General features: G+C 32.5%; 3 protein-coding genes across 6 annotated transcripts; 1 reads left to right on the top strand and 2 right to left on the bottom strand.

Moving 5' to 3' along the window:
- Positions 1 to 8,509: 8,509 nt before the first annotated feature.
- On the bottom strand, positions 8,510 to 72,942 carry LOC143240579 (glycerol kinase 5-like). Its single transcript, XM_076483244.1, has 17 exons — positions 72,823 to 72,942; positions 68,702 to 68,898; positions 62,926 to 63,019; positions 61,021 to 61,096; positions 57,535 to 57,628; positions 40,968 to 41,057; positions 37,396 to 37,437; positions 36,486 to 36,623; positions 33,382 to 33,455; positions 29,522 to 29,582; positions 27,118 to 27,244; positions 21,954 to 22,058; positions 21,089 to 21,139; positions 19,607 to 19,650; positions 17,588 to 17,751; positions 12,796 to 12,929; positions 8,510 to 12,309 (listed from the first exon to the last, which is right to left on the bottom strand). The coding sequence occupies exons 2-17, from the start codon at positions 68,819 to 68,821 to the stop codon at positions 12,155 to 12,157; spliced, it is 1,569 nt and encodes a 522-aa protein (XP_076339359.1). The 5' UTR covers positions 68,822 to 68,898; positions 72,823 to 72,942; the 3' UTR covers positions 8,510 to 12,154.
- An 8,520-nt stretch (positions 72,943 to 81,462) lies between these two features.
- On the top strand, positions 81,463 to 91,766 carry LOC143239857 (histone-lysine N-methyltransferase SETMAR-like). Of its 3 annotated transcripts, none has more exons than XR_013021410.1 (2): positions 81,463 to 81,659; positions 91,027 to 91,766. XR_013021410.1 is itself a non-coding variant. In XM_076481436.1 (2 exons), exons 1-2 carry the CDS (start codon positions 81,507 to 81,509, stop codon positions 91,622 to 91,624), a joined length of 678 nt encoding a protein of 225 aa, XP_076337551.1. In that variant the 5' UTR covers positions 81,502 to 81,506; the 3' UTR covers positions 91,625 to 91,766. The 3 variants fall into 3 exon arrangements, 1 of the variants encoding a protein (XP_076337551.1); XR_013021411.1 differs by lacking the exon at positions 91,027 to 91,766 and adding an exon at positions 82,368 to 82,601 and having other exon boundaries at positions 81,502 to 81,659; XM_076481436.1 differs by having other exon boundaries at positions 81,502 to 81,659; positions 91,100 to 91,766.
- LOC143239856 (uncharacterized) lies at positions 87,123 to 107,635 on the bottom strand. Of its 2 annotated transcripts, XM_076481433.1 has the most exons (3): positions 107,599 to 107,635; positions 102,709 to 103,214; positions 87,123 to 89,508 (listed from the first exon to the last, which is right to left on the bottom strand). In XM_076481433.1, the coding sequence occupies exons 2-3, from the start codon at positions 103,079 to 103,081 to the stop codon at positions 89,030 to 89,032; spliced, it is 852 nt and encodes a 283-aa protein (XP_076337548.1). In that variant the 5' UTR covers positions 103,082 to 103,214; positions 107,599 to 107,635; the 3' UTR covers positions 87,123 to 89,029. The 2 variants fall into 2 exon arrangements, with proteins under 2 accessions (XP_076337548.1, XP_076337550.1); XM_076481435.1 differs by lacking the exon at positions 107,599 to 107,635 and having other exon boundaries at positions 102,709 to 103,230.
- Between the last annotated feature and the right edge of the window lie 14,261 nt (positions 107,636 to 121,896).

The raw sequence follows: 121,896 nt of genomic DNA, 5'->3' as shown, positions 1-121,896 counted from the left end.
CCAGTTTAAGTCCCTTACGGACGGAGAATGCAGCTCAAGAACAATAAGACACATCTATGAGAGAAAGGTTTTAAAAACCGTAAACGTCTTCAAAGGCCACGCCTTCTTCCACACCACGAAACAGCTCGGTTAAACTTTGCTGAGAAGCACCAAACATGGGACGTAGAAAAGTGAAAGAAGGTTTTGTTCTCTGATGAGAAAAAATTTAACTTGGATGGTCCAGATGGCTTCCAACGTTACTAGCACGATAAGGATATCCCGCCGGAGACATTTTCTACACGACACAGTGGAAGAGGTCCCATCATGATCTGGGGTGCTTTCTCCTTCCATGGTACAATAGAGCTTCAGGTTATACAGGGGCGTCAAACAGCAGCTGGCTACAATGGTATGTTGGAGAGAGTATCCTTATTGACTGAAGGCCCTCGCTTGTGTGGAAAAGACTGGACCTTTCAGCAGGACAATGCTGCAATCCACAATGCCCACAGGACAAAGGACTTTTTCATGGCGAATAACGTGATTCTTTTACACCATCCAGCGTGTTCGCCCGAACTGAACCTCATTGCAAATGTTTGGGAGTGGATGGCAAGGTAAGTCAAAAGAAATGGACGTCAATTCCAAACAGTGCATGATCTTCGTGAAGCCATCTTTACCACTTGAAATAACACTCCAGCCAGCCTTCTGCAAACGCTTATATCGACCATGCCAAAGCGAATGTTGGCAGTTACTCGCAATGACGGGCGCGCAACTCACAACTGAGAACTCTTGTTGGGCATTTCCTACCCTGTTTAGGACTTCTTTTCGGTATGGTCTTAAACTTTTGACCAGCTAGTATTTAGGCTAATTTCACAATGTTTGCATTTTCCCTATTAAATGCCAAGCGCGTAAGGCGTGCGACTCGTAATCCGAGGGTCGCGGGTTCGCGCCCACGTCGCGCTAAACATGCTCGCCCTCCCAGCCGTGGGGGGCGTATAATGTGACGGTCAATCCCACTATTCGTTGGTAAAAGAGTAGCCCAAGAGTTGGCGGTGGGTGGTGATGACTAGCTGCCTTCCCTCTAGTCTTACACTGCTAAATTAGGGACGGCTAGCACAGATAGCCCTCGAGTAGCTTTGTGCGAAATTCCAAAACAAACACACAAACAAACCCTATTAAATGTTAAAAACGTTTTTTTTGTTTTTATTTTCCCTTTTCTTATTGTCATCTTTCGAAGCTCTACTCAAATAAGTGATTAAGTCTAACAACGCAAAATGCGTATTTTTTTACGTTCATTAACCTTAAGATTTTGACCAGTAGTGTACATATGTATGTGATTAAAGCTCCTGTGAAATGTGATACCATTTATTGAATATTACACCACAAATAAAAATCCATAAATAATCGCATTTTTTGGTTTTAAAGATTCAGACAGAAAAATAACTACGGTATGTTCTACAAACATTTCTTTATCACATAGCACGATTGTAACAACAAGAACACGACTTTCACTGGGACTGTTATGAGTGAGGGTTTGATTACGAGGTCTGTTCAAAAAATACGATGACTGTTTGAATTGCGCGGCTCCAGTTGGTTCCAGGGGAATCCGCTTGGTGTCGCTATGTTCGCACAGATCAGCTGATTACGACGCCATTTCCCGATTGCAGATATCTTCATTTGTGTATTAGCTACGCGGTTTTAAGTGAAGTGCGATTTTTTTCGTTTGGCGGATTTCAGAATGAATGACCTGAAGGAGCAACGACTCACTGTGAAATTTTGTGTTAAACTTGGAAACTCTGCGACTGAAACTTTTGCTATGCTTAACACGGCTTACGGTGATGTTGCTATGAAGCGTACGGCATGTTTCAAGTGGCATGAACGTTTTAAAGATGGTCAACAATCCATTGAAGATGATGAGCGTCCTGGACGTCCTTCCACGTCAACTGACGACCCACACGTCGACAAAATCAACACCCTGGTGCGGGCAAATCGACATCTGACTGTTAGGGAGCTTGCTGAAGAGTGTGGGATATCAGTTGGATCTTGTTACAAGATTTTGACCGAAAAATTGAAGATGCACCGCGTTGCTGCGAAATTCAGCCCTCAGAACTTGTGAGTTTTTGGCCAAACACTCGATCACTGTTCTTCCTTATCCCCCCTACTCACCTGTAACTTCTAAATAAAGTACATTTTGTTTTATGACGTCAGTCCGCGTATTTTTTGAACAGCCCTCGTATATCTTTATTGATGTAATTTGTAAATGTAATACTGAAGAATGGAGTTCTTAAAAACATTTTTCAATAAATAATACCACTTTAGTACATAAAAACATTACAGTTTATATCAGCACAATCCAAAATTTTCTTCTACATTATTTCCAAGAAAAATCTTTTTTAGAAAATGTTCGTTTTTTCTACTTTTTTCTCAACAAGGTGTGAACAGTACAATTAGTAAAATACATATGTAAAAACGGCTGGTTTGGGTTCAGAATATTTTGTTATGTAGAGGAGCGAACAACGTTTCGACCTTCTTCAGTCATCGTCAGGTTCACAAAGAAAGAAAGAGGTAACTGACCGGTAACTCACCAAATGCTTGAAAGGGGTTGTGTAATTGAATGTATGAATGTAGAGGGCGTGCTTAGATGTTTGATTATATTTATTAATATAGATATAAAGGTGTTCCTTTTTATTGGTTTATTTTGGGTTTAAGTTGTTGTATACGTAAGGCTTCTTTAATTCTGCGTTTGTTTCTTTATTTAGTATTTGGGTGTTTTCTATGGTTATGTTGTGTTTACCTTCACACGTTTTCGAACACTGCAAATCAAATAAACACAACATAACCATAGAAAACACCCAAATACTAAATAAAGAAACAAACGCAGAATTAAAGAAGCCTTTCTTATACAACAACTCAAGCCCAAAATAAACCAATACAAAGAAACACCTTTATATCTACATTAATAAATATAATCAAACTTTTAAGCACTCAGTTACACAAACCCCTTTCAAACATGTGGTCAGCTATCGGTCAGTTACCTCTTTCTTTCTTTGTGAACCTGACGATGACCGAGGAAGGTCGAAACGTTGTTCGCTCCTCTACATCCGGCATTTTCCACACGAGCTTGATAAGAAATTTTCCTTCTTCTTTTTGCTGAGTGAATTTAAATACCAGATATGGTCCGCAAGGTGTAAGGCAGTGTATGAAAACGTAAAGGAAAGTGTTCCGGTGGTAATGAGAAGAATTAGAACAAACACAAGGATCAGGCTAAAAATCGATAAACATCGATTATCTAAAGAAGAATTCAATAAGAGATGAGTCCCGGAAGAGTCGAAAATCATCGAAACGAAAGGCGCATTAATAGATCTGAAATTTTAAAAACTTACCATGTCGAAGCAACATCACACGGTGACGTCAAGTGGACGATGGAGGAGGGAACCACGGCGGACCAGCCAACGCTGGAGGTGCAAACCTGGTTAGCGAGTGTATTTGTGTACTTCACGTGTAGGTGTGCTTGGACAAATGGCTCATGGACCGTAAAAATAGTGATTTTGACTGCACATGTGAAGTTGTGTATCGTGTTCCCCAAATGTGTACAACAAGATATCAACACACGACAGGAAATCCAGAGGCAACTAAATGCTACAGTAACAGGGAAAAAGGAAACTAAGGTAAGTAATTTCTATAACTTACTTTGTGCTGACTGGGGTTGCAGGATAGGCTGGAGATATGCCCTATCCTCTTCCCACAGTAAGGGTTTAGTCAGAATAATTAGTGTTCCTTAAGCTGAAAGAATGGAGGCAGGGTACAGGAGATAGAGTTAGGAAGCCTACCCCTAGGGTACAGGCTGTATCCGGGGGCCTGACGGGTGGCAGACGGTCCTCGGCGGCGGATGGCGCAGGAAACCCTGCGTGGTTAGCTGTCGAGTGGATGGTTCGTCATACTGGCGGTTGTTGGGATCAATGAGGTGAATCCGGAATTCTCGGGTCAGTGAAGGAAGCTGACCCTTTGAGAAAAAGGAAAGACCTGCAGGGTTAAGTTCTGACTAGAAGTATGGCGACCACACAAACTAACAATCCGAAGTCGCTCAACATAGATAAAAGTTTAAATTCCCAGCAGAAATCGAATGTAGACTACAGCCGAGTTCCAACGGCAAAGCCAACAAGTAAAGTTAAAAATAATTATGTTATTGGCAAATGTAGTACATAAAATAATAATCTGCAATAGTTCCCCCAGCACAGGGTTCTGGGTGACAAAGAGCCATCTTATTCACTCAAGCCTCTATAGTGCTTAGAGTAAACATCTGTGTGAAGATGACGTGGAGAAAGTAAGAAATACAAGGTTAATTTTAGGCAGGGTTCCGTAAGCCTGTTGCCCACAGAAACATAGCTCCTCTACATGAAAAAACAATTCTCACCCCAAACCAACCATTTATATATATATATATTTTTCTCTACAAGTGGGTTTTCTCGTCATCAGTGATTAATTCAATTAGTAAATTACTGATACAAATAGCTGCCCGTAAAACCGCGTTTCTGCTAGTAGCATTTAATACAGTTTGAATAACATAAAGAAAGTGTACGAGTGAACAACGTTACTCTAGGTATGTTTTTTACTCTGTTCACCCTTTCAGGTTCTGAAAGCACCTGAGTTTATATTTATTCACTCATAATACTAACTGAAATTTCAGTTTCTAATTATTCCAATTAGCCAAGTATTAAAATATTACTTTTATAACTTATTATTATTTTCTGTTTATTCAGGTTCTTTAGTTTAACCGATTAGTGTCATAAATGACAAAAAAATAATTAAAACTAGTCTGATTATTAGTTTTTTAATTATTTCAACAATCCAAGTCTCAAGAAAGAATCAGGGGCGTAGCCAAAGGGAGGGTTGGTATCGTTTGGGTGTATTGAGAAAGTTTTCAATGCTAGAAATTACTCCCATACAGTTTCGCACAGGAACGTCTTTATAAGCATCAGAAATTGCCAAGTTTAAGGAATGGGCACTGCAGTGTACATAGGGTGCAAGTGGGAATTTATCAGTTATGTGTCTCTGGACACCACTGAATTTCCCACTCATAGAGGCAGCACCGTCGTACCCTTGTCGTCGCAGGTAAGCCATGTCAATACCATATTTTGTCAGATTGGTTATGATAACATCAGCCAAGTTTCTTCCTGTTACACCATAAACGGGTATAAATCGCAAAAAATCTTCTCTCATTGCAACAGCGTTGTCATTGGCAGGCAAATATCTAACACACAGCAAAAAACTGTTCAATGCCTGAAATATCTGTTGTTTCATCAGCTAATATTGAGAAACACTTTGCAGCATTAACCCTGTCAACCAAAACATCAAGAACATGAGTATTACAGACATTAATGATTTCATCTCGAATTTGAGAACTCAGATACGTAGCATTCCTCTTTGTACCCTTAAGGCTTGCTGAAAGCTTGACATCACCCTTTGCCCTGTAGCGCAAAATTGCACGAAAATTCCCATCATTATTGATGGGCTCCTCGTCAGTTTCACCAACAAACATTGGACCAGAATCATATTTTACCCTCAAAGCTAAACCCTGTCTCCCACACAGCAATAATAGGCATTAAATATTGCCGGTTCTGTTCAATTTCTTTCTTGTAAGTTTCATCAAGCTGCAAGTGCACAGATGAACTTGTGTTTACGACCTGTAGAAAACTGTTAGCTTTTTCTTTGCTGTCTTGGTGATACTGTTTCAATTCATGTGCCTTGAAGTCTTCAACAGTCTTCTTCCAGTTTGTGTACAGAAATTTCACTAGTTATCCCAATTTCTGGCTTCCAACGCCAACACCATCAGGAGCAAAAAGACAGCAGTAATTGCAAAAAGCACCCTTTGCATGTTGATTGTAGAGTAGCCATCTCCACTGTGTTTGTTTGTTTGTTTTGGAATTTCGCACAAAGCTACTCAAGGGCTATCTGTGCTAGCCGTCCCTAATTTAGTAGTGTAAGACTAGAGGGAAGGCAGCTAGTCATCACCACCAACCGCTAACTCTTGGGCTACTCTTTTACCAACGAAAAGTGGGATTGACCTTCACATTATAACGCCCCCACGGCTGGGAGGGCGAGCATGTTTTGGCGCGACTCGGGCGCGAACCCGCGACCCTCAGATTACGAAGTGCACGCCTTAACGCGCGAGGCCATGCCAGGCCGTATCTCCACTGTGAAAGCCAGCGATGCTGAAAACGCAGCTTTTTTAGACCACACTGGAGGAAAACATAACCACTCACTGGCGTCCAGGCATTCTCAAGGAGACATTTTTGGTTTCAGCGTTTATCTAAAAGAGACAGAAAGACATAGTTCTAATCAAATTATTTTGCACATAGGAAAGTTTGTTATGATGATACAATAACCTCGAAGAGAAAGGCTTAGAGCTGTACTTCTAAGAGCAGGCCTAATATCCTGTGCCTGTAGACCTACAATTACTAGCAGCAATAAATATTCAGTCTAAAACTTATCAGAGTGTTTGCGTGATTTTTAATACAAAATTAATATAATGAGGAGTCGACTTACCTGTTCACCAATGCTGACATCATCAGACATGTAATTTCCAATGTCCCAGACTGGACCTGAGGTGGTAGTGGCAGCACTGGTAGAAGGCCATAGTGATGACTCTAACAATTCTGATTCAACCTGATTGGCTGCAGCAGATTGATCAGGTTCAGCCTCATGAATGAGTTGAAAGAATCCATGCAGTGTCTTTTGCTTTTTCAGGCTTGATATAGTGATTGTTTATCGCAACTTCTGTTTGTCAACGTCACATTCACAGTTCCCTTGGCGCCATCTATGGTGAATTATTCACTATAGATGGCGCCAATGGTACTCGGTTTGTGCCATGGTGCTGCCAGCCTGCCACAACTGTTTATTCATGAAGTTAATTCTTGAAATCCAGGGAATCTGAACACACACTGTCCACGATAATTGAATACAGATTATGGACACTATACATAGATTTTGCACTCTCCTGAGTGACTCTATATTTTATATGTTGACGACATTGCTGGGCCTGATAACTTTAAATTATATATTATATATATAGGTCTATATATTTATTTACGATTAAAAAATAAGACAAACACCTCAGTGTGCCATTCTGAAATTTGCCAAAGAGGTGGACTCAGAATGCATAATTCAAGCTTTTCTTTTGTGTTTTTATTAACAAATTTCTCCTGAGTGACTCTATATTTTATATGTTGACGACATTGCTGGGCCTGATAACTTTAAATTATATATTATATATATAGGCCTATATATTTATTTACGATTAAAAAATAAGACAAACACCTCAGTGTGCCATTCTGAAATTTGCCAAAGAGGTGGACTCAGAATGCATAATTCAAGCTTTTCTTTTGTGTTTTTATTAACAAATTTCCCGGAGGCATGCCCCCCGGACCCCCCAGTATGGCTTCGCCCTGCATTAAGCACTCAAACTAACCCCACAATGGCCATTTCTGGCTACGCCCCTGGAAAGAATAATCAGTTATTTGGATATAATGGGTCTCGAACAAGATGACATCTCTCCCTAGTTTACAATGGATGTAATCAAATTTACTGCCTAAGTTGTGCACAAGACTCAACTGGAGCAAATAGCAACAAGGAAAAAAGGAAGGTGGAGTACAGGTAGTGAGAGAATGACCTTCCTTAAGTGGCAAAAATGGCAAACATTTTTGGTAGGATGTGTATTTGAACCTGCAGATTTTGAGTATCTTAGCCACCTGATCATTCAACATGCAAGCTTAAAAATATTTTATAAAGGTCAACTTCTGTACAGATCAAAACAAAAATATTAACAACAAAAAAACAACTGAATCAAATATCAGCAGAAATTTTGTTTTAAAAAACGTTTTTGACAGAGTGAGGTTTATATTACATTTAAACTAGTATTAAGTAAAAACATTCGTGTAGAGGGATGTGTTAGATACAGGCATTTTCCCCAGAGATTACTTGTACCAGTGTTTGCTTTCACACACTTTGTGATTACGTTAGAACATTTTTTGTATTTTTATAGTAATATGGAAATATTCAGTGAAAAATCTGTTAGTTTGAGCAGTTTCAAAAGCCAATCTTTCATTGGAAATGAACACTGGACCTTTTAGCACTATTAACGGATAGACCTTTTAAGTGTGAACTAAGCTTTCTCTGCATTTTCAAAACATGAGGATTTCTTCAAGAGAGAATCTGAATAACAGAGTAATATCATTAGGAAAACTTTATGGGAAATAGGCTCAAGATTCTTGGTTTGATCATGTGGTTTATTTTTTGCTAGACATAAAATCAAAAAGGTTAAAAACCCTTGATGTTACAAGACAATATATCTTCTAGAGACAAAATCAAGGATGTTCAAAATCCTTGGTATTATCAAACAATAGGTCTTCTTCTAAAGATAAATTCAGGCCAAACATTACATTAATTTTTAATGTAAATTATTCAGAACTTATGTGGATGTTAATCTTTCACTTGTACTGTGTATCTTTTGAAACAAAAGTCCATATCAGAAGCAAAATATAGGAAAATAAAGTTTTTATTTTCAAACAGCTTTAAAGCTACACATAATTAGCAATACAAATTATTTTCCATGAGAACCAATAGTATATTCTAGATAATTAATAAAATATCCAAACAATTTCTTAATCTTTCACATTTTCTATCATAGACTCAAATTAACTGAATAAAAGATTCTTTGGTCAAGCAAATGTTTACTTCCTTTTCACAAAGTACTAACCAACTCACAAATTCAGCAGCATCCTGATCATCCACTTTAATTCATGTTAGGTTTTAATCAAAGTAAGAAAAAAAAACACTAAAGCTTTGACTAGTCAGCACTCAGTTAACGTTATGTTGAAAACCATCACACAACTGATCAGAAATGTTACCTGTAGGCTATACAAAAACAAACAGATTTGATTTAAAAAAAACATTGTCACAAGATTAAGATGAACAGTAATTTTGTTAAACAGTATAGTATCAGCTGCTACTGAAAGATCTATTATTAATAACTGTAAAACATTGTCATTGTGTTTCCTATTAACCATTAATCGTGTCATCTTGAAATTATGGCATAAAACAGAAGAAACTAATTCATCTAGACTAATAGAACTAAATAGGTTTAGGTAATTAAATATACTGGTATCTAGTACACAAACTAAAATTGGTCAAGGCAAACATTTATTATGTTATCATCTCATTCTTTTCTTGTGGAAATAATCTTTCTAATTCATCTAATTTGAGTATTTCCATCTCAAATGTATATATATGGATGCAAAAATTTTCTCCATTTCAAGTCACAATGAAAATATCTGTTAACATTTTTTTTTTTTAGTCTGGTTTGCTTCCCGGTGCAAACTTTAGACATTACCACCATAAAACGGTCCATTTTATTTGATGTGACAAGTGATGTGTGTTGCTTCGTCATTTGCATCAAAGAATACAATCAGTCCCACATCATATAACAATATTAAATATACTCCTGAGAAAAGCAGATATGTGTCATCCATAAAAAGTATTGAGCAGCAAAGTAAGTTCTTTCATTCCTTGTGATCATTTGTGAGACAAAAACCAAGAAGATGGTAGCAAAAGACAATAAAGTCCAAATGAAATGTTAAGGGAAATAAGAGGATACTGGATACGAAAACACAGAAGGAGAGAGAACAACCTGACAATTATAACAAAGATCTTGGTAGAAAGCAAAGAAAAAAATCAAAATTTAAACAAACCTTTTGAATATAGCAGTGCTGGATAGTTCGTTTTTATAGTTTTGACCAAATTTGTAACTCTGTAAATAAAGTGCAAACATTCATAATGTGTTCTCTTGCTATTTCCCTATTTTAATGCAACATTGTAAGCAGTCATGTCATTCACACACACATGGTTTTTCTCATTAAAGTTCTGAAAAACTAAGAGCATGTTTGTTTTTACATCCAAACTTTGTCATTCCCACCAGGGGGGGATCTTGATATAACTCACTCTGACTTACAAATAAAGAGCATGAACGAAATAATTGGATTCTTTTCCTAACATGACATGAATACGAGTATTTTAATACACAAATGACAAAAATGAAATATTTTTGTAGTACAGTTCACTGTTGACACCAAATAAGGTTCATGTCATGGTGAACTGTGGTACAGCTTCATAGGTTTTGCTTATATTCTGTATTTAGTAAGACAATCTTTCCTGTAATCTATTGTCTAACGACATTTACAGTTTGTAACTTAATATTATGGTTTTCTATAATGTATAAAGCATTTGTCTAAACAACATCCATTCCCAACACTACTCTGCATGAGCTGTCACAGAAACTTCCATAACATTTCTTTTTTAAATAAATAATGAACCTGAATGACAATTGTGGAATTACACATACCTAATGAGCATGAAATACTGTTTAACAGCATGTAAGAGTTCCAATAATGATACGTGTTTGACCTACCTTCAGGCAGTTAATTTTAATGAATCAAACAATAGTTGACCATGAGATATTATGAGAGTTTAAAAGCATTTTTGTTTCTTGATTTAAGAAGAAATGCCAAAAGCAAACAAAACATGTAATTATATAGTTCTTTAAATTTCATAAGTGCACCTTTTCTTCTAAAGATAAGCAAAAATATTTAAGAAAACAAACAAAACTGTATACTCTCATAACATTAACAAAGATCATTTTTTTAATAGAAAATACATTTTAACAACAAAATAAATATTTTATAAAAGGTGTACCTTTCACAATCAATATTTGTGTACAGATATTTAAGACAAGATTCACACATACAACAAATCTTATCCTACACAAAATATAAAATACTAGAATAAACTTAATACTTTTTTTTTATAAAATTCATATTGCATATAAACTAATGTCTTTTCTACTTAATAAATTGTTAATTAAAAAAATTATTAGAGTCATAGAACTTTCAAGCTAATACTTTGCATAGAGCTGTTCAAGATGACAGATAATACTAATAGAAAATTCTGTCAATACATCACCATCAGTAGCAGATCTAGAGTTTTCAAAAAAGGGAAGTGCAGTAGCCAGGATGGATGCCATATAATTTCATTACACATTTACATTGATGCACGAAACTTAAACATAATATTATAAATTAGTTGTCTGTAGCTAAGAGATGCAGGAAGTAAAATCTTTTATCAAAATTATTTATTGTTAAAAGGAGTGCACTACATTTAGAGTGTAATGGTGCAACATTAAAAAAAAAAACTAGGGGACACACACCTGTAAATTTGATAATAATCACTGCAATTGGTACTTATGGAAACATATTTTCAGAAGGATCCACTACATTATGAACAAAATTATATTAAACAGAAAATTATTTTACTTATTGAAACAAAAATTTCACAAAATTCAACAATGTATACTGGAGTTGAAAATGTATAAGAAAAAACTAATTCCTACTTTGAATAACATATTTGATAAAATTACTGCCCTCATGGACGGAGAAGAGAGAAAATATTAGCCCTCATCCCCTGTACATTCCTTTGTAAACATTGATTAAACCCATATACAAAAAACTTCATCCCAGTCAACTCTACTTGTTAAGGTCAAACTGCAAAATAAACTATGTAAGCAAACATTATACGGAAATATTTCCTTGTTCTTTCACCATTTATGTAATCCTGAAGTTCAGTCAAACATTAACTTTCAACTATATGAAAAGATTATCTTTTAAATATGATACTGAAATAGATTTATAAAAAAAATAAGACTATCAAATGCTTGTTAAATTTACACAAGAATCACTTAGAACTGCAGTAAAAATATATACTCTTGTATATACTATGTTTTTCCAAACTCAAATACCACAAGTCTTTCCTAAATTCATACTTGAAAACTCTACAGTTAGTATGTCATTATAATTCTGTGTTTAGCACATCTATTGATGTTTTAGTTTTCTATTCTTGGTCACAGGAAAAATATATTAAAACTGTTCATTTACTCTATATGTATGTTTTAATCAATAAGATCGACACAAAATCAAAGACTTTTTATATGCAATTTTGTCAAGTATTGTGCCCAAGTGAGTTATTATTTTTGTACTATAACAAAGTAAAATATGAATTAAAACCTGCCAATCTTTTATTTTACCCTACATGATTTATACAATGACTTTGTAACGATACCATCTTTTTAAGATCACTAAATTTCATCCTTGTACCAATGCAAACACCTACGAACAGCCCTTTCCCAGTTCATCACTACATCTTTGTACTGATCTCTCCAGTTATCGCAAGGTTGGAACAGTTGATCTTCACTCCGTAATTCTTCCAGCTCTTCTATGGAACTCCAAATGCCTACCAACCACAACTCTTAATTACACAATACATCAATAGTAATAATCAATTTCTTTGCAATACCATGGAAAAATCAAAAATGTAGTTTATCTACATTTAGTCTTATTGACTGAATAAGACTTAACCTATAAGTAGTACTTCCAACTTAAAAAAAAAAAAAGGCGAATTTACTATTCATTAAATGCTAATATATCTACTATTTTACTAAAACAAATCAAAGACACAACATGTATTTTACTATGAGACTACTGTCAAACATTAAAAAAATTTAATTAGGAAACTGTAAAGTATTCCTTAGGTACAAAAATATGATTGAAAGAATATACAATGAGATACTGGAAAACAAATGCAATTCAAAGTAAACTTTTTCTTTTTAAACTTGCTAATATTTTTTAATAACGATCAACAATTATACAAACATTTCTAGATTAATTCTTTTACAATTTCTCAATACTAGTGAACACCAATATGAAAAACATTCTGTACCAACTGCTAATCCTGCTAAAAATGCAGCTCCTATGCATGACATGTCCCTCTGCTTTGGTCGATCCACTGGTTGTTCTGTTAAGTCGGCAATCAGCTGAACCAAAAAATCATTGTTGGCCACTCCACCATCAACCCTTTTTGAATATAAACTATTTTAAATTTATGCTTCATATTTTGCAATTAATAGAATTTATGTGCTACAAGGAAAAGATTTACAGTAAGTTAATGCACGTGGCAGCAGGTTTAAAAGAAATGCATACAAGCCTAATGGAAAGTTTTGTTGTTTTTTTTATAACTTCAAGTTGCTTAAAATCTCATTATGGTGTTTTGAAGTATAACAATTAAAAATTACCTATTTTATTTTATTATAACTTATAAGCCCATTTCACTTACTAGAGTATGCGAGAATGACCCAGTAACTGTAAAAGACACATTAAACAGATACCAAACATACAACAACCACTTTCTTTTTTTGAAAGATGTAACTTTTGTATTTAAATTAATCAAAATTTATGAAATGACTCCAAAATTCAAAAATAATTCAGTAATTTATACAAGAAAGTTAGGCTAACAGATATAAACTATATAATGTATCAACTCACTGGTTAAGTCAATAGCATAAAGCCAAAACTGTAGTTTGAAATCTTTACTTCCTCACTGTTTTATAACAATGAATTAAAACTGTGTTTTAGTCATATCACTGACTGACAGAACCAACAAAATTATTTACTGATACTTACATGCAAATCTAATTTTTATGTATTCAAATAATGAAAATCATATAAATACTTAGTTTTCTTAACACTAAATATTATAGGAATTTCTTCAAAAAGTCTTATCATTTACAAGATAATTTGCTTTGTCTGATTTGATTTCTAACTGTTGCTTCCTTAAACTTGAGTCTTATATATGATACTACTATAGAAATATGTGCATGTAGAAAAGCCCTATTATATATACCTTTTAGCATGAAACTATTTTACCATTTAATCAATACCACATTTCTAAAACACTTTCCTTTAAGAACTTTTCTATCATAAAACTATTTTAGGTATTATGAAGACTAATACAAATACTTAACCACTGTCAAACCTCCTACATTTTCCAAGTCTCAATTACTAATTTTCTAACATAAATTTATAATCTTATCCTACAAAGTCAACATATGAATACTTATATTAGTTTACATTTTAAATGTAGTTTAAAGTCTGAAAGGCAAAATTACCAACATGATACACATAGTTTACTTGAATTGGCATATACTGAAATTAAACTTAATGGTCAAATTGCCTCATATGTTCTACCAAGCTCTCAATTTTGTTAGTACCAGAAATTAGTTATACTGCATATCATTTAATGTTGTAAGAGGTTCATTGGCAAATATAATTCCACATTCAGCATGCTTTTAACTAATGACAGACCTTGTTTGTTTTTTTTGCAATTTCATGTCTAATTTGAAATGTACAAAAATACATAAATTTATTTATGCTGATCTTTTCTTGTTTATGCTTAGCTACAAGGTACACTAAAAGGTGTTCATAATCTCTACAAACAGATAACCTGGTTGCTATCCAGTGTTATTTAATGTAGAACTTACTTTGATTCTATAATACTACTAACATATAAGTTACAATTTTTGCCATAAAAATTCAGTTATTTACATGTGCATGGAAATATCTGTTGTGTTTATTGCTTTAAAATGTTTTAAATAGCATATCTTTGTTTAGAAATTAAAATTTTGTCACATTTCTTTTCACAAGTCTTGGTTAAGTCAATTTATGCAGTGTGTAAAAGATATCAACAATTTCATCTTGTGTCTCAGTGAACAATTGCAAAATTAACATAATGACTGTTTTAACTGTAACTAAGATGTACTTACCCAAATGCATCTCAAGAACAGAAAAGGCCCGAGACATGCAGGAAATTTATAAGTTTGATCCTTGATTAATACAGAATGTGTCGTTACACATAAATAACGTTCTAAAACTAGAGAACTAATGTGTGTGCACTACTTTATAACACATTAACAGTAGAATATAAGTTTATGTAACGTACTTAAATAAACATGGATTCATAAATTCATTAAGTGTAGTCCTGTTTAATCCTTAAAGCTACATGCACAGAAATAAGAAACACTCAAGTAAATATTTTCAAACGTTCATTGGACCACACAGATGAGAAAAAGAAAATTCTAGGTTTCTAGCTGTAGTTTTGATAATTTATTCGAAATCTCGTTAGGAAAACATATTTTTAGTGTTAAGCACATTGTGCTTTGCTAAAGTGCATCATCCAGTGTTGTACATTATCAGGTTTAGAATGAAATATGTTTTTATATTAGCATGCTGTTTATATTGAAATTTAATAACACTTACTCAGCTCTGATTACCAGAATTTATTTCCACAAGTACTTCACTGAGATCATGGTAAATGCTTACATTTCCTAAAGATTTATTTAATAATCAAAATGTTAGTTCAGAACAAATGTAACAGAGCACTTCACTTTGATTATTTCTGCCACCTGCATGAGATAACAGGGAAACTGCAAGTTCTTTACTTATTATTAGAAATATCACTAAATACTAATGTAACCAACAGATAACAAAGGATTCTTATTATTAAAGATGAGCAACTAGCAGAATATGTCAGTCAATGAAATCACTCATTGGGCTCATTACATTCAACTAACTGAATGTTCTCATGAGACTTAGAGAGTTGAAATAATTGAAAATAGTAGAAAACTGGAAACTAACTTTGATTACTTGTATATTTTTGTGAGATATGACAACAAAAATCAATTAAGTTAAAACTCCTTTAAATGACTCCAAACTAATAATGAGAAATTATACTGGCAATATTTAAATTACTTGGATAGTTGGAGTAATACAATATACTAAACTTTGTCTGTTATTTTCCTAAACTTAAATCAGTACTTCTTGTGACAGTAATCAGGTTAATTGCTTAGCTCTACTAAGTATTATAGGTAAAAGCATACAAATAGTTTATATAACACTGTGGGACAGGTCAAAATGAACAAGTTTGTAACCTAAAAGTAACCATCAGGATTCCTATAATCTAGCTTAGAGTAAATTTTCTGTATCTTAATAAAATTTGGCAAGCTTTCAGTAAATATTACAAGTCTTTCAAATAAAAAAATCAGATTTCTTTTAATAAAGAATTTTTCACTAAAACTTTCTCCATGCATATATGGAGTTAGAGTGTTGGCAGTTCCAAGTACAAAGTGATTTTCATGTTAAAATTAAAAATATTTTTCTTAATCTGAAAATTGTCCAATCTATAACCTCTAAAAAACTTTCTAAATAAATAAACATTTTCTTTTCTGTAAAACTTTATATTTTTTGTTATTTTCTCTACCATAAAGGCATTCGGTCAATTTGACTGACATTGTAACCACCATAAAACAATACAAAATATCTAATTCTCACTGTTTTTTCTTCTAGAATGACTGCAAGATTTAACAGAAAACTATAGCTGTTCATCCTAAATAGCTTAAAACTTTTTAATAGTATGCATCCTTTTATTCTTTAAGTTTTGTTTCATTGCCATGTATAACTGACAATCCTGTCATACAAGCTGTTAATTACTCGATAACCGTGTAGTTCGTTACTAAACTGAAAGCACGTAAAACACGAGAGGCTCATGAGCATGACTGTAAAGAATATTTATCAGCATTTTTCATTGTTTTATTTAATATCACCTCATAAGTTCCTAATTTTAACATTTCAGTTAATTTTACAGTAATAAATAAAAAGTATACATGAAGGACAAGAAACAGAGTACTTAGGTGGGCCCTCTTTGTGTTATATGTTTCGAACTAATGGTAGTACTATAATAATTAGTTTTTATTTAGTTGAAAATTGCACCTAAGAACAGAGACTAATACTACACACAAAGTAGGCATGTCCTTGTCATAATTTTCCTGGCTTTCTAACTATGCAATAAAAGCCTTTAAAAACATTCAACTAACCTTATCAATGTGAACACAATGAGAAAACATTTTAAAACTAGAAAATAAATGAACATCTTTCTGTGCAAAAAAATTATATGTCACTGAAGAGATTAAAACTTTTGCTTTCTATTGATTGTAAATAATACAATACAAAAAGTTACACAAAATTACTGGAAATTTGTGGAAAAGAGGATGCAACAAATGGTTCTGATTTTTTAACTCATGGATCTGTAATCAAATACAAATGAAAGTTATAAGAGTTGTACTTTGCTGGGTAATGACTGTATTATACTAAATAATTTTCATTACTTTTATACTTTTCAGGAGGGTTGCAAATAACTTAAAGAATAAGAAAAATCTAGACAACAAATGTCACAATTCTTACACTAGGAGAGATTGAGAAGTTTTAAAAATATTTCTTTATAAGATTAAGAGCTTAAACCTTACATCATACTAAACCCATATTTATTAAATTTGTTTTGATGCCATGTTTATTTGCAAAAAACAGAGGAGTTTAAATTTTGAATGTATATCTCTGAAAAGTGATGACATGCCCAAGGCGAGAGAGTTAAACAAGCTTCATTCTGGTCTACAAAAGATAACTTACTCTGATCAGAAGTTAGCATTAATTAAGAAAACAGCAAGCATATTGCTTTCAAAACTGTTAACTCATTATGACATAGTAAAAAAATAAACTTAAGTATATATTGGACAAGTACACAGTAAAACGAAGTAAGTGGATGTTTCTATGCCCTACAGAACTAGTTATTAATAAACTTAGCATCAAACCAAGATGTAGTAAGCATATCTTTAAAACAAAGTTACCGTAAGTAGTTTAGCTGAAAGTTGGCCTCTTCTAGAATCACTTCATACATCTGCTTGATGCGAAATGCTAGAGACTCCAACAAGGCCCTAGTCATGTGAGCTCTGGTGGTTCCATTGCTTATTCCAATAAAACCAGACACAGCTAGATTGTCATTTACAGGAGCCTAAAAATAAATGTGTAAAATGAAAATAAAAATCACTAAAAAAAGTTATTTTGATTAAAAGAAAAAGGTTTATGAACTTTCTTCAAGATTACTATGTAACATACTAAATTAAAAACATGTGTCATTAATGCACTACAGTTAGTAAAACAAAAATACTTACAATATTATACATTGCAACAGCACTTTGTCCTTCAGGAAGCTGCAGTTATTGTATATGGTACATGCTTGTCAACTTAACTGTGAACGTTTTAGAAAATAACTTAAAAAGAAAATTGAAGAAACATGACAGTTATATGTCATGGTACAGCCATGTTCTTCATAATGCCTGAAGAACAAAACATATGCACATAAACTAATGTTAGATTACTAACTTATCCTATCTTGTTAGAATGTTCAGGTGAATGGCACTTTATGCACACGTAGGCAATTGGTCAGATCAAAGACCACCAGATTTAAAGTGCAGCTGTATCTAACTTTAAACTACTAACTAGAGAGAAGGACATCAGCAGCTGCCGAGCATTTTGTAGAGTTCTTTGGAATTGGTAAACATCTTTATAAAGTCCCCACAGTTGAAAGAATGAAGTGCATTCAGCATTGTCACAGTTTGATCCAGAGGTTGGCAGTGTTTTTCTACTATGTACCACTTATCACTATCAAAAACTGTTTGCTTTTCCTTTCTTTTTTTTTTCTAGATCATACTACTTTTATTTTGTGTGTATTGTATGGTTACTTAATCAGTAGATTATAATATGTAAATATGGTATATTTAACACTGTTATAAGTACTCATATGTTAAAAAAAATTTCTTTTTGTGAATTAACATACAACACAATCTCTTCACACATACTGAACCCTGCACTTTTCTATCCAAAGCCTGATGCACCAACAAAAATGCTACATCTAGCTTCCTTTATTATAAAACATTATTACTCTCAATGCTCAAACTCTTTTGAAAGACACCAAAAGGGGGATGTCTCCAATAATTGTAATTTACCCAATAACATTTCAGTATTGAATGGACAGTAAATTCCATTAAGAAAACTAAGTTTTACTTTTTTTTTTAACAGGATGTACTTTTTTTCACCCTAACATGTATTTGTGGCAAAGAATGAATTCAGCAACACCCTATAACTCACATTTAAGAGAATAACTATTACTCTTACAATGTACCCATAGATTTTGGTGCAAGAACCTTTTACTGGATTCTACAGATTTTAAATCATCTCTCTAACTCTGAAATCCAGGGCCAACACACACTCTCCTGGTAGGTAAGTTCACAAAAGAATATAAACCACAGAAAATTAAAGTTGTTACTGTTGATAAAAAGAAGACATATAGAAACACAAATAAAATAAAACAATCAACAGAGCCAGTACAAAGACACAATTCACTGCAATACATTTAAAAAAATATTAATAACAACATGAACTTTACATTAAAGATAAATAGAATAAAGGTACAATAAATAAGTAGACATATTTATCACATCAATAAAAAACCTTCATGAAACCCTAGCACTTTAAACACACAACAGTACATCTTACTCATGGGTAAATGCAGATAAAGAAATCATAACATCAGAATTTCTTGATATAATTTTTTTACAATATTCAGTGGAAAGTTTGTAGTTCATGAAATTCAAATATAAAAGTAAAGAGATATTTGAATAACTACCATGACCAATTAAAACTATCAGTAACAGAGAAAGATAATATACAGAAAAGAGACCATTGACCTTCAAAGCTGTCCCTGCTCGCCCATTCTTGAAAAAAAAAAAAACCCACATAGTAAGTTACATAAATGATGAAAGATTACAATATTTTAAAGTGTACAAAAACAAATTGCTTTTACTTACTTGAAGACCACTGAAGGCTGGCACAAAACACACACCATTTGAATCTGCAAAAAAAACAAGGAGTAGATTAAATTATTACACCTGCACTAATTTGTTTAATTATTCACAATTTTATGTGTGTATAAAAACTGAGTATACAAATTTTAAAAAAGTACTTAGAAATTATGTCTCAAGAAAAAAACAAACTAAGGCAATAAGTGAATTCATTTAATATAATTTGACCACTAATTAAAATCAATATGTACTTACCATTTTTATAAAGTACAAACTACCATTATTCTTGATGACAAGAAACCCACTTGAAATAAAAAATGCATCTCAGAATGGCTGGTGTGGATATTAACACTTTTATTGATAAGCAGATAACACCATTTCAACCTTCCTTATCAATAAAAGTGTTAATATCCATACAGGTGTTCTGAGATACAACCATTATTCTACATTCCAGTACTAAAAAAAAAGTGTCACCACTAAAATGATAAAATAGGTTTTTAATGAAAAATATTTCATCAATAATTGCAATACCAGATACTTAAAATAGCATAACAACAAGTTATTAAATTACACACAAGTTATGAAGATAAAGAGTACAGAGGAATATCTCAAGATTAATACAAAAATCTAGGATTTCCTAACAAAAAGAGATATAAAACAGCTGTTGGTTTATCAAAATGGAGAGAAGTACAATGTAAGCTAGTTATTGAGCATGCTTATAAAATGTTTTAAAAATGTTTACTTAATTTTCACTAAGATGCTTCTAAAGGCAAAAATTGAGGGCCCATACTCGTATTTCATACCTATTACACAACGTAACACAAATTTTGTTCCTAGATAGTATGTGTTATTTCTTAATTGCTTATGTTGTAAAAGTACAGAGAATGGTCATTATTCCCTTCAAAATTAGCTTTTGTGACATGGATAACGAAATTTAGAAATTAACCTATTTTCAATGTAAAAATGGGCAAATTTGCACATTTTCATTTACATAAGGACTGAATAAAACAACATATGAATCAAGATTTACATGTATTTATACTAAAGTTATTCGAAAATGAACAAAAACGTTTAGAAGCGAGTAGGTTTTTGAGGTTTGCGACTAAATCACTTTCATATATCAGCCCCCAAATGTTTTCATTATACGCTCCCAGGTCACAAAAGCAAAGATTGAAGAGAAAAATAGGTTTGTTCCATTTACTTTAAGCATAAGCAATTGGGAAATAACACTTTCTGCCCAGGAACAAGAAAAAAGTAAAAATTTTGTTACACAGTGTTATTTTAAATGTTTTATTACAGAAAGTTTTCCTTTCAATATTTGGTATAAATTGTGACACAAACTCTCCAGTGCTTCTTCCACTACTCAGTATAATAAACTTTGTGATATAATCAATAGAATATTGCAACTAGCTGAAAAAAACAAATGAGGTATCCATCCCACTTTACACAGAAACATGTTTCTAATATTATGATAATTTCACCACTTACTTGGCACTGAATTTGCTAAGTCACTTGTTTGAGCAACATCATCATATAAACCTGAAACATAGGACATAGTTACCAAGTTCTGCATATCTGATTTAATAAAGGATTGTTTTGTTTTCACATTTGTCACAACATTAAACTATGTCACAGTACTTTCTAATTTACAAACAATACTATCATGCAGAAAAGTTAACATTTTGTGAGAAAATAATCTGAGTTTCACAAAAATTATATTTATGGCAACTACTAAATAGAAATAGTGATAATTATAAAGAACTGCTCAATATTCTGCTAAATAGTAACCACTGAAAGACTTAGATTCATATTCTGAAGTAACTGTAACTTTAGCATGCTATTAAAATCTCAGATTACAAAATGAGGCTTTCATGTGCATTAACTTTCAAAAATTGAGACTAACAAAAGATAAACTTGATAGAGTAAGTAACAAAGATGTAGCATATAAAAAATATCTTCTTTAACTGATCTCATTAAAATATATTAAAGGAACAAAAATGTTTATACTTTTTATAAATCCTTGTGAAAAGTTGTTTGAAAAATACATTAATACCTTGTTTTAAGTTATACCACCATTTAGAGATATAGAAGTGACTTGAATTAAAAGCTTTAATACAATATAATGCCAAAATGAATATCAGGTCCACAACAAAGTTCAATTAGTAGCACACTAACTATCTTGTTGGAAGTGTTATTCAATTGTAGTTAAATGTTGAAGCAGTAGTTACAGAGCCCTGAAGTGTCTTATAAAATAAAATGTTTAATTTAGAGAAAAGTTTAATTTTTCTTAAAAAGCCCAAGACATCTTTTGTTTCTAAGTATTAGAGTAAAAAGAAATTATTTCTCAAATTACCTATCTTTTGTCCCCATAACAACACCGTTCCAGCATCGTAGGAGCTTCCTTCAGCCAAGTAGGTCACACTATCCCCTACCTTCCACCCGATAACTGGGTATAAACCTAATGAGAGAAGTACACCGTAAGCAAGATCAATTTCAACCAATTGAGGGCTGTATATCAGTACCTAACATCGATTAACATTGCAATGTTAAAGAGTGTCATCATTTTTAAGAACACTAACAGTAATAAGCATGAATAATTTGGTCTGGACATCATATGTCTGACATATGTAAGCTAATAGTCTTCAATCACTAAACTTCACATTCCCCAAATGAAAACAAACCAATCAAACATGGAACACGACAACAGAAACTAAAAATAATAGCATTTGTTTATTTATTTCTTAATTTTGCTCAAGCTACACAAGGGCTATCTGCACAAGCTGTCCCTAACTTAGCAGTGATAGCCTAGGGTAAAGGAAACTAGTCATCACCACCTACTTCCAACTATTGAACTACTTTTTCACTGAAGTTTGTTTAAAATTAAGCACAAAGCTACACAACTGGTTATGTGTGCTCTGCCCTCTACAAGTACTGAAATCGGTTTTAGCAGCGTGAGTCCACAGACATACCGCTGAGCCATTGGGAGACTTTTCAATAAAGAAAAGTGGAACTGACTGTCACATTATAATACCACCACAGCTGAAAGACAAGCAGGTATAGTGGAACAGGGATTCAAACCTGCAACCCTTAGATTGAGATTTGAGCATCCTAACCATCTGGCCATGCCAAGCCAATCCATACTTTATTCACACCTTATTACCATTAAAGAACAGTAAAAAAACGTGTATACCAACAGGTCTTCTATATACGAGACATTGTAAACAATAAACAATATGGTATTGCAAAAGCCTTGTGTAGGACATTACCTATGTTGTACTCTTTTAATATGTAACATTTTCATTTTGGAAAAAAATACTTTCTTGGGTAAAAAAATATACTTCTGAATTAATCTTGTTTCTTAACAAAATATCTAAAATCAGAAGCTTTTTTTTACATCCTTTCCATAACTATCTGTCCAAGTTACAATCCTTACACAAATACACTTTATTGTAATTTGAAATCAACCACACAATCAATTTATCAAAGCATATAATCTGTTGTAAGGAATGCTAGTGTTTAATACACATCTTAGTTTCACACTATGCAGAAACTTGTATGGTATTATAAATAGTGTTCACTGTTATTGAGAATGAACAATGAACTGATCTGATATCATCATCCATTTGTCTTCAGTTAAAGTCATTCAGTAAGTTCCACATTAGTATAACAGTAGTATTTAACAATGGAAAACTTTATTACCCAAACGTCAAATACAAGGTTAACATTCACTTAGTTTTCATTGGGAAAACCAGGCAAACCAAATTATTTCATTTACTGTCATACACAATGTTGTTTTTGTTGAATCTAGACAAATTTATACATTAATAAACATACTGCATCGCCAGTTGTCTGTATGTTTTGTGAAATTTCAGCAAACCTGCTTCAGATTTACATGAGCTAGATGTCTCTAATTTATAAATTAGAGACTGGTTAGAAGGTAGCTAGTAAACACCACCCACCTCAACTCTTAGGCTACTCAGTGGAATTGACCATCATATTATAACACCACCACAGCTGAACAGGTAAGCACATTAAGTAACAGGACTTGAGCCTACAACCTGCAAATTGCGAGTCAAGTGCCCAAACCGTCAGGCTATTACAGGCTTTTGCACCATCAGGAATTTAATAATGTGTTTATCAAATAATGAAAAAGATTAACAAAACTTTGTGGGTGACAATTTTTTTCAAATGTATCAATATAAAGGAAAACTTACTTTGAGACTTAAGTGAGAATGGCTAATATTATGGTTAACTGGTAAATTAGCCATGAAGATTCTCAGGAAACATGACCACAAAAATATTCAAAACATGTTCACACTTTCTTGTCAGTTATTTAATTCCTGAGAGTCTTATAAAACCCCTTGATCCCTTAGTTGGATGAATCAATATGAATGTTTCAAAAACTTAAACACAAACACTTATTTAGAATGACACAGATTTTCATTTAAGGAAGTGGTTCAAGCCCTCCTTGCTTCCAAACTTCCTAAGATCTCTCATGCTTTATATTAATATTTTGAATGATTCCTTACATTTTAACACCAATTTTCAGGTAAATCAATTACATTAAATTATTTTTTTCAAACCTTTTACTTTATTTCTATTTTGTAAAAGGTTAAATATATGGTTACAGGCATGTCAATTTAGCATAGCTCACCAGGGAAAACATTTCAACAATATTTATGTTTATGACAGTTTCATTCTGAGTTTACTAACTGATTAAGTACATTTTATTACAAGTTACAGCATTTACATTTATAATAACTCTAAACTTTCTTAATGTTAATCTTAAAAATTGTTAAGATTGTGTTAAAGATAACAAGTATTTTGTACACCAAAAGTGAGAACATTTTTATCAAATATTTCATTATTTATTTACTGCATTTATTTGCACTCACATTCTGAACAGTACAAATTCAAGGTGATATTCATATTAAGTATAAAAATACTTTTTCATATTATAGTTTTCAAATTTCATTTGCATAACCCCTAGAATCTCCCACATGAAAACCACAAGTTTTTTTAAAGATAAATTTTATATTTTATTTTTTAACTTTCTCTACCATATTACGAACTGTAGCTGTTATTATTAAGGCATAATACCAAGCAACATCTAAAGTTAAGACAAAGGAAAAGTGTACACACCTTTTAACTTTATGTTGAATAACCTGAAAAGATCTTTTGGTTATCATCTTTATACTTTCATATAAATTATATTTTTAATATTTGATTTCCCTTTTCTCTCTTTAACCTTATCATCTGTTATAACACACAATGAATATGAAAAAAATAAAATTTTACTTAGTACAATAGCAACATAAACCTTTAGTTAAGGAAGTAAACATTTTTATCTTAAGTTGTATGTAATTATTAATCTTTAAAAAATATGAATCCTTAATCACAAGTTCAAGGTTATTAATTATTATAGGTATAAATGTGTTCCTTTATATTGGTTTTAGTTGTTATATAAGTAGGGCTTCTTTGATTTTGCATTTGTTCATATTTATTTTCCTACTGGATTATACATTCCTGGGACTCAGCACATAAAACAAAACAAGATCTCAACATTTAAGAAACCAAATAAACACAGATAAAATAATTAATGATGAAATTAACAAGACAAAACAAAAGTTCATCAACATCAATTTCCTCCAAACTCTGTAGAAAAAATTATATACACACTTACACCTAGATAAACAACAAACAATAAATTCCAATATAAAACAAATTACAAAACCTGCTGCATCCCACATGTTCCCAACATCAGTGAAAAAATAACCAACATTTGGAAAAAACTTATGAAAACACAACATTCCAGTAAACACCAAATTTATTCAAAAGCCATACTATGTAAAAACTACACTGACAAACACAACACCAACATAATTTGTAAAATACAATGCAACAACCACCATGACTTCTATATTAGAGAAACAAGCAGAAAAATGGACACCAGATTCAAAAAACAAAAAAAACACCTTCACATGTTTTTGAACACTGCAAATCAAATAAACACAACATAACCATAGAAAACACCCAGATACTAAGTAGAGAAACAAATATAAACAAACATAAAATCAAAGAAGCCCTACTTATAAAACTACTAAAACCAAAATTAAACCAATATAAAAGAACACCTTCATACTTATAGCAATTAATAACCTAACATCCAACTGCAATGCCCCCTACAATTACATACCCATTTATACTCTCATCCCTAAGACATGTCCAACAACAGTCAATTGCAAACTCTCTTTGTTAACCAGAAGATAACCTAGGAAGGTCGAAACATTGTTCTCTGCTTTAACAGTAAAAGTTTTAATACCCATATCAGCCCTTCTGAAATACATTTTACTACTTCATAAAAGAAAGTCACCATTCAAGAGAACTATTCAGAGACTAAGTACAAATAACTACATTAATTTTTTATTTCAAATAGTAGAAAAAATAAAAATTATATATTTTATTTTTTAGAAACTACAAACTTTTAGGAACATCCTTGCCAAATTTTGAACAATTTCATCTGCTAGTTTTATTTTTGTAATGAAATATGAGAAGAATGACACTACCTACCTTCTCTGATAGAGAAGCTGGGACTAATACAGTTAGAATTGCTAATATTAAATGGATGTTGAATCACTGTGATGTGTTTATAAAGATGTGATGGTGGATTGTTATGTTCTTTGATCCTAACATCCCATTTTGCCTATACAAGTTATAAGAATAAACATTACCTAGGATGATGTTTAATTTGAATCCTCAGTTTCTAACTAAAAGTAACTTTTCTGTTTATTTTGTTGCTGTGTTAGTTTCTAAATATTTACAATGTTTTTGGTTGCATACCTACACAATATGGTATTAGTGTGTCTCGAATTTGTGCATTTCATTTCCTTTATGGAGATTAGGTTGTTTTCCCTTTCTAATCTTCTGTTAACAAGTTTGTTTTCTTAATGGACTGAGGTTCTAGCGAGATCTTTGTGGAAGTGACATTTATTAATACACGTATCATACTGACTGGTTCATACTGCAGGTTACTGCTGTTAACTTGTTATATTTGCACAATTTAAAATGTAGCTTTCATTTTCTTCTTCACAAGTGAATTTGAAGTTAAGATGATTGTAGTAGAAATGACTATTGATGAATGTTGTCTTCAAAATAACAAAACACATTGTCAACATATCTAAACCAGTCTGTACAGATAATGGCCCACTTTCTATTTCATTGATAAACAATTTACATAATCCAGGTGACAGAAGATGTCCTACTTGTATGGTCATCATTAAATGTCATCTATTGTAAGAAATATTGAGAAAGCATTTTTTACAATTAATAAAACATCCAGAAGGACACCTGTGATTAATAATTAAGGCTTATTTTTTAAATTCCCTTAATGTTTCTCTAATTACAAATCATGCATGTTTTTATTCTTTACATATTTTTTGTCACTGCTAATTATCTTTAGTAACAAGAGATCCTGACAAAGAAGGACTTAAAATAATCTGCCATAATTTACAACTTACCCTTGAGTGAGGCATGGGGTTTGTCTCCTGTGTTGATGTTAATAAATGCCCCAGTTCCAATAGTACACTTGACATCACCAACGTCAAAACAACATTCACCAAAAGTGGATGCCTGTTGGTCCCCTATCTAAAATCATTGTTGTTATAATGACAAGTTGAAACTAATTCATTCAAACTAAATATATGACAACTGTCAAAACGACACAATATCATGAGAACTAATAATGCTACTTTAGAGGGAAGTACCAGAGCATTTATAATCTCATTTACTTTGTTAAACTCCCTTTTTGAATAAGAACAAAACAACCAATCATAAATGATTTAAAAATTTACTTCAAAATGGAATTATGCTTCAACAGGTTTTGTAAAGCTTGCATTTTATTTAACATGCTTTGTTTTTCAAGAAGAAACAAAACCTAAACTAAGTTATGTGAAACTAACATTTTCTGGAGAAAAAAAATCAACATTAAAATTATTATATACTGTGTTTAATTTATATTAGTACAAGACTTTAAAAAATATGAAGAAATAATGGTATATTAGGAATTAGTAAAATATAAATACAATACTATGCAATACTTTAATTGTTCATGTGCGATTAAAATCAGCATTATAGAACAATAAACTTTAAACCAAAAACGTCATAATAAAAATGAAACTCAAAATTATGTCTCTCTTATTATTCTTTGTTGTTTTCCTTTCCTTAAGTCAAAAGTCGTTTATGACTTAAAGATGACAACAAGGAATAATAAGAGAGGCTTAACTCAGAAAGCACAATTCTGAGTTTCTGGTTTATATATAAAATAACCTTCCAAGGTGTGAGCTAGGTCTCATTAACAACCAACTTTAATAAAGATCCCGTATTTTAAGTATAGTACTTTTATAACAAATTTATTTCTAACATTTTGTGGTAAAATAAAAACTTCAAGAAATAATTCCACAATTATGATAGTGGCTTCATTTATTTATGCCACCTACAATATTATAAGCTGATACAAGATTACTACAAAGTTTTATGCCTTCTACATTAATTACACTATTACAATGTGTTACAAAACTATGCCTGCCCTTAACCTAATAAATGTGTATCAAAACCTAGCATGATCACAATCATTGCATGCCCAGTCTATTGTTTGTAGGACATAAGAGAAAGTAATCACCTCTATGAACTTAATTTTACCATTTATTTTAAACACAACATCAATAGCTAGAAGCCCAATGATGACATATGGTCAGATCAGAAAGGGCAAAAAAAAAAAAAAAATTCTGGGTCACCCTTTAAGAAGAATAGGTGTTAATCCACATTATGTACTCAGGATAAGGAATAGGTGGTTGGACTCATTCTCTACAAGTACTGAAGTTTGATATTAAATTACACAATAGTGTTACTCACTGTTAGCCTCACAACAACACAACTTGGAGTTCAAGGTACTAATGTTGAAAGTGTACATCTTCAGTGGCTACTCCATTAGACTAGATTTCTACAGAAGCCTACTTTGGACAATCTCAAAATCAATGTAATGAGTTACTAAAGAACACCAGTTAAGATGCATAAAAAAAAAGATGTCCAAATCAAGTCTGTTACGTAAATGAACTAAAACATACAAGGCACCACAAATTTCTTAAAATGACTAGTGCAGTTACAATAAAAGCTACAATAAACAAGGACATTTTTAGGACAATCATAATGAAAAGTATTCACCTCTGTGTTGTCTATAGCTATCAGAATAGAGAAAAAAAAATCCACTTAATAATATTACAAAGATAATATTCGTCTATTAAAGTAATATCAATGGTACTAAACAATGATTTTGGCAACACCAAATAATGAACTGTACATAATAATTTGTCAAGATTGGGCATTAAAGAAAACTACAAAACTGTGGAAGAGGAGACGTAACTAACCAATATTCACAAATATCTCTTCAGTTAACAGCTGTAACTACAAAAACACTTCAGAAAATTAACTGACAACAGTTTGAATTTTCAGACATCTTTGAACAATAGCAAATTAGCATAAGGACGAGTCACCCCCCTCAAAAAAAGTTCACATGTGATACAAAGCTAAAAATAAACTTTAATATAAGGCTTAACGTACAAAGTTAGGCCTGAGTAAAAAAAAAAAAAATGCTGAAAAACTGTAATAAAAGTCAGTTAAAATGAAACACCCGAGCCACAATGGAGGGACACTCCGATAACTCTATGCCACTGAAAAGACATGTCCAGGACCTCAAAATTAATCTTACAAAATACAAAATCTTACTGAAAGTATATTTTATGGAATCAAAGTCCAAACAAAACCTGGAAAATTAAAAGATTTCAGTTCCTAGACAGTAGAAATTATTCAGTAATTCTAAACTATTATGGAATTAGAGGGAAATGTAAAATAGTGTGCTATACTTACTATTGCTGTGATTGGAATACTAGCACCAAATATCTCAGGAGTCGTCTTTCCAAACCAGCCACTAAAGGAAAATAATCAATGTATTATATTCCACAAATACTAAATACTGAAGCTATAGTGAGGGTGAATAGAACTTTTAAAAACAAGAACCTATGCTACCCTTGGAACAACTCTTTTTCCTTACCAATAATATCCAGTCTAGTTTATGATTATGCACTATTTTCCTATGCCACAATTTTCAGTGTAACAAAATTTTGCAAAGAACAGCATATTCAATATTAATCATATATTTTGATAATATTTCCAAAACCCTCCACTGTGCACAGAAATTAGTTGCCAAAACTAAAACCATATTTAAAAGGACCTTGGGCATTGTAATGAAACTGCACCAAAAGACTTGACATATATGTAGCTGAATACTGTTATTATAATTCCAGATTCTTTGTCCATCTTTCTCATCAAACAAGCTGCTAATTTCAAACTACGGCTGGAAGTTTGTAAAACTTAAATCCTAGCAATGTTTGCCCAGTTACGTGTAGTGAATTTAGAAGTAATGTGCGGCATGTTCCTGGAAAAAAAAATTTTGTATTTATTCTCTTTGTGTATTGCAAGTTTTATAAAGAATAACTTAGGTCTACAGTGGCTTCCCATAATTTTTTTTATGACTTTTAATTGTACAAACAAGTTAACATTAAGTATATTATGTTAAGATGCAATAAATCATGCATTACTTTACAAATACAATAAAATTAAGCTCTCTCAGTTTGATTTTATCATTGAAATCTCATTCAATACTTGTTTTCATCTTAAGTTTGCTCTGAAAATTATGATGTATTTAACCCCTGAGCTACCCTATGCATATCTATACATCATGAGTTATACACACAAGTTTCTGTATACTGAAACTCGTATCTCTTAACATTAAACATGAATTATCATCATTATATTTTTCTGTTAGGCTATTAAAAAAAGATAAGTTTTACTAACCCAGAAAATTAAATAAATAAAAAGGCAGGCAGTGTTTTAATATTCCATGACTTCAATACCATTCCCTGCTGAGTTACCAGGACCTCAAACATCATCTACTGCTTTGCTGTTGCCATTGCAGTTCAAACTCACAATTAGAATTTTGTGTAGAAATTCTAGAACTTCATCCATTTCCCCCAGTTTTACTATTCCATGGCTTCAATTCTACTCATTGTTGAGTAGCCAGAACCTCAAATGACATCTTCACTCTTTCTTTTGCCATTGGAATTCAAGTTTAGAATTACAGTTTTGTGTAGAACTTTTAAAGTAGCATTCATTTCCCACAGTTTTGTTTACTCTTCAATGATGTGTAACATAGTTTTGCCAGTTTTCTTTTTTTTTTTTTAATTTGAATTATTACAGGTTTCCCATTAGATCGGGAGGAGAAATAATTTGGGGACTTCATGTTAGCAGTTATTCATGATTTTGACATCTTCTATTGCTCAGATTCAGCTATGCAAAACTAGTTGTTGGAATCTACTTTTGTCTTAGATCATGAAAAAATATACTATACACTTAATGATTTGTTTTACTACTTACTTCTAGAATAATACTATCAATTGTTTGAGTACTATAATAGCTTTGAAATGCTCCTACATGTTTAAAACAACCTTTTTTAACATGCTACACACAAGATGCCATTGCTGCAAATTTAAGTCGAATATGAACATAAGTCTTGAACATGCTACGAGAAAAGATCTAGTTTTGATAAACCTCATATCAATGTTGTTACTACATAAACTTTGAATAAATTCACATTTCCCTCATAATCCTTCCTAATTACCATTAGAATGATAAGCAAGGATACACATAGTTTATTCAAAAACAAGATTTAAGTATTTGCCATGTTTCTTTCTAAAAAAAAATTTCTAAAATACTTGACACAACCTTAAAAGGCCTAAAATTGGGAATAAGTAAAAAAACACGCACAGTGAGGTAAAGATGTACCCTACTATACTGGTGTCAAGAACTAAACTTCCATCTATTTTGGGTTTTAGAATTTGCTATTAACATGTAAAAACCCTAAATATTTAAAAGGTAAAGGGGTAAAGACAGACACACAGACAAGTCAAACTGTTCCTATAGACAGTGTTTTAGTGTTAAGAAGGAAAAAGTTGATGTAATTCAGCAAACCTACATTTCACTTTTACAAGAGTACATCGTGAATAATGTTAAACTAGTGTCAGTAAAACAACCAACATCAGGTCATTTTCACAAGATCCATGTAACACAGTAATCAATTCATAGATACCTATTTTAAGTTCATAAGCCAGAAAGTGAATGTGTAGTTTCTATAAAATTTTATAAAAAGGCCTCATTTTAAATTTTTAATTAACAAGAGTTTCAAAAAACAATACAAATATTTTTCACTATCTTTCAGCCATCTTAAAACCTAACCTGAATAAAACACAACGTTGGTGAAAAGTCACAATAAACCAACATTCAACCACTTACTTTTCAGAAAATCCACATTCAAAAACATGGATTTTCCATTATGTTATCATGCTACAGTCACTAGGCTGAAAAAAATTAAAATTTTTAGACCTGTTAAGCTTATCAGTAGCTAAACACTTTTAACTTTTAAAAAATTATTTTATTTGAGCAATAGAGCATAAATTTCATAGGTTTTTCCATTTTCTCTTTCCGAACCCTTATCTTAAACTATGTATTAAGTGCACTAAGAAATGCATACTTTAATTTTTCATAATCACTAAAAAAAAAAAAAGTGTGTCAGTTCTCCACCTTGTTTATAAAATCAATAAAAACACAAAATAGTTTAACATATATAAAGGAGAAAGTTTAGAAGGTGATACTACAATAACAGTTTATAACATCTTGAAAGTTAAAAAATAAATATTTTAAGATTTTATTTCTAATGAAAAGTTATAGAATCATTCCAGATTTCCTATAGCTCAAAAAAATAACAAAAAACAACATCCTGTAATGTTGAGAATAACTGCTTTGGAAAGTTATATACTGGTTAAAGGTTTAAACCAATGGACTTTGGCTGATTCTGGTCAATGTCACTGACAGCAGATTTGTATTAACAAGCCAATGACTTGCTAGATCTAGCATGATGGAGTTGGGTAAATTTCTCAACTGTTACAAGGTAAAGAAAACTGTCAATTACTTGCTCCAAAACTTTTTGCTGGAAACTCAAATCAGCTAATTCACAAATAATCAACACATTTTTATACACAATCTTGCAAACAATGAAAGAATAAGATATATAAAAGCACTCTATGTGCACCATAATAAAATACAATAAAACTAAAAAAATACTTCAACTAAAACAAGTATCGGTTATCAGGAGAGAAAAAAAATATTACATGGATTACCTCTCGTACACACACACACACACACATTCACTAATCTACTCAAACCTCCAAGATCACAAAAATGTTGAATCCAACAGAATTTCAAACACAATTGAGAATTAACTGCTTCATTTATTTCAATTTATATATTAACAATTCAGTTTATTTTTTCTCAAAACAAATCAATTTTCCATTTTCTTGCTTATTAATCTAATCCCAGCTAATAAATATTCAATAAGGGTAGTTTAAGTGTCAATAAATATTTGAAACTTTGCTTCTTATTTGTTAATAATTTTTATTTCATTACTGTTCTTTTCCCATACTTTTACCAGGTTTCTAGAACAACTGAATCGAGCCACATGTGGAAAAAACAATCCAATAGTACATGGTTTTACTACTTAATAATAATTGCTTTGACTTGTTATCTGGTGCCAAAAGTTAAAAACAGACATATTCTGAATACGTATAACGTTTACAACTAAAATGTTGATTGAGTAACAACTAAATATTCCTCACCTTGTATCTTTCACAACTGGCAACAGGGAAGGAGGAATGTTCAACATGTTGATACACCAACCTGCCCAGCACATCTGGCAAAAGAATACAGTATATCAATTTATATTACACACTTCCGTTTACCCATACAAAAGTTTCAGGTAAAGTATGTCTTACGCATCTATAAAAAAACACAAAAAACTATAGATTGACTAACTGTCATGATTACAAAATAATTTTGTAGGCATATCCTAAAAACAGATATAATGACTAAAAAGTGTACATTACATTGCAATATACCAGAATGGTATCAAGAAGAGAGCAATCATGATATTAAAATGAATTCATTGAATTGTAATTAATTTAGTCAGCAACTGTCTTTTAGTTCTGGAGGATTTTAGATATTAAATACCCATACAAATAAAATATTTTTAGAAAAAAAATGCCCAGAAATGTCTTCAAGAAAAGATTAAAACATGAAATAACTAATGGATTGAAAAATTTAAATTTTAGTTGTTTGGGGTATTAGGAAGAGAATAAACCTTAAATAGCTTAATCAAAGATGAAACATGATATTTTCCAGGCAGATATTTGGTGCTGTTAATATAACACAAATAGTATAATAATATTAAGACAAAATACAGTCAAATGACCAATTTGTGACTATTATACAGGGAAAGCTGCACAAATAAAACTCAATATATAACATCTGGAATGATTCCATACCACTTATTCCATAATCAATTTATGTTTCACTAAACCTGCAACAGAATTTTAAGTTAGATCTGTGTATTAAAAAGGAAAAATATCTTTTATTTAAAATAAATTGTTACACTAATCTGAGCCACTTGCAAATAATTTATTGCCACATTAGAAAATTACATACATTATGTCAACTTAAGTTACCATCACATAAAAAACATATACATATTTTGCATTTCACCCCCCAGCATCTTTGAGTCCCACCAGCTTTTTATTTAAGTGATTAACGAAGCATAGGACGTAGTAAAACCTCACGTGTTTCTGGTGATACTGAAATGTTTATGAATTAGAAATGTAGATGACAAATTCTTCAGTTTGCATACACTCCAAGTACAAATAAATTAAATTTATATAGAGATCTTTCTGCTGTAGTATGTTTAGTAACAAACAGAACAAAGATTATTCCTAAAATATAACAATAATGCCATTTTAGTTGCTAAAATATGAAAAGCCAAAAACAGTCCTCAGTATGACAACATATTATACAAAACATGATGGATAAACACATTCTACTGAATAAAACACCTCATTCTATACTTTTAGTGAGCTTACTTGAACAGGTTTGTGTAAATGGAATATATAAACAATTCATACCAACTACACATCACACATTACTTTCTGGTTTTTGTTTTTAGCTATACAAAATCTCTGTATTACACATTCATTTAGAAATGTTTAATTATTGGAATGAAATGATGAATAAATTTACTTTAACAGGTCACACAGAATTACAGAAATATGTTATGTATATGTAATCTGACAAGCTCATTTAATGATCTCACTTCAGACTCAGTCAAATCACCTGAATTTATGACCCCAAGCTGTCCTTCTAACATGTTTTGTACATCTTTAAAAAAACTTTTGCAAGCTTTCAGTATTCATTAAGTCTTCAGCAGACAAAAAACAATTTTTAAATGAAGTATTTTCACAAAATATTCCTCCACAAATATACAAAGTCAAAGTGTTGACATCTCTGAAAGTGAAGTGATTTCCATTTAGAGATAAAAAGTACTTTTCTTCATTAAAAAAAAACCCTCAATTTTAGTTGCTTTGTCTCTAAATAAATTTTTTTTTTCTCAGTAAAAGTTTATATTTTGTTAATTTGCTACTCTAACTCTTAAGAGATTAGTCAATTATGCCAATCTTGTAAGCAACAAAAGAAATAAATTTAAAGTATCCATTTCTCTTTCTAGAATAACTTCAAACTGTAACACAAACTACAACTGTTTATTTATTATAAACAGTGTTAAACTCATAACAATATACATCCATTTCTCCACTTAAATATTTGTTTTATTGCTCTTTGAAACATATGCAATTAATATTCTTACCACACAAGTTGTAAATAACTGGGGAAAACATCTAGTGTATGTTATGTTACCCAATAAAATTGCAAAACACAAGGTCCAAGCGAGTTCCTTGCAAGCACATTTTGTGAAAACTTATTTTATCTAACCTACAGAATTCCTAATTTTTACATCTACGTTACTTTTATAAAGAATAATTAAAAACATCCAAAAAATATAGTACTTACCTGGGTCTTCTTATCCTGTTAATGTAACTTAACCTTTTTTTTTATATATATATAATGATACTACTGAAGGAAATATTTTTATTTAATTAAATATTGTACTGGAGAATACGTAATAATTACATCCAAAAAGGTAGGCAATATTATTTAGCTACTACAATTTTTCTGGCTTTCCAACTCTGTAACGAGAACCATTAAACATTCAGCAAAACTCATCAATGTTTCCTATGGGAATAGTTTGAGCTGCAGGTGAAACGGAATTTTCTGTACCATAAATGATGTAATATAATGCTTCCTTTGACAGATTAAAACCTTGGCTTTCTACTCATTATATGCATTTATATATATTATTTGTCAGAAAGAACTAATTGCAAACTGATTAAAAAGGGGACATAGCAGGTGTGCATAGCAAGAGAGGCCTGAGTTTCTAGTTTAATGCTCTGTAAACAAATAAGATGGAAGGCTATAAAAATTATACTTTCCCAAGTGATAACAACATTATAATGGTAATTGTTAAATTTTGTACTTCTCAGAAAGGGAAAAATAAATTAGAGAAGAAAAGATACCTAGAGAGCAAATGTCAGAATTCTCCTACTATGGGAAGTTTAGTTTTTTTTTTTTTTTTTTTTAATATTACCTTATAACATTAAGAACTTATGTAATACTAAGTGTGGATTATTTACTATATTTTGTTGCCAATCTAATTCACATATCTTCATAATACAGTACTTCAATTAATTTTTTAATTAACTCACCAAAACCTCATCACATGAGCTGAAAAGGATTTTCATAGTAAGTGTGTTGATCTATTTTCCATATCTTGAATAATTACCTGGAAGGGATCATACATTCCACTAATTGAAGCACATGAGCTGTCAGTAGCATGAGTTCTGCCTCCAGTCAGTTTCCACATCAACCAGGTATCCAATGTTCCAAACATGGCTTGTCCTTCCACTGCTCTTTCTCGAATCTTAACAACGTGCACACAGATTGCTTGATTTTATTTTTTACGAACACCATACTATTTTTATCAATACAATATTTAGCAATCACAATTTCAAAATAACTATCTTGTATGAATCATGTCTTGCAAAAAAAGAACAATTTTGCACAATACCAAATTTTAAAAAAACAACATATTAACTATTGTCTCAAACTCCTAAAACAAGATATATACCACACCATTTTTATCAATACAATATTTAGTAATCACAATTTCAAAATAACTATCTGGTATGAAATCATATCTTGCAAAAAAAAGAACAATTTTGCACAATACTAAATTAAAAAAAAAACATTAACTATTGTCTCAAACTCCTAAAACAAGATATATTTGTTTGTTTTATTAAATATTGCATAAAGTTACTCATGCCATCCAAAATTATTGAAATAATAAACTAGAGGAAAGGCAGCTAGTTGACACCATTTACTGACAACTGTTGGGTTAATCTTTCCCAACAGATAATGGGATTGACCATCATACTATAATGACTCCAAGGTCAAAAGAGCAAGCATGTCCAGTGGCTGGAAAAATAATTAAAGCTATACATGTTTTGTTATTTGCCATGCTATCAGCGTAAAAAAACAACATAACTTGATAAAACTGGAAAAAGTACACATACAGAAATATGTTTAGTCACTTAATTCTTTAATATAATTTACACTCTACCAAAGTTCTTAGTTTTTAGAATATTCAAAACTAATCAGACATTAGCTACATATCAAAATAATAAAAAACATACCACTGGAATGTGCTGTAACATCCAAAGCAGTCTCATGACAACCTGGAATGAAAGAACTTTATATCTATTATGTTCAAATCATTTATCAGATTCTTTTATAAAACATAGTTACAAATATTTTTTTTTCTTTTATAACCATATCAACTCTCAGAAATACACACATGTAGAGTTTCTACATATCTGATTGAAACAAAAAGTATTTTTACGTGACAATTTTTCCATAGCTTTAATCTGTTGAATGCCAAGTATTTCAGCTGCTACGGCAACTCTGAACCAAGTTCAAAATACAACCCTAATGCTTCTTTATTTTGTAACTTTTTTCAGACACCATTTTGGATAAAAAGTGGAACAATTTGTAAGTAGGTCAAATGCATGTATGATGTTGACATATAGCATTGAAGTTAGGTATTATTGAGAACGAATTAACTTGTCCGTAGCACTGTGTTACCGATCGGCTTGGACTAGTTATCTTGTCTACGGCACTGAACAGGTTAAAAATTCGGTACAAAGTGATTCTGTAACTTACCCTTTAACATCTCGAAAATAACTGTACCTGATGGTGAAACAAATGCATGCTAAATTTTCACACATTACACTTATAGTTATTGTTTCCCATTTTTCTTTTGTACAAGTTTTTTGTTGGTTTTTTAGCATTATTTCTATTATTTTACTATAGACAGTCTTCAAAATTTAGAAAACTGAGTAAAGTTTGTTTGCAAAAAACATGTTACAAGGAGAGATGAGCATTTTTCTTCACATTAACATACACACAGGTAGCTTTAAATTGGACTTCTCTAGCAATTTTAAGAAACACTTCCTGTTCAGTTTTCACTTTTCATATTATTATTGAAAATCAAAATAACCTGTCCCAAGTAGGGCTGGAATGATTTTCCCCCCTTCATTTACCTGATTTAACTTTATAAGCTTAACAATCCCTCTCCACACCACTTATACCTCTTTCTCTTTCAAACTTGACGTGCATATGCAGAAAATGTTGATAAAGATGGATAAGAGTCTACTTGTAGGAAAGCTTGAAAGCAAAGAATATTGAATTAGGCCTTAATATTTGTAATATTTATTTTCAGATGTCTTTATAAAAATTGTTTTAAGGACAAGACAGTGTACTGCAAATGTATAACTTTCAGAAAAATGAGTACAACAGTATATGATATTATATAAACTTAGTAACTTACAATAATGTGTCATTAATTAGGGCAAAGTTAATTAGCTTTTACAAGTAGCCTTTACTAATATCACACACACACACACACAAAACAAAGTTCGAGAGTGCTTAATCCTATCATACAAGTGCTCACCTGCATATCAAACCTAAGGAAAATTAATTTTAAATACATTCAAGTTGTATATTATTGATATATACTTTAGAATTGATGTTTCATAATTTCACAAGATTTTTTTGTTGTAATTTGAAAGACAAAAGTTTTTAAATGCTCCAACTTTCATTTCTGCTCTTTTCAAAGTCTTATCTGGAAGCAGCCACTAATATGTTTTTCTCTCTCCTTTCAAAATTGCAGGTTTATACTTCCTAAAAACCTACTGTCCTTTGAAACTATATTTATGTCTTGTGCTGAATCCCCTGCTATTTATGATTTAAATTAATGATATAAACTCTCAAATGACCAACAAAATTTTCAAGTTTACAGATGGCATTAAGATTTTTGAGGTGGCTAACTGTATCAAAGATGCTGCAGACTTACAGGGAGATTTAGATCATTCAATGCATTGTCTTACATTTAACAATCTAAAATGTAAGGCAATGCAAGTAGGTTTTCACAGTTCATGTTACTGTTACTAATTAAATGGTTATACATTAAATACTGAGGTTGAAAAAAAAATATCTTAGCGTTATGATCTAAAACAATCACTGAAGTCATCTTTATTGTAGCTAGCAATAGGGCTAATAGAAGTTTGGGTAGCATTTAGAGAAATATTGAATACAGGACAAGGAATATTATCATTTCACTATACAGATCACTTGTAAGGCCCCATTTAGAGCACTTTGTACAGTTTTGAGCTTCCTTCCTCAAGAAGGTTTGTTTATTTGTATTTTAATTTTGTGCAAAGCTGCACGAGGGCTATCTGTGCTAGTTGTACCTAATTTAGCAATGCACTTGGTTTGTCCTAAGAGGACAGACTAAAATCTCTAAACCTGTTTTCTCTGGAGAGGAGAAGGGTCAGAGGGAATTTGCTTGAAGTGTTTAAGATTATTAAGGGTGTTGATAATATAGATCCATCATATGTTTTTATGTTTAGCAGAGAAAACAATAGGAGAAGGGGTCATAAATATAAATTTTGACAATATGGGGGTTATGTGGAGTTTAGACAGTATTAGTTTTCAAACAGGGTGCATGGCTTTTAGAATGAGCTGCCTTCAAGGGTGAGGAAGGCAGAAACTTTAGTCAAGTTCAAGAAAATATGGGATGAGAACATGAGTAGTAAGGGGTGTTTATAGTTGGAAAGGATATCCTTGATGGGCTGGTAAGTTCCTTTTTTGTCCCTTCATAATTCTATAAATTTTCAGTTTATTTTCTTTATCTATTAGTGATTTTATTACTGCACACTTCAATTCTCTTAATCGTATGATATCATATGGTTGGTACAGGTAACATTTAAAATGACTGTATAGATCATATTCTAATCTATTTAATTCAATGTAAAATTAAAACAAAAAGTTAACATAGTAATGCATAAATTTCACGAGATAGTGACTAGGCCTACCCACTGAAAACATGAACAAAGGAACCAGGTGGGAAGTTTAGAACAAACTTTTGCAACTCTGTGAATTATTTTACAGATTTTTATCTATTTGTCATTCCTGAAAACTTTCATATTATTGCAGCTGCTGAAAGCTATAGAAAAATAATAGATTTGCATTCACTAAATGTACAAACTTTCCATGGCCAAGTACATTTTTTTGCAATAAATATGGAGTTGTTTTTTTTACCCAAGTGTAACCTATGAAGGTTCAAGAGAATATTTATTTTATCCATTTCAATAACAAATATTTATGTTACACATGACAACACTACTACACACTAAAAATGTAGCAGCTAACTTTTTTAACTTCTATTCAGCAAAAGCAGCAATTTAAAAATACAACAACAACCTGTATTACATATCGGGTTGTTTTAAATTTGTATAATGCTACATGAGGACTATCCATGCTAGCTGTCCTTATATTTAGCAGTGATAGATTAGAGGGAAAGCAACTAGTCAACACTACCCACCACCTACTCTTGGACTACTCTTTCACCAACAAATAGTGAGATTGTCCATCACATTGTAATGGTGCCATAGCTGAAACGGATGAGCATATTTAGTGTGATGAAGATTTGAACCTGCAATGCACAGATGATTGCAAGTCAAGAGCTCTAACTACTAAGTCATTAGATGCAGGTTTAGGATAAATACTTGTAATTTTCTGTTATATTCTTCAGATATTTTAGAAAGCAAAAAAGATAGTTTAATTTTATTTTATGAAATTAACCAAGCATGTATGGTAATAATATATTTGATTAACAAAGTTTTCTCAGTTTCAAAAACAAACTTACCATTCCAGTTTGGAAATACAATATACTGGCTGCTAAGAAACGTTTCCGTCTGGTGAAAAAGTACAGAAGTTGAGCTCCACCTCTCAAACACTAGACATTGAGAGTCAAACACTAAATATTTAACAGTCAGGAAACATTCAACATACAATTATTACATTCAAGTCTGTCTACAAACAAATTATTCTCAGATGTCTTTTGGAAGTTAATAACATTAAACATTTCTTAAAATAAGAAATATTACTTCTGAAATTAAAAACTGCAAAACACTCATTAAAAGATCTCTACAATAGTTATATATTAAAAACACAAACTTATTAACAGATAGTTTAATAAAATGTTTAAAACTAGAAAAGAATATTCTCACTAAAATGTAATGTTTTTTTCAAATGAGACACAAGATTCGAGTACTTTTGAATAGCTCATTATTTTTCTTCAGTGAAAGAAGAGATAGCTCACATTCAGTAAGCATGGACTGTAGTCCACAAGTGGAATACAAATTCTTCTTAAAAAGCTAACAGCACAGGATTCTGTATGATAACTTCTTAATCAGAAATCATAAAAATGTATTTATTTCACTAATTTGCAGTTTTATCCAATAAGACTAAAAGATGTCTAATAATATAGAAAACATGAATAAAAATAGTTATTATATTAAACACCTAAAATGACAGTTGGCTGTAAAATGCATGATGTGTGTTACCAAAAACAAACATGTATATACATGTAGAGAACATTCAAGATAATATATAAAACACGAGAATAATAGTTTTATCTAAAAAACAAACCAAATGAAAAAAGAAGACAAAGCAATAGTTAGATATACTAATATCATCTATAACAATAGTTAGGTAATAAAACTTGGCAAATGATACAAAAACACAGCTGTATAAAGCATGCAAGATAAAAAAATCACATAAAATGATAGTTTGGTATGATAAAAACTAAACACTATGACTAACTTTTTACAACATATCAAAGCATGTTCAGAAATATTAAAACACTGGTTAGGTGTTGCAAACACACCAAAGGATGCATTGAAGGTGAAAAAATGTCATTTAGATGTATAAAATAAGCAAACCAATATATACAGTTAAAGATTATGACAAATCATAAAGCAAAATATGTAAAACATTTAAAAGAGCAATGTCAGAAACACAGTGAACGATATAAAAGTTTTCAAAATGACAGAGAAAACACATACACACGAGAATTATATAAAACAGGTAAAGCAATAGTTAGGTATAGAAAATACACAAAACTGCAAGTAGCAAAAGAAAACATAAATCAGTGTAGAAAAAAATAAAGCAAAATTATCTAAAAAAAAAAACAACTAAAGAGAAAGTTATCAGTGTGAAACATAAAATGGAATAGAAAATAATAATGAACTATGGAATGGATAATAGGTAATAGAAAACAGTAACTAGGGATAGCAAAAGAAACAGTACATACCTGCCAAATAAGAGAGAGAATGCCTGTTAGTGAGCCAGAATTTGTGAAAGTCAAATAATGATTAATTTTTAAACTTTTTTTTTTACCTTTCTAAAACTTTTAGTTCTTATTACACAAGTTAACTTACTATGCATTAAATTCTCTTATTTAATGGAACATTAACCCTATAATGATGGCACCATTTTTAAAATCTGTGTATGTCACAGAATTAAATTCAAAATTTAAACTATTTTATAATCAATGTATTTTAATTAAATAATTTTTTATCATAGATTAAAATTCACAGTTTTATATTATCTCAGTTTTTATTTCTTTATTTTCAAAGAAACCTCTAAAACCATAATATTTCAGATTGTTGTCACTTGATACAAAATACTGAACTTCAGAGCCAATATACTAGAAACAAATGTGCAATACAGATGTATGCTTGCAGACATTCACATTATAAATATATAGCTTGTTTACGAGTAACTCGAGTCAAATTCTAAGAACCAATATTAGAGAAAAATTCTGTACAAATTATTTCAGTGCAGATCAGTCAATGCCCACTTCCAAAGTTGAAGCTGTATTTCTAAGTGACGCTTTTAACTTGAATGGCTTATAACCAATAGAAAGAACAGATTTCCCATTGGAACATCACCACATTAACAGTAAATGCAGACACACATCTGTTTTGTTACAAAGGTGAAATGAAGCTTAGACCACAGTTGAGTACTTGGTCCCTTACACTTGGCTATTTTTTCTCACCTCACATGTATTAGTTTGATAGATAGTTAAATTCCATTTATGTTTTACTTCTATATTTCAGTTAATTATAAAATATTTGTTTTAAAACTGGTATTTGAAATGTTTAATGACATTTTAAAGTTTATTCTATGATTTGCTTTGATCAACAGGTATTCATAAAGTGAATACAAGTACTATTCTGTTGGAGACAACCATCTCTGTCGATGTTAATGTTATATTGCCCACAGACACCTATTGATGCATGTGTTGGCACAAATAAGACAATGAAAGGAAAAATAAAACATTAAAAATAAACTAAAAAGTGAAAATGTAAAGGTGTGAAATTACACATAATCCAAATAAGTTGTTTTTGGGTTATTCAATGAAAAGATAATAGATATGTATATATATTTCCAATTGTTAACTTTTAATAGTTTATTGCACTGTACATCGATGATAATAGCTACAGTTATTGATGGTGTAGAGAAGATAAATAAAACAAACAATTATCCCGAAAAACTTTTGACAATGATTTAAGAGATTCTAGAAAATATAAAAGTTAAATGTGAAAACTGTAAGATAAAAGAATATTTTTATACTTAACATGAAAGTCACACACATTGCAACTGAAATAATGAGACCAAGCACCAGCTACATTAAATAACAAATGTTTGATAGAAATAGTAGAAAAAAGTTGGGGAATTTAATAAGCAAGCACACAATTATTAAAATTAATAATTTAACACTAAATTACAAATATTTGTTAAATAAGCTTTCTCAGTAATAAACAGCTTTATTAAAGATTGCAAAAACATGCTGATCAAACAAGGAAAAATTTAAATGGAATTATTTATCCACACATATAAATTATTATTCACATTGAATAAACTTGTTCCTCATTTATCTGAGTGCAGTTGTACCTTCACTTGAAAACTTTGATGGAGTTTCCAAAACCAATGATATAACTCACTTTAAAAAAAAAAAAAAAGGCTTGGACAACAAGTGTCACAATTATATCACCAAAATACTCAAGTTTTTAGTTACCTCATGCAAGCATATTTCTAATTACTAACAGATCACATTACCTACAGGCCAGCTGCGATGAGCAGGAACTTTAAAAGTAAAGGTACTTTTAAGTACCTAACTTATTCCTACAAATGTAGGTGTTTGACACAAGGATCTGGCACTACAGAAGGCTTTTAAGTCTCTGCAGGCACCAATCAGACCAAATAAGGACGTTTAACCAAATGTTTACTGGGTATTCATTTCAGCATGGGGTAAAAAAGGTTGGTGTGCATGCATTACAGCTGGGAACTGTTCACCATGAGCATTTCAGACACTATAAAAGCTAGTTTCAAGCCATTTTTAAGAAAACAAAATCAGAAATAAAGTTTATCATCTGTTAGTAGTTTAGTGTTTATTTGTTACATGTTGTATTAGAAGGAACAAATTAACTACTAGCTTGTGAAGATTTGAATGGTTAAAAAGTTAACTGATCCAAACAGACTTATTACAGAATGACCATTTAAAATTAAGGAAATAATGGTTATGGCAATTTATGAATCAGTGTAGACAAGCAAAATTGTTCTTTGTCTTAATAAACTCAATAAATGTTATGTATATATATATATATATATGAAGCCTTTGTCTCTTGATTCTAACTCTTATTATAAATGCTGGATAAATTTAAGTCACAAATTAAAAATTTGTCCACACATGAAATAATTGACATAACTGCTGTCTTGACAGTTTAAGAACTATTATCCTAAAGGAACAATTTTCTCCAACCTTAAATTTGTAAGATAAAAAGTAAGAATAAATAGGTGTATAGTTGCAAGTAAACTAGGTACTATTTAGGTGGATGTGAAGAACATACAGAGCTTGGAAATGGCTATGAGAGTTGATGTTAACCCTATCTTGGCATCACACATTGTTCACAAGACAGTGCTAAAGCTCCTACATATAAATATTTTTGCATTTTCTTAACATGCATCTGATGTCTGTAAGTATGGCAACAAAAAATGGTTCTTTTGGCTCAACATAAAAGATTAGAAGAAAGCTTCATGTGAGAATCACACATGACATTTTAAAGTGCATGTGAAAGATGGCAGACTGTTACTTTCACTCAAGAGAAAATGTAAGCCTAAAATGTTTAGTTGCTAAAACCATCTACTCCACTCTGTTTTACTAATACTAGAATAATATGCTTCACTCATACCTACTTAATTAAGTAGGTCAAATAAACATATCTAAAGAAAACATTAAATGTACTAAAACAGGAAAAAGGTTAAAAACTGAGCTAGGAGACACAAAAATCAGACTAAAAATTATCACCATTGAAAAAGAAAAACCATAATTAACACTCCATATGCAAACAGTCAGAACATATAATCACACTTGTCTGACAAAGTGCATCTAAGGAAATAACCATAGCTTTCCCATAAATTTATGGTAAAACTTACAAGGACATAGGATGTTTCTAAGATGTTGTTGGCAGAATATCATATTTGTGATATGCTCAAAAAGAAAACACCTTGAAATTAATGATGTATGTACAGGAGGATCAAATTAACCAAACAATGACATTTAGAGTATTTTATATTTATATTAAACAATTTTATTATAAAGATACATCAACAACCTTCACATTAGTTTATAATTCAAATTTTAATGCCATACAAGTTTTGATTACTTAATTTAAAAACATTTAAATAAATTTTCAATCTTCACTTCTTTGTGTCACATAATGCCATTCTGCTCTAATTCTCCACTCTAGATTTCCTTTCTTTATACATTTTTTTAAAATGTCCACCAATTATATACACCAACCATCAAAAATAACAGGCCAAATCTTAAAATATACACCTCCCACCTTTTCTATTTTCCAAGATAATACACTTGTTATACCTATAACAGAAGCTCCTTCCAACTTTTCACATTTTTAGACATTTCTTATTTACCTACACTTAAAGTGTGTGTGTTTTCTCATATCAAAGCCACATTGGGCTATCTGCTGAGTCCACCGAAGGGAATCTAACCCTTGATTTTAGCATTGTACACCCATAGACTTACCGCTGTACCAGCAGGAGACCTCACACTTAGAAGTCAATGGTATCATTTTATAGTGAATAGAAATTCCATTTTGTGAACCATACAACTATGAATCTTTATGTTAATTTATTACAGTAAAAAGAAAATTTCCTGAGCAGATACTGAGGTAAATAACAAAATATGTAGCATTTCTTATAAGTCAGTTAGAAAGCCAGATAAATTATAATACTTTTGAGAGTATTGCTGTTTGTGTTTAGAATACATGCCTTAAAGCGACATTAACCATTTTTTGAACAACCAACTTAGTAAGATAAATTTAAGGTTAATGAAAACAAGCTTCTGGCAACAAAAATATCTAATTCCTGAAGTGTTAAGTTTCCTTTTATATATGTAAAAACAGCTCGTTTGTGTTGAGAAAACTTTTTATGTAGAGGAGTGAACAATGTTTTGACCATCATCGGTCATCGTCAGTTCACAAAGAAAGAAAGAGGTAACTGACCACATGTTTAAAAGGAGTTGCATGACTGAGTGTTGGAATGTAGAGGGGCATGCTTAGATGTTTGAATATATAATTTTATATTATTTTTAATATAGGTATAAAGGTGTTTCTTTGTATTGGTTTATTTTGGGTTTAAGTTATTGTATAAGTAAGGCTTCTTTAATTTTGCATTTGTTTATGTTTGTTTCTTTATTTAGTATTTGAGTGTTTTCTATGGTTATGTTGTATTTATTTGACTTGCAGTGTTCGAAAACATGTGAAGGTGACTTTTTATGTTCTTTGAACCTGGTTTCCATTTTTCTACTTGTTTCTCCAATATAGAAGTCGTGGCAGTTATCACATTGTATAGTATATCACATTTACACAGTGTAGACCTCAGTTTTGTGCCTGGTTTTTGAATAAATTTGGTATTAACTGGAATGTCATATTTTGTTACTAGTTTTTGCCAAATGTTGGTTATTTTTCTGCTGATGTTGGGAATATATGGTATGCAGCAGTATATGGTTTCGTGATTTTTTTATTTGTGAGATATATTTACTTTTGTTAGTTGATTTTGCTTTCTATCCAGGTGTGTGCATATGTTTTCTACGGTTATTGATGTTGATGAAGTATTGTTTTATTTTGTCTAATTCATCGTTGCAAGATAGCCTTAGAACTCTATATCCGAGACCCTAACCCATCTATTGATATTCCCAGCAACCCTCATAGAATTCACCATGATGAAAACAAACTTCATGTTCAACAACCACAACTATATACAAACAAATGGCCTAAGCATGGACAACCCAGTATCACCAGTTCTAGCCAATATTTTTATGACACAAGTTGAAACACAAGCAATTAACACAGCATTACATCCACCACTATACTGGTACAGATGTGTAGATGACACTGTTGCAGAATTCACATCTACAGGACACACACTTTATTTTTTCAATCACATTAACGCTATACATCCCAACATCAACTTCACATGTGAACAAGAAGAAAGCAATCAAATATCATTTCTTAACCTCAAAATTACAAGAACCGATACACAATTTAAAACAAAATCCACCGAAAAATCACCCATACTGGACATACATTCCTTGGGACTCAGCACATGAAACAAAACAAAAACTCGATATACTAAGAAACCAAATAAACACAGCCATAAAACTATGCTCACCAGATAAAATTAACAATGAATTAGACAAAATAAAACAATACTTTATCAACATCAATAAGTTTCCTCCACAAACCTTAGAAAACATTATACGCACACACCTAGACAAAAAGCAAGATCAACCAACAAAAGTAAATATATCTCACAAATCAAAAAATCACGAAACCATATACTGCTGCATACCATATATTCCCGACATAAGCAAACAAATAACCAACATTTGGCAAAAACTAGTAACAAATTATGACATTCCAGTTAATATCAAATTTATTCAAAAACCAGACACAAAACCGAGGTCTATACTATGTAAAAACTACACTGACGCCAAACACCACACCAACATTATTTATAAAATACAATGTGATAACTGTCACAACTTCTACATTGGAGAAACAAGTAGAAAAATGGAAACCAGATTCAAGGAACATAAAAAGTCACCTTCACACGTTTTCGAACACTGCAAGTCAAATAAACACAACATAACCATATAAAACACTCAAATACTAAATAAAGAAACAAACATAAACAAATGCAAAATTAAAGAAGCCTTACTTATACAATAACTTAAACCCAAAATAAACCAATACAAAGAAACACCTTTATACCTATATTAAAAATAATATAAAATTATATATTCAAACATCTAAGCACGCCCTCTACATTCCGACACTCAGTTACACAACCCCTTTCAAACATGTGGTCAGCTTCTGGTCAGTTACCTGTTTTTTTCTTTGTGAACCTGACGATGACCGAGAAGGATGAAACGTTGTCCACTCCTCTACATAAAACATTTTCTCAACCCAAACGAGCCTTTTTTACATATATATTTTCTCTGCAAGTGGGTTTTCTCGACATCACTGATTAAGTTTTTTTTTATTCATATATATTGTCATTTATTGATATACACACATTTTAACAAACATAACTAACATTTAAAAATAAAAACTTATTGGGCTAGAAGAAAAATAAATTATCTGAAAAAAAATTTTTTTAACTGAGAAATTCATGAAGAACATAGATACAACATTGTAACATGAAATTTTGTTTACCTTATGCTCTCTACACTGTCACTGGGTGATCTACTTCTAATTTCAGTAGTTAGGCAATATTTAAAGGGAAATAAAACAATGAACTTGTATGACAAAAGATGTCAACTGTAATAAGTCTGATGATAATTAGGATAAAAAAAACTTAATTTTCTGGTGCAATCTGCAGAGATTTTAGAAAGAAAATGGGGCAATTTAAATATATTTTTACAGTGATTAAAAGATTGATCAAACAAACCAGGCTTGTACTGCATTAGGCTAGAAATTGTAACAGATAAAATATGCATTATAACTTGACAACTATAACTATTACAACAGAAGGGGTTTTAAGAATGTGCTCTAATTTACTTGAAGACATCAAGCAGAATGTTTAAACTATATAAAATTGCACTACTATCAGTAAGAATAAATAGTTGACTTGCAATAGTGACTCAGGTAAAAAAACTCTACATTTCAATATCAAGAGACAAACTGAACTGACATAAAATGACTTACAAAACAACTACAAAGGATCTATCAGGATATGAATACCTAATACAAGAATATTTTCAGTTCCAACATCAATATACAATTATGCACTGATTGAAAAATAATAATTATTAATGACTCATAAAACATGATGGAAAATAAACCCAATAGACAGTAGCAAAAAGTGGGAATTTTAGAATGATTAATCATAAAACAAAAATATTTAACTTCCAGTTTAAACATGGTTTTTATGGACATGCAAGTGTCAACTTATTAAACAAAATAGGGAAACCAACAAAGGAAATCACAATAATGTTGAGACAGCAAAAACCATGTTCTCTGTAGCAAGAAACCCTCAGCTTTTATAAAAAAAAATCCTCAGAAAGTAGCATAAAAAGATTCATCTAAAATACAAAGTTTTATTTTAAGGAAAACCCATATGGCTTGTCTATTAAGTAATATATTGAAGGAAATCTACCATGATGTAGAATAAGTGAGTACAATTACAACATTCAATGCATTGTGAAAAGAGCTCCAAAAGACATGGGGCATTCTTGGTGCCCTTGCAGGTTTAGAACAGACCATGTTCAACTATCCATTCTTCCTCATTAATGACATCATACAAGGACGATAATATTCAAGACTGATTAGCCCACATGGTCTTTGAGGACAAAGCAAAGAAGCCTATTTGTAGTTTAATCAATGTTCAATTCTATTCCTAAGAATTTCAAAAAATGGTAGAATATATATCAGATAAGAGTGAAATAAAAAAAAAAAGTCCAAAACTTCAAACAACATAATGAACTCCATTATAATCACATAATGAAAAGCTGCATTTAAATAACAAATTTCATGAGTTATTTTAACCATTATGTTGGCTTAGTTATTATTTGAATACTGGTATAATTACCGAGATGTTGGTCAATATTTTGAAACATATAGTTACAACTTATAATTGAAAGGTGTAATAGTGATCCATGACAGTTAACTGAATATTAACTGAAGTCATAAAATATTAAATAAAACTTTCTCTGACAGAAACTTTTAAATGGGGGGAATGATACAAGTTGAGCATTAAATAAGAATTTATACAACTTAGCATTATCGTGTGTGTGTGCACATGAGGATTTAACTGTTACTTTTACACATTTGTTGATCAATCAGCAGCAGTTTTGACACACTGATATTGGATGGCAGATCATGAGATGGTTATCCCCTCCCTAATCTAATTTCACATTGCAAAAATTCTTGGAAACAGAATGTCTTTTTTTTTTTTCAGTATTGGTACCTTAATATATATTTATTGCACTTTTAATATTTACAATGTTAAGAAAAACAGAAGCACAATTCCCTATCCTTTGTCACAAATGAGTTTTATTTCACCCGTCCAACACATGGATACCCCAGGTAGATAATAAATAACCAATAAATCAGTAAAATGAATAAGCAAGAGAAAATAGTAGTCAGTGAGCAAGTCAAACATAAAATTGAAATAAATTATAAAATAAGAGTTTTCAGTAATAGCAGGTGTTGTACAAGCTCAAGTGGATGCTACCCAAACTACTAAGATAAATTATGTCGAACCATTTAACTATTTCTATAAGCCTGTTCAACCCAGTAGGAATTTTGTGTTTCTACCCATATACACAGTTGATACATTGAATTCATAAAACTATAGAAGTTATCAAAAGTCCTTTTTCACAATGTTTCTCTATTTTTACATAATACTACAATATTTATTTCCTAAGTTTAAGAGAAATTTCATAAAAAAATTCAAAATATATTTTAGGTAAAAAATAAATGCCCTCTGTAGTGAAATAATAGTCTTTTGGAAACTTTAAAAACCTTTCACATCATAATTACAACAAAGTGCTCCATATATGATCAATATTCTAACTATTTTGGCATATAAGTCAATGCCTCCCTGGTGTGTACAAGTCTATCCTAAAATTGCAAGCAATCACTGCTTCTCTTGTCATGATCTAATGTAACAACCTATATATCGTGTTTGGTGATAGTGTTAGAAGATTATGAAAGCCCCTTTAACTGTGCTTTGAAAAAAATGCATACATCATATGCTTTACTCATGTACTTGTAATGAAGAAGTTGGTTTGTAACAATGTTCCAAATGTAACAGAAAAAATTTGCTAGCAGTTACTGAATATTTATCTACAGTATGTAAAAATATGCTATATTGTTTAATATTTGTTCCAATTATTGTATTATAGTATTGGCTCAAAATTGATACTTTTGTGAAACAAGCACTAATTTACAGGATTAAAAAATTAAAAACGATTGAATGCAAGATCTTGCAAATGAACAAGTGATAAAAAAAAACGTGCATGTTACTGGCAATAGAACATTTATTCAATGATTTTGATAAGATTGTTTTATTGCCTAAGTAAACTTGCTTAGGACCCGATCAAATATAAATTTGAAATATACCTATGAAGAAAGTTTAAAATTTGTTGGACATATACACACAATATCCTAATTAAGAATAACAGACTTCCTTATTGTTTCACTTAGAAATTTTTGTTCTGACATAATAATTGCATTCATAAAATTACAAAAAGAACACTTAAGAGAAACAAAACTTTAACTTTACAGAATGATAAAGCATTATAAGAGGCTTGTTTGTTTGTTTTGTTTTGTTTTTTGGAATTTTGCACAAAGCTACTCGAGGGCTATCTGTGCTAGCCGTCCCTAATTTAGCAGTGTAAGACTAGAGGAAAGGCAGATAGTCATCACCACCCACCGCCAACTCTTGGGCTACTCTTTTACCAACGAATAGTGGGACTGACCATGACATTATAACGCCCCCACGGCTGGGAGTGTGAGCATGTTTGGCGACGCGGGTGCGAACCCGCGACCCTTGGATTACGAGTCGCACGCCTTACGCGCTTGGCATTATTAGAGGCAATAACAAATGTAATCAGCATTAAAAATAATGTAATAAAATTACATTCACTTGAGAGAAAACTATCAAAAGGTTACATTCTCTCAGGCTCAAATTTTCATTTAAACCAAGCAATGTGTTCATCTTCATTGATAAGTAAAGGAATACAGATTGGCCAAGCAATCCCAATTGAAAAATAACTAAAAATATAAAGTTCCTCAGTCAAAGTTAAATTTTCAAAAGATAATTCTTTGATCCCTGGTAACTATTTTAATCTATTTCTCATAAACATTTCTTACTGTAATTTTTCCCACAATTTCAAAGGTGATGTTGCATAAAAACTAAATATATCAAAATTAAGATATTTCATTTTTCAGGAACTACACACATTTTGCAAAACTCCTCTCAAGTTTTAAATAATCACCTACTAGTTTTATTTTTCTAGAATTAAATATGACCTGAACTACGTGAACCTAATTCATTTTAAAGTAGCCACGTCTGGTAGAAATAAATTGGTTTATCATTCACGAGGATTAAAAAAAATTGCTTATTGAGCTACATGCAGTTGTGTCATTAACTGTAACCTTGGATAGTATTTCCTAAAGCATAACCCTAAACTGTCTACAAAAGTTCTGTAGCACATCACAGTTATCTCGGAATAAAAGCACTGATTGTCACTGCAACATTCAATAACTTCTCTAACTACCTAAACATAAAATTAATGGAGCTCCCAGGAGAGGTGAATGTACCTCATTAGTTTTTACAAGCATGGATGTTTAACGAGATAGATTTAACTCTGCAGAAAAATAAGTAAAAATCACAACTAAGTTCCTACTGGTTCTAATTAGACCAAACAAACATGCTAACCACAAGCCCTCTGGGTATATATTTTAGTGAGGACTCAAGGGGTTAGTGTACATGAATAAGGAAAAAAAATTGCCAAGTCACCATAACTATCTCAGGCATAATAAAAGATTGTACTGAGCTAACATGAAGAAATCAAAAATAAAATCATGCAGTTATCCATCTCTTTTCACACTTCAAGATGACAACCCAGAATATTCACATGAAATAAGTGCCGATTTGTTTTATGTTAAATTAACAGAAATAGAGGGAAAAACTTGTGAAAAGTATGAATGTGTGTTTATTTGTTGTGGCTTAATACAAATCTATGCAATGGACTATCTGTGCTGTGCACACCTCTGGTATAAAAACCTAAGTTATAGCAGTATAAATCCTCAGACTTACCACTGTTGTACCACTGGGGAGCTATGAATCATTAAAAAGGCAACTGATTTAAGTGGATTTAAGGTACAAATACCAAAACTTGAGGAAAATTATGGTGATGTATGATTTGAAGTATACTCAAGCAAACTGTATTTTTCATAATGAATACAATGTTTTATTTGTATCGCATGTCTCGCTCTTTAGTACAATTCTCACTGTAAGCATTCGTAAAAGTTGGATGAACTTAGGAGCCACATCTCATTGATTATAAATTATGTGTACACAACCTAATGAGGAAATATAGCCTTATCCAAATCTTGCATGGGTCAGGTGAAAGCACATCACATGAGATAAAAGTAAATGATACTATTTTTGTATTTACTTTAGAAAATTTGCCAAAATTAAATTTTCTTCTTAACAAGTATGCACCAAAGTGAGTGTTTAAATTTGTCACATGAATAATTCTTTTTAAATATAAAATATTATATCAAACTATTTTTTAAGACTAGTTAAATCTCAAGAAGTAATGTCTTTCAGAAACTTCTTGACAAAATTATGCTACTTATGATTAAAAATACATTTTTGTTTTATATTATGATGGAGTAGGTGATACTGGATAAATATCATTGTAATGTCACAGGATGTAAGTTTTTCAGTAGCAACTGTTTGTCGAGCTGTACCACAAAATCTACGTTCTATATTGTATTACCTAGAGAAAATTTCAATCTAATTTCCAGTTGTAAATTTTCAAATTTAGCAATGAATTAATGACATCATTATGAAGTGATGATGAGCTCACAGAATTGCATTAAATCTTATATCCAAGATCATATCTAAGTATCGTAAACTACATATATTTGAAAGGATAATGAAAATGAATGATTTTCTTACCAAAGAATTTAAGTACAAGGTTAATCTGCACAAATTGCTCAAGGAAATTGATTTACCAGAAAATACGAATAAACTGTGGTAAATGTATTTACTTAAAATATTTTTGTAAAAAGTTGGTTCTTTATTTTTATTAAAGTATTTGTTATGAACTGTTATGCTGGTAACAAGCCCCAACCTCATAATGAGAAATCATGTGGTACCATTTTGATGGTTTTATCTTTACATTTATAAAACTGCTGATGGATGTAAACAAATGGTATGCTACATTTATTTCACTGATTTGTTTATTAATAACTCATTTTCTTAGTTACTATTTTAGTTTTGGTTTCAGTCTTTATTAGACCCATGTATCAACTTTCCTTGTTCAGTGATATATAAAATAAATATGATAAACATAAGTTACAGAGCAGTGTAAAATATACTCTAATAAAAAAAAAATTGTTGGAATCTCTCATGTAAGCAACATGTCACTGAATCTTAGACTTTTACACAGCAATATGCTTTACTTGGTAGATATGTTGAAATGCAAGACAGAATTAAGGACATCATGTTTGCTGAAACAGCTCCACATCTCTATCACAGGAAACATTAACAGAATCTAAAGTAACAAAAATAAAATTAGACCAAAAGTAAAAATCCAAAATGAGACTGAAACAAAACCAACAACAAAGACCACATCAAGATGAATCTATGGAAAACACATCTTTGAAAACAAGTATCTGATCGTAAAAAACATATTGTGCAAAAGGTTTTGAAGGGGCCCTTCCACAATGCTTGTATGAAAGCCATTACGATTAATTCTTCTAGAGTAAGGAGAATACAAACAGTGATAACATGTTCAAACTGAATCTGCTCACTAAAGTTGAAAATGCCTTTAACTTAAATATGAAGCATCAGCAACCATGCCTAACAAATGAAACATTTAGAAACTTTGGATTGGGTAAAAGAAATGCCATGAGATCATGTAAATGAAAGATTAATAAGTGATATCAAAATCTGTTCTTATTGCATAAAGAAAGGCAAATGAGACACTAATACTTAGAGAAGGTCTGAAACTGAATGTCAATATTAAAGATAAAGCCTTCAAAAAGCCTTTTAACTACTATGTACTAAGAATGCAAAGACTACCAAAGATTTCTCTCCTAAATTAGAATGAATACCAGATGGGCATATTGAAGGACTGTAGCAGAGATTACAAAGAGTTCAACATTATATGGCTCTTAATGTGTTGGCAGTGAAGTTTAATTAGTGACAAACATAACCTTGAAGATACCGTAGATGAATCTTCAGTCAACATCAGTTCTTGACTCAGATCAGTAATCTGACAAAAACTTAAATGGAGACACTATTCCATACACACAATCCTGAATCGAGAGACATGTATAAGGTATGCTACATACCAGTGGCAGTCAAAATGTGAAATACAGTGAAGTCTGCCAAACCACAACCATTCAATTTGGTCAACATACAGCTCTACAATTAACAAGTCACCATTACAGAATATTAGCATTGTCTGTTATTTAGCAGTAGTCCAACTCAAAGCAAATTTACAATTCTGAAACAAGCTAAACTCAGTAACATCACTACTGGGGAAGGTAAGACACCCATTGTCACTTTTGATAGGGACATATGATTGAAGGACTGAAGAGAAGTCGACAAATCAGCATGGCACTTCATATGATAATTTCTCCTTTAAAGTGTCTTGGAAAGTATATAAAAAGTAGCAACATTGACCTAGCCTAGAAAATTGAGGAAGTTTATAGATCTGTGACAGCTAGATAAATATTTAACATCAGTTTTAGTTCTTGATAGCCTTCAAGAAATATAAATCAATATTATATTCCACAAAACACAGCCATCTTTAAACTTTTTGCATGTGATTATTCTATATTTTTTGGTGTATTATTTAATAAAAAAAAATTAGTGCATCACTACCATTAGTATAACGTGTGACATCAACAGTCGACAGAAGAAAAAAACAGTGTGTGTGTTTTCCTTATAGCAAAGCCACAGTGGACTATCTGCTGAGTCCTCCAAGAGGAATCGAACCCTTAATTTTAGAATTGTAAATCTATAGACTTACCACTGTACCAGCAGGGGACAAAAAAAAAGATGAGAAAGTGTTTTGTCTTGTTTTTCATGTTGGTTTTTTTAATATTATAAAAGTAACTAAAACAAAAAATAAATATCTCTTTACATTAGTTAGGTCAGATAAACTAAATAAGAATAAAAATGTTTCATGAAGCATGCTTGCAATTACGTTGTTGGTAATGTAATTCACCAGTTTAACAGGAGCTCCATGTTCCTCATATGGTTTACAACTTATGGCACAAAAATGGCAGTCACACAATTCAAACAATAAAATTTAGGTTTAAATAGGTGTATACTGTTGAGTTTAAGGCTATCTAGGGTAAAGAAATGTAGTTTCATATTACAAATTGAAGTAATTCTAGAAAAAAACACAAGAGTTATTTCATTTATTTCAATTTGTTTTTGGTGATTATGAATGAAGTTAGTCAAAATGACCAACATTGTATGGAGATAAAATATAATGTTTCACTGAAAAGAAATATTTGAAATATATTTAGGAGGTATTTCAAGAATAAATAATTGAAATTTAAGATAAAGAAAGGAATTAACTTTAAACACGAAAATCACTTTGCACTCAAATTAGTAATAAAAACTTAATATGTTCATGGACAAATCTTTTTAAAAATTATTCATTAAATACATGCTTTTCTTTGTATGTAAAAGACTTATGTTTACTGAAAGTCTTAAAATTTGTAAAAATATACAAACTGCATTAAATATTGGTAGTAATAAAACTATAAAACATTTAAAGTACAAAGTGGTACCTGCACAGTCAATTCCACTGAGCCTGTGTAGTATTAAATAATGAAAGGTAAATGTAATTTTATTAAATAAAGTTTGTTTCTGTGCTGTACAAGTTTGTTTTCAAACAGACCAGGATTTATTGATCTAAAGTTCTAAACACACAATGCCTGCAAGAAAGTACAGCTTAAACAGCATACATTAAAATAATAGAATAAGGAAAATTTAAGCAAAAGGCATAAAACTGCCACAAATGTTTTGCACATCATGGCTGGAGAAGTGACTGAGATTATAAAATTAGTGACATTTATTACCTTCATCTGTATAGAATTATTCCATTCTCTACATAAACGTTCTGCTCTTGTATCTTTCCATGTGATAAGATTGTGAAATGGCTGTCCTGTCTCCCTGAAAATTCATACACACAAACCCTGTATTTTTAATAAAACAATATTGTTTTACAACTTCGAGTTCTCAAAACATTTATTTTTAATTTACTAGTCAAAATTTCTATCTTATCTTTATCATGCTGCTACAGTTAACGTAGCACAAAAAAACACGAGATATTGTTAGTCGGCCAAATACTTGCTTTGTACACATAAGAACTATAGGAAAGTAATAATTATCAGACTTAAGATTTGGAAATGCAACAATCATGACAATTTAAAATATTCTACACTTTCAACTCTTTATGGAAGGTTTGAAACTTATTTAAATTTGATATACAACTCTGAACATGTTGGATACTTATATAAAATATGCTAGACTAAAATGAGAAATTATGTATAATACACAAGTTTAATTTTTCTTACATCTAAAAAAAATAAAAAGTTATGAGTACTTTTTCATCCAATTAACAGATATCTCTAATTATAAAGAAATAATACTGAGCCAGGTTTAACTCAGAATTGTGAATCTTAATGATTTCTGGTGGTATTTCAAAGGTCAGCTGGAATCAACAGACTCAAAACTTATGAAACATCCTTTATTATTTACCTACTCATATCTCCTCACTTGTTTTAAATTAGTTTAGACTGATAGTATTTTTACCTAATTTAGATAAGTTCACTTTCACTATTAGTCAATAGATCAACTTTCAGATAAATAGTTGTGTATATAAGTAGATCTGCTCAAAAATGTAGTCTGAAACTTTTTATATAAATAACAAAATCATTCTTTGGTTTGTTTGTTTTTTGTTTCATTAACATGGAAGTGCAAAGTTAATTGAACTCTTAATCAAACACCAAATAAGTGTAGCCAACCATGGTTCCAAGTCATAACCCTTTTGGCACGGTTGGCGACTGCAGTCGACTTGAAGGCTCAGCACTTTGAGTGGCATTTTGGGTGTGAGTAAGGCCAGTGCCAGATGGGTTCCAAAAATGTTATCACTCAAGTAGAAATAGATCCAAGTTTTGAAAGCCAACATTTACTTTAATGGTTTCAATAAATTTATAACTGTGGACAAAACATGGGGTTCACAACTTTCACCCTGAAAAAAACGTAACATTTGCAATAAAAACACTTAAATTCACCATCCCAAGAGAAGTTCAAGTCAAAACACTGCTTGAAAAGTCATGTCATAAGCTTTTTGGAATGCCAAGGGTAATTTACTACTAAATTATTTGAAAAGGTGTCAACCCATTCCAGGAGATTTCCATGCATCCCTAATCAATAATTTAAAAAAAATAAATAAAAGAAAACAGTGTGGTCTTTCATCAGGATAATATCCCAGATCACGAATCAAATGTTGCTTTGAACACTATCCATGAAGCTGGCTTTAAAGTATTCAATCAATTTCTTTACTCACCATAATTAGCTAGTTTAAGTGTATAAAACTGGGTCAAGATCATGTTGCAAAATAAATTATAGTTGTACCAGTGACCTTTCTTTATAGGTTGTACCAAACTTTGGACATTCCTCCTACTTCTCACACTTGAAATAACAAGACACAGTTAAAGTATAATTATGCCATACACTGATGTTAAAATTATAATGCCTATTTAGGATTAATTAATAAAATAATTTGTGCATTAATAGAATAATTATATTTTCATTCTAATGAAAAAACTTCATTTTAAATGTCATAAAATAGTCTAACCAAGTGTTATTTCTGGAAATATCTTCCATTTCTAGTTCCAATATTTATAAAACCATTTGCATCAATCAATGAAAAAAATTTAGTGTATATCAGTGAACTTGTGTGAATTTGTGTTTACATTACATTGTACAAAGGATCAGTGGCAATGTGACATCTGATTTTCCTAAAAACATAACCAGAGATAGGTTTTCTGTTAACATAAAAACACATCTTTCAACCAAATTTCGATAAATCATCCATATTTCATGCTGCACAGAAATATGCCTGTTTTGTGTAACAAAATAAAACTAAAAACTAATAATAGTTTAAATAATATGTTCACTAAGATATATTGCTAAATTCAGTTATGTAACCAATAGAAGCATCCAAAGAAAACTTTTTAAATGTTCTACTTTAATATAAACAAAAGTAGTGAAAAACTTTACTGTGACAATATGGTGGCATTACAAAAATCAAGGTCTTAAAAGGCAAGAATTTTTTTTTAAATTTTCTCAAAATAGCACAAAAAAAATTATTGGATTCTATTGGATTATTCAATAAAAGTGCAAGATACATTACATTTAATGATAACAAAAGCATATTTCTTTGACATTATTAAGTACCATTCATAAAATGATAAGTCCAATACAATAGCTCTACTTAAATTTTTTTTTAATACAAACATGACACTTTATGCATCCATTTCTTCATTGAAACACACACACTTAATATTTACAGCACAAAAACTAACTAACAGACTAACTAGCAAACAGTAACAGAGAATTTAGCCAAATCATGCAATGATTACTTGTTAACTACAAACAAACTCAGTAATCTAATCCATACTAACTAGGTTTTTATATATGCAAATTGTTCCTGATCTTCCAAGAAAGTTCTAGCCACTAAAGCCATACCTATTACCTTCCAACCAAAAAGAAAAAAAAAAGAGTAAAAACCAGTCTACAACAAAATTACTATGAGCCAAAGAGAGGGTCTGAAGTCCACTGTCAAGTAATAAAGTTAAAACAAAAACATATGAAAAACATAGAAGTTGAAGCTGTTAGGATAAATAATAATAAGAGCTGTGTTTTTTATTTTATTTCATACCCTTCAACTTTTCACTTTACTGCACATTGATGACTTTACTAATTAATGTTAGGATATAAAAAATAAGATAATGTTAGGAAAACAAAAACCAACACTCATTTAGGAGATTCCAGATATTATTCACATGAATTATGAAAACTGTAAGGTAAAAAGAAGTATCTTTATTCTACACATGAAAATCTTTCACTCAAACTAACTCGATAAAGGTTTTGTAACTTCACAGACAAATCTTTAGTAAAAATACTATTAAAATAATTTGATTTATTTTGTGTACAACAGACATGTAATTCTTACTATAAGCTTGCTATACTGAGTACATTACGAGTTATAGTATGTATCATTTAATAACTCTTATGTGCTGTTTACATGATCAGTTAAATTGACCAACACACATGCATAGGGTTAATACACAAGTTTAATATTATAGAACTAAGCTAAAATTGTTAGTTATATCCTTATTTTACTTCGTATCTTGAACTACATTAACACAAGCAATTTAAATTCTGCTGCACTCTGAACAGATGCATCTTTACTTTGAATACTCTACAACTAGAACAATCTATTCTTCCAGCTATTTCTCATGTTCAGTGTGATTAAATATTCATATCTCTCTCACCTGTCCCAGTTTGTGAATGTTCCTCTCTGTGTACTTATTCCAATACAAGCAACCTGCTTAGCTTTTATACCAGCATCTAATAATGAAAAACAAAAGTATTAGATATGCAGATTTAACAAAACATCCTCAAATTTACCAATATCACACATTCAAAGTTTAAAAACCAAACTACACTGACAAAAATTACTAATAAATTATCAATATCAAACATTAACTGTAAAATCATTTGTAATTTGGATAACAGCTAATTAATGTGGCATTGAAAATTAAATTTAAAAACTGTTACTACAGTTTCATTAACCACTTTAAAATTTAAAAATTAAACCCTCATGTTCAAACACACACACACACACACACAACAAGCAGAGTTCAAAAGACCCAGAAATCCATTTGTACTCCTGAAAAGTAATCAGCTATTTCAAAGACTTTCTGGACCTTTTAAAAACTCTGATATTTTTGTGATTCTTTGTGCTAATATTTTTGTAATAGCCTTGTATAAAACAGATACAAAAACAAAAATAATCAGTTCACAGGAAGACACTTTTCACCTCACCAAAAACTACAATCAAAATTTTATTTCTTGTTAGTGTGACTTTAAGTTTACTCTTGCATTAGCTTTCATATTCAAGAGATTTTTAACACATAGAAGATTCATCAAATGTGACTGATGAAAACTACTGCAGTTTCCAGCACCAGTTGAATCAAAGCTAAGTTCACATTAACTTCAAAATGTAAGTACAAAATGAAAAACTTAAAATTAATTAGAATTAAAGTATCTTAGTTTCTGCTTTACCTATTACAAAACATTTGACATTAATAGTTTCAATTAAAGCTATCTCTGTTGTGATCCATACTGAAGTAAAATGCTCTACAACTGAGTAAAATATTTAAGTCAGGTGTCCTACAATAAAAAATATACTTATGATGCTAGCATACACTTTCCTTACTGTAAATACATACTAGAAGTGGTGCTTAAGATTGTTTAATATAATGTTTCAATGTAGTCATTCATTTAACAAGACCTGCGTTTTGCTAGCATACATGTTAAACATGTATAGTTACTACATTAACTAAGCAATATGAAATAAACAATTTCCCATATATAGTAAAACCTCCACAAACCTCTCTAAAAACTCATCATTACATGTTGTGACACAAAGTTGAAAACTATTTACACAAGTAGTCTTGAACATAGAAAAAGAAATAACTGAAAGGTGGTGTTAAAACAGTAATATTCTTTTCTTATTAATGTTACCGCAATAAGCTGTTATAATCTGATTCTACAAACACTGAACAGAATGCTTTATTTCTTCACCATACACCATCTTGAATAGTTTTAGAAAAACTCAATGCTTTAAACGGTACGAGACGTGCTTTAAAAACCAATAACAAAAGAAATGCACGTTTACAACAAAGAACAAAATTCTAGCAAACAAAGAGAAAGATAATATGAATTGACAAAAAAAAAAAATCACTTTCAAAATAAGCTGATCTAATTTAAAGCATTTGTTTTTTAACAAATCACTCGAGTACACTGCCCGAAACACTACTGTAAAAAGACATACTTTTTAGGGAATATTTTGTATATTGTTACTTTTTGTGTGTACACAACTACATTTTATTACATCTAGTTCTTAACACTTGCAAAGCAAAAAGTAGGTTTAGTATCTTAAATTGCATAATTACAACTTTTATACACATTTGTTTACCATTACCACCTGACAAACTCCATGTTCTCCAAATATATACATCTATTATGATACAATGTATAACAAGCATCCTTAAGTAATCAGATTGCTCTGGTAGAGTAGAGACAAATGCAAAAGAGCTTTTCCTAAACAAACCTTACACAGATGAAAAGAACAAAATTAAAATGGTATACGCTTAAAATAAGTTTCAACATACTTTTAATTCCATTTCTCACCACCTGAACAAAAGTATTCCACAACATATCTGGACTAAGTTCAACCCACCCATGATGAGGAAACATGAGCTCCATCTGGAAAATGAATATTTTTGTAAATATAATTATTCAGAAAAGTTTTATAATAAGATTTGTGTTAATTACACTTAATGTATGATGTTTGTGTCACTAACTCAAAAATATTCAAAGCATCTTAAGCACATGTTGCACAACTAAGTACAAGGACTTGTGTACTCATACAGTATTATCTGTAGTGTCACATGGAAATAATCATCAACATGGTATGTATATGAAATAATGTAATTACCAGGGCATTACACATACTGTATATAACATATGGGAATGCACACAATTATTTTGAATGTCATAAACCAGCTTTTAGTGGAAAAGTTAAGGCACGAAAATTTCAATGGAGGTAAATATTATTGGAAAATATTTTCAGTTTCAGAAAATGTTAATATATTTACCATCCACTGATTATATAGCTGGAATCTCACTATTAGAAGGTGGAGAGACCAGTGCAGGCATGATCCATAGAGAAGACATCTTTACAAAGCAGGAGTGTACCAAAATAAAGAAGGTACAATAGTGGGAGAACTGCACTACACATAGAACAGGTATGCCCTTCACCTGGAACTTAGTTCCTACATCAAAGGTGTAATAGGATATGAGTAATCATTACTATAGGCTAGTTCTAACTAGATAGCTGAGGGTCCACAACTCCAGGTTAGAATTAAGGGGTCATGGTACCCTGTAACCCACATTGGTGGCTAGATCTTTTGAAATGCATTGTTACACACACACACACACACACACATATTTGATAGAATAATGCATTTCACTCCAATTGAATCACATCCAGAAAGTAACCAACACCTAAATGGACAAACTTTCTCCTCCTCTGAACAAGTCTAAACGGCAACACTCTGGGTTCAAAATGATATGATCATGTATGCGTTACTCAATCAAACAAACAGAACTTATCCAATTTGGAATTATGAACAATCATCCTCACTCATAAACCAAATGGATAAGAAGTATTTCACTTGCCCCTGGAATTATGGAGAGGATGTGGAGCCTGCACTCAACCAAGGACCTAAGATGGGATCACTTTGCATTCAGCATTATGACAAAATAGTGGACTTTCTTCCATGAACAATATACAAGACTGACAATGATCACAGAGAAGGACCATGCACCCCTACAAAGACAGCTTAGTGTCAAATCTGAACCAAAACTAAGAGTAATCTACTGCAAAGGCTAGTGCTACTACTACTACTACTGATATCTAGTAAAAATACCCAGGAATCCAAAAAGGAGGGCTTCCAACTTTGCTCTATTCTCCAAAAGTGGAAGAACACTAGAGGAAAAGCCTCTGTCTGCCAACCCAGCAACTGAAAACTGGGTGTGGTAAGGACTCTCAAGAACCACTAGTAAAGTCTGGAGGGGTGGAGGTGGGAGGGGGAGGTAATATGTGTTGAGGAGTCCCAAAGAACAGTACTCTGAAAACTGGGCAATAGATGAACCAAGTTCTACATTTTTAAAAGCATATTAATCCCAATTTATTCAACATGAAGATCAACAACAACAGGCAGAATCCCCTTTAGCTTTACTCATGATAGTCCACAAGTGGCTGGCCAAAATGAAAAAGCAGTACCAACCAGTAGAAGATGAGAAATGGCTGCCAAATAGATCGGCATAAAGGATTTTCTTCTATGACTGCCAGCAGGACAAATGTAGAATGATAAAGAAGTCCTATGCATATGGATTGCAAACAACTCCAACCAACAAAATCCAAAAGCCAACAACAAAGAATGCAATTTAAGAGAAAGGTGAAACAAAGGACACAAAAAGAAAGAGAATCATCCACCTAATAGGAGAAAGAGATACAAGACTGGTGGCTCTTTCCATAGCTTGAACTGATAAGGTTGGTTAAGCACAACTTAAGTATTTAAAAACAGATGGTTGAGATATTGTGCCTGTGAAAAACTATGTTTTTTCCCATCTGAAAGGAGAATCTAATAGTATTGTTCTTCTAACTGATGAGATGGAATTAGAAGGAGCCAATCCTCCACATAATAATGTGTACACAGACCAAAAGAATGCAGGTGACGAGAAAAAGCTCAAACAGTAAACACAAGGTGCTGATGCAAGACCAAGAAATAGAGCCCTAAACTGCAACACCTGACCCTTATACACAAACCTGAGGAACTTCTGTAAAGTCTCTGTTACAGAAATATAGAGATAAGCATTGGTAACAAACTTGGTTTTCCAGAGCCCTAGAGCAAAGTGCTAATGTAGGTTGGAAAAAGATTTCAATGTAAAGTGATAAGGATCTTGAAATTGTATAAATCAAGACAGATCAATGATTGGACTAAATTCTCCTGTCTTCTTGGGTACAACAAAGTAAACAGGAATAAAATCCCAGAAGAACAGGATTGACCCTCTCCAATACCCTTTCGACTAAACTTTTACAGCCTGGGAATAAAGCTCCTCTCACCCTGGATCTGTTGAAGTGAAAAGGCAACAGGATGAGCAAACATTGGTTGAAGTGATGTACACTGAAGGGCCAATACTGAAGCCAAAACAGGGAATACCCATAAATCCCTTGTGAAAGAACTTCAAATGTCTAGCAAGTAATGTAATCATGATCCCACTACTCCACCACCTACAGGATAGTCACTGACACCATTGTTGTCATTCTGCCAGAGCCAAAGATCCTCAAAAATATGGGCAGACCTTATTATGGGAACCAGGGGTAGGGGTGTCAAGAAATACTGAAGGTAAATATTCCCAAACTAATGCCAGAAACACAAGAATCCAATGATGATAAAGAAGAATGTAAATGGGCTTTATCAATTCAGGATTCTAACATCTCTGGAACTCCAGCAAATAACAAGGGATGGATAAAAGGAGATTCCTGTAAATCCCTGTTGGCAGGAGGCACTAAAACACTTTCTAACAAAGCATCTATACCCAATAAATTCCAGCAACAAACCAAACAGGAAAACAAAGAACTACGGGAAATAGTGATAGGCTTAAAACATAAGATGGATTGATGATAAATACCTTAAAACAGTTGTGAGAGTAAGATGAATCCAGAAAAATTCATCTGTTTAAAGTGATCACTGGTTTCCAATCTAGATTTCCCCACAGGTCCAAAAGGAAGTCCATCCTGGCAATGATAAGTGAAAGTGTGCTGATATGATGTGAGGGACAAGGAGGAATACCAAGCAGTCAAAGGAAGGAGTAGTCATATAAAATTGGAGAGACCCCTAAAGGTCATAAACCCAAGTAACCAACTGAAGAAAAAAGGCTTGTCCAAACCATCATCTGTCAAAGCCAATATAGTAAAAGGAGCTAGAAAAAGCAAGGCTGAATTCTCTCCAGTCATTTTCAAGTCATTTGCAAAAGCCACCTCAGAACCCCCAGGAAAGATACTCTCAGTCCACATCTCCATTTCACAATGAATCATATCACAGACAGATTTGACCAAAAATGGCCCCTCCCCAACTGTTGACAACCACAAGATAGCAAAGGTGGAAGAGAAAAGGTCTGTTTGACTTCTGAAGTAGAAACATTAACTGAGGAATTTGTACCTAACAGTACATTTTTTTTTCCTGTTGTTGTTAAGTAATTTGTAAACATAAATGTAAAGATAACTGTAAAAATGCAACCACATTCAAAGTCACAACTTAAACAGTGAATAATCATAACACTGTTGTTGACAGAAACCTGTGCCAAATGTTTTGTCAAGAAAAAGTAATTACATTATCTGAATGAAGTGCTTAAAACACAGTGCCTACATAAAAGGCACATATAAAGTTAGAGAAATTTGCAAATTGGAATTTTCCTAGGGCATTCAAGTGGAGTATAAAAGATTAGAGCAAGCAATTTTAATGTTTAGTTAGGCAAAGAGAAGTGCAACTATAATTTCAAAACTAACAACATAGGTATTCGTGATTTTTTTTTTTTTGGTCAGTGGACTTTGCATTATCATATAAATGTAATAAAATATACTAAAGAATGACCAGTGGTCTTTTTTTAATTTTTTTTCCACAGAAGAAGGCAATTAAAAAAATGTTTTGCATTTTCCACTGACTCTGAACTGATTTAAGAGAACATCTTTTTGATGTACCCCTCATTGTTACATTCCAAAATGCATAAACATGTAATAACAAAATACTGAAAAAATACAGGAAATTTGTTTTTAATATGGTGATAGAAATTTTAACCTTAAATACAAGCTCAAATCTCATAATACGTTTTAGGAAATAATCAATAGATTAGCCTACTTTACCAGTTGGGTAAAAAATTAAGATTTATGAAAAATGATTGATGATGATTTAATAAAACCAAAGAGTTTATACATGAAAGCTGATATGAGTATTTAACATCTCAATTTACCTTTAGGTGTAACGTTTTGTTCCCAACATTATTTTTGTAAAACAAAGGTGATAACTATGTGTCAACTATTTTTAGAATATTCAGTCTGATGCAACATCACTAGACTTAAGCCATTAATTCAGTTAGTCAATTACCTATAAGTATAAAGTAAATTACTTTTAAATCAATTAATATTATGAAAATCATAGAAATTACTGTTTCTGATTATTACTGTTCTTTAAATCATTTCGATTAACCAAAACACTGAAATATTTTCATTACAATTTCTCAATTTTAATGAATTCAAATTTATTTAGTTTGGTCAATTAGTATAAGAACTAAAATAATAATAATAATAAAATGATCAAAATTACTTTCTGACAAATGTGATTACTACCATTTTTGATTATTCCAACTATCCAAGTTTCATGTGAGAATCACCGACTTTTGAATGTCACCAACAACTAAGCAGTGAAGTCAAGCAATTAACATATTCCACTAATTACTCAAGACACCACTGTTGTATATTTTTAATACAATTTGACCTGTGAAATTAAAATCAGTATTTATAATACCTTTATATTTTCTTAAATCAAATTTTGTTCTTGATTGCACACAAAAAGAAAAATCTCTTAAGCTGTGGAAGGTCCGAATCAAGTTGGTTTTGTTTTTATAAGAATTGTCAATCAGGTTTTCACTTTTAATAAAGTACTACAACTACAAAACTTGTATCTTAATTATACAAACCTCACAAAATCCATGGATTAACAAAAGAATGAAATATTCAGTTATACGCATGCTAATTACACCTACTAAATGTCAGTTTAAAATGACAATAAAAACAACAGAAAACATGACATTTGAGAAAAAACTAATTGATTAATTCATTAGAAATATAAGTAAATGAAATTCATGTAAGTATGAAATTAGTGAAAAAAAAATAGCCAAAAAAACAGTTTAATCTCTAAAAATTTTTTTCATAAATTTGCCAATGTAGATCAGTATTTCTATCATGAGCATTCTTTAATAAATGTTATAGCATAGCAAAGCAATAATTACTGTTATTTTATTACAAGTTACAAATTTTACAGTGAAAAAGATGTTTTTAAACCACGTAGCTAAACCTCATGAATTGGAGAATAATTGTACCAGTGATCAAAATGTTGTTACTGTTCTAAAACAACTCTTCCTTTCATAAAAGCTGTAATGTAATAAAATACTTAATCAAAAGCAAAGTCAAAATGAATCAAAATTACTTAAAAGCTTCACTCACTGAGTAAAATGGAAATATTCAATCTCTAAATGAGCTAGGACAAAAATTTACAACCTTTACCCTCTCTTATTAAAACATTTACATATAAATTCACCTACCCTGCCTTGTGCCTCTCCTTTGATATTGGCTTGTTTGTCATAGATATGACAACGAACATTTGTTGTTCCAACATCAACTGCAACAATATATTTCTGACCATTCAACAAATCACCACTCATTTTGCTACTTGATTTCTACAATTTCCTTTAAAAACATGGCAGTCAGCAGACAGTAGCTCTTGAAAACATCCAAAGATCTGCAAAACCAGAAAGCAAAGTTATTCAAAAAGTGTAAACAAGTAACAAACCATACATTATGAATATGGTTTTATTTGCATTCTAAACTTTTAGCATATAAGGAAAGTCGTAAAAAATTCTCATAACTTTGATAGAGACAGTAAAAGAAAGAAAATACATTGACAAAACTCCTACAACATTCTCAAAAAGTTGTAAAAATTCTGTAGTTTAGGTTTGATATTTTCTATATGAATGGCACTTTATGTAAAACATGAATAAACAGCCAGACCTAGAGATCAACCACAGTTATACCTAATTTAGAGATGCTGATCAGAGGGAAGACATGTCATCAGTACTAAGTACTTGCCATGTACATGACTGCTCATGTGGATAGGATTAATTGTCAGAATTTTAATGCTCTGTACCTGAAAAAGTGAAGTATTTTCAGCACTTTGGCTCAAACCTTGGACCTTCTGATCCATTCTAGTTTAAATACCACTAATAATAAAACTTAATGACAGATAACAATAAGCAATAGTCGGTAGTACACAATATCGTGAAAATAGGAACATATCTTATCAAACACTAAAAGGTTTTATACTTTAACCTTTGCCAAAATACATGTGGCACAACTTTACACTTCTACATTGTATTGTACAGTATATATGATGTTGATGTGAACATAAAAAAGCTCATTAACTACACAGTGTGTGAAGACTACAGTATAGCCAATAGATGGATTCTATATCTCCTAAAAACCTTCATTTTAACTTCAAGTAAATTTATGCTTTATATGCATTCTATTTTGAAATAATTTTTGCGTACAGCTCTTTGATTATTCAGTGATGTAATTACCTCTTTCTTGCAGTGAATCTAGATTTTTAATTTACATCTAGATATCTTAGTTTAATTTTAAATTATTAATCATATAAGGCCAATGAATATGTTTATTGTGAAATAATGTATGACTTTTTAACATCAAATGATGTAATCTTATCTTACAATGCATTAAAAGAATATTAATGAATATAAAAACATCACAATCATATGGATAATGACAAATAACAGCACAAGCTCAGTGGCAGGTCTATGTTATAAACACAAATACTATGACACAAAAAACCAACATAACCCAGACTTGAAAGATGTTATTAAATAGGTCTTAATGTTATTCATCTCAAACAACAAAAAGATGTGTTAAGAAAATAGCGTACCCTACACGTACAGTATTTAATAAAAATTATGTTGTAATTAATTTAAAATGGAGTATTTAAATAATTTACTTATAGCTTCTAAGCCACCTGTATGTTTTACTACTTTCTAATATTAGTAAAATTCTCATATCTTTTCTAGTATGAAATAGCCCTGACTAGTTTGCATTTATAAATTTTACATTCAGACCTGTATCAGTATTAGTATTTTAAACATGTCCATCTAAACTATCATGTTTACTCAGAGTATTACAGAAGCTCGTCCCAAATGAATTACATGGATTGTTGTTTGATACATACATTCAAGAAATAAAACATTAAATGTGCAAATGTGTTGTTTTTTCTACTTGTTGAAATATGACCAAACTGACCATTTACTTGTTACTGAAGTTACTTTTAGTACACTAAAATATACAAACAAGTTTTAATACAGAATACAAGGTTTCAGTTACAATCTAAACGTCTTCTCCAATTCACAGTAATTGGTTTCAAAATATCATTTCAAGAAGAAAAGTACCAGGAAAATCTAACTGTCCCTCCCTGTGCCACAAAAACTGGTGGAAACATTAACATTGAGCACAATCAGCACATCACACACAGCTCAGAAGTGTTGGGAATGATATATAAATCATTATGGACATAAACTCAGATTTTCAAATGTACATTTGCTCATGTATTTTATAGTTTGAACACTTATACATTAGAAATTTACATAAAACACTACAATCTTTAAACTCTCCTGTTTTACTTTCCTTTATTACTCTCTTCTGCTAGTTTTATGACTATCTTTTTCCCTAGTGACAGTATTACCATTTTACAATTCTCAAAAACCCTACATTAATAACACTAAAAGGACTCAATATCATGTATAGTAATTAATGAAGAAACTACAATAAACAGAACAAACTGTCACATGTATGTCAGGGAAAGTAATTTTGACACATTCGTGAATCCTCTTTAGTCTCGCATTGTCCCTACTCAACTACTGTTACTTCTATCCCCTTAGTTCTTTAAAGTAACACTAAAAAATTTACAGAACAGTTTTCGAAAGATAATCATTTATATACTAAGTCTAAAAAGGAACACATGAATATATACTTCTGTGAGAAATTTTGAATTTGCTCAAAATACGTCCATTAAAATGTTGATTGCCACATACTTCGCTTGTTTTCAGAAATTTATGTAAATTTATTCATAATCATCTTGCCATCATAAAATTCACTACAAATTAGATATTCAGAAAGACATTTTTGTAATTGCAATTAAATAAATCATTAATGAAAATCAAAATATTTATGAAACTTTGTAGAATGGACAGCAACTGCCATTTTACAGTTTCATCATGAATACTCTGCCTAAACAATCTATCAAATAATATAAAATATTTATCTTTTTTAAACTGTTTTTGTAGTTTTAATATGACCTTAATTATAAAAACCACAACAGAAAATGCATTCATAATTTTTTTTTACCTCCTTACATTTTAGGTTGTCTTCTTAACAAAATTATTTTATTTTTTTTTAAATTATCAGTTGTGTTTTTAAATCTACTACTTGTTTTAATTGTTTATCAACAAATGAAAATCTATGTACATTAGGGCAATGAGTCTAAAAAAGTACCACTTTCTCTTTACAATTATCAATCTTTCTAACAAATTTGTTTTTAACCGAAACATTACTTTTAGCAATTTCTAAACCTCATAGCATTTTAAAGGTGACGATACTAAACTAAAAACTGAATGTAATGAATTAATGGGGTTGTCAATTAATTGACATGATAATTAATACCACTAGTTGGACAGCTCTTGCATTTCCTTGCTTTGAGACAAGTCAGTTTTTAATAGTCTAAAACTTGCTCACATAAACACTATTGAAGCTGGTACTTTTGCAGCTGAGAATGAAAGAAAGTTGAGATTGTTTCAACCCCAAGACCTCTAATCATTTATGTCATTGAATAAAAAGTTAAGAATAATTACACTCCAGAAGCAGCTATCTAGGTTTTGGCCCCAAGACCTCTAATCATTTACTTCATTGGATAAAAAGTTAAGAATAATTACACTCCAGAAGCAGCTATCTAGAAGGAGACTTAACGAGTTATTAGTACTACTAATAAAGGGTTTGAATATTTTTTCTATTTCATACATAGGTTTGAAGAAAATTTTTCATTCAAAATTTTAAATAAATGTAAAACAACTTGGTCTGTATTTCAAACATCGTTAATGAGAGACCTCTTTCAAAAGGTGGACAACAAAATAGGTCTAATCATTAACGAAACAATTGATTTTGCTTAAGTTTGGGTTAACCACCTCCTTTCTCTGACTTCCGTTTATATAATTAATTACTATCTACAAACTAAAGTAGGTAAGTCTGAATTCAGTAGTTTAATATTGTAGGTACAATGTAATGCTAACACCATAATCATGTTACAGATAATATTAATATTACCGCTCAGTAGTTATTGTTTCATCATTTAAATGTTGATGTTATTATATTAAGCTAGGTATCCATCAATAAGTTTTAATTTACAAAGACTTGAACGTGAAGCACTCAAAAGGAAATGTCTACTCGTACTACCATGGAGACCGACACCAGTGGTAACGTTTTAGTTGATGAAAACTAGAATTCAAAAACTTTAACACAATACAAACCTATTGTACTTTTCTATACTTAGTACCTTATATAAAAATGTTAATAAAAAAGTAAACTAATTATTAAGGAATAAATCACTACTTACGCTGAATACTCATCACATGCGTTACAGCCCACTTGAGCTCACTTCCTCGCCTTTTGAAACGAATATCCGCTTGTTGACGTAGATCATCGCCCCCTGTTATATAAATCAAGTGCAGAAAACAAATATGTGTGAAAAATACAATATTAAATTAGTGTGAAGAGTTGTATAACAGTTGCAACATATAAACAAATTTTGCTCGCCAACAAAAACAACCAGTGTGTGTATTATTTATCACAGTAAGCCCGAAGATAGAACAAAAGGAATTGTTATTAACGAAAATGATGAAATATTATTATTGTAGTATGTATATAAACAAAATATGCAGAAATTGTCCCTTAGCTTTGTTATGAGCAGTGCAGGACAGTCTTTCTTTGTTTTTGATTTTGTGCAAAGCTACACGAGGGCTGTCTGCGCTAGCCGTCCCTAATTTAGCAGCGTAAGACTAGAGGAAAGGTAGCTAGTCATCACCACCCACCGCCAACTCGTGGGCTACTTTTCATTAACGAATAGAGGGATTGACCATCACATTATAACTTGACCCTACGGCTGAAAGGGCGAGCATGTTTGGTGCGACGGGTATTCAAACCCGCGACCCTTGGGTTACGAGTCGAGTGCCTTAACCACTTGGCCATGCCAGGCCGCGGTAGGACAGTCAATTTCTCAAGGAAAATTCATGTAGATTTTCCAAAAAAAGGCACGTTCTCAGAGGTTACGAAATAACTGTGCAGAAGTTCAATAACCAGTATTTAGAGGTGTTTTTCTGTTAGATCTTAGATTGCTGGAAATTCTCGCAAAGCAGCATGAGGGATATATGCGCTAGCCGTCCCAAATTTAAGAATGTAAGATTAAAGAGAAGATAACTACAGTGACTTATTTAAGTAGGAGCTAGAGGGGGCTAAGCCCCAAAACCCATGGTCTTAATGAGAGCCAATTAATATTTTTATTCTATGTAGAATTACATGGGATGTAAGCCCATAAAAATTATTAACTCCTGGGCCCACACAACCTTTAATCTGCCACTGAGTAGCTAGTTATCCCCCACTGTGGGGACTATTGGGCTACTCTTTTACTAATGAATAGTGAGATTGATCATCAAATTATCATGCACTCATGGCTGAAATGGCAAGCATGTTTGGTTGAACGAGAATTCGAACCCATGACCCTCATATGACGACTCTCGCGATCTAACCACCTGGCCATGTCGGACCAAATCTTAGAAAAGTATACGGATGAATAAGTATTTCTAATATAATGAATAAATTTCTATGCATGTTGTAGTTAAAAAAGCTACTAATTTCATCTTTCATAACTAGTTTAGAAATACACACGTATATATATAATTATAGCGCAGTTGCTTATGGTATTTAACATTCTCTACACAGTATAGTTTTTTGGCTGAATTAGTAGTGTTTTTTTGGATTGAAATGGTTGTATGCCCCCAGGCCCCGTAACATTAGCATACTTTGCTTACTGATTTTGCTTCGTACAATAACAATTGGCTTTTGATCTCACACATCAAAACCACCATTCAAACAGTCTGCGTACGGGCCAGAAAATATACCATTCTTCAAATACATTCAGGTAATTCTTCAAAATTTCGTGCATATATTTAAAATATTACTGTTAATCAGATGCAAAAATATTGAAAGCATGCACTAAACGTCTTGCTAAAACAATGGTTATATACCACAATGATATCTGTCAAAAAAAACATTACGTATCAGGTAGAAATTATGTTTCAAATATGTTTAACACAGAGTAAAACAACAGACTGGAATGGACCAATAAGCAAACGACTAGCAACAACTGAACAGAATAGTTACCATAACATAATGTTTAGAGACAATTAGGGAAAAATTGGTCCATGTAGGCTGTCTCATTCTCTGAACAAAACTAAAACTATTAAATACAATAAAAACCTCAAAACTAGCCCTTATCATTCATATAGTTATCAATGTTTTATTGAAGTCATTTAAATTTAATATATCCACAGTATCCGAAGGCAGTCTATCCAAAAGACCAACCACTCTATTAGAAAAATAAAACTGCTTTAGCTGAAGATAACTCATACCCTGCCAAAATTTATATTTATGTCCCCTGGTCCTACCATTCTCACCATTAAGTATGGTGAAAGATAACGCTTCGACTCTATTAGTTCTCTTAACAATCTTAAATACTTCAATAAAATTATGTCTAACTCTGTCTTTTATCAACAGAAAACAATTTCGGAGAACTTAATCTCTCTTCGTATAACAAACCCTCCATCTCAAGTATCTTTCTAGCAGCCTTCCTCTGAATTCTTTCCAACAATTCAATGTTCTTCTTAAGGTAAGAAGCTCAAGACTGAACACAATACTCCAAATATTGCCTAACCAGTGACTTATCCAATAAAATTATAACATCTTTACACTTGTATTCAATATTTCTGTAGATGCAACCTAACATCCTATTCTGTTAAAACTGTTTCTTCAACTACCTACACTATTGCAACCACCACAACACCAGTAAAAATCATTTCAAAAGTGTCAACTACCATTGTGACTACACTGGCAATAGAAAATCAGCTCTTGTATCAGTTTTTACAAGAATGCAATATAAAGACGTCTGGTTCCATCACTCCATCCCTCGTGTTCCCTACAATGGATAACGAAAAGATGTTGAAGGGGGTGACACTTTCCCTAAAGCCTCAAACTCATTCTGCAGAACACGATTATCTTAAAGCATTACTGGTAAGATGAGACAGTCAGTTGTATAGAGGCCCTCTAGTGATGAGGATGACCGTCTGATAAAACGATAAAAGCCGCCAATGCGATTATATGATAAGATGCATCAACATTGAGATTTTTAGTAAAATTCCGAAAGCCCTTGCAGTAAAATATTTCCTTTGTGTTGAACTTAAAATATAGTATGTTGTTTTACAATGAAATGTCTCATCTCTTTCCAGGCTTAAAATGTCATTTAATGGCCTATACAGAGGTTGGGTGTGTTGTATTAAAACGATTTTGGAGTCTTACTACATTGATACAATTCATGTTTCCAATAAAATCATGTTCTATCTGTCAACCGTGTTTGGCAGTAGCCCTGCAGCGTAGTTCCATGGTAAAAGGCTTTGTCATAAGATTATTGTGTTAAAAACACACTCATATTCTCTGCAACCTTTACATAAGCTATTTATTGTACGAAGATAACAGATTCTCCCATCTCAATAGTTAAACTATACAAGTGCTTCACATCTCGTAACTGGACTAATATCTCTTCATTTAAAGTACCATGAATATCCATTTCATTCAAGCTTCTTGGGGTATACAACTGTTGGGCTGACACGTTGTGGAAGCAGTTTGTGTATAAGCGACTTATTTTGTTTTCCAAATAGAGATTTTTTACTATGTTCTATACGGTTGCCTGGGATATGAATATAGCTTTTCCCACTTACCTTTATGTTCGTGGATTCTCAGATAATATAAGATACCACACTTAACCTTATCATAAATGGGGTATGTAGATCTCTTTCTGGACGATGTTGGTGTCTCATATTGATTCACATTCCTTTGTTTTCCTATTTCATTATGTAATAGGGATAACCTATCTTAGGAAATCTAAATCTTCAATCTGAACATATCTTTATGGTATAGGTGTGTGAATATTTTGCACCGATAAAGAGCTGTTACGTATCCTTACCAAAACATTAATTATTGGTGATATCACGCTGTCTGTGTAACGTCAAGAAATGTTAAAATATAGTTCTAATATATTCTATTCCATCGTGACTTTATATTAGCCGTGGTTGTTACATGACTTGCTGATTTGCATATTAAGATTGTTTTGATATAACATATTCAAAATATTATAACTGATACTGTTTGATAGGAAGTTTTTATTTTATTAATTAGTTCATATTATTAGTGTGCTCTAGATTTTTCAAATGTCTAATAGAACATCATAGATAGGTAAGATGTTTTAGTACATGTTAAGGTTTTTTGGCTTACATTACATGAATGTCAAAATATCTGTATATATCAGTGATGACGAAAAAGCCCACTTGTAGAGAAAAATATATATGTAAGAACGGCTGGTTTGGGTTGAGAAAATTTTTATGTAGAGGAGCTAACAACGTTTCGATCTTCTTCGGTCATCGTCAGGTTCACAAAAAAAGAAAGAGGTAACTGTTCCTAATATATATCATTGCTGTGACTGGCGTAAAAATTAACAACTCTGAATTATTTTCACATCCTTATGATAAATACGTATTTCATACTGAAGGATCTGTTTCTCAGTAGTAGATGTTTTATGCTTAACTGTCTACAAAGCCTTTGAGAAGATGTTGCAGAGCAATACATTTTTTTATCCTTTGGTCACGTGTCATATACTAAATCCATCAACAAGAAAACCTGTGTTCGATTAAAGGTCTCAGGTATTGATAACATATAACTAAATATAACTCATTAAATACGTATCAGTGTAAGTTTGGAACAATTTTTTGAGGAAACAAGATTTGTTGTTCTCTCTAAGAACTCTTACAGCTGTCTATAGCAAAGAATGATTACACATACATCGAAACTATTCAAATAAGCATACACAAATATATATCTGGCAATAAGCTTTAAATTCAAAGTTTAACCTCTAAGCTTGTAAAACAATTTTGTTGATATGTTATGACGATTTTATATCATTAAATATCAACCATTGATAACAAGTTTACGATATTACTTTAATTATTCTAAATTCTATGAAGATGTTCTACATGCAGCTGTGGCACCCTTGTAAACCAGATATAGAAAGTTTATAAATACATGCCAATCATGTTTCTTGGAATATTTTTACCAGTCTACTAGTTTGACTCTGAGTATGCTCTATTTACTGCCTCTTATACATACATAAGAAATTTTGCAACTGTCAATCAATCCACCTTGCAGAGTTGTTTTCAAACGGTCATTAGCTACAAAAGATATTCCCATCTCGAAATTTTAAATTTCTGATCAGAACACATCATTATAATGTGAGAGTGTGAATATGTGAAATCCCATCACACTAGCGTACGAAATATCAAACAATGCGAAATTTACATGAAGGTTAACCTTACATTGCTGGTTGAACTTCTAAGGTATTACAGATTGGATTGACTTGCTATTTTCAATCTCAGCTTTTGCTTTACGAGAGAGAAAAAAAAATATGATAAAATATTGGTTACTTTGTTTTTGTAACCTGCCTAGAGACAAAAGTGTTAACACCCACAATCATAGAGAATAAATAACTAATCACAAAGTTGGATGCTTTAAATTAATTACCCATAATTTCAGGAGGATAATTGACCTTTGTTTATCTGAATCAGTTTAGAAAGACAATTCACAACCATCAAACCAGTTGTTGCTATAAAACTAGGGCCAGATGAGAAGGTACACAGGCTACCATCATCAGCCCTAGGGTATTTCAGCAACATCTTGGCAGCTTTTAGTGGTATGTAGCAGTGAAGCATGCCAGAAAGAGATTACGAAAAAGAGATCCACCTGCCCATTCAAGGGAGTGCAATCCCACCTCATCACTCCAACGCGATATCCTCTGGTAACTAACAAAGAGATACAGAAGATTGCCAACCCTAATGGTGTCTTATCTAAACTGATGCAACACCAAGGGAATATCCACGAAGAGGAAATAAGAAAGTCACTTTGCATTGTTAATACAACACAAAAGTAAAAGTAATGAAAATGGGGAATAAACTAAAACTTTATGCTAAATACTTTATAAAAACAGCTACGAAAAGAACGGTAACAAAGGGGAACCGAAAACTGTGTAATTTATTGTAAAACCTACGTAATTTTGTAATAATCTGTAGGAAATCTCTATAAATCTACATAAACTCTGGCTACCCCAAAATCCAACACTGTCTTCGGTATGTCAATAAACCCTCAAGTTCCTTACATAAGTAAACAGTAATGTGTTCTTGTTCAATCAGCTGGCCAATGGGCAGTGAAGATCGAAGGCGAGTGCATTCGAAACTTATTTGATTCAACGATCGAAGGTCATGTTTAGTTTTTTCAATTGAAAGTAAAGTGTCAGTGCACTCACACTCTGGTTAAAAACTGGTTTTCTTTCTTTAATGGCTAGATATTCTAGCATTCTAAGAAGCTGGAGATAGAAGACATACATCTCGTTATTTTAGACAAGTGGTTTTCAAATTATATTTCGTGGAGCCCTAGGATCATCAGAGATCCCCACAAATATATCAGGTAATGGTGTTTTTGTTTTTAATTATTTTGAGTGTCAACTCCTCAGGAATCAAATGTTTTTGGTTTTTTTTATGTTGAGTCAATTGATCTTCAGCTTTTGTTTTTAGAATTTCGCACAAAGCTACTCGAGGGCTATCTGTGCTAGCCGTCCCTAATTTTGCAGTGTAAGACTAAAGGGAAGGCAGCTAGTCATCACCACCCACCGCCAACTCTTGGGCTACTCTTTTACCAACGAACTTCAGCTTTTAGTTACGTACTTAAGCAAACTAAATAAGAAAGAGATCGTACGTATGTAAACTTTAATGATGAGCTAAGGGTTGGGGTTCTGTGACAGAAGGAATGAAATAAGAGGATTCCATGGTTTCGTAAAATATTAAAACTACTGTTTTAGACACTGGTCGGTAACACTTCTGCTGTTGTAGCTTTTAGTGTTACAGTATTATTTTATTCGACTGCAGAGCCATCTAGTGAATGATACAATGTATCCTTAATTGCACCTCTATCATGTGAAATTATATATCATAAGCGAAATATGGAATGGATATTGTTTACCTTTGAAATAAAATAGCCATTTTAACTTACACTCTGTTTTAAGACACACTTAAACTGCATTCTTGGATATAGCTGTTTAATAGTTTTGTTATTAACGATGTACGAAACAGTGTCTAAGCAGGATATCACCAAAATAACAGTTTTTTTCTCCATAACATCTAACATACCAACAGATGAGGTGTTTAGTTTTCAGTTTTTGAAGTGGAATACTCTTTCAGGAACGACAACGGAAAACAATTTATTTCTAATCATTTATTCAATTTTCATTAAGTTAAGCTTCGAAAAAAGTTTTGATTTTCTGATATTTTAAATGTTTTGTATATTTTTTAAAGATTGAAGGAGTAAAATATTTAAACGTGAAGAAAGTCCCTAGAAAGTGGGTTTATGATAAACTTTAGAGGTAAAGATAATTTAAATGTTCAACAGTAAAGTTTATACAGGATTTTTACCGTCTAAAACGTGAGAAATTTGTTAACCGCTTCAACGTGTTAAACATCACAAACTTTTTTTCAACATACATTCTGTAACACACAACGTTCAGGACACGACTGTAACCAGACTTTATTCATGGAAGCACAGGAAAAGGCTTAGGAGATGAGGAACAAGGCTAGATCACGTATCCACTCCACCAATCTGCTGACAGGTTTTGCCATCAAACATAAAATGACGTTGTTTTGTTGCAAAAGGTAGAAGTGTTTCAGAAGTATCATCCGTACAATTTCATTCTCGGCAAACACAAGATCACAACGGAGATATATCTACAGAGGTATGTTTGTAAATAACGACAGGACATCATAACTAACGATGTTAATAACTTCATTAAATCTGTTTCAAACTATTGACAAATTCAAAAGCATCTTTAGCAGAATATTCATTCCGAGTAACCTCTGAAAAACAGGGCCAAAAGCCCTGTTAACAAATATTTACAGGTGCCTACACTTGATCTAACTGGATATCCATCTTTGTAAACCGTATATACTCTATATAAAACATTACACTCTGAGCCCGTTGGTCTGTCTCTGCAATTACGACGCTGTCTCTTTCTAGAATTAAAAGGTATTTCATAAGCTTAGCTTCCTTGGTTGCTCTGTAAATACTCCTCAATTTAGTAAACTTACACTTTATTACCTTTACCTGGTTTAATGATTGCAATGTTTTTACAATTTTGTTCAAATTTTCCAAGCCTCAACTTCATCATTACTTAGAGTACCGTTCGTTTTTTTACTAAGCCTAAAATTTTGTAACATCCCCAAGGGCAAATCCAGTGGCTTGAGTTTTAACCTGTTCTAAAGTTATATACTCATGTTTTTCCAAATTTGACACTTAGGCATTTGTTGTAAGTAATAAAAAATAACTTTTTCAGAGAAAAAAGAAAATTTTAACCCTCTGGAAAATACCCTCTTCTCACCACCAGACAAATAAACTAACAATCACTTGACAATGTATAAACACGTCTAACTTTTTAAAGTCGCTATCTTTCGCAACTGTTTAACTTTAATCTAATTTAAAGCTGTATTTTTAACTTTAATTTTCATGTCCAGAAGTTTATTTCAGATTGTTTGTATTCTTTAAAGAAACATCATTTGTTACTAGCTTGCTCAAACTGATTTTTTTTTACATTTTGTAAGTTAAGAGAGTTTGTATTCAATACATTTTTACGTTGTTTGAAATGAGCCCTTAAGTTTTATACTTTTTAAAATGTTCCTGTCAAAACTGTTTAAAATATTGATAAAACATTTGCATGAAGGGAACCTAAAAATCCTACATAAAATTTCAAAATAATTATTACGACTTGAAATATTGGGCCAGTACAAATTAGAAGTGGGAAAAAGTACGTGAGAATGAGCGGCCAACGAGAGCCAATCGGCCAGTAAAATATGGCGGGGCGTGGTGGTGGCGGGGGAACAAATGTCAATCAACTCTCGTAATTTCAAATCTTTGTCGGTTGGGGATAATATACAGAAAAGCATAAATTTTCAGTTGAAATTTTTTCCAGGATCGGAGGATGACGAGGGAGGGTCTGGACAGGTAGAAAAATCTCAGTCCTTCAGACAGTGGCTGGTAATACTACTGATTTGATTCGTTTAAAAGAATAACCAGGCTTAGTAATTAAAAACAACGTTGTTATTTCTGTAAGTGAATCAGACTTAATTAAGCCTAATTCATTCCTTGAAGAAAATTAAAAATTAGAAATTAACTTGAGCTTCGATACGTTGAACCAGGAAACTATGACAACATAATTTTAAAACTTTATTAATTTACTTAGAGGTGAAAATATATAATACATTCATACTACAATAATATAATGTTAATATTATGTGTATGTGTCCAATTTTGTGTTTGCTTTATTTTGTATTTTTATTTCATTTACAGTTTTATTGTACAACGTGTTTCGTTTTTGATGTGTTTAATTTCTCCCATGTTTGAGTTCAGTTTCGTGCTTTCAAATTTCAATTTGTAATATTTTTAGTTATTGAGTTTATATGTTTTGCTTTCGATTTCTTACGTTTTGCATGTTTTTATTTTGTTTTGGTTTAGTATAATGTGGCAAACTGTAAATCCAAAGATATGGGTTTGTGATCCGTTGTTGCAAAAATATGCTTCACGTATGGGGATCATGGACTTTCTTTTAACATAGAGTAAGTCAAGAGTACACGGTAACTGCTGTTTAAATATTGATTTCTTTCTAGTCTGGTAGCTCAAAAATAGGGACGCTAGTACAGATTACCCTTATATATATATAAAGAAGTTAAATCTACTTGTTGCCAGGATTGGAAACACGATCCCCCATGACGTAATGCCAGCCCATTGCAGGTTCGTCTTCAGCTTCCCGATGGTAACCATTTTACAGCTGGGTAGCCTAGAACAAGGAGATCAACATGTCACAAGCAAGCTTCGAACTCGCATCCTTTCGACCACGAATCCAAAGCACTAGCTACTAATCCAACTTGTTCCCAGTCCCTGTGTACCTTTACGCGAATTTCGTAAACAAAACAAACTAGTATCACGAGTAACAGTTCAGGAGAAAGAGGTCAACTTGAACCTCATCCTCCTAGGTCTTCAAGGTCAAAATCCCGATAGATAGATGAATGTGTGTGACTGAAGGAAGGAGTCTTAAAGGTACCTAACCTTCTATGTTTAGAAGGCTGGATGAATAACAACAAAGATTTGTTTGTTTTAGAATTTCGCGCAAAGCAACACGAGGGCTATCTGCGCTAGTTGTCCCTAATTTTAACAGTGTAAGACTAGAGAGAAGGCAGTTAGTCATCACCATCCACCGCTAACTACTTCATTACTCTTTTTATCAACAAATAGTGGGAATGGCCGTTACATTATAATGCTGTAACAGCTAAAAGTGCTTATTTGGTGCGATGGGGATTCAATCCCATGACCCTCAGATTACGATTCGAGCGCCCTAACCACGTGATTATGGTGGGTTACCAACAACAGTAACAAAGATATGTATTTAACTGACCTTTGGTGAATTTTTGTAATAGTGTAATATTGGTTTTGTATGTATCTCTGCATTTGATTTATTTTCATTTCATTTTCTTAATTATGATTTTATTTTTTGTATAGTAACTTCAAGTAATTTTATTTCACTTCGTAGTTAGGCACTCGACTCACAATCTGCAGGACACAGATTGAATCTTATCACCGACCATGCTGACCTTTTCAACTGTGAGAGGCGTTAAATTGGTGGCGGTCAAACCAAACAAGCTGTTGATCGATGTTGTTGACTAACTAGTTGCTTTCCCTCTAGTCTATCACTTCAACATTAGGTACAGCTAGAGCAGATAGTCTTCGAGTAGCTTTAGGCGAAGTTCAAGAAACAAATTAGTGTGTAATCGTATTCTATTTTGAAATTAATATATTTTAGGTTTAGCTCATTAATAATTTTATTACTTCGTAGCTGTGTTTTTTTATTTTGTTTTTGAAGCTTTATTAAATTGTTTTAATAAATGTAAGATGTTAGGGTTACCCAGGAGTGATGGCTATCTTATCTTATGACTTGTAATTTAACCTTTGATTTGGCCATTAATGCTTAATCTTAAAGACTGAGTCGTGGAAGACCTTCGAGATAAAGAAGGGGTGTATGGTGATCTAATATAATCATATTCTGCCTTTTCATAACTAGTTTAGAATACGTCTTTACGTAAGGCATATTCGGATATATTTTTCTTTTAAATTTTTATGCAGATGGTCTGCATGTAGAAATAACATCGATGTAAACTTTTGTTTAGGTAAAGGTTATTTATTTTATCTTATTGACCTTATTAACTCCTTAAGATGGACAAACTCATTCCAGGAAATGATACAATACTTGTATAAGTTATTATTACTTGGAGATTCTTCCCTTTGTATGTGTTACTTAGAATAGCTGTCGATGTATGTAACGTAAGGATTGTGGGATATCACACTAAGTCCTTGGCTCCACTATAAAAGTGGGTATCCACACAATTCTTTTTCTTTCTTCTCTCCAGGTTGCTGTTCTTTATCCAATAAACTATCAACCCATAAATATAACAATTAAAATCCAGACATTCCAAAAAAATAACCACTTTACACATTATATATGTGGATAAACTTTATTTTTGTTTCACATATTTACTTGTGTCATTTGTTTCTTTACTCCCCAGTTTTGAAATTATTGTATACACTACTTTTCCTGAACATGCTACATTGTAATTTCTTTGAGCTATTTGTTAGAGGTATTACAATTTATTCAATTTAATTTTCTATTTCGTTTACTTATGCAAAGAAAAATCAAAATTTAAATCATCCGCTATATTTTAAATTTGAATCAACAAAACATTCCTTTTCCTTATGATTCAAAGTTTGAGTTTATTAAAGTGCTTTTTTGTTTTATGATTTGTTGTCACTATAATATTTTATTTGCATACATATAGCCTACAGTTTTTACAATGTAAAAAAAAAATACTTCTGTTTCTTTCTGTTTGCAACTACATTATCATCTATCTCTGTATACACAGTTTCTTTGTTATATCACTGTACATCAAACTGGCATGATACAGTGTGTATTTTTGAAGTTAAGCACAAAGCCACACAATGGGCTATCTGTGTTCCACCCACCACGCATATTGACACCCGGTTTCTAGCGTTGTGAGTTTGCAGATATACCGCTATGCCGCGGGGGGAGGGGGACAGACTGATCCAACTATTTCATTAAAGCATTACAAATGTTGGCAGTAGGTACCGTTAACTAGCTACCTTCCCTCTAATCTGTCTGTTCAAAACAATAGCCTTGAATAGCTTTGTGGAAATATTTGAAGTCAGTGGATTCATGAGTAACGTGAATATATTTAAACACAAACATCCTACAAACTTGCAACTGATAGTACTTCTTGTGATTATTATTTAAATGCATCGTTTTTTTTAACGCCCAGAGAGGAGAATTATTCTGCTTATATGACGTATTTTTTTACCAAATTTGGTAAAACCTCCATGAAATTTGGCAAATTTTGCTAATTCATCTGTTACATGGCCAATAAAAGATCATAATGGTTGAGAAAAGGAGTGACAAAGGTAGTGATAGTGATTTAGTAAAGTCCATGCAAGAAAGTAAGCCTCCATAGGCCTAGTTACGAACAAAAACGTCAGTTGCCACACAAATAGCTTAATAATCCTAAGTTTAGTTTTTTTAGTCGAAGTTCGAAAAACTTAAATAAATCATTTTATAAAATAAGCAGTTGTGACTTATCTGGGAGTGTTACCATACTTGAGAAGGATCTTGAAAGTGAAAAACATTTAAAACATATTAAAGCAAGTGCCGAGACTTCTAAAGCAACTGATTTCTTACGGCCTTCTACTTCTTCATATAGCATGTCTCAAGTGACTTCTACTGAACTGAAAATATGTGCGTTTGTGGCAGACAATCTCTTCATTTCAATACTAGATCATCTTCCAGGCTTTCTGTCTAATGCATGCCATGATTCTAAAATTGCTAAGGAGATTAAATGTGAAATAACAAAAGAAACAGCTATTTCTCGTAATGTCATTGGTGAGGAATACTTGGAATTTCTTATAGCACAATTAAAGAATATTAAATTTTCATTAATTATTGATTAAAGTACAGATGTATCTACAAAAAAGCAACTTGTTCTAATTGCTAGATTTTATGATAGCCATATTCAAAATCAGTTGACAAGTTTTTAACTCTTTTGGAAATCAATTGTTGTACTGCTCAAGGCATTTACAATTCTATACTAATTTTTTTTGAAAAAGATGGAATCTCATTTAAAAATCTTATAGGCTATGCAAGTGTAATGATGGGGAAAAAAAGTGGTGTTCAAAGTTTTCTAAAGCAGAAAGTGCCATATCTCTTTGTACAAAGTTGTGCATGCCATTCAATGTATTTATGTGCATGTTCTGAACTTCCAACTTCCTTAGAGGAGCTGACCAGAAATGTTTATTTATATTTGTCAGCCCAGAGAAATTATCTGAATATGCAGAATTTTAGAAATTTACCCAGACTGATCCTAACATGATTTTACATCATAGCTGTACTCGATGGTTATCACTTCAGCAAGTAGTAGAAAGACTACTGAATTAATGGCCAGCATTTGTCTTATTTTTTACTTCAGCAGCATTAGAAGATGGAATGACTTTAGCATCTACAATACAAGAAGGTTTACACAATTCAATTGTAAAAATGTACTTTGCATTCATAACTTTTATTCTGTCATCTGTAAATAAAATAAATCTAGAGTTTCAAGTTGAGAGCTTCACAATTCATAGGTTACGCGCCTCCATCAACAGTAGTATGAAAGGTATCCTTGGTAATTTTATTAAAAGAGAAGTAGTAAAAGATGCAGATACATTGAAGGTTAACATCAGTGATCCTTCAATTTACCTTCCCTTAAGTGAAATATATGATGGAACAATAACTGAAAGTATCTTTATAGAATATTTTTCCAAAATCCAAACCAAAGAACTCGGAAGAATTTCAGCTTAGACATTCATTTTTTATGTCAAACTAAGCAAGTAAATGTACAAATTGTTTGTATCATTTGGTATGTTCACGTATTTACAGCTATTTGAAGCTATAGATTCAGAAGATGTGTCTCAAGGACAGTCACATTCAGTTATTTCATTGAAATATCCTAATATTATTGAGGAAAAATAGTATGAAGATATCAGTAAAGAATGTCGAGAGTTAACTTTGTAAGAGAATGAAGATTCAGAACCAGAGAAACACTGGTATTATATTTCTCAAGAAAAATGTGGAGATAAATTTCGTTTCCCAATTATCTCGAAATTAATGATAAACTTGCTATCATTGTCTCATTCTTCAGCTGCAGTAGAAAGGCTGTTTTCTTTGGTAAATAATATAAAGGGTAAAAAATCGTTCCCGACTAAGTACGGAAACACTAAATGCCTTATTATATGGCAAAAATCTTTTAGAAAACTCGACATGTAAATAATGGCAACCGTCTGAAAAACTGTGCAAAAAAAATGAAGGAAACTAAATTGTGCATCAATGAAGAAGAAGAAACACAAATATTTTAATAAAATAAGGCAAGTTATGTATTTTTTATTTAACTTGGTAAAATCCAAGAATTTTAGGTAAAGTTTAGAAAATTATTTGATAAAATCCAAGAAAATCATCTGGCAACCCTGCTGATGTTCTCAAATGTAACGATGTAACAGCACTTCTTTCCAAAAGGCCGATGTAAATATACTTCAGGTCATTTCGTATTACAAAATATTAAAAGTTTGTCAAAGTTTTTAAAATGTCTGACGTTAGATCGTAAACTATCATTAAAAAGTTATTTACTGGTCGTATTAAGCAGGGTAAAGTTTAGCTCTAACTAAAGTAAGAATTTTTAAAAAGTACAATGTTGTTGCTTGTTTTGGAATTTTGCACAAAGTTACTCGAGGGCTATCTGTGCTAGCCGTCCCTAATTTAGCAGTGTAAGACTAGAGGGAAGGTAGCTAGTCATCACCACCCACCGCCAACTCTTGGGCTACTCTTTTACCAACGAATAGTGGGATTGACCGTAACATCATTATAACGCCCCCACAGATGGGAGGGCGAGCACGTTTGGGACGACTCGGGTGCGAACCCGCGACCCTCAGATTACGAAGCGCACGCCTTAACGCGCTAGGCCATGCTAAAAAGTACAAAAGTTACAGTGTTAATTTATTTCCCTATCGAATGTATACCGTACTTAATAAAGGCTTAACTAATGTTAGGCCTAAGACAAATGGACTTAAGACTTACAAATTAGAATTATTTTGTATTGATCTGGAAATCCTGTATTTAAAGAAATAATGTTACAATAAAGATGCCAATCTGACCCCAAACTGTTAGTTCTAATATAAGAATGTTGTAATCAAATGCTGTAGTTTTTCGTTTTTATTAATAAAAAATAACTATAAGACCGTTCGCGTGATCGAGACTTGAAGGCGAGAATAGATAATAATAAAATCTGGCGTGTGAAATACGTAATCTTATTTCGCAATAGCTTCACTGATAATTTTCCCGGCTATTCTTTTTAAGTAATAATATTTAAGAAAAAGTGTTCGAAGGGTTACCGTTCAGACTTAAAATATCGGATATACTTAAATATCGCATGAAATTTAAAGCGTGTATTCCTATGTATGTCTATGGATTGTTTGTTTGTTTTTTGAATTTCGCGCAAAGCTATACGAGGGCTATCTGCGTTAGCTGTCTCTAATTTACAGGGTAAGACTAGAGAGGAGGCAGCTTAATCATCACCACCCACTGCCAACTCTTAGCCTACATTTTTATCGACGAATCGTGGGATTAACCGTCACCTTATAACGCCCCTACGCCTGAAATGACGACCCTTAGATTACGCGAACCCGCGACCCTCATATTACGAATCGAGCGCCTTAACCATCTAGCCATGCCGGGTCTGATTGAAAAAAAAAACAATTATACAAGTTTTTAACAATGTATAATTATTTCAAATATTTATTTAATACGACTTTTCTAAAATCTACACCTTTAGTAAATCTAAAAACATGCTGTCGTTCTTTTTTTACCATATCTATTAATTTAAATTTCCTTAATGGACGAATTTGGGATATTTATAAAAAATAACCTACAGCCGAAATCATATGTTATTTCAAGATATATTTGGTCATGCGCCGAATCAAAGCTCCAGACATGATTCATGTACTATTAAAACAAATGAAATGTGAATTAGCTGTTCTGTTTGATGATATAAATATGTACAAAAGGAAAAATAAGGAAATATAAAATTTAATAAAAAACGTAAGTTTTTCGGGATATCGTATGACGAAAGATTAAAATGACCAATGTATCTAATTTTTTTACTAAGTTTGTCATCATCAAAATTTTTTGAAGTAATTTTGCAACCAATTTCTTTTGTTTCTGCAGAACAATCGGAAAAATAATAGCTTCAAATGATGCCTTAACATTAAACTTTGTTTTGTTCCAAGTCACCTTGGCTCTCTTCTTTTGGAAAAATATCTTCATCATTTATAGGAGGCAATTCATCATCCACGAACTCGTCACCTTCCAAAAGTTCCAGAATTTTCTTACGGTGATTGTTTTCATAGCTGAGTGAGTAAGTATTTTGTTCTTTGCCATCTGTGTCCTCTTCACTAACTGTTGGAATCAATTTGTACTCGTTCTCCTTATCAAAATATTCATACCTTTCAATCAGAGAATCCTTTCTTTTCTCTGTCTTGTCAAGAAGAGACAATGCTTCATTATCGTCGCTGGTGTGGTAGACCAGTTCTTTGAGAGACCCACCTGTATAAGAGCTATCAAGAGCTTCTTTTGGCATTACATTTTTATCTTCCTCATCTATATAATCCTGCTGCGGAACAAAGATAACGCCTTGAAGATTCCAAGGAGCATTCTGGAACTCCTGTGGTGATATAAAGTTGTCATCTGTAAAACAAAAAAATTCAAATGTAATCCATTGTGCTCAGCAACTGACATAAAGTCATCTGTTTAATAACTTGTTAGAATATGTCATGAGGCAAGAATAATCATAATAATACATAACGTTCCGTAGTTGTGGACGGATACGAATCATCGCGACCCTGGTCCTGAGGTCAACTTATACCTTTTCATCAGTAGGAAACAAATCTTGACTAAGTGACACTTGATTCTTTTAGTGCCTTGGTTCTGAAACTGGAACCTAATATCCCTAGAGGTACGTAACAATAAAGTTTAAATTTCCATATTATAGTTTAATAATGTCTTTCTTACATTATTAACTTACACACGTATTTATCGTAGCATCGCTATTATACACTCTACGATTAACTTCTGTAAAATAGACTGAGAACCATTGTTCTGGGAATATATTAAAAAAGTTAACCGCTATGTTATTAGATATTACTAAAAGTTGTAACTTTAAATTCATATTATAATTTTTCTCACTCATTGTAGCTCAAACTTATTTATTGAATGACTCGAAATTTATGAAAGACAGAAAAGCAATAAATTAATTATATAATGTCTCTTCAATTTATAATACACACATACATACATTTTCATCAATACATCATTGTAAATATTTCCACAACAGATTGTTAACATATGCTATGTAATTCGCGAATGGATCATATTGTGCTCTAACGCCCCCCAATGGCACAGCGACATGTCTGAGGACTTACAAACGTAAAAAAAACTGAGTTTCGATACCTGTGGTGGGCAAAGCACAAATAGCCCATTGTATACCCTTTGTGCTTAATTAAAAAGAAGGAAACAAAAGAAAATCTCCCTCTCTGTGTAAATTTTTATTATTTTTGTGTACCAAAAATAACTGTGTTTGTCTTTGGTGAGTAAAACTGTTAAAGTATGTCAATTAGATTTAACATGTTTTTAAAAATGTTTCCTTACATTAATCTGTGTTTTATGGATTAAAAAAATCCGTGAGAACGCATCTGCACTTATAATATAAAGGTTAAATAAAGTTCGAGTTATGGAATTTCGCGCCATGGAAGTTCTTCCTAGAGGCCTGGGATGGCCAAGTGGTTAAGGCACTCGACTCGTAATCTGAGGGTCGCGGGTTCGAATCCTTCTCATACCAAACAGCCGTGGGAGCGTTATTATATGACAGCCAATCCCACTATTCGTTGGTGAAAGAGTAGCCCAAGAGGTGGTGGTGGATTGTGATGACTAGTTGCCTTCCCTGTAGTCTTACACTGCTACATTAGGGACAGCGGGTGCAGATATCTCTCGTGTAGCTTTGCGCGAAGTTCAAACCAAATTATTTCAAGAACACATCTCTTCCGTGAAGTGGTGGTCAAATGTATTAGGCTGTTGTGTGTGAAGTGTCAGATTGTTATGTGCAAATTTGAAACTCAATTTTTAATAGCTGAAAGAGAATCATTATCGTAAATTTGTCAGAATAATATAGTATATTGTTGTAATAATATTGTTATTGTTTTTTTTCAGAAACTAGATAATATTTCTGTTGATTTTTTGTCACCATGGATAGAATTAATATTCGTGTAATTTCTTCTATGAGTTCAAGTTTGGTCACCATGTGGCGAGAGCAGCTAATAATATCAATCACACATTTGGTGATGGCACAGTTAATGAGCGCACAGCACAGCATTGGTTTAGGAGATTTCGATCTGATGATACAAGCCTTCAAAACGAGCCTCGGGTCCGACCTCAGACAACCATTAATGAGGAAGAATTGAAGGCCTTAGTTGAACTAGATACCTGCCAAACCATGAGAGAACTTGCCAACAAAATTAATGTTCATTATTCAATAGTTTCCCGACATCTTAAAGCGATTGATAAGGTGGAAAAGCTCGATAAGTGGACACCTCCCGAATTGACTGAAAACCATCAAACGAAAATAGTTGAAATTTGTTCCTCACTCTTTATTCGCAACAAAAACTACCCGATTTTCCAAAGAACTGTAACCTGTAATGAAGAATGGATTCTTTACGACAATTTGGACAGTAACTTCACTATGAAAAAGCACCAAAACCAGCTCTTCATCCCAAGAAGCTTATGGTCAGTGTTTGGTGTTCGTCAGTGATCCATTATTAATTCTTAAACTGGAAAGAAACAATTAAAGCAGAGAAATGTTGTTGTGAACTTGAAATTATACATTAAAAGTTGTCACGAAAACATCGAGCAATAGTAAATCACAGTAGACCCATATTGCTTCGTGACAATGCTCGAATTCATGTCTCACGCTTTACTGTCCAAAAACTAAACAAACTTCAGTATCAAATTTTAACTCATCCATCACATTCATTAAATTTTTACCTATAGATTATCACTTTAGACGTGTTTTAGAGAAAAAAGTTTGCAAACCAAAGATCAGTTGAAAGAAAAGTATCTTCCAATACTTCATTACATCAAAAGACGTTCATTTCTTCAAAGATAGAATTTTTAAACTTACAACTCATTGGTACAAATGTATTGAGTCTAAAGAAGCTTATTTTGATTAAATAAATTAAACAACAACAAACATCCTTCACATTTTCCTTTAAAAATCCAACATTTAATATGCAACAGCCTGTTATATATAGGTAAAATATAAATGTTAAACACGCGATGCACCTACTTACATACTTTTTCAACATAATTGTTGGCATTACGTATTGATAGATAAAAGGTGAAACATATGCTTTATGCAAGTATAACATTAAAAGTAAACAACCAAGAGTATTAAACAATTATGCATTTTAATATGGGGAAAATATCCTGCTACAAAAATAATGAAAGAAGAATTACAACCAGAATCACAAATTTATAAAATTAATCCCTACTTTGGCAGCTTTATATACTTACCTGTATTAATAGATATGTCATCAAAAATCAGATCTTTACTGATAAACCTTATACCAAATTTATTCAAAAACCAGGCACAAAACTGAGGTCTATACTATGTAAAAACTACACTGACCCCAAACACCACACCAACATTATTTATAAAATACAATGTGATAACCGCCATGACTTCTATATTGGAGAAACACGTAGAAAAATGGAAAACAGATTTAAAGAACATAAAAAGTAACCTTCACACGTTTTCGAACACTGCAAGTCAAATAAACACAACATAACCATATAAAACACTCAAATACTAAATAAAGAAACAAACATAAACAAACGCAAAATTAAAGAAGCCTCATACAACAACTTAGCCCAAAATAAACCAATACAAAGGAACATCTTTACATCTATATTAAAAATAATAATAATAAAATAAATAATATAAAATTATATATTCAAACATCTAAGCCCGCCCTCTACATTCCGACACTCGGTTACACAACCCCTTTCAAACATGTGGTCAGCTTCCGGTCAGTTACCTCTCTCTTTCTTTGTGAACCTGACGATGCCCGAAGAAGGTCGAAACGTTGTTCATTCCTCTTCGTAAAAAATTTTCTCAACCCAAACGAGCCGTTTTTATATATATAAAGTATTACATAGTCCTTTCTGAATAATATTTAATACATAACAGATCTTCACAGATGAAGCCAAGCCTGAGACAAGGAAGCAGTAGAAATTACCAGAAGGAAAGCCTATACTCGCGAGACAAAGAACAAGTATGACTTATTTTTTGTATCAGTATCAGAAACCGGAGACGACGAAAGAATCGTAACATTCTAGTTGTGAACTTAGATTACAACTCACTGTATACCAAAAAGGACAATGAATGCATATGGTGGGTGTTTATTGGTGTTCATGTACATTGGCAGTGTAGTCTATGTGTGTGTTCACGAGTTATCAAAAGAAAAACAGACCATTCCTTACATTATACCACTGATATAACTTCTCATGGAACAGTAATGGCCAAAATGTATTAACACTTTTATTAAACTAAAGTAGAGAACAACGTTTCGACCTTCTTAAGACATCTTCAGGTTAAACGTTGTTCTCTACTGTATTTTAAAGAAAGTGTTAATACCCATACAAGTCTTCTTGAGATACATTTTACTTCAAGTGGGTTTACCGTCATCACGAATGGCCAAAATGCTTTGGTTTTGACTTGAAGTTTGACTAATGGTAACAATGAAATCGGCGGACATTGAACATCTGATGACAGTGACAAATCAGTTGTAGTTTACTCACAAAATAAATTAAAACAAATATGATATTATGATGGCATGATTGAAAAACATACCGAAATTCAAACAACTTAAACTTATTTTTAAACTTAAATGTTCAAATAAAGGAAGCAATGAAATATCTTGTTGTCATCCTCTGGTTTCTTTCCAATGCAAATCGGCAGAAGGATCTACAAGAGCACGTGTCAGAATGGATGTTTAAATCCATACATTTACTCACGTGCGGGTTTATGTTTATAAACTGATGGACCTAAACTTTCTCCCACACGTTACATAGGGCCGCAGTGTTATGACGCCAGATGACGCTCCTATCGGCGTTCAAGGCCACGTGGCCTTGATATTAAAAAACTACTTCTGTGTGCGATGTGCACAAGCAGGGTCCCTCCAGTTTTATGTTGTACAGTAAACAATCATTGAAAACTTTTGACAGGCTTGAAATAGTATTTTTTGTCGCTGCAATCGCTTTCATTAGGAGAGAGAGAGCGAAACGATTCTGCTCTTCACAAATCAAGACAACACTCGTACATGTACTTCAACCGCCAAAGGGAGCACGCTGAGAGGTTACTGGATTATCTACATTACCAGTGTAATCTTCTACCGACACAGGGGTAGTTACACATGTGGAGCATATGCTGTGCACGTGACCAAATGTGTAATTTAAATCATCACTTCATATAACATCAAGAACAATAAGCCTAAACTCTTGACATCTGTTTTTGTTGGTGTTTTAGTGAAGCCATTTAATACGATTACTCTCAATTTTTTGGGGCAGGGATTTATTATACAATGCTTTAAAGAGACGACTGAATCGTTTGTGTTTTTAATTTTGCGCTAAACTATGCGAGGGCTATCTCTTCTAGCCGTCCCTAATAGAGCAGTGTAAGACTAGAGAGAAGGCAACTAGTCATCACCACTCACCGTCAATTCTTGGGCTACTCTTTTACCATCGAATAGTGGGATTGACCGTACAATTGTAATGCCCCCCACCGGACGAGCATGTTTGGTGTGACGGGAATTCGAACCCTCTCATATTGCGAGTCGAATGCCCTAACCACCCGGCCATGCCAGGCCTGATTGGCTTAAATCTGGAACGATCATCAAGTCCAGCTTGTACTAAAACTATTTGGAAATGTGACATTTCTTACAGAATATGTATCAGAGATAAAAAAACAGATGACTCAATAGCATGGGCGTCCGTAGACATTTTTCCAGGGAGGCAAAGTAGTGTGAATTTGTAAACAGGATAAAAAGCATCATACACATACGTTGAATGATTAGAGACAGAACTATGTTCCTCATTCTCAAGTAGGGCAAGAGCCCTCTCCTATCTACCCCACCCCCTGCGAACACCCATGCCTAACAATGACTTCGAGAAGGTTTGCTGTTCGAGTTTCAATACCCGCGGTGAATAAAACACAGCGCATTGTGTATATTTGTTTTGTTCACCGCGGGTATCGAAACTTGAATGTTACATAGTGAAGAGTCAAAAATATTTGAAATAAAACTTTATTATCGAAAACGTAAAACAAGAGATCAACGTCTGAAATCGAATTTTATGTAGTTAATTATATTCGCTGTTAAAACACAGAATCTTTAGTCTCAAGTTTTATGTAATTAATTATATTTGCTATTGAAAAATAGACTGAATCTTTGGCTTTATATGCTAAACACTAATTGCATTTTACCGTTAATTCAGGCACAAGTTATACTTTACTTCGCATTTTAAATTTAATGTGCTATAAAAATGTTTTTGCACATCTGTACAATAGACTGTAAAATATATTGACTCTGTGTGTCCATTTGCTTGTCCGCGATGAACATTTCGGAACTTCTGTCCTATGGCCACCAAAAAATCTCAAGAGTTCTTGGATATGAAGGGACTCTAAGACCTCTAATTTTATCACTTTCTTATTTTTATGAGTATGGCAACCGGTATAATGTTTCTACTTTATTTAACTACAGTACTGTGAATATTCGCCATACTGCCCTCCACGTCAAGTCAGCGAAGTATGTGGTGCACCTAGTGTTGGTAGCTGGTACTAAAACAAAATCGATATTCGCCTTGAAAGTTTGTGTTAATTTAGCAGGGCTCCTAACTGGTGCCGCCGAAATGAGGCTAGACAGTTGTCACGTAAGTTCATCCGAAGCACATGACGTGACAACCAATTAAAAGTCAAGTGGCAGCACTAGGTTTATTTACCAGACAATTTCCTGCTAAATGCATCAGATTCTGAGTGTAAAAATGAAAAAAAAGTGTCATATTAAAGAGTTCCAGCGAAAGCAGTAGTCTAGATCACGTTACTTATATTTAGAATTTATTATGTTCGTTCGACTAGATATTAGAATTACAAAATAAACTGTTTCTTTGATGTCTAAAAGAGTGTACTTAAACATGTACTTTTTCAAAGTTCACGTATATTACTTAAATAACTAATGCAATACTCTTGGGGAAAAAATAGAATTAATTTTCAAACATTTTTCACCCAATCCATATCACTCTATATGAAGTTCCAGCAACTCAGTAATCACCATTGGTTTCGAAACTTAAAAACCAACGAAAGCTAAATATTCCTCCAAGCCACGTGTTAGAAACATTGGACGTAATATTGAAATCCGATCACGTTGTATCCGTTAATTTCTCAATTTTAGCAATAGAATGTTATTTCTGCTATAAATTACAAGGCTTGGTATATACTATTCTGTTGGTTTTGTATTTTTCAGTTTCTAAGTACCAAACTTACATTTTTATGATGATATGAGGTTTATATTTTAAAATTGTGTAATTCATTCTACGTTATACTCTACATTACATTCTACATTATACTCTACACTACGTTCTACACATTACATTCTACACATTACATTCTACACTATACTCTACACATTACATTCTACATCATACTCTAAACTACATTCTATACATTACATTCTACATTATACTCTACCCTACATTTACACATTACATTCTACATTATACTCTACATTCTACACTATACTCTACACATTACATTCTACATCATACTCTAAACTACATTCTATACATTACATTTACTCATTACATTCTACATTATACTCTACACTACGTTCTACACATTACATTCTACACTATACTCTACACATTACATTCTACATCATAATTTAAACTACATTCTATACATCACATTCTACATTATACTCTACACTACATTTACACATTACATTCTACATTATACTCTACATTACATTCTACACTATACACATTACATTCTACATCATAATTTAAACTACATTATATACATTACATTCTACACTATACACATTACATTCTACATCATAATTTAAACTACATTATATACATTACATTCTACACTATACACATTACATTCTACATCATAATTTAAACTACATTATATACATTACATTCTACATTATACTCTACACTACATTTACACATTACATTCTACATTATACTCTACATTACATTCTACACTATACTCTACACATTACATTCTACATCATACTCTAAACTACATTCTATACATTACATTTACTCATTACATTCTACATTATACTCTACACTACGTTCTACACATTACATTCTACACTATACTCTACACATTACATTCTACATCATAATTTAAACTACATTCTATACATCACATTCTACATTATACTCGTGTAAAAAATAAGTAAATAAACACGTTGGAAGTCTGATAGGATGTTAAGTTGATTTTTTATTGGCTATACATATAAGTCTCGCGAGCTATCCAGTGGTATAGCGGTAAGTCGCTAAAACTATAATTTCGATACCCATGGCGAGCATAGACATGATAGACCATTGTGCAGTTTTGCGCTTAACTACAAACAAACAATAAGTCTCACAGTATTGTGACAATATAACCACTAAATTAACTGAGCTACATAGACATTTAAATCCAAATGGTAATTAAAGTATTTTTCTTTAAACCTAAAAAAAACACAGACGTGCCAAAATTCGCTTATAAATAATCAATAAGCTCTAAACATTAGGTGGCGCCGTTTATACAGTGATGGAATTTACTCTTGTATCTATTAAGCACACATAACTCACGTTTGTTTCGGTGTTTATTTCCACTAAGCGCATCAACCTACTTAAAACTGGTTGAAAGATACTTGTTGATTCACCATAGCTAATGAGATTCATACTGTTAAATACATGCAACCCTGTCTGAACCAATAACATTTATGATTGATGCTGAATCAGCTTACAATGTCGTTTCACCTGACATTTGAATTTTTAACAACATTCAAGACCGGTTTTCAAACCTTCAAACTAAAATATTGACAAAGCAAATTACTAAAGAGTTCGATTTCAAAAAGACAAGAATTTATTTATCATTTTTTATCTACTTCTATTTGATTTGATTGTGAAAAGAAGTCACTTTGTATAAATGTTACAGTTTGTACTACGCATATAGTTAGGCCTACTTCATTCCTTTTATCAACGCCTAACGACAATGACGATTGACCATCTATGTGCATCGCAAGTTCTGTCTTCGTAAAAATGTGCATTTTTTCAATTATTTCGACGTTTTGGAACCAAGTACTTTGCTTCCCTATATTTGATCGAAGCTTTTAGGGGAATATTCTTTACTTTAGAAAGACACAACTAATTTAGGATTTCCAAATATTACTGTTGAAATCTTATATGATTGTGACGTCATAGATTTCCTGTTTTGACCTGCCGTATACGATACTTTATATTCACCTTGAAAAGTTGAACTAATTAAGTTGTGATGTTAACATCGAGTTGAGACCATCCATCCAAAATTTTAATTATACAAACTCAAAGATGTAGCTTCTAAGAGTTCTTTTCTGCGTTGACAACTTACAAATTGATCAATGAAAAAGTTGTGGCTATCGTATAAGTCAACACCCTAATTAATTTAACATGTAATATCAGATAGTTTGTTATTGCACTGGTTAAGGATGACACATTAATATGAGGAGATTCATACTCGTTACCAAGTACTTTTTGAATTCTCCGATACAACTCTTTCAGATAAATCGATTCAAATAGACCTTAACTCTACTGTCTGACTGAAATGATACTTTTAAAATATACTCGAATTTCAACACTTTTATTTGTGTGATTGAAAAACATTTAAGATATAAACTGTTTTCTCGCGGGTATATTTAGTCGCCTCTTTACATAAATGCATGACTATACCCACACGGAAATATGTATGTGTGTTATATGTTATTTCCGATTAAAATGAAACAATAAAAATTATCCTCGTAGGCGTTAACATCCACACGCAGAAATACAGGTTTCAGTCGAAATTTCGGAAATGAATGTCTTTTTTTTTTTCATCTTACATACAAAGGCTATTAAGTAAGCAATTAAAAAATGTATACATATATATATTTACACAACACAAAAACATGCTAACACAAACATAGCCTCAAAACGTTATTGCCCCATTATGGTAAATAGTTTTGTAAGTTCATAGAAAATTAGTCAAACATCCTAAAGAAATAATCGTGGCAACATGTGACTTTGTTGGAACATAAAGCAACTTTCCGAAGGTGCGTCTGAACCAAATAGTTTTCGCTCGTAAATATGGTTGCGAAGTTAGGGTCCATTACTAACTTGATTCAGGATTTCGAAAAATAGTTTAATTTTTTTTCTTGGCAGCTACACGCATATTTCTTGGTCTGTTACAAGCCTCTATGGATGGGTCTCTAGTGTTTCAATATTAGTATTCTATCTTTTCCGCGCTTAAGACGGAAACAGCAGGTAGAATAAAAATGGCGACTTCTACAATTGAAATTTACATGTTAAGTGACTGTAATGGGCATTTTCTGTCCTTTTTTAAAAAATTATTAAACATGTTTGCAGTTGGAAACTCTTCAAAATATTTGCAGTTGGTTATATTTGATATCATGGTAACGAAAATCGACGGAATGCACAAATGGAAATGAAAAACATTGACGCTGCTTCTTGTGCATACGTGTAAGTTAGGCCTAGGTACTGATAGTCGTCGTTGAGTAAACGTTAATTCTATCATAGTGTTTCTCACTTTTTCGGTAGTATTTATTTGATTCTCTGATACGAGTGATCTACGTTTATGAGTACAGCTTGTTAGATTAAGAACATTTTCTTACAAATACAGAAAAGACGGAAAAAATAAAAATAAAATCACATAGAAACTGCTTGTAACAACACCTGAACGGTCCGGCATGACCGGGTGGTTACGGCACTCGACTCGCAGTCCGAGGGTGACGGGTTCCAATCCCCGTCACACCAAACATGCTCGTCTTTTCAGCCGTGGGGCACTGTTATGTGACGGTAAATCCCACTATTCGTTGGTAAAAGAATAGCTTAAGAGTTGGCGGCGGGTGTGATGACTAGCTGCCTTCTCTCTAGTATTACACTACTAAATTAGGGACGGCTAGCGCAGATAGCCCTCGTGTTTCTTTGCCCGAAATGCAAAACAAACAAATAAAAAACAAATTATTCGCACACACACAGTGGATTAGACGTCCGAACCATGGACTTTGATGTCTTAAGACTATCTCTTACGTGAATAAAGGGACTGATTGCCACTCTTACATCGCACACAGCGTTGTAAGTCCGCAGACATACCACTGTTCCACTAGGAGGCATTGCGAAGAAACGCCACCACCAAGTGAAATTTGAACTGTTTGTTGGTTTTCAGAATTTACTTGCAAATATATAGCAAGAATTATCTGCGTATAGATGTCTCTGTTTTAAACTGATGGACTAGATGGAAGAAGCACGTTAACAGCACCCATCGCCAACTGTCTGGTTACTCTCGTCTGATCGAACTGATGCTAGATTTTTAAAAAAGCTATACAGATACATACTTATATGCATATAAACATTTTTATACCACCTTTCGTGCTTACATTGAACTTTATAAGCACTGTTAAGTAAAGAAAGAAATTAAATATTGGACTTTCAAATTTATGGAATAATTTTTTTAAAAATGCAACATTTTCGTCTTTAATATTGAACTTTATGTCAATGTCACGTGAAGGAAGAAGTTAAATTTTGGGATTACAAATTGGTGAAATAATTAATATTTACTAAATGCAACATTGATATAAAGGTCAGTATTAAATATAACACGAACAACCTAAATATCCAAATATCAAATCTGAAATACTTTCTTCAGAATATTTTCCTCCTGAATTAGAGACAAATAGATAATGTCTAGCATCGCAGAGACCTGAAATATAAAACTTGAAGTGTTGTCAGTAATGGCAGCTAAAACTTTGTAAAGTGATCGTTTGGAAAACGACGTGTGAAATTCTGCTACTGGCACTTAATACAACAACAATAAATTTGTCATCCGAGAATGCTCTCTGGTGTTCACTTTCTTTGAGAAAAAATAAAAATGCCCGAAGGAGGTTTATTTAATAAACACTGATACCAAAAGGTCAGTTGTTAAATTCCGCCAGAAGGAGCCTCTTGTAGTCTAATATACGTGTTGTGTAAAAACTGGATTTGTTAAGTGTTAACATATGGTGCGCTTTCTCAATAATCAGTGAGTATTTTACTACACACATCTCAACAAGAAAGTCACTCAACACTGAACAAATACACAAACATAGACTTTATTTACAGGTTTAACACATAGATCGTTTTGCTATAAACTAAATACATAATCTTACCATGAAACTGTTTCTTTAATTTCAAAGGGCCAGATTGATAATCCGAGTTTCGTGGTTCGTGTACCGTTATCCCCATCTCCAAATCGCCCTCCACACTCTGGAGACGTGTTGTAAAGTGACTGTTAGATGCTACTACTCGCCTGACGGAAGTAACTTAAGAGTTAGCGGTGGGTACTATTGAAGAATTACCTTTCTTCCACTCTAACACTTCCAATTTAGAGATATATAGCGAACATATCCGTAGTGTAGCTTTACGCAAAATCCAACACACATTGCAATATTTTTGTCTATGTTTTGGTTTGTTTTGAATTTCGCGCAAAGCTACACGAGGGTTATCTGCGCTAGCCTTCCCTAACGTAACAGTTTAAGACTAAAGGGAAAGCATCTAGTCATCATTACCCATCGCCAACTCTTGGGCTACTCTTTTATCAACGAATAGTGTGAATGACCGTCACATTATAACGCCGCCCACGGCTGAAAGGGCGAGCATATTTGGTGGGACGGGGATTCGAACCCGCAACCCTCAGATTACGAGTCGAGTGCCTTAACCACCTGGCGTTAGTTTACGCACTAATTTCACGTTATTTGAATATTTTATTTATTAGATTTATCTTTTTTTGCATTTTAAAATAATTTTACAGACTTATGAATGAAATTATCTACAACTTGGGAAGAATTGGTTTGCTAATTTAAAACGTACGTTTTTCGGTGGTTTTATTTAAATAAAACAAAATTATAGTATTGGTTCACCTTCAAATGCAGTTGCACAGATCTGTATTGATGGTCGAATAAACTGAATTCTAGTTGTAATTAAAAATAATACTGTACTATACAATAATTGTGAGATTTGTTTTTGTATTCACAATGAAACTCATTTCAATTTAATTGTTATTCACACATAATGGCGTGAATATGAATCAAAATAATCATTTTACGGTTAAAGTTATTTATTAATGTATTAAACACATGTTTATCAACATGAGTTCACACATTAGGACACTTGACTGAGCAATTCGATTTTAAGTTTATACAGGGTGTTCGGAAAGTCACTGTGCACTTATATATTTATTAACAGAAATGTTTCAATATAGAATACATGAGGTAAATATGAATGACAATTATAAACAATGTTGAAAGTGACCCCCGTTGGCGTCAATACAGGTTTGGATCCTTTTTATTTTGTTTCTAAACACCGCTATCAGTTGCTGGCTTGAAATAGACTGAAAGAAATATAATAACGTATGATTACAAAACTGCACAGTGACTTTCCGAACACCCTGTATTTTACTCTTATACATAAGTTTTGTCGGTTGCTTTTATCCAAATTTTTCTGTACAGCCATTGAAATTGTTGTATTAAAAGTTGTGTTATAAAAACTCACTGTTTCTGTCTGCATCAGCGAAAGGTCTAGCAGCCTCTTTTCCCGATGTTTCAGACGCTTCAACTAGTTCATTAAGTTCAATATAACCATTTCCGTCTTTATCGTAGCTGTCAAAATCGGTGGGTAGAGCAACTGGTTGGAAATCGGAGACATCAGGGGCAAGGGGCTTCTCCACGAATGGGGTTCCTTTAACATTCAATGTGTTTTCTCCTATTTCTGAAGAAACCATTTCAATACTCTCAGGGATGGTGGACACATCTTGGGAAACGTCATCGACTGTGAGAAGACTTTGAATGGCATTGGGTGTTTTTTCTACCGGAACCGCGAGAGTTCTCACCACCGAAAGCAGCACTACGAAATAAGGAATCATCATGTTACTTTCTCGTTGCTACAGTTAACTGTTATACTGTCGTAAGAAGCATGGTTACTTTTAGGGTTTGTGGGCGGAGCTTGCTGCTTTCGGAACTTGGTGAAACGTACACACACATTGCCATCTGCTGGTAGTTCTAGAAAAAAGTAGACAGGTTTATTGCTTTTTCTGTTGTGAGCAACAATATACTACGTTCTTAGCGCAATTATATACAATCCATATTGTAAAGATGATATTGTAGAAACTATGAAACACGTAATGAAAAAACGACAATGTTGACTGATACTGCTAAGCTATTCTAATTAACATGTTAAGTTCCTAGAGAGGTTATATCAACTAACACGACAAGTTCCTAGAGCTTCACTCGGATATACCGACTTAAACGAAAGGTTCCGAATGATGTTGCACGAGCTAACACGACAGTTTTCTAGTTAATTATTCTGTTTTTATGTTATTTACTTGAAATACAAACTTACAGAGCTTATAATAATGTAAACATGGACAAAATAATACTAGGAAAAATGACTGATTAAAAACCGTAACAACAATAATCCAGAGTAGGAATTAAAAAAATAAAACAACTATTAAGGCCTAACTTAGTATCATAAACACGCCATTTTTCTGTCAATATGGCGACTATGAAGTAAATAACACTGATCGTTCTTTGGTACTCTGAATTTAAGTTTCTTATTCTCGTGCACAGCTAATTTGGACAAGCCTAAAACGTACGAACTCCACTGTTCAATTAAACGGTGACATTTGCCATTCAAGGACACACAATGTGAGTATCCTAAGAGAAACACCGAATCACTCAACTTAAATGGAGTAATGTCACCTCAGTAACTGAAGCGTTTCAGTGGAGTTCGGGAAAGTTTACCTTGTTTAATGTGCTGTGGTATTGAAAGATGGGAAGCAGCCTATAGAGATGAAATAAGAAGATGAATTGATGCGAGAAGCAAGTGGTCATATACATTTCCAGCAAGAGAAAAGTTATAAGTCACTCTCATGGTGGGAAGCCTCTCTATGCAACATTAAGTGGGCCCGGCATGGCCAAGCGTGTTAAGGCGTGCGACTCGTAATCTGAGGGTCGCGGGTTCGAATCTCCGTCGCGCCAAACATGCTCGCCCTTTCAGCCGTGGGAGCGTTATATTGTGACGGTCAATCCCACTATTCGTTGGTAAAAGAGTAGCCCAAGAGTTGGCGGTGGGTGGTAATGACTAGCTGCCTTCCCTCTAGTCTTACACTGCTAAATTAGGGACGACTAGTGCAGATAGCTCTCGTGTAACTTTGCGCGAAATTCAGAAATAAACAAACAAAACAAAGCTTCGGAGAAAGTTTTTTAAAAAATAATCAACATGTTGCATATCATAAGCACCCTACCTAAACCACTTCTAGTGGATCATCATGGATAGAGCCACCAGTAGAATACCTTGATCATCTACTTGAAGAAAATGTCCTAATGACAATACAGAATGTTTTGATAAATGCAAGAGATCATTTCATATTTGCACTATAAGCTACAGAAAATAAAAGCACCAAAAATATTTGATGGTTGGACGATTTAGGGACAGAATATAGGTAAGAACGCATTGCTGAAGATAACAGTCCCACACAATCAATTTAACAGTGTGGTAGGACACTGACAAGTGCTTCGGGCATAAAATATATTTTCTTACGTGAAGAAAGATATACCAAAAACACCATCAGATTTCCACTAAGAGAATAAAACAGTTGCCATGTATATAAGTCCAAATGTGTTTTCTCTTGGAAGAAAAAGGGATGGTTCTATCGAGTTCTAATAATTACGTCTAGTGACCATTCTATACAGATGGGATGTTATCGCATAGAACATGATAATGCAGTTGAGAAATGTGTCTTAATGAACATAAAAAACAATTTATTATTAATATATCTCAGTAGTTCTCTTCAAGTAGCTTTTACGCTAGCTGAATTCTATACTATCGAAAATTCAGGTTTGTCTTTTAAAATCGTAAAAAGGCCCGGTAGAACTAGTGGCAACCAGCATTTTGCAATGTTTCCTATCAATGAACTCTTTGACTTACAAATCGGTTTATTTGAATATAATACATTCCTTACCTCAACTGATGTCAACAGTATTTTCAGTTTCAAGATGTTTTTTTTCTTTTATTCATTATTAATGTTTTTTTTCATCATAGCCATATTTTCCACACTTATAACAGTTCTATCTCTGTATTTCTTTGGAAGCAGTTTCCACTTCCTAAAGGCTGAAAATATGTCCGTTTAAGCTGTACTTTAAAACACCTTCTGCCCTGAGAGTTACTTCTTTCGTTTTGAATAAACAGTTAAGTAATCAAAGGAAGTTCATTTCCAGATCCTGGTAATATGACCTTTTAAGTTACAATTGAAACACATTCTTTCTAGAGGTTTACTTCTTTCTTTCTGTGTAACCAATTGTCGAATTATTCCTTTGTTCTAGACCTCCATCGATGAATGTTGATGTTTCAACACCATTAGAGCTGATAATTTCATAATTTTCAGATGGTGTCTTTAGTTGTTTTTTATGCGATTTTGAAAAATACTACTTCCCTTGCCCACTGTAGCGCTTCTCTTACAGATTTACATCTACCTTGCTTTAGTCTAATTATTCTCCTCTCACTCTATGATCAAAATATAACTAATTATGTTACTACATGGGTTACCACAGTTATATTCTGAACTTTAAATAATTTTCTTTTACCTTAAAAGTATTCATTTACTTTAAAATTCAACTGACAAGTTGAATTATTCTACTGCTCTCTGTTATTACAATACAGTCTGTGATTATCACACTTTACAAATCGCTATAATATCCTTTTTATGGCTAAACTTTCAAACATAATTTAAATTTATTTGACTATATTTCTCATTAACTGTATATAATTTGCACTTTCAATAACTCAATTTGTACTAACTTAGCCGCCTATATATATTGGCCAGTTGATACCTAGAACTTTTTACACACTATGAAACATCGCGATGAAACAATACTCACTTAAAAACAACGAGAAAAATTCAAAGGTTCGAGTAACATGATCTCAATTCACAACAACTGAACTCTGCAACAAATAACTCATAAACTTACTATAACTATCACTCCTAATAATAGCTTACTTAAGTTCTCATACAATATAAACTAGATAATACTCTCGTATTAAACTTGAAATGAACAGTCTTGTATATCTAATAGGTATTAAAGCTGATCCTTTTTAAATTTTCAGCAAGATAAATAGCTTGACCTTAAATACTCCATCCATTCACTCTGGACATTATTTCAAACTGCTTGATATGCCTCACATGGTACCCTTCCATTATAATCAGTTGGCTTCTCGAATGACTGTCGTTGTTAATTTTGCCTAATAAATTTCGTTACTTGACGAAGTAATCGAGTTACTGCAGTAGTTCAGAAATATTCTGTAATCATAGGTGGTATGATATTAGTAGTAACGGATGTTGACAAGAAAGTTTCTATTTTGTATGGCGTAATTACTAATGTTTGAAGTTGAAATTGTAGATGTTTTATTCTGGTATTAGTTCTTTCACAATACATTTACCTTGTTGTTACAACGTTTCTACACATTTCTTATAAGATTTTAAACTTCAGTGTGTACATTTTCTATGGCTTTTTTATTTTGTCTTGGATCAAATTAATATTTTTTGTAACTCTCCTCTTAACTTTCCTCATCTTTTCACTGTTTCTCTGTCTCTTTTTTTCGTCTGTGATCTTCTTTCCTCTAATTCATCACTTTCAGAAAACTAACTCTTACTTGAAGAACGTGCCATCATCTTGAAATTCAACTTAGGCTCACAAAATAATTCCATTCTTGACAGCAATATTGTAAAAGGTTCTACTACTGAGTGGGTTATTTTGTATTATTTATTTAAAAAAGGCAAAGTCCAGTAACTTCATGATGGTGAAAGCATTTGGTTAACACTCACTGATATTGGTAAGCCTAAGTTTACAAACACAACAATTTCACTCACTCATCTCAAACTCACAGCATTCTCTGTCTCCAGCACTTCAATGACACATAAATTCACTATTCAAGAACCGAGCTATTTAACGGCCTATAGTAACATAAAAATTAATAATAGTATACTTAAATGATCGATTTTTCTCTGTTCCAGCTTAACTCACATTTCATATTGCTCAAATCGTTTCCTAAGGACAGTTTTAATCACTAACCCTTCCCATCATGAGAGGACAAAATTCCCTTTTGTCGACACTGGTACAAAACTCTAAATTATCATATAACGATAAATTGAGAAAACACTTGGGTAGGCCCGTTAATAGAGTTAAAATACAATATATATTGTTCTTTCATACGAATAAACGTTATTTAACGTCATAATAAAACAGTTGTTTCAATGGATTATAGGACATCACAATCTCAGATACGTATTATAACAAAGATTAGTATGAAATAGTAAATTATGATATTGTAAAGAATGTACGAAAAATTAAATAATTTTTAGTTTGTTCGTAAAATATATTTTCTTACCTTCACTAAAGAACCACTGCTTTACACACCGTAACACCAGATAAAGCGCCATCTTAAGAATGGTGAGAATAATGGGGAAAAAATGTATATTTATGAATGTAAATGTCACATGTTTTTGTTAGTTGTCTGTTTTAGGTCCATATAAGTATTTCGCATGTTGAATGGATATTCATCTGAATTGGTATGAGGATTACTTAGATCCATGGAGAGATATATACAAATTTTCCGTTTTGTGTTTTTCTGGTTTATATGGGCGTTTTTTACCACTACTTCGCTCTCTGTTGATGGACCTTCACCAAATTTGGCATGAAAGTATGTTGGGTTCAGGTAAAGATAAATGTAAATTAGAGGTTTCATGTTTTGTTTTGCAGTTTAATTGGCGTTCTTTTTTGTTTGTTTTTTCTACAATAAAATGTAAGGGAAGCAACTCTTCATGCGCTATAATAACCTTTAACTAATCACGTATTTACGTAACTTCCGTCCATGGGACGGATACTCCAACAAGTTATGTAATAAAATTAATTTACCATGTTAGATTGATAGCCAATGATAATACGTCAGTGCCCTCTAGTAGCAGCTATAAAACTTAAAATGCTTATTTGACTCCTCGTAATGTATGTGATCATGAGGCCTTGTATGAATGATTCTTCAATAAAAAAAAAAATGGATTTACAATACTAAACTCAGGGGTACGATTCCTCTCGGTGGACACGTTAGATATCCCCATGTAGCTTTGCTATAAGAAACAATTCTTAATTCTTATAGTTTCATACACGAAACAAATTCAATCCGAATAACTAAATAGTTGTTTTTCTAGAATTGAAACGAACATTAAAATGAATATTACTCGACAAACATACAGTTAAGTATTATGACTTAAACTGTGCTTTACTGTACTGATTTCATTTCATAGCAAGTATCAGCTTCAAATCTTTAGATCATATACAAGGTAGAACTGAAAATAAATATTTCAAACTGTATTCAAAACTCTTATAGTGAATCTGAAACTGATACTGTTACATCTTAAAGGGAGAGCTAAGAAAATTTATAAAATTCGTCCATGATTCGATCCTGACCAGAATACGAGGTCTGTTCAAAAAATACGCGGACTGACGTCATAAAACAAAATGTACTGTATTTAGAAGTTACAGGTCTGGGACCCCTTCAAAGTACTCTCCTCCCCAACGCACACACTTATCCCAACGGTGTTTCCACTTGTTGAAACAGTCCTGGTACGCTTCTTTTGTAATGTCCTCCAGTTCCTTCGTTGCATTTGCCTTAATCTCGGGAATCGTCTCAAACTTCTTCCTTTCAAGGGTCTTTTGAGTTTGGGGAACAAGAAAAAATCGCAAGGAGCAAGGTCAGGTGAGTAGGGGGGTGGGGAAGAACAGTGATCGAGTGTTTGACCAAAAACTCACGAGTTTTGAGGGCTGAATTTCGCAGCAACGCGGTGCATCTTCAATTTTTCGGTCAAAATCTCGTAACAAGATCCAACTGATATCCCACACTCTTCAGCAAGCTCCCTAACAGTCAAATGTCGATTTGCCCGCACCAGGGTGTTGATTTTGTTGACGTGTGGGTCGTCAGTTGATGTGGAAGTACGTCCAGGACGCTCATCATCTTCAATGGACTGTCGACCATCCTTAAAACGTTCATGCCACTTGAAACATGCCGTACGCTTCATAGCAACATCACCGTAAGCCGTGTTAAGCATAGTAAAAGTTTCAGTCGCAGATTTTCCAAGTTTAACACAAAATTTCACAGCAAGTCGTTGCTCCTTCAGGTCATTTATTCTGAAATCCACCAAACGAAAAAAATCGCACTTCACTTACAACCGCGTAGCTAATACACAAATGAAGATATCTGCAATCGGGAAATGGCGTCGTAATCAGCTGATCTGTGCAAACCTAGCAACACCAAGCGGATTCCCTGGAACCAACTGGAGCCGCGCAATTCAAACAGTCCGCGTATTTTTTGAACAGCCCTCGTTCAAATTCGAGGGAATACGTTTTCTCGTATTTGTAGAATGTTGTTTGTTTTCGTATTTTTTCCATATTGATAAAACTTAATACGAGAACCATATATTTATTATTTGTACGACATGACATTTTTCCGATTGAATATATATTAAATATTGTTTTACATCTATCTTATTAATTTTAATTTAGATTTACTAAATGGATATTTTAATTAAGAAATACAAGTTTATATTTATGATATTCATTCTGTAGGATACAATATGATAAAGCCTCTGCAGGTGGGTCTTTTTTCTTCAAGAGCAAACTGGGAACGGTGGTGTAATCGAATGAGTAATACATCAGGTGAGTTGAGTGGCGTCATGAAGGTTATCTGATCTTGTATGTTTTTCCACGTATTGTTGCAAATGTTTTCCAGTCCAGTACAATATGGCCGGCGACGAGAGCGGTGTGTAAAAAGGTATTAGGGATATTTTGTTTTAGAAATGGATAAAAACGAAGAAATAAAACTGCGCTTAAATGTTTCAGTAAAATAAAGATGAGACCTAGAGATTTATTGAAAAAAAATATGTTATACGAATCAATTTATACAAACAGGTATTAAAAATTATCTTAAATAGATAGTAAGTTTTAGGAAAGTTAGGGTTTACACTACATAAAAAAATAAACAAATAATACTAATTATTTTTCTGGCAGAGATTAAATCAATGATCGGAGATCACTGATTCCAGGATCTAGATTTATTCCACAAGGTTGAACAGTGTTTAGATTAGCAATCAAATAAGCCTCTTATTTCTCAATCAGCTTTAGTTTTGAATCCTGTTTAAATGCCAATAAAAGCAGCATCGTTAATGGTTTGTTTGTTTTGAATATCGCGCAAAGCTACTCGAGGGCCGTCTGAGCTAGCCGTCCCTAATTGAGTAGTGTATGACTAGAAGGAAGGCAACTAGCCATCACTACTCACTGCCAGCTCTTGGGCTACTCTTTTACCAATGAATAGTGGGATTAACTGTAAAATTAGAACTCAGTCACAGCTGAAAGGACGAGCACATTTTGTGTGGTGGGAATTCGAACCCGCGGCCCTCATATTACGAGTCGATCGCCCTAACCACCTCGTCATGCCGGGCCTAGTTTTTATGAATTTACAAGTTTGACAGCGAGTTTTATTGCACGAGTCACAACCACAACCTTTTTTCGTAAGGAGAAAACGAGAATGCCAGAAAATATCTCCTAAAGATGATCGTTAAGTTGTAGGAGAAGAAAATGTTTTTTTTTCAGAATTCATGGAAAGTTCCTAATTTTAAAGTGATAGGTAAAAATACGAGCAATTCCATTTTAAACTTTCGAAAGCGCTCGAATTATAGTATTTTTATCATTTTGTGCAAGGTTTATCGAATCTGTGTTTTCTGACATCATGAACATATTCCAGAATAAAATTGATTATGTAAATGGTATTCTGTGTTAAAATTTCAAGCATAATATTTAATACCAAATTTATGTATAATTATAAAAAAATACTAATTAATAAAATAAATATGTAATTCCGATATTTGTTTTAATTTAGTATGCTTTATAACGTGTAGATGGCACTGATAAAAGCACAAACGATTTTGCTTGGGGATTAATCAAGCTTCAATATCTTTGGAGATCTGAAAGTGTGAGATAAATTATTATTACTTCACCTTGTTCAGTACTGAAATATGAGAATGTGTCAATTTAAAGATAATGACGTTGATAAATGACTTCTGATTTGTAAATCAAACTATCACTGAACTTACGTATAAGTGTGTAAAAATTACATTTACATCACAGGTAAACATTTTTCTGACTAAATAAAATTTGTTATCCAGATCGCAGACGTACACAAATAGGGACAGAGATGGACTTGCCGCCTGGAATATCTAACAAAAATTTAAAGAATGAAATGAAAGATAAAAAGATTGAGTTTCCCTGGTTATGTAGCTTTTATATCATTTTAACTTATTTTTCCTTTCTTTAATATATCCTGTTGACGTCCACAAGCCAGAATGTTCAAAAGTTCGGAGACAAATCCCCACAGGAATATAAGGCTAAACGCAAAGATAACTCTTTCATTTTGCGTAAAACAACACGAGGTTCACTTCTGCTAGTTGTCTATTATGACAAAATTAGAGACGAATAGCACAAATGAATGAAATCAGTAGCACCTAATTTAGCAGTGATATATTAGAGGAATGGCAGCTAATCAACACTTCCCACCGTTAACTCTTGGGCTACTTTTATACCAAGGAACAGTGGAATTGACCGTCACATTATCACTAATGACTAGTTGCCTTCTCTCTCGTCTTACACTGCTAAATTAGAGACGGCTAGTGCAGATAGCCCTCGTGTAGCTATGCGCGAAATATAAAACAAAACAAAAGTTAACGGATAATACGGCAAAGTAGAAGGAATCTTATTTAAAAGTCATGGTAGTATATTTTGAAAACTTTTTTCACTATGAGAGAAAAATTCAGCGATTTACTTATATCACAGTACACAGGTTACTCTTGCCCAACATGAGGCATTTACATAGATTTACACAACACATAATGTTTTTAATTCTTTGTTTTTTGCGAAATGATTCAGGTGAAGTTCAGGTATACAAAAGATAAATGTGGACCATCATTTATTTCTAATTATCAAATACAATCATAAAATGGCTCAAATCCCAGATTTGACATTATAAATCCAGAAACGTGCCGCTGACCCACCAAGAAAGCGACTAGAAACACTTTGTAACAAAGTTGTTGACATGATAAAACTTCAGTCAATTCACTTGTCTTGCAACCGTAAGAAGCCACGTTTTTGCCCAATGTCGCTCATAAACACAATCAAGATAAGCTTGGAGCCTTACACATGTAAAAGTCCTGGCACTGATGAGGTGTAGATAATGTTTATAAATAAAAATGGGGTTTAAATTTGGCAAGTACGACGTTTATTCTCCTTTCTAATCAGGCCATTTGCAGTTCTCTTCTCTTATTGTAAGAAGATAAAAAAGATATCAATTGCAATCAGAAAACAGCAACTAAAGTGGACATTTGTCGTCATATACTAATATGTAAATGTAGATCATTTGTCAAAATGTAGGTAATGTCACATACTTCTGTAGAAGGCTGTATGTGTTTGCGTTTATATATAATAAAGAAGCCCAAACAAAATTAACTTAAAGACGCTGTATAAATTAAGAAGGTCCCCATGGTACAGGCTACGACGTGGAATATAAAATGTATCCTGTATTGTGGAGGTGACTGTGGAAGTAGGACCCACATTGGAGGGAATACACCGTCTATCAGTTTTGGCCAGTCTTACATGAAAAAATTCGTAAACATGAAATAAAATGATTAAAAGTAATACAAGTTAGGAGAGAAGGATGTAGTTACTTAAGCTCAGGGTGATATAGATACGGAATTTGCTGTTTTTAATGTGCTACGTTTCATAATTTATCTCAAACGAATTTCCGATTAATATGTTACGTATCACGATGCCAAATAGCCGGAAATTTTAATTTTAATTGGAAAGTTAATTAAATGTATCAAATATTTATCACATTAATGATATTTGCCAACAAGATTGATACACACAATTTTCTTTCTTAACATAAATATATGATATTTTAATATGCGAACAAGCAACATATAAAGCTGAGATAGGTTTCAAAGTAGCAACAGGAATTTTCTTGTTAGGTTTACCAACCAATTGACATGTATAACAAGTTTTACAAAACTGAGAAACATCTGGACTATATTTTGGCCAAAAGAAATGTCTCATAATTTGGCCACATGTTTTGTTGAACCTTTAAATGACCTCCCACGTGTAGTTTGTGGGCAACATTTAGTAATTCATCATATCCTTTGGGAACAATGATTTAATAAACTATAGCCCAGTTCCTTGAAGCTGGTACATTCAGTTGTCTCCATTTTTATCACAAGAATGCCACTTGGAACTTACTTCAGTTCATTCTTTGGAAATGCATATATAAACAAGGAAGAGATTTGCAGATCTTGTTCTCACTCGGCGATCTGTTTACTTCTAGCAAATGGAACTTCACCAGGTGAACCAGATCTCTCACGGCCATCGTTTTCACTTACCAAGGAACTGTCAGTTTTATCCCTACTATAAGAAGATTTTGAACTAAATAAACTAGGTTATTTAAATGATCATTAACTTCAGTGGAGTGAATAGATACAGGTTTTTTGACTAAAATGGTAGAAATTCCTTTTTGTGAAAATCTGTTTTATGTGTTAAAGTGTAATCATCGGAAAAGCAGCTGCTTCCTATAACGTTCCTTCTTTTCTTCCAAGTAAGTTTTGAGATCGTCACTGGCATAACGACTATGCCTTCCAGTGGCACAGCGGTATGGTTGCGGATTCACACCGCTAGAAATCGGATTTCGATACCCGTGGCTGGCAGAGCACAGATAGTGAATTGGGCAGTTTTGTGCTTAGTTCCAAAAAAAAAAAAAGGCGTAACGTATAAATTCCTCAGCTACACATAATTGTATTAGTTTGTCAAAACTGTTGCCAGTACGTACAGAATCACACCATTAATCAGAGTAAACCTTTTCTTCGTGGCCGATTTCTATATACCTTTGACTATCTTGCTTGTGATAACCCCGAAACTTTTGACGATAAGTTTGTTTCTTTTTGGAATTTCGCGCAAAGCTACACGAGGGCTATCTGCGCTAGCCGTCTCTAATTTAGCAGTGTAAGACTAGAGGAAAAACAGCTAGTCACCACCCACAACCAACTCTTGGGCTACTCTTTTATCAACGAATAGTGGAATTGACCTTCACTTTATAACACTCCCACGGCTAAAAAAGCAAGCATGTTTGATGTGATGGAGATTCGAACCAGAGAACCTCGGATTACGAGTTGAGCATCTTAACCTCCTGGCCAAGCCGGACGTTTATGGCGATAAGCCTCCGGTACTAACTTGTATGCTTTAAGAATAGTTGCTTTAATCTTATCATAATCTGTGCAATCTTCTAGATAGAAAGCAGTATAAGCTTCTTATGCTTCATTTGTTAAAACACTCTGTAATAATAATGACCATTTGTTTGGTGGGCCATTCCATGACTTGGGCAGCCTTTTCAAAGTGTTGAAAGCATTCACCAACTTAATTTCCATTAAATGATGGTAATCTAATATATCGATTGAGTTCAAAGTTGTCATTTTGCCTTAGCCGATTGGAGTTCAGTCCAATTTCCATTTCTTTCAATCTCATTTCTGTCTCAGTTTCAATACGGGCTTGTTCAAGTTTGATTTGTTTTTTAGTTTTGTTTGGATTTTGAACTTATATTTATCGCTCAGCTCTGATTGGCTAATGGAGACACTAGAGTATACCTCTAATACTTCCTCATAAAACAAATAATCATCAACTAATACTTTAACAATACACTGCTGGCCAAAATCTTAAGGTCAATGAACATAAAGAAAAAATATGCATCTTGCGTCGTTATACTCAACCACTTATTTGAGTAGAGCTTCGAAAGATGAAAATAAGAAAAGGGAAAATAAAAATAAAAAACTTTTTTAGCATTAATAGGGAAAATGTGAACACTGTGAAATTAACCTAAATACTAGCTGGTCAAAAGAGGTCTCAGTGGTGACTTGCACGGTTGTCATTGCGAGTAACTGCAAACATTCGCTTTGGCATGGTCGATATAAGCGTTTGCAGAAGGTTGGCTGGAATGTTATTCCAAGTGGTTAAGATGGCTTCACGAAGATCATGCACTGTTTGGAATTAACGTATATTTCTTTTGACTTACCTTGCCATCCACCCCGACACATTTTCAATAGGGTTCAGTTCGGATGAACACGCTGGATGGTCCCAAAAAATCACATTATTCGCCATGAAAATGCCCTTTGTCCTGCGGGCATTGTGGATTGTAGCGTTGTCCTGCCGAAAGATCCAGTCATTTCCACATAAGCGAGGGCCTTCAGTGAGTAAGGATGCTCTTTCCAACATGCTAATGTAGCCCGCTGCTGTTTGACGCCCTTGTATAACCTAAAGCTCCATTGTTCCATGAAAGGAGAAAGCACCCCAGATCATGATGGAACCCCCTCCACTGTGCTGTGTAGAATATGTCTGCGGTAGGATATCCTTATCGTGCCAGTAACGTTGGAAGCCATCTGGACCATCCAGGTTAAATTTTTTCTCATTGGAGAACTTTTATATGTCCCATGTTTGGTGCTTCTCAGCAAAGTTTAACCGAGCTGTTTTGTGGTGTGGAAGGAGGCGTGGCCTTTGAAGACGTTTACGGTTTTTAAAGCCTTTTTCTCGTATATGCCGTCTTATTGTTCTTGAGCTGCATTCTGCGTCCGTAAAAACCTTAATCTGGTTCGATGATCGGCTGGTGTCTCGCCGGACAACCCATCGAATCCTCCTGCTCAACGCCGGCGTAATGTTTTTGGGCCGACCACTTGAAATTCTCGTTCCGTATCCCTGGGTCTTTTAAGAAATTTGCAACAGCAGTTTTACTACGCCCAATCTCACCAGTGATGGAACGTTGAAAGAGACCTTGCTTTTGGTGCTCGACAATTTTGCCACGTTCAAACTCTGTCAACTTTTTAGCCCTTGCCATGTTTTTACCCAATGTAACACAGGAAATGTCAGTGGGAGATGTTGACAACGCTAATCCTTGAACACAAATGACTAAATTTCGTTACGTGTTTACCGAATAACGCTTCGTTTCAGTATGGTCTTAAACTTTTGACCAGCTAGTATTTAGACTAATTTCATAGTGTTACATTTTCCCTATTAAATGCTAAAAGGTTTTTTATTTTTATTTTCCCTTTTCATATTTTCATTTTTTGATGCTCTACTCACGTAAGTGGTTGAGGCTAACAACGCAAAATGCATATTTTTTTCTCTATGTTCATTGGCTTTAAGATTTTGGCCAGAAATATATCTGTTTTTTTTTTGTTAATTTTTTTCTTACTGATTTCTTAACTTATAATTCTAAAATTTTGGTAGCTTTGTGCAATTCACTTTTTTTAAGTTTTTTTAGGTTTTCGAGAAAGGGTGATACAAAAATACCTTTATAATTAGATATAATCAACTTTTGTTGGCACTGATAAATATACATTGAATTATGATTTGAATTTTGATCGAATTTTATCTCTGATTCAGATCTTGGACAAGAGCCTCCAATTTATTATTTTACATATTATAGTTTACCCTATTCGTGTTTGTATTAATATTTTAGATATTACAATTTTAAATAGCTGGAAATTTAAAGGATAGTTCAATGTCAATATGTATCAAAGTTATATTTGCCAACAACACAGATACACACAAATATATTTAATATTACTAACACAACTATATTTTAATGTAAAAACAATAATACAATTTATAGTAACGGTAATTGGAAATAATTAATACAAATAACGGTTTATATACAAAAAAAAATTACAAACAGTATTCAGTCTCCTATCTAGTCTGGAGCTAAATATTTTATCAACGGTCCAGATCCACGAGACACAAATTACTTTCATGTTCATACACAGATACACTCTAGTTAACGGGAACACTAGCTAGCTCTATTCTTGTGTGGCCTAACGCAGTTTACAAGCTCACTTTTTACCGAGGAAGAAATCTAATGCCCTCGTAGGAATACTAACGTCCGAAGTTAATTCTCTGAAGTTGAACGGTTTATAATATTTTAAATCTATAAATGTTTTTGGTAAGGTATCTGTAGTTTTCAGATTACTGAGCGTTATTCACAGTTATAGCTTCCAAGGTTTATAGAGTACCAACAGTAGTAAACTAACAATATAAAACTGTCTCTTGGCGCGTCGAACTATAAACCTTTAAGGTGAGATTCTCGAAAGCTTATTTGGGAAAAAAATTGACAATACTCTAGTGCTTTTGTCAACCACATATTGTTGATTCTTATACACTTGAGAATTTTTACAAATTTAGAGAATACGCGGGACTTTCGCAATACACATTTAACAGTATAACTTTCATACATTTCTAATTGTATATTAACTGAAACAAACATAGATATTAAATAAATATATAATACTAAATCCGTTACAAATACAGTTCTTCCTCTTAATCTCATTTTGCTTCACTGATTAATTTTTAATTGTATATATATACATATTTATGAGTATGAGCGTCTACAGGGGGCAAGGGGGCACTTGCCCCATGAAAAATAGAAAGAATTATTCTTTCGTTATTCATTCAGCCTATGCACATTAACTTGTTTATTGAATTCACAACACTATCCCTCCTAGAAAACTTTGCCCCTCTCTGGAAAAAATTCTGCGGACGTTCATGAATATAAATTATGTTTGCTCGTTTACTTTATGATATTAAACCGAATGCATTCAAGGGCTATCTGCGCTAGTTGTCCTTAATTTTGAAGTCATAAAATAGAAGTGAAGCAACTGGTCAACAGCACTCATCTCAGACTCTTTGATTACTCTTGTTTGATGGACCACAATGATTTGATTGTCACATTTACAATGCAGCCACGGCTACAAACTGCAAAACCCGATTTATGGTATGCTAATGACTTAGCTAAGCTCGAACCAGTATTTCAAGTTTAATTTTTCTGACACCATGGCACAGCGGTATGTTTGCGGACTCACACAGCTAGAAATCGGGTTTCGATACCCGTGGTGAGAAAAGCACAGACAGCCCATTGTGTAGCTTTGTGCTTCATTTCAAACAAACTAAACCTAATTTTTCTGCAAAATTAACTACGCCTCCTTAAAATTCATAATTTAACCAATGAACATAATTCATTTATTATTTTCATCTCTCGCAATAGCGAAACAATACGTCACAGTTAAGAGCCTAGTTTGATACCTAATTAAAACTTTTTGTGCGTGAATTGAAAATAAATAGTCCCAAACTTTCTGTTAGCAGGCAATCCGTTAATCCAGTGGCTACCTAATTATCCCTTCACTTTAAGCCTCGGGCTTGCCAAAGTCTTCACTGTGTGGCTAAAATAATTTCAGATACGCGATGTACAGAAGTTATTAAAATACCAGTAAAGGTCATTTTAGTTAACTGTTAACTAAGTTACACAGATTATGCCACATTATAATTACAAAGAAAAATTTTCTGGTCTTTAGCTGACTCATGACAAAAGTAAAAAAACAACAACAAAAAACAACTTATTACAGCTAATGAACAACATTCGTTTGAATGCCCTTTGTGGCTCACCATCACTAGCTTTCTTACGAAATACCAGCAAGCATGTTTATTCAGCTTTTACCTGTGAAAGATTCGCCTGCTGAAGTATTAGTGTACATTATTCATTGTTGCGCTACAGGTTTCTTTACTTCTTTTATTTTGTTTTAGAATTGAAGCAGCTATTTTTTTCATGGTACACCTGAGAAATTAGCGCTGAAAACACACACATTAAATCTATCTGATAGCTATGGTATAAACATTTAACGATAATGTCCAACGGAGCTCATGATATAGTGTAATATTTATACTAAGTAATCAAACACGATCTAATGATTTCTCTCCGGCTTTTGCGTTAAAATTTACTAGTATTTTTACTATGATATTTTGTGCGGTTTACTGAACAAGGTCTTTTTTCTTTTTTTCTATATTAAAAGTTAAATTATTATCATTTTATCATGGAGAATATTTTTATTCGTTAGAGGTCTCGTAAGTCGCCTGAAGTTTTGTCTTTCATATTTATATTTAAGATAATTATTGTATGTTAAGTAGTTCAGGAACGTGATTGAAAAGACATTGTATCGGTCAAGGCTACGGGTAATAAATGTAAGCTTTCAGATAATAGTTTGTTTTTTGTATATTCTCGAACACAGGCGTCCTTCTTAGTTAATAGACTTTTTCTTATTTTATTGTTCACATTTTTGTGTTCTCTGCTGTCAGTGCATTCGTTTTTCAAAATAACTTTCAAATTCATCCAGTTAAAATTTGGAGACGGCCTGACTGGGTAATTAAGACACTTGTGTTATAAAAGTTTGGACAATATTATGTCCTCTTGTGGTATAATAATATAATTGTGTTGAAACGTCGTACATTTATAATAAAATTGTCCTTTATTTACTAAAAAAAAAAGTGAGCTATTTGCCATCAGATTTAAATTCATTCAATATTCTATAATAGATACATTTCACGGCAATTAATTTTAAAAAACGTCTTCTAAGACTATTTATCACTGAAAACTGGAACATAAGGCGTTCCTAGAACCGTAAGGGATAATTTAGGGATTGCCTGCCCTGAACTATCAAACCTAACTGGCTCAGAAAAACAATGACTATATGCCGGAAACCGACTAAGTTTACGAACACGAAACATCTTTTTATTTGTTTTTAAGGCTGTTATTACCTAAATGTCTGTCAGGGGAGGTTCACTGTTTCCTGTAAAAGAATGGAACTGTGACATTCATAGCCACAGGGATTTTTGTTTAAAATAACAACACCAGCTACACGAGATGTACTTAACTGTATGGTTATACTTTTTTTCCGTTTCCTTCTTTCTAAATACCAACGTCAGGTTAAACTCAGCGAATACAAAAAGAAAAGCTGAATATTTTAGGTCACTAAAACCGTTCTTCGACGTATACGTGTTCGTCCCACTTTCATTTGAAGCTAATAAATGGAACCTGTCAGAATAAGTTAAGGAACAAATCATCTTCACAAACAAATTAACGGAATGAGTATTTAATGAGACTTTCCTTTCACTTTACGTGTGTTCCTTAATATAATATTTATTCACGCAGAAATTCGCGAGATAAGATGAGTCAGCTTTAAGCGAGGAATGGGTACTAAGCTATGTTGATTTAACCACACTATTACCAGTACTAAAGTTCAGCATTTGTAGAAACTACTGCTGAAACCAAAAATATATACATTATAATATCTTCTTTCAGTATAAATTATACAACTTAGACCAGAGTAGAACCTGCGATCATACTTACCAGACAAGTAGTATGAATCTTCTCTCTTCATCTGAATCTACGTGGCTAGCAGAATCTCGGGATTCAAACACCGATAGATCCCAGTTTTTATTTACTCAGAAGTATCCACGTTTTGTAACTTTAGAAAATCTAGAACTATAAAAAAACTATAAAAACATCTACTGTTGGAGAAAAGCAGCTGCCACGTGACATCTTTGTTTAAACCTTAGGTAGTGTCTATAGGACCTTATACAAAACGGATAAAGATGGTATCTGTAATAAGTTATGCAATGTAACATTTTCCAATAGGGGTTTATATAGTGTCTATATAGAGTTAAGTTATAGCCCGACGTTGTCAGACGGTTAGTGCGCTCGACTAGTGAACTGAGGATCACACCAAACATGCTCACCCTTTGAGCCATGGCGGCGTTATAATGTTACAGTCAGTTCCACTATTCGTTGATAAAAGAGTAGTAAAGAGGGCACATTATACATACCATACCTTCTTTAACATCTTATACATTACGACGTTTTTCATGTTAAGGTAGGATTCGAACCATTGCTTCTTCTTGTCAGAAATGCTATAATTGACGAAATTACCGCAGCAATCTTCACTCCATACTTCATTGGTTATTAAGGCCAAAATTCGGTAGGATCATATATGTAAACAAAATGGCTAATTAGTATTGTCTACAGAAACAGAAAAAGAAGAATAGACATATTTTATATTTTAGTTGTTGTATAGTTGTTACGTTGTATGATTATTTAAACTGATGCAGCGGCCCATAATGAAACCAGTTCGTTGTTCATGGCAAATGAATGTTCCGTAGAACTTGTCCAGGGTTTTTTTCCCGAGGATAACTGGAACTCAGTCGTGAATCGCTTGACAACATTTCTTAAGTAAATGTTAATTTGCAGTGTGAGATTACATAAAATTTGGTGAAATGGTTTCATTCGCATTAACCCAGATCTCAGTCGGAGTTATTCGGTACTTAACGAAATTCAGTAAAACGGGATTTGAGAGGGCGCTGACGTAGTAGCAAGTTTCACTTTCGAAATTTTTTGCAACAATATGAATTTACGTCCTTTAGCCTTTACGATAATTATTTCAAATAATAAACCGAACGACTCGAGTGTTGTTGTTTTGGAAATAACTTACAGCTCAAATGTTTTTCATAAATAATTGAACTTCATGTAATGTCTTTAAAAAAAAAAAACAACTGTAAGATCCACAGTGGCGAAGGCCTGCAATTTGTGCATTTATGTATTCCTAGAGTCCCATAGTGGCTAAGGTCTACACTGCATACATTTGTGTATTTCTATGGTCCCACAGTGGCTAAGGCCGTCACTGCATGTATTTATTTATGCATACAAATAAATTACAGACTTTTAATTCGATAT

This window comes from Tachypleus tridentatus, chromosome 13 (assembly GCF_004210375.1).
Source record: "Tachypleus tridentatus isolate NWPU-2018 chromosome 13, ASM421037v1, whole genome shotgun sequence".
NCBI classification, from domain to species: domain Eukaryota; kingdom Metazoa; phylum Arthropoda; class Merostomata; order Xiphosura; family Limulidae; genus Tachypleus; species Tachypleus tridentatus.
The sequence above is the reverse complement of the archived record's forward strand: the minus strand, read 5'-3'. Positions and strand labels throughout refer to the sequence as shown.

Excerpts from the sequence above, each read along its gene's own strand:
- LOC143240579 (XM_076483244.1), bottom strand. The coding sequence starts at position 68,821 with ATGAGTGGTGATTTGTTGAATGGTCAGAAATATATTGTTGCAGTTGAT. Across the intron at positions 41,058-57,534 it reads ATAATTCTATACAGATGAAG|TGTTTGAGAGGTGGAGCTCA; the intron begins GTAATAAATGTC and ends CTCAATGTCTAG. Across the intron at positions 19,651-21,088 it reads CTTAGCAAATTCAGTGCCAA|ATTCAAATGGTGTGTGTTTT; the intron begins GTAAGTGGTGAA and ends TTTTTTTTGCAG.
- LOC143239857 (XM_076481436.1), top strand. The coding sequence starts at position 81,507 with ATGTCAATCAACTCTCGTAATTTCAAATCTTTGTCGGTTGGGGATAAT. Across the intron at positions 81,660-91,099 it reads AGTCCTTCAGACAGTGGCTG|TTCAAGTTTGGTCACCATGT; the intron begins GTAATACTACTG and ends TTCTTCTATGAG.
- LOC143239856 (XM_076481433.1), bottom strand. The coding sequence starts at position 103,081 with ATGATGATTCCTTATTTCGTAGTGCTGCTTTCGGTGGTGAGAACTCTC. Across the intron at positions 89,509-102,708 it reads CGCTGATGCAGACAGAAACA|ATGACAACTTTATATCACCA; the intron begins GTGAGTTTTTAT and ends TTTGTTTTACAG.